Below are 142,688 nucleotides of genomic sequence, written 5' to 3' on the forward strand. Positions count from 1 at the left end.
CACATCCCCAGAGGCTTTTGATAGCCAAAACATTTCAATTAGGTAACCAACATATGTACTATTAATCTTGACAGATTTAGAAAGGCTTATTTTCCAGATATATTAAGTAAAAATAATAAAGAAAGGGAACTCATCTGTCAAGATTATGAGATACATATGAACAAGGAAACGTGTAATAAGTAACCTGGCATTATTATATACTCTCAGCAATATGATCCATAAACCCAGAAAAGTTTGGTAAAGGAACAGAATTACTTAATTTTTGAAAAGCATTTAAGCCTTACAACCTATGTGCCGTATGTAAGGTTCATTGTTCGAATATCAAGGGACAAAAAAATGATTCATTGTCAGGCAAACAGTAAGTCAATCTTTTTTTTTAAAAAAAAAAAAAAAAGTCTCCAGACTTTGACATCTCAGAGAAAACTCTAAACCTAGGAGAGTATCAACTGAGGCAAGCAAGGGCCTGCACTCAGCTGAATGGCATCAGCTGCCCTTCCAGCATCATCACCTGCCCCATTTCAGCTCTGCCCCTTCTCTGATTGAACTCAAAGCAATGACATCCAGCCTGATTTAGCCTCGCTTATATTTGGTAATAACCCATAACATGTTATGTAATACTCGCTCCACAACAGCCTCCTTGTGTGGACTGCGTTGTTCCACATCGAGGGATCAATTTGTGTGGTTTCGTTTAGCTTGATGTGTATCGTGCTACACCACAAAAAGGCACCCTGGTGTAGCACATACATCCATGACACAAGTCAGTGCAGAACGGCTACTGCCTGTTTAATTCATACCTTTAATTTCAGAACATTTATTTCACAATAGCCTCACTTCCAAGCAAGCAGGACTTAACAAAAGAGAAAATAGTGGGCAAAGGGGAGTATAAGGCCTAAAAAGACGCATATATGGTACGTGACTGCCATAACCATACTTCAGGATGACCTTGTTTGTGGAAGATACAAAGCCACCATATACCAAACAAGAGAAAGGGGGGTCATGCAAAGACCTTGGCAGCCGTTTGCCAAACCTTTTGCTTTGTAATTGTATATATATATATGTATATATACTAGAGGAAATGGCCAGAAACTGAAGCACCAAAAGTTCCACAGGAACTTAAGGAAAAAATTCTTAACAGTGAGGGTGACAGAGCACTGGAACAGGCTGCCCAGAGAGGTTGTGGAGTCTCCTTCTCTGGAGATCTTCAAAACCCGCTTGGACGCAGTCCTGTGCCACGTGCTCTAGGTCACCCTGTGTATGCAGGGGGGGTGGACTAGATGATCTCTAGAGGTCCCTTCCAACCCTAAGTATTCTATGATTCTATATATAAAATCTAAAGTGGTATTGTCTTTATAGATAAATTTGTCCATGCAGTGTACCTTTTCCCCATTTTCCCTCCAATTACTACTAGCCATTAAGATACACCACTTCCCAATTAACAGGGAGTACTCAGCCATCTTTTCCTGTTTGCTCATATAATGACACATAAAATTGATTCCCAAATTAATTATATCCGCAATAATTGCACCGCTCTATTCTTGCATAAGCACGAGGCAAGCCAGCATTCGCCCACTTTAACAGAAGCTTTCTGCCCAACAGATACATTCACCTGTTCAAACCTAGAGGCACCCCAGCCGTAGAAGCTTAACCCAAGTGCATTACAGTAGGCAGCTCTTACATTAGAGCAACCAAATTTGGCGGGAAAAAAATAAATGAAAATTAGTAAAAAGGCAAATATGGGGTGCAAGTCCCCTCATTAACCTTTTTTTTTTTCTCCTGCCTGAGGAGGAAAAACAATCCCAGGAGGGATTATTAACCTGCAAACACAACAGCAACAGCCCCGCGGCGCAGCGAGCGGCGGCCCCGCAAACGCCCCGCGCGCTGCGGACAGGCCCCGCCCCCGGCGGCCGCCGCCATTTGCTCGCCTGGGGCCGGCGGGTGCGCGTGCGCAGGAGGGAGGTGGCGGCGGTTGGGGCGGGGCTTGCAGCGCAACGGTCGTCGCGGTGAGTGGGGCCCTCGCGGCTGCGCTGCCCGTAGCGATCGCCGCGGGGGGTCGGTTTAGAAAACCCCTAGGATTAGAGTAGCTCATCCCCCCCCCCAAAAAAAAACCGGGGTGTGCGGCCGGTCTTCCTGAGCCCACGTGGCCTGGGCTGCGTGGGAGGTCCCCTTCTCCTGGGATTCGTCCGGGGCACCTGGCAAGGGCTGCTGCTTTGCGCCTACCTGCTGAACACCCCGGGTTGCCTGTCGTCTCACGTCCTTTTCTCTACGTTGTTCCATCTTCACTTTCGGAAACTCTTGATTTTGAATCATCTGCAGGTGCCCAGTGACCTCTGACAGTGGCAATTCCTGGCCTGACCTTTGGTCGCCCCTGGGAAGTTGCATAGCGCCGCGCACCGGGGTTGCCCTCAGCTGGGAGGCAGCGGGCTGTATCACTGACTTCCTCTCAAGGGGAAAAAAGAAAAAAAAAAAAAACAATAGGGGAGGTTCTTTTGCACCCTGGGAGCAATCTGCGTTCCTGCGTGCATTCCTGGCTTGAAATTCTGCTCACGTGAAGTCGGTCTTGTGAGTTGGTATTTTTAAACAAGTTTTAAGCAATTTCAATACAATACAATTAAAAATATATTTTTAAAGAGATTGCACCTGAGAGCTTTTGACATTTGGCACTAGATCCAAAATGCAAAGTTCATACAGTCCTATCATATGTAGATACAAATGCCTGTCACTGCTAGAAATTTTGATCTAGACTCTGCCAGAGAATCCACATTGGAGAAAATGCTGTGGGAGGAACTTCAGTTGCCCCATAAAATTCAGTGATGAAATGTGAGATCTTAGGAAAACTGCATAATTCAGTTCATGAAAGTACTTCTTTTCTTATGCCATGCATTTTTCTTCCTCATTGACACAGACAATATTAACTCTGGCTTTTCCTAATTTTTTGAAGGTTTGGATTTGCCCCTTCAGTAACACACCTCTAATTCCCTAGGTAGGGAAGACTTACGCAACTAGTCAAGTTCTGCCAGATAGTTACCATTATTTTGTCCAATCCTATGGTCTTGACTAGTTATTCCCATCTCTTTCCTTGGTCCCATCTCATCCATCATTCTCGTTCTCCATTATTCTCTCCATTATTTCTTTCCTCTCTGCTCTGCTGGCCATTAAGTTGGTGTTTTTGCCAAATTTTTCTTTCTTAGTGCCAATCCTTCTCCTCTTTCCTTTCTGCTTCAGAATCATTCTTCCTTGATTTCTTTTTGTTTCCTCTGAGAATCTGCAAGTCCAGTCTTTTTGACAACACAGTTTCAGAAGACTTCAGTCTTATTTTTCTGCTCAGTTTGAATTGACCACTGTCACTGCCCACGCTACCTGGCCTGCTCTTCCTTTCTGCCTGCTCTTCCTTTCTTCGCTAGATTGGACCTGGCATGGCCTGTAACAGCTTGGAAGCAGTTGAATCATTTTGGCAAAAGTATAAGCAACTGAAAAAAAAGGACCTTACAGGCAATGTCAGGTAGTTTTAGGAACCAACTCCAGGACAAATAAACAGCAGCTGGTATTGCCACTGTCTGTTACCGTTGTTTAGGAGACTTTAGTGCTGAGGAGTTTATGTAAATCTTTTAAAAGGAGCTGTTATGTGTCTGTTTGCAAAAATGAGAAAAGAAGGAGAAAGGGGGAAAAGAATAAACCTGGGCTATAAAACATACCTGAGGCTCAGCTGGAGATACTGCAGTTGGGCTGCCTATTGCTCCTGCACTTGTAGGGTGAGTCAGAGGGTACTGGCATAGCATGCTGTTTTTTAAACTTGCAATTACACTATCTACTCCATTTAATTTTAAGAAAAAAATCAAGTCAAGCTGTTTTTGGTTAGAAAAACGTAAATGGTACTGTATGCTGCTTGCTGCTGGTCTCTAAAATAACTTTCAAAAGTGTCCTTCACACTGGCATTAAACATGTATTAAAAGGATCATGTGTATGATATAAATCCAATTTATTTCACTTTGAAAAATCTCTTCGCTTCAAAAGCTTTCCTCTGTAAACAGTACTAAAGGATAGAAAGTCAAATATTTTCCTTACTTATTGTTTTTCACATGGAGAAAGTTGGGTTGTTTCATTTTATATTATGACATTTGTGTGTACATTTGCTTGTGCAATGTCATACTGACTTTTACTGCAGAGCAATGGCAGTTATATTTAGAAGTAAAAGTCCATCTCCAGCATTGTATTTTACTGTGATAGCTGTCATAGAATGAGTGACTTTAGTCACCAGTCTGCCTTCTTTCTGTCCACCCACCCACAATATCTGGAAGATCTTCAGGCTGTATTAGTATACCAGCCTCTCAACCACAAGCCATTAACGTGACCTGGAAAATCAACAGAATTTTTCTTTCTTCAGCACTTCAGACATTCAGGAAAGTAGTCTAACATTACACTGTGCATTTTTTTACAACTCTCATTTTCCTAGGCCATTCTATTACTTTTCATTTGTTTTAATATCTTTTTTTTTTGAACCATTTCTCTACTGTGATAGGAAACAAATATTGCAAGGGTTCTGTGCATGTGTTAGGCACAATAAAATGTTTTTAATGGTCTGTGCCCTTGTTCAAATCGCTTTTGTGTGTGTTTGCATAATATAGTCTGTTTAATGACTTGAGGATATCACAAATTTGAGTCAGTTCCGCAACTCTGACAGTGGAGTTTCTGTAATGGATGGATGAACTGTGCAGCAATCCTGCCAAAACAGTAGGGTTTATAAACAGCAGATCAAAACACACAGTACCATCAATGATTATTACTGAGTATTAATAGTCTCTAAAGGAATGATGTGCTGATTGTAAACAATCAGATTGATTTATATTCACTTCATCCTTAGCTCCTCTTTCTGCACAAAGCAATTTCATTAATGGCTGTGAACTTAACCCAAGTCCTGTATGTGAGCAACTTAGTTACCCCAACTATGGTTATTCTTTAAAATTGCACTAGGTACATCTGACAATGTATAAATTGGCATAGCTTTCCAGCTGCTAAAATAGTTGCTCTGTGGATGACAACCATACCATTTGAATCCAATTTTTACAGTATTGTCAGCCCAACTATTTTAGGAGGATTCAGCTATTCTACAATACAAAGTGTAGCCATTTAAACTGTAGTGTAAATGTAACAACATGGAATATAAGATTAAAATGTGCAAGTTGATGTTTATGAAGTCAGAAGGGGTCCTTGCGAGCGTGGACCTGGCCTCTTGGAAATCTGGAATTATGTTTTGGAAAATATTTTACAAAAAGTGCACAAAGTGACATGCCCGGGGTCACACAGGAAATCTGTAGGAGAACAGGATGCTGAACCTAATATTTGCCAAAGTTTATCTTCCTCTAAGGGTGTCTCATGAAAGTATTTACTCTGGAGATTCTATCAACTGTGTGGGTATATTAATGGATTTTTATTTATCTCTTTATTAGCTTCTGTATTTTATTGTGCAGTAACATGTGTTACTTATGAAGTGAATTGTAGCATATGTTTTTAAACTAGCACTATCTTCCTTTCCTCTTTTATTTCCCTTCTTTCCTTCTTTTCCTAATTAAGCTCTGCTGCTGAACATAGATCAATCTTTTTTTTTTTTTTGTTTCCATGCATCAGTACATTTCTACTTGAATTTGGGATGTCGATATTGTAAAGAAATATTTAAATGTAAAGCAAAGCTTCAAAGACTAAAAATAGAATATGTTAGTATTAAACTTCCTTCTCTGTACTTGAAAAAGAGCTTGATGGGATTATGGATAGAAATATATTTGCAGGCATGATGTTTGCAGAATTAATTTTGTTTGTCAATCTTTCCAGAAGACACTACTGTGACATTATATAAAGAAACATCTTTAACGAGGTAAGTGGGAAATGCTTTATTCACGTGTTTGCTTGTTTATTTTCATTTGAGGTTGTTTCATATGATTTCTGGAATTAGTACTGAAGTAGGTGAGGCCCACTATTTTTTTTTTAATTGTCAGTGATGGCAGGCTATGGATTCAGCTGAGCAATGGTTTTCACAGGATATCAATACATATCAAATGATCTAAAATATTCAAAATCTGCTGTGCCTTGTGGCAGAGACAATTATCTGTGAAACATGGGCTTTTACAGAAACCTCAAAGAACAGGTGAAATTCTGGGTCTCTGGAAGTATATCTGCTTATTATTAAGGCAGGATTTTGCTCGCATCACCAATGTAAGGGGACACGGTCTGCAGTTTGCCTTAAAAACAGCTGTAGTTCATTTTGGATGACCTATTTGTGTTTGCATACTTTTGTCAGATGTTTCTTATTGCTGTCACGCTGGGGTTTGCAAGCAGCTTGTTGTTGCCATGCTTGCCAGCAGCACAGCTGGGGAGCAGCCCATGGCACCAGGCACCACTCACCTTTTGGAGGCTGGTATTGCCACTGTCTGTTAGCATTGTTTAGGAGATAGCTTGAATATTATCTTTCCCTTTGGATTTGCAAGTGGTGTTGAAATGTCCCAATTCCCTGTTCTGTCCTCTCCTCCATTTCTAAATTACTGAGTACTTTGGCCTGTGCTCTTTCTCAAGAAACTGTGTGTCTTAATTCTTCAAATAATGTTTTCTCTTTAGGGGCCCAGGGTAAAACTGCTGCAAGAACAGGGATGATTATACAAAGGGTAGTGCTGAACTCGCGCCCGGGTATGTATTTTTCTGGGATAAAGGAGCAGTGTGCTTGTTATGGTTGTGTAATAATCCAAAACGGTAAGGTTGAAGACAGAAATTAGTTTAAGATATTTAGTTAGTGTGTGCGGCAATGAACAAAGTTTACTGTGAATTGTATCTATTCAGTCTGCATGTGCAGACTTCTAAACGCATAGGTGAGAAGAAGATTCATTTGTAGTATCCCTAAGGTTAGAGACGCTAAGTGAACCAAAAATATCAAACACTTCTTTGTATTTCTCTATTTTTCTTTTTGTATTCACTTTTGAGAGAAGTCCCAAAACAAAATATTTTGCTGTGCTTTTTTTGTTTGCTTCCTTTTAGTAAGTGTTGAATCTGTTTTTACTCACATGTTTCAAAGTGCTTTTAAAATTTATGCTTTTGAGAATTTTGTTAACTTCCCTGCTCACATATTTGTTCTGTGACGGATGTCATCCCAGTTTTTGGAATAGTGAGTTCAGCAGGGAAGCTGTCAAGAAGCGCATGTGCTTTATACTGGTTTGAGTAACCCCAATTTTGATAGATCAACAAAAGCGACAGGTTATATTTAAGTGGATCAAGATAGGTTCAAGATGTTCAAATACATTCATCAATAAAATGCACTAAAACTAGATCAAAAGGTCTCTTGCAAATCTGAATAGCACTAGTTATGGCAAGGATATGTGTTTCAGACACAACTGCATTTGAGTATGCATCTGTGGCTACAGAATATGCAATATGACTTGTAAGCAATTTAATAATATATTATGAGCCTTAGGAGATATTTTACATGTCATTAGTCCACTTCAGATTTCTAGCTAATGGGTCACTAATCCCAGCAGTTTTTGTTTGACCAACCAGATGCCAAGGTGCTTTTGGTTTGTGGCTTGTCTTGCTGCTGAGGAGAGGAGAGCAGAGCCGAAAGGCAAGGTCGCTGGCAGCTGGGCCAGTGCCTCTCATGGCATCTCCAGGGAAGGCCTGGGCAGGCCTTAGTGAGCATGTGGAGTCCTGGTGCCCACTGAGGTCCTGTGTGGCCCAGAACTCCTGCCCAGCAGCAGGCAGCATCAAGTTTAAAGCATAAAGAAGCTCTCAAAGAGCCTCTGGTGCTGAATGTGCAGGAATTAGCTAAACGTTTTGGAAAAGTCTGTGGATTAGGTTGTGTTGTAGGTCTTCAGTTTGGTGGTACTCCTGTCTAAGTTTACTATGTAATACAAAATTTGAAAGTTACTGAGTAGATGTATACTGATTAAAAAAAATGTTTACTTAAAAAAAAGAAAGGACCATCCTTCATTAAAAGGAGAAGGCTTTTGTTTATTTTAAGGAAGATCTATTCTGATTTATTTGTTTAATTTTAAAATAATTACAGGTAAAAATGGAGTGCCAGTCGCTGAAAACTTCCGACTAGAGCAAAGTACAATATCGGATACAGTCCAAGAGGGACAAGTCCGTGTTAGAACCCTTTATCTCTCTGTGGATCCCTACATGGTAGGTGATGGGCTTAAGAGTTAAGCCTGGAGAATCCCTTTAAAAATAAATGGTTTTACCTTTGTACTTGCCACCATATTTAATATTAACGTTATCAGGTGTAGAGACAAATGTCTGTCTGGTATAAATCAGTATATCTGTTCCTTCTGATGAAACAATATTAGAAAAGAATTTGGCATTAATGTATCACATTTATACACACATATGTATATATGTATGTGTGTATGTCATATATATATGTATGTAAAAGAGAACTGTCAGACCAGTCTGCTAGTATATAAAAGTTTGCTATAAAGAAAATGATGATCATTTGTTCTGCACATTGATGCAGATGGAAGAAAAGGAATAGTCTTAATTACAAGAAAGTAGATTTATCTTGGACATTAATGAAAAGTATAAGAATATTAAAATACTAATTCAGACTACATGGGGAGATCTGAAAAAAAAAAGATTTTGAGATGTTTAATTAGGCACACATCTGTCAGGAATAATCTAAGTATCTTCTTCTCTGACTCTTCCTCACTGCATGTGGAAGGACTAGATGACTCCTAGCTGTTGGTTTCAATCCTCTGTTTCCATGATCCATCCAGTTAAATAATGCCATTGATAGGATTCTCTTCAGACCCAATCCAGTTTTCTTCAGTTGCAAGTCAGATTTTGAGGCAGCATCTGTTAGATGTGTTGGCTTTGGTAGCTCTGCTGAAGGAGATTAAAATTATCCTCCCTTTGTACTGAGCGAATGGGGAAAAGAGATCTAAGAAAAGAAAATGAATGTTTGGCGCTCACTGACAGATTTTTGTGTAGCCCTCTGTGTTTGATGTTTTAAACTGATCTCATCTCAAGCTTTACTTGAACTTAAAAACAAACCTTGTGTTCCACAAGAGCTTCTCCCTAAAGCCTTATCTTTCAGCGCTGCCGAATGAATGAAGATACAGGCTCAGATTACCTGCTGCCCTGGCAGCTGTCTGAAGCTGCTGATGGTGGGGGCATTGGCGTTGTGGAGGAGAGCAAGCACAACAACTTTGCCAAAGGAGATTTTGTAACTTCCTTCAAATGGCCCTGGCAGACAGTGGCCATTCTAGATGGAAGCTCACTGCAAAAGGTAATGCGTATGTAAACCCCCAAGCTCCAGATTGTTCTAACTCTGTGTTTTATTGAAGCAAACAGTTCTCGAAAGGTGGGTCAACTCACATGTGGCAAAATATGTATCAATTTCTCCCTGTTTATTTTTAACAAAGAGAAATGGGCATGCTTTTGCTGGTCACCAGAGGTGTCAGTGTTACTTCACTTGTAAAATTGTTGATAAATTTCCTTCAAGCTGCTTCTGTTAGTATCTGTTAATCTATTATCTCAATTCTAGATAGAAGTCCCAATCCATGGGAGTGTAGTCCTAAGACATAAACTGCTTTAGATATATTTAATTCAGAAAGGACATGTCAGTGAAAGTTTCTACTTGACATTTTCCAGTCATAAAAGAAAGAGTAATCGGCATCAAGTATTTCTGGAGAGATGCAACAGTACATTAGGTACATTGTTTTTATCATCCTCATGCAACACAGAAAATTACTGGAGCTTGAGGACGTATGGTTCTCAAGAAGTTTGCTTTAGGACTCTCTGTATAAACTCTCAATGTTTGGTAGTGGTGCTATTTTACCCCTTAAACTAGCATAGGAGTAGTTCAGCTCTGTTGGAAATGAATTCTCTCTCAACTGTTTTTTGATGTGTTCATAATGGTAGTTCTTGAGAGTGATATTGTTTAAAAATGTTTAGAAAAATAAAGAAATTACATATTTGTTTCATTTTGTATGAACTTGTTCTTAAGGTAAAGCTATTTTAAAGCTAGTTTATCCTTGCTAGCTTGCGCTTCATCTTGTAAATACCCTGAGTCAGAGCCATATCTTGCCAGCTAACCAAATAATAAGTAGCAAAACTCCAAGTTTAAAAGAAGTGAACAGCACCACACATTTCTGCCTTGCAGCTTGTTCCACAGCTCGTAGACGGGCGCCTTTCCTTCTTTCTCGGCGCTGCTGGGCTTACAGGCCTGACTGCCTTGCTAGGTATCAAAGAGAAGGGACACGTGAGCGCCGGCGCAAACCAGACCATGGTGGTGAGCGGCGCTGCTGGAGCTTGTGGTTCTTTGGCTGGCCAGGTAAGCAGGCTTGCGACCTACAAAGGGCGCCCTTACAAAGTTTGTCCTGTGAAACATACTGATAGTAGACAAACAGATAAAAGCATTATAAACATAAGCAGATATAACTTTATGGGAGGGGCCTCATTAACAGATTTGACTCACACACTCATTGAGAGAGTTTTTAAGTGTGAAACTTCGGTTTCCTGCAACTGCATGGGAGCAAAACTGTCTAAGATGGTGACTGCTTGTCACTAGCATAAGTAGATGGTGTAAATACATGTATCGACTGTATAGCTATTAATTAGTCTGCTGTTTGCTGTAATCTTTGAATTGAATGGCAACTTCTTTTTTTTCTGTGTTAGAATGCAGTGGAAACTGTAGTAAGCCCTTCTTTGTGTTGGTTTCTACTACATTCTTTGTATTTTGAGAACTAGCGTGTTTTAGTAAATTGTATTTTTGTTTATCCTCCTCAGCTTTGCAGAAAAAGGTACAGGTAAGTTTGTGTGTGTTTGATATGTATGTACATTATATATATGTATAACAGAACAAGTAGTGAGGAAGTTTAAGATCTTAAGATGAATTAGGAAGCAACATTGTGCAAGCAAATCTATGAAGAATGTATTTAAATCAATTATTGTCCAGTCTTTTCAGCTCTATTGACTATGTTATGGTACTTGGCAAATGGTGACTTTATGTCACGTAAAACCTCAGGGATTGCTAATCATTGGTAATTCTACAGACTAAGATTCCTGCAGTCAGTGAGTTTGGAAAGAGAGCAGACCTGAAGGTATCTGCCTTTTCCATGTGTGGAGGGAGGGAATAACAAAATGACATTTAATGGAAACTTTGTCACATGAGGTGGAAGCATGCAGTGAACTTAATTGTCGGGGGTTTAGTTAGTAGAATGGGGAGTATTACTAGGACCCTTTAATATTGCCTTTTATCCTTCTGGCACTTTTGTGCCTGGGCAGATGAATGATCTAAATTCTCTTATTTTATTTTATTTCTTTATTTTTTATCTCTGCTTCTGTAGATTGGCCACCTGGAGGGCTGCAGTAGAGTCGTGGGGATTGCTGGCACGGATGAGAAGTGCTCCATTTTGGTCTCAGAAATGGGCTTTGATGCTGCTATCAATTACAAGAAGGGGAACGTGGCAGAGCAGCTACGTGAACTCTGTCCAGGTGGTGTGGATGTTTATTTTGACAATGTTGGGGGAGACATCAGCGATGCAGTTATAAATCAGGTGATTATACCAGCTGCAAGATTTATTCTCATCATTCTCCCAAGTGTTCTTGCCCGGCTTGGAGTTGACTCATACTGAGACCAGCCTGCACTATGGCAGATTTGATTTTCCATTTCCATGGATCTGATCTTGGTGCTGATCCAGGTCCTAAGAAAAACTAGTCCAAATATTTGAAATTAGTGTCTGTCAACTAGACTAGTCTGTCTGTCTGTAAACAGAAACACAGTTTCTGGTTCTAATCTCTTGCTTCTTTGGCCAGCAGACCTGATAATACTGTAAAAATCTTTCCTGTAATCTTGTAGTTTGTCAGTTTTGTTTTCCTGGCTTCAGAAAAGAGCGGCCCTGCTAGCCCTCCATAAAGGCTTTTAACCAGCCCCCTTCACTGTTAATATGAAACTGCAGTGTCTGTCTTGTCACAGGGTGGCTTTGGTGGCATTGCCATCAGTGGGAGCTCCGAACTGTGACCATTCGTTTCTGCCCTGTAGTGCACTGACAATTATATCCACAGAGCTGTATCCAATTTGCTTTGTCCTCTTCCAATCTTCTGAAAAAAAAGGCATCCAGTATAATAACATTTCCTTATGGTATTAAGAACCTCCTTTTAATGTCTTAATAAATGATACATATGCTGCATAGCATTTATTCTCCACTAGTGCCCTGCATGTAACTGTTTAATTTTCTTATAGGTTAATTGGGATTGCACACAATTCTCATACTCTTTTCCTACTTTTCTGAGAAAAGTGGCTTTGAATAAAGATACCTGTGTGGAAGTTCTGCAATATATTCTAACACATCTCTGAATAATGTGATTCCTGAAACCAAGGAAAGTTATTTTTCTCACTTATGCTGTCTCAAACAGATGAATCAGAACAGCCATATAATCCTGTGTGGACAGATCTCTCAGTATAACAAAGATGTGCCTTATCCTCCACCACTGCCTCCTGAGGTGGAAAAAATACAGAAGGAAAAGAATATCACAAGGTACTTTTTCTCCTGCAACACTTGCCTCTAGGTTCCAGACAGATTCTTTACATTATTCCTTTTGTAGTATTTAGTTTTTGTTAGATAATGGGAATTGACAAACATATACGGGTAAAAGATTTTGTCATGGCTCTGGGAGTTGCTGAATCTCCCATCAGGTAAAGTTAAGGCAGTGATTAGAAACCAAATCTTAGGGGATTTGCCATTCAGGGTATTTCAGGAAGCTGGGGACACTTCTGGTCTTCTGCACAAGATTGACCTCCTGTAATCAAAATTCTTTTTTTGTCCCTGGCATTTTGCTTATTCCTCTGGCAGAACAGATTTTTATTACTCTCTTCTCTTGAAACAGGCAGAAGTCCTTTACTGAAAATCCGTGTTATTTAATATCAAACTCCTGCTGCACTGAGCTGTCTCAACAAGGTTGCAAAACTCCGCACTGTGTCTCATTGTAATTAGTACTAAGAATCCTTCAGTTCCAGGAATGCGTGTTCTTCATGAAAAGTTTTCTTTTCAAAATGCTTTACCAACCTTTCTTAAAGCAGTGCTCATTCTTTTCTTTCACAGGGAAAGGTTCTTGGTCTTGAACTATATGGACAAACAAGAAGCTTCTGTTTTACAGCTCTGTCAGTGGATCAGAGAAGGTAAACTGAAGGTAGGAACTTTTACATTTAATCTATGGTCTTTGATTTTACCTGCTCAGATGCCGGCCTAGCTACAGGAACTCCAATTTCTGTGTCCCTGTCTTTCTTCCCATGCCTCTGAATTGAACAGAGTTGCTTAAGAATGTCAAGGTGTACATGAAAGCTTGCTACGATGGGGCTGTTTCAGAAAATACCTGCTGAGGATGGTAGACCTGCTGAGACTATACTATGACAGGCTTTTTAAACTACATCTTGCTGATATCTGAATTCTTTCTTTCAACACAGGGCGCAAGCACTTTTCATTTAAGGGACCAGGGACTTTAAGGGACTTTGGAATACCTGTTTAGGGAACATCCTGAATGCTTTTGGGGATCTTATGTGAAATTTTGCTTCAAGCTTTTTAATCGCCATTTAATACTTTGGGTAAAAGCTTTATATCCATCCTTGCCCTGTAAGGAATGTTTACGGTTCTTCAGGCGATTGGTTAGTTCTCCTGAGGCTTCACCTTCTCGTTTGCATTCCAAGATAAGAAATTTGGTAGTTACGATATTTCAGTTATGACGGAAGGATTAAATTGCCTATAGGTTTATAAGAAAAAAAAATCCCTTTTGATGAAAGAACTGGCCCAACAAATCACTGTCTGCTAAGGCAAGAGAACTTTTTAGATTTCAGTAATTTCTGTGGCAAGGAGAAGCCTTTTTGAGAAATGTTAGTCTTGTTTGAAGAAAACTAACAGGACTTGCTTGTATTGACAGGTCAGAGAGACTGTGGTAGAAGGCTTGGAGAACATTGGTGGTAAGATTTCATACCATTTCCTAATATTTTTATCATTTTCTAAGAATGATTTGATTAAATCTTGCATCAGACAGAAGAGACCAACTTCCTCTTTTACCTAAAACACGCTTTCAATATTGTAATAAAATAAGTAGTAGGTGATCATATTTCAGTAGGCTTTGAAATGCTTTGTGATGTGCTGGAGAATGGCTCCCTTTCACATACAGGCAAGGGTATGATTTAGCCCACTTAGTCTTTAGTATCTTAGGATTACAGGAAAAAAAAAGAAAGAAATTTAAAACAATAGCTAAAACAATAGCTATGGGTTTATGTCTGGAAAGTTGTTGCTACCTACTGGTATACGTATGCATTTTGAAGAAATTTGATCAAATATAGCAGTTATATTTCATACTTTGTTTATTCAGAGATTTATTCTTTTGCTCACCTTTCCATATTTATTGCACAAAAGAGAATATTTATAGAAACCTTTTGCTTTCACAAAGACTTGGAGAATCCACAGCCTTTTGGAGGTCTCAAGTCACGCCTTGCCTTTGTGTTTCATGTTTGTATAGTATATCACAGTAGCAGCAAATGTAATCATTACCTGTATAGGGCTAAACTGATGCTTACAAATCAGTTTTTTAAATTATTATATAAAACTGCCCGTAGCAGTTTCTTACTGGCTAACGTTTTTAGCATGTCATGAAAGATAAATATGTTTAAGTCCAAAACATGGTATCTCCTTTATCAGGAACCATTTAATATTTTTGCTCCTACAATATTTTTTAAAAAGGAAGTTACTTGGCGTACTTACTTGACACTAATTTATTTCTTTATTTCTCTTGAAGCTGCTTTCCAGTCCATGATGAATGGAGGCAATATTGGAAAACAGATTGTCTCAGTTTCTAAGTAAAAATCATTGCTCCAGGAAAAAATGAATTTGATCCTCTCTCTCATGGAAGGAAGTTGTTCTGTGTATTCTAAAAGTAGAGACATTGGAATACTACAGCAGTGCTAATGATGGCAAACTCAACAGAACCAGGAAAAGTTTCTGTCCTCGACACTTCTCTAGGAATGTTTAATTGGCTAGTGTGAGTTTACCCTGTCAATCAAGTTGGCCTGGCTAATTATCTTAGAATTTTAAAAGTTCTCATTTTTACAGACCATTGCAATGAACAAACTCCTACTCGTTTAGCCTGTCCAGTTCTCTACGTTGTATCGTACACCTTATTTTCAGAGCACTCAAAACCAGCCTCATTTCCTTTTCCTATCTGCATGCAACTGAGGCTGTCATCTATAGGTTCAGCTTCAGGGCTAGTTTGCTGCTTAATTTTTTATTCATTTTCTTTTCTGACTCTTTGTTCTCCAGATTTACCTCTTAATGTATTTTCTGTTTAAAAAATCTACTGAATCTTATTTCTATGATAATCTGCCTAATTTCACTAGTTTGCTCCATTTTTTACACCTTCCCAGGGCGACTGAGATAGAAGCTCAAAAGAACTCCCTGAGGCCAGAAAGTAACTTTGCTGATAGCTGACTTTGCTGCGATGTCTCTGTAACTTCTCCAGCTCAGGGTTTTCCTGGAGCAATGCTCTTTTACCATCACAACAGGGAAACATGAAGAAACGAGTCACCGAGCAGGACTGATGAAGCATTTGATGAGCACAGTCCCAGCCTAAAGGGACATGCAGAGTACATGCAGAAAAGAGAATCGATTATTATCTTAAAGACATTAGAATTCTAGTGTTAGGCAATTTTAGAAACATTAACACATTCTCATTTAGGTAATGGGATTGTTCATGACACATTCTGATTTACAAGAGATTTATTTTGTTTTCATTTTTTTGCTTTTAAGAGAAGTGTTTCCAAATATAAAGGTCAGCTGAACTGTCCAGAGGACCCATCCTCTAAATGTGCTTGAGCCCAGGAACCCAAGAACGAGGGTGGAAACATTTCCAAGAAATTTAGCATTGTGCATCTGGATACTGTGGAAAGTAAGACAGGATATATCAAACTTGCTGTATACTGTTTTAAAGAGTATAGAAAGCAATCCCTTCGTTTTCTAATGCTCTAAAAAAGGCAGTATTCAGTGACTAATATAGATTTTTGAAGGAGAAAAGGACATGTGTAGTATAGTATTAAATGATATAAAATGTTCAGCTCTGCAGTCTTCATTTATGCAAGCAGTGACTGGTTCATTTTCAGCTGGGCTGTGAATCCAGCATCAGTGTAACTGAAGTGCCATTAAACAACAATGTTGCACTGTCATAAAGGCCGTGGTTTTGCTCTGTATAATAAAAATTGAGAGCTCAGCAGCCAAATGAAGACATAGAAAGCAACAGGCTGAAAGCTGGGCAAGCTGTAGCTGGGGGGAATATGACGACCTGAGCACCAGTGCTACTAAGACTAGCATTCCTCTCATGACTGCTGAGGATTTAACAGGAGAGAGTTAATGAGAATGACAGCATTTCCAGGCAGAATCAGCTGCTCACTACTAGTGAGTGTGCTGCTGTGTCCCGTCATGTAGTTTTATTGTCCCTTTTCCCTTTCTATCAGGAAATTTATCAGGAGGCAAGCTGGCTGCATGCACTTTAAGGCACTTAAATCTTTTCAAACAAACCTTCTAATTCTTAAAGTTCATTCCTAAAGTAAATATCTGAATGCTAAAGAAAATGGTCCAGTTCATGTGTATGACCAACAAAAAAGGAAACCTTCCACACCCCAGCAATGAGTCTCATCTTACTTAAGGCTCAGTTTTTACTGCTTCTGGAAATTTGATGAGTCCAAGAGTATTTTTACAAATGAGGACAATAGTATTGTTGAAGGATGACTTAAACTAAGCTGAACAGATGTCCCCTGTATCCTGGTAGGATGGGAGGAAGCTTATCAGGAGAACAGACAGTGAGTATTCTTTAACCAAGGACAACATGGAACTGCTCATTAAAATCAAGATGTTTTGTCCACATTGCAAACTTGGCAGGAAAACCCAAGGTCCACGTCTCCTTAAGTGACCTGTCTTCATTAAAATACTAAAATTCACACGGATAGGTCAAAAAGGCCCTTGCCCAGATGAAGACCCTTCCCTGAGCATGTGTAATAGTGTAGGAGTAATAGTAGGAGTAAGCAATATTATAATTGCATATAAATTGCTAACTAATCAGTGCAAGAGAAATGTACTTGGGAAGCCACTAGTGTGGAAATGGTTTGGAAGCCAGACAGACATTGCAGCAATAATCACTACTGAAAAGGGTGAAAATGTTGCTATCCCTTTAGATGCTCCGGATGAAGGTGTAATTATGCTGCAGTGAACTCATGGCATATTTATATCCCAGAGTTGAGCTAGCATGTCCAGAGTGCAGGGTTTGTGATTCTGAGCAGGGCTTGGTGAAGAGCCCTCTCTAGGGTGAGCTCATGCCTGGCCTGGCAGCTGACACAGTGTCCAGGAAGAGCAAGGACTGTCCCAGCTGAAACGGCGCGGTAAAGCCAGTTCCCCGCAGGAGCCTTTCCAGAGCATTCACTAATGCACACAAGGCATAGGCCTCTTATGGGGTGATGAGGTGAGGCGTGAGCCAGGATGAGCTCACGCTGGGGTATTGATCCTTCCTGCAACACAGGCAGCTGGGGAGCTGCCGCGGCCCTGTGCCTGACTAAGCAGCGCTGGAGCGCAGGCTCTGCTGGCACCGGCCAAGCAGCTATAGGGAAAAAGGTAGCGCCCAAATAAACTCAGGCTGCTACCCTGAACACTTAGCATTCTCACCAAAACACTTTATGAATCCTGGATCATGTTACTTCTTTATTGTAAATTAAAGCCAAAAGGAGAAAATGTTTTCCACTAATGTTTTATATAGATGTAAGCACACTAATACATAGCTAGATCATTTTTCAGCTTGTCTTATTATCTTATCATTCTAACACTGTGACTCTATGGCAAGCATGTAAGACTCAAGGAGAGCTCTTTTAACAAGTGATTGATGACGTGTAGCAAAAATCCCCACGATTGCCACGGAGAGCAGCAAGATGAGCGTTTGACCTCAAAGCTTCACCTTGCAGAGACAGTGTAATATCTCAATTAAAAGAGAGCAATTCTGAATGCAGAGCAGAAGGTATACGACTGCAATAAGGTAATAAAAGTTCCCCTGTGCAGCCTTTACCAGAAAGCATTTCTTGTTGCAAATGCTAGTAATGGTTAAACAGCATTGGACAAAGAGATCATTTTCCTTCTGCTTTCTTACCTTCTCTTTTTTGGTTCCTTTGCATTATTTTTTTTTTCCTAGTTCCTTGTGCTTCTTGTCCTTGTTAGCTCCTTCCTGCTAATCAGAAGAACTTGCTGTCTTTTAGTGCTAGGACATGTAGCTTAAGGTCAGGATTTCACAGAAAATGTCAGCAATACCAAGAAAACAGTTTACAGCTCCCAAACTGTTTCCTGGTGCTGTTTATAACAGCAGTTGTAACAAGAAGGGAGAGAGAGAACTCAGCTGCCTTTCAGAGAGCTACATCCTTTTAGTCTATTTTTTTAATGTGGAGGTAGAGAAACAGATGCAGGATTTGGTCTCGTTGTTTCATCATGGCTGTTTTCTATTGCCACCCTGCCTTTCTCCTTTACTGGCTTCACTTTAAAGTGGGAATGTTTATACAGTGCATAAATAGACCATTAGGTGATGAACGAAACCACAGCCAGATGACATTATCCTGTAAGGTGAAAGGATAACAACAGCTGGAATGAACTGCAAACCCAGGAAATACTCCGTGACACGCAACAGGGAGCACTTTTGAAAAAACACAGGAAGAAGCAGGAATGAGTCAAGGCTACTTCACCATGAGAACACGGGGTTTTGCAACCAGAAGGACACTCTGGACAGCAAATCCCAATTTTGCTGCAGCAGCAGAACGGGTGCTGGGTGGAGCGTCCATGAGAGGGTGGCTGAGAAGGTCAGCAGTAGTCAAAGAAAGCTAAAAGTACAAGGTACAGCAGCAGCATTTATGTAAGAACGGGGAGGTGTCATTTCTTTAGACAGGAGAAATTTCTGAGGGGGAAAAGGCCGTGAGAAGGTGCTGAGGTTTTATCAGGCCTAGATCGCCCTGCCCTGGATCGGGCTCCTCCTTCCTGTCCGGCTCTGCGTGCCCTGCCTCAGTCACTGCTCTCATGCCAGCCCCAGAAGGGAGTGCTGTCCCTCTCACCTCTTACAAGTGTTCTGTTTTGGATTTATTTATGCTATAATGCTATAGAGATAGCGGGAAAAGTGAATGAAAAAAAAAAAAAAAAAAGCTTCTTTCTCCCTCCCCAGCACTTTCCACTGCAGTAAATGCCACGATTTTGTCACACAGAGGCCTTCGCTGGTGACAATTACAGGAAAGTATGCCCGGCATGGCACTCTCCTGGGCATCCCCTCTGCCAGCTCTGGTCAGCCCTCGGGGCTCCTGGGGTAACTTCTCTACGCTGCACGTTTCACAGCCTCAGCACGCGGTTCACTAGTGAACAGGAAAATCCTTTTCCATAAACAAACTGCACGAGAAGTGGTTTCACATGCAAGACGATTAATAAAGGAGGCATTTGAAAAGTATTCTCCAATTTTTTTCTTTCCAAAGAATTTTAAGTCATTTTAAAGTAGTTTTGGAAATGGAAAATAAATACATTTAAGGACAGTTCTCTATGCAAATTTAAAAAAACCCACAACGATATCCTGCAGAATATTGTAACAGACGCACACAGGGTACTGCACCGTGTAAAGCATGTTAGCAGCATGGCCAGGATCTGCTCCTTTGTCTGCTCACACCACATGTGTCTGTTCTTTATCCTGGTAATGAATGGCAGGAAAGGAGGTTTTTGCCTTCAGAAGACCCCTGTATTTTCACGCTTACCCCCCAGAGACGTGCAGCACCCTACGTGCTAAGCTACACAGAACTGGCACATCTGACTCTTATGCTGAATGCAGGTAAGACCAAAGCAAAAAAAAAAAAGTGTTAGATTTGGGGGTCTCTTAAGTTTTACAGGGATACACCAATATATCCTTTCATTTCCCAGAGAAGCAAAGAAAAGGGGCAGAGTCAGTCTGCCACCAAACACAAATGTGCACACCTGGCAGCCTATAAGCTGCTGGCACATGGAGTTAGGGACTGAAACAGAGGGTGTAAGTCCAGGGTGCTAACTGAAAGCCACCACAGGACTTTGCAGTAACTATTAATTCATAAAGACTAGATATCCATTTCTTGTCGAAATGTATGTAAATCAAAAAAAAGAAAAAAAAGGAGGTGCGGATCCAGGAACTCATTAACAAGATCTACATCCACTTTTTCCAGAATTATAAAAATCAATAATTTAATAAATTAAAAAGATTATTTTCCATTCACAGTGATAAGAAGCAAACATTTCTATTTGTGATCCATAGGGACTAATCTATCTGTTTCATGTAATTAACCCCTCCCCATAATCAATAGGGGTTTCTTATTTTTTATAGTTTACTGTATAACACACCATATATGTATAATACAATACAAATGTATAATACATATTCTTACCCAGCTCTGTATAAATGTGGATACAACTTCAGATCTTACCATTTAGTGGCGGGGTTGTATGGGATTTCAGCAGCACAAACCTATAGATTGTGGCTTCCCAGTTTTAAATCAGAGCTCTGCACATTCGGCCTGTTTCAGGAGCGCTGACAGTTTTTCATTTCTACTATGTAAGTTCTGAGCTTGGAAGAGTTCAGCGTCCAAGTCTTATAAATGAGAGCGGAGGTCAGCGGCACCAGCCACGTCCTCATGGGGGAGAGGACGAAAGCCAGGGTGCCGTAGGCGCGCTGCAGGAAGTAGCAGGAATAGAGGTGCCAGAGCAGCAGCAGCGCCATGGCCGCGTGGGCCAGCACGGCCGTGAGGCGCCGCGCGTGCTGCGTGTGGGAGCGGAAGCTGCAGCCCTGGCACCGCAGCAGCAGGCTCCAGCACAGGTAGGCCATCAACGGCACGTTGAAAAACAGCAGCTGAAAGAGCAGAGTAAAATCAGAATAACATCGGTAAAATGAGCAAGCCAGACGTCCCGAGTAACGTACACCAGGGCACAGGAAGATGAGAGCATGGGCAACTGTCCCATTCGAAGGGCTGATGGAAGAGGGGCTATCCCCAGCCCAGTCCAACCAACCTGCCTTTTCCTTTGCAGGGAGTGACACCCTCATACTTTGAGGAGCTGGTTCATGGAGCTAAACTTGACAAAAGTCTATCTCACCAAAAAAAAAAAAAAAAAAGTGGGTTTTTTTTTGTCATTTTAGCTTCCTGACTCAGCCCCCTGTGGTGTCAGACAAGTGCTAGACTGGCCCAAGGGAGGGACAGTAACAGGGGCAATACTGGTCTAGTCTGGGTTAACTACACCCTCTCCTCCAGACTAATGACAGCTGGGGAAAAAGAGAGGGCAGCCAGGTCAGACTGGTGGGAAAGCTACACGCACATCTACTTAAATAGTGACACCTCCTGGTGGGATCTGAAGGGTTGTTAGTGCCCAATAGGCTGTGTTATTCACTGCAGCCTATATGCAAAGTGAGGGCAAAAACATCTAGGGAGAAAGAGGTGGCCTCAAATCCAGACATCCTGAGAGTTCAAGGCAAAAAGAGGGTCCAGAGAGTCAAACAAAAGTATGAGAAATACATGCACAGTCTCCTTCCCTGCTGCTCTTTACATCTGAAGGAAGGTGAGAAAGAGCGTGGCCTCTCACCATCTTTAACCTTCCACAATTCCCTCCTTCTTAAAAATTATAAAAAGTTCAAAAAAGTTTTCCAGAAGAAAGCAGTTGTCAGCATTCATCTTTAAATACTTACCTGCAAAATCCCAACAACAAATGTCAGACTGCCCTCAAAGAAGTGACCACCAACAAACACCCCAAAGGAAAAACAGGCTCCCATCTGGCCATCTATCAGTTCGCCTACAAACCATGGACCTGAGAGAGAGAAGAAAACACATGGGACCATCAGAAAATACAATATAGACATGACCCTCTTTGGCTGAGCACGGGCTGCTTAACTGGCGGAAGCACTTATCTATTACTTGTCTAGTAAATAAACTTAATGATCCTGAACAAACACTAATTTGATTAACGCTCCTGATGAAAAAATGGCATGGCCCATCAGTGACTTGTGCCATGCAATGAGAACAGCTTTAAGCTAATTTCATCTCTGTGGTAATTTTCATACCACAGACAACGTTCTCCTGGTGAGAGAAGTGATAAAGATCCTCTCAAATGGTGGCCTTTCCTCCCAAATTAAAACAAAACATATGAAAGACTGGGTCATAAAAAATCTCAGCTTAGTTCACATTACAAGTGAAAATGGTCAGGATGCACTCTCTGTTGTGCATATTTTCCTGACTTCCAAGAAGGTAGCTATTCTAGATACGCATTTTTCAGAGAAAAATAAAGTTTGCAACATTAAGGCCGAGACATTTTATAGGCTTGTCATGTGAAATATCTCTTCTGCATACTCATATCATATAAAGGTAGAACCAGATCCTGTTCGAAGCATAAGAAGAGAATCTCAAATCAAACTTTAAAATACTCATTTTTGGTTTCAGAATAATTTAATAATTTAACTCATTTTAGGAATTCTAAGTCATTTTATTTTTCAAATCACTTTCATAACTTAAATAACTTTTTTTCCATTGTCCAATATTTTACAAATTTCTTCTTAATCGGACTCTGAAATATAATTTATACTTCAGATAAATTATGTAATTTATGTCCTCCATTATTCCAAATTACTTACCTAGAATGGTGTACACATTCAGAACCAAAATTGAGTAATAGAAGGTGTTTGTTTTACTGAAGACGTGAAGAGAATATGAGGTCAGACTCAGTAATCCTGGACGTTCTAAATAGAGGCAACATTTACGAAAAATGCATTTAATTCAGGTTGCAACAGATATATACAAAATACTGGTCTTTCTAAAACAAATCTACACAATATTTAGTCTATTAAACAAAAAAAAGTAATATTTAGTGTGTCTACAGCATAAATGCAAGTGAATACATTTCTGCTTATTACTGTGATAAGAAAGTAGGGAGCTGATAAATATAACAAATCTATGCTGAAAAGAGGAGCAAGAAAAAGCTGCTGTTTTAAATGAGCGCACTTACGGTATGCAAAAAACCTGAATGATCTTTCTACACCCAGAAAATTAAGTTAGCTAGAATGAAAAATATGGAGAATGTTAATAATGCATGAAAAGCATAAGATTCAGAACAGTAAATGTGTAAACCTAAAACATTCAGGTCAGCATGCTCTAGATTGAGTGACTTTTCTTTGATTAGAGCTGCTTGGTACTTGATGAGATCTGAAGGAAACTCGAATAAAAGGAAGGCTAGGCATGAAGTCAGCAGCAGCCCAAGAAGCTGCTCATGAGAGCAAAACAAGTGATATCCATTCTCTGTCAAAAGCAGCCAACTCATAGACTGAGAAGCAAAGAGCCTTCCTGTATCCCTTCGCTTCGGAACTTGACCTATTACACAGCAGCTCTTCTCAGGGAGCATTAAGTTCTAGAGGGCAAGCTTGACTTTTGGAAATCAGCAGCTCTAACAAATGCCTTCACTAATTTGTGAAAGGCTCGACGAGGTCTGCAGGGACCTAGCAGAACACAGGGGTCTAGTTCTTTTCATTTGTCAGCTCCTGGTTCCATAAAGGGAACTGCAAACCCCTGACTCTCCTGTGCCAGCAGCTGCTGTAACTACCTGAGGATGCTACGTGACTATGGGTGTCAAGGCACCTACACTGACATGAATAGGAAGGGAGGTGGTTTCCAGAATAATCCCTCCAGTAAGGTGTGGTTCAAACAGGTGTTTGAAAAAAAGCATTAACAGTATTAATTTTCACTTAAAAGATTTATAATGAAAACAATAACAAGGTATGAGAGAAGTGATCTAAGTGTTATTTCTATGAATAATATTTCTGGGAACCTGCTGTATCATTTGCAAAGAACAACAAAATTATTTTTGTAGCAAGAAATCTGTTTCCTCACTCAGCTGAAAGTAATGAAAATAAACCTGCACTGGCAGTAATTAAACAAGCAGACTTAAATGGAACTAATACAAAATCAAATATTCCTTTCCCTATACACAGGATTTTTTCAGTGAGATAAATCAAAATGAATCAGTTGCTTCTTCAGCTAATTGGGTACTTTTTAAAATGAAGATATGCAATCAAGTCCTAAGTTTTTAATGGACTTCATTTGATGTATTGGACGTTTTATGGACCCTCTTAAGAATAAAACAGCCCTCAGATTTCTGAGAACCAAATGCATTCCCATGACACTTACTAGAAACCGTACATAAACAGTGAACAATAGTGCAAACATTTGTATTTTTGACACAGAGATAAATAGAAATAGGCTTAAGACAATCAGATCCTCTAGCAAAGCAGGAAACACTGGTTCATACCCCTGAGCGCTGGTTTTCGGAGGTATCGGAAGGTAACGAGCAAGGCGATCTGAATCGACGCAATCAGCCCAAAGAGCGTGCGAGCCTGAAAAGACATTTTTAACTCTAAGCCAGCCCAAGAGCAGTAGCTGCCTCTGTGGCTCTTACGGACATTGACAGTATGCTAATAAAAACGATTTTTAATTAAAACACTCATTCGGAGTTTCATAGTGATATCCTACTGAAGAGACAAGCATACAACTTCAGCAAAAGAAGCCTTGGCACATGACAGTCCAATTAACAATAATTCATGCTAATTCTGATTTCAGTCAGAAATAATTTTGTTGTGGAAATACCTTTATTCTGAAAATACATTTACAATAACTTGCATATTATTCAAACCTCTGTAAACTTAAGTTTCATTAAGAAGCAAAATAGAAGGCTGTTGGATGTGCAAGTGAATCTTGAGTTCATGGACGACAGTAGGTCACTAAGATGGATGACAGTGTTACATTTGAAAATTTTAAAAAATAGTGATTCTAAAACACATCTGGTAAAAGGAGTGTACATATACTTCCTGTATAAAACATATCTTCTGAGTGCTGTATGGATCTATAGTTTAATACACTGTGGAGAATACCGATTACTGATTAAGGAAACCAGTAGCAATTAAAGTCAATTACACAACTGCAACCTCTCTTACACAGTCCCATCAAGGGACTTTGCAATTATGACCTGCCTTCTTTCCATCTACGGATCTGTAACACTTGGCGACAACTTGCAACTTAGCAAAATCAAAGGCACTTTAGCTTCCTTTTTGCTAGAGTAAGCCACAAGGTCAGCAGCTGGTGTAAAACTTTTCCTTACATTTGTTAGCATGTATTACAAAAAGTTTCTGTGATTTTTCTTTAAGTTTTTTTTTCTTTCCTGCTATCTTCTTTTGCGTTGCTTGCCTGCCCAAAACGTGTGTGTGCCTATGCCCCAAAATGGACAGCCATAACTGTCCAGGTCAGCTGTTTGCATGAACCTTTGCTGCACATTCATGTTTGAGGAGAGCAACTTGCAAAAAAAAACCTAGAAATATTTGTGAAGTTCCACCGGAACAATATCTGAACAAACCAGAGTGTGCATTCAAATCTGCTATGAATCAGGGAAATGCCTCCTGCAGTCTCTGGGGAAAGCTGTTTTGCTGAAAGTACTTACCAGAACATAGTGGTCAGAAAGGAGAATAAAAGATTGCAAAAAGCCAAATCTAAGAGAGAGTTTTTCTTCCATAGCAAATATATGGCTCTGAGTGCGAATTCTTCCTGAAGCATCCTAGATGGAAATAAAATGAATAAACAAACTAAAATCAGGTCCCTGTTACGCTAAAGTAATATATTTCTGTGTCATTTGTAAGTAGCTAGCTAACAATTTCTGCAGAAAGATCTGATTGGTACATGCACGGCTGACATACTGCTATATTAAATACATCTGCTTATAGAGTATTACTATATGACAATTTTGCAGTTTAAGTAACTTTGTGGTTGTTAGACTATAATCTGAAACTGCTACATAGGAAGGAGAACCTTTCAGAGATTCAGTAACTTGTGGAAGACAGTGACTATTTACTGACCACCGCCAACACTTCTTTTTTTTTTTTTTTCCCCTGAAAGCTCAATTCTAGACAATACCATTTTGAAGCTCTGTAGGGTCTCATTTTTGTCATATTTGTTAGACACATTATAATTGACACAGTGTACTATCAAATTGGAATATAGTACTGCATTTTCGCCCTTTTTTCTACCTATTTATTAAATAGAACACTTATTAAACAGAAGCAACCTAATATCAATAAATCTGGTGTATGTTCCGGAAAACATGAACCGTGTTCACCACCAGCCTATCAGGGATCAAGAGAAGTAGTTCAAACAACCTAACGAAGAGGTCTCGTCTCTAAAATTGACCTGGTCCAGTTCCTTTGCCTTCTAAACTGTTATGCACAATGTTACTTTATAGTTTCCTTGACCAAGCATGACTGTCTCTTCAAGACGACCTTAAAAGTTTATTGCTGCCTTCTACCCAAAAGAAATAATTTTGGACCAATTACTTACTCTTCTGTACTGCCTTATATTTTCCATGAAAAACAAGAATCTTTCATTTGCCCACATACTTTATTAACATCTCAGTGCTAGGCAGTCTGTCTCTTTTCATATAATAAATCCATTGATTTTTGTAATTAGACAAGGATGAAATGAAGCCCATTAATGTGTATTTTGTCCCTAGCTATGTGATGTAGTGGGCTGATACAGCAGACACGACAACATAAAGATTCAATACAAAGAGCTCCAACCTCACCTGGACAGTCACATCTATGTGATGGAAACCTTCACTGTAGTTTTGTGGGCTCCACTTCATCACGTAGAGAGGGCCAGATGCCAGATGAGCATTCCCCAAGTGAACTCCATCTATCTGGACTTTGACAGAGGTAATGAAAGAAGGAGAGAAGGCCAGAATTCTAGGGAGTGAAAATAAACAACTTTGTTTACAGGACTTGTAGATCTACCATCATTTTTGAAGAGAAGTCCCTAAAGGTTATGTTATATTCTAGTTAAGAATTCAAAAGGGTTAGAAATGAAAATGCTGAGATATCTGAAGACAAATGATAACACAGTAGCTCTTTCTTACAGTTAAGAAAAGAAGTTCCATATGATAATATGCAGAAGAATAGAGTAGAAAACTGGGCTGTGGAACAGGCAAATATGTGGCAGGAATCCTCAGGTCCTGGCAGAAATAATCTTAGCCCTTCCAAAACAAAACAAAGAGAACTCTTGTTGTCAAAACATTTGGTAACACATGCAGAATGCATCTTCATGCACACATGCAGACACAAAAAATCAAATAGACATTTGTAGATATTTTCATTAAAAATTGCCTGTCTCTCTCCAAAGTTCTTTTCATTTGACTTTTTCCTAGTCAGGGTGTAGCCCCTCAATCTTTGTAACTGATTTAATGAGGGAATGGAATGCGAGCTTGATGTTACAGATCTGAGTTGCAAAAAAGTGATAACCCTTAGTAGTGCTTATATTCAGAGAAACAGTGATAATAGTATCACTGTATACTATGAGACTCAGTATAACACACATCCAAGTTCTTTCAGTTCAGGTAACACTTCTTTTTTCGCTCGGATGAAGGAGTCTCATACAATTATGCTACCAGTTCACGTAATCATGAGAACGTTTCAGATAAGATTATAAATATGAAGTTGCAAAACAGGTAGCCTCAAAGGGGCACTGCTTTCTAATAACTTCTAATTCTGTATATTCAGTACACCAATCTATTTCACACATGTTGGTCTCATAGCAAGTGCAAGATATTGGAAAGGACATAGCTGTAGGGAAATAAGGCTAAGGGGGAAGGGATGTATATTATCTCCTATTTTAAATAAATAAATAATATATTTAAAAATGAAATTCCCAAGGGAAAAACAAATAGGAAAGATGGAAATAGAAAAATGGACAATTTAAAATAACTCTGAAAATGGGCAGAGGCTTAAGATGCTTTAATAATATAAGGGATGAGAAAGTGGAAACAAGAACAAGACAAAATTGCTGAGAAGTCAGATGCAAAAAGAAAATACAAAAAATAAAACAGAGACAAACAGAGAAACTTGTGGAGGCAATGCAAAAATGTGATATTGACAATTATAACAATGATTAAGCGTTGATCACACTCTAACAGCTTTGGTCAAATGAAAAAGACAAAAACAGGTATGAACTAGTGCTATATAAGTTGCTTTTATCATAGATATGATATAAAGTAACTCCCAGGATCATTTTTAAAGAGAAAACTGAATTCTGATAGCAACACACACATTTTATATATATAAAAAAATATAAACATATATATTTTATATGTATGTGTGTGTATATTATTATATGTGTGTGTATATACACACATACATATAAAATATATATGCTTATATATATACATATATACACAAACACATGTATATGAATAAAATAAATATATATTATAGATATACACGACAAACGCACATGAATACAAGTGTACACTGATTAAAAAAAAAAAGAAAAAAAAGCTACTTGAATATGGTGAAATCAAAACTTTACAGGATACCTGATATGAGTGGAGTAAAGAATTTTTTCTAGTGGCTCATGAGCAGAGCTGCTATAAAGGAAGGATTTGGGATTGGTGATGAGGACTGCAGGCCATTCTTCAAACTTAAGATCTGCAAAGCTAAGGAGGTCATGATCAAATGCAAAGATCCGGTACCTGAGACGAAAACAAGATAGTTTTGTTGATACCAACTCCTGCATACACAGCTGCTTCCTAAGCAGAACTGAATGGATTTATTTTCCATTTACTCTATTCTGTACTCGATTCTGCATTAACTGAACAATCTGCTCACTATTTTGAATAGTAAACACATTAACTTGACTTTTAGATGTCCTCTTTTTAATTTCTAAATATCTAGAATGAATAAAAAATACTTTGTGTAATTTATTAGCACAAAACTGGCACAGGGAAGAATTCCCAACTTGCACTCAAAGACAGCTTGCAAACACATTAATACTAATAGCCAGTCAGACTGGTCTAATATTGCTCTCAATATCTCCAAAAAGGATAAAAGGGAATTTCAAAATAAGCTGGTAAGCTGTGGGAAAATTTTAATTTTTCCACACAGAGTTTAGCTCACCTCCTGTTTTCCATCCAGTCCCCCAGCTCCAGTTCCAGCGTGCCATGATGGTGTTGACTGTGCAAGACAGGCATCAGCCCACCCAGTGTATGGAGATGCCCACAGAAGTAGGCTGTGGCAGAACTAATAAAAGAGCAGAAGAATCACAAATATTTTGGGTAAGGAAATTCCACTTTAAAAAAATAGACAGACAAGTTTATGGAGTGAAGCGGGAAATGTATTTTATATTGAAAGGATGCAGGAAATAAATTAAGATTTTACCTCATTAATGATCTTATTCCAGGAGCAGGAGAGATGATTGTTGAAGTGGGATAATGGCCAAACCAGACAGTATGATTGCTGTGGAGACTTTCTTTTGCCATTAAAGACAGTTCTTCCATTTGATTCTGAAATGGGCAAGCGTTTGAAAAACTGTTTAACATGCCAGCTATTTGGAAAGAATGGCAAAAAGAAAGGAAAAGGGAAACAATTAACAACGCAAATTTATCCTTATGTCTACAGAGAATGCCCTGTTGACTGCTTCAGGAGCCTGTGCATGAGCAAACCAAACGGGTAACCATATCCCAGAAAACAGACCTTAGGGAAGAAAAAATGAAAACTGTATTCAACACATTCAACTGAACAGAGGTAAGTGTAGTATAAAGAGAGATTTTTATAAATGATGTTCGTGTCCAAACAACATGCTTGTATTTACTTTATAAATATATTTATTTTAACAATTATTAGCCCTATTTATCTTTTGGATTGCTAGAAGGCTTTCTGTAGGCATGACAGATCTCAGAAGCTGTGCACTTCAAGGATTTAGTTGAAAGAACTATGATGATGAATATTGAAAACATTCCTCAGACATTGCTGTACATGTTAATGAAAAGTAACATTTTACACTGCATTTAAAGTTTCTTTCATTCAGGTGCCTGGTTTTCAACTCTTTTAAAAACAAACTATTTAGTGCCCAAAGAGGCTCCCAGGACAACAAGAACACAAGATCAACTCCTGGTAGAGTTTTAATCTGTAACAAAGCTACAGGTATCTACTGGCTACCTCCTTTCTTTTTTTGTGAAAAAAAAAAAAAAACAAAAAAATACCCTGCAAATGATGCTCTCTATATTCTTGTTATTGGCTGCTAAGTAAGTAAAGCTTCCTTACTGATACACAAGTAAAGGCTTGATTTGCACAGCCAAGGGCAGGTGCTCTGAGTCTGAATGTATTTCTTAACTCACTGAGAATTGGTCTTCAAAGCTACTGCACCCAGTCTGGCTGGTGAACAGTGAGAACAACAGTTCTGTACTTGCCACTGGAAGACACCTTTCATCTAAGTATCTTCAAGTGCTGTACAAACAAGTAATGAAACATCAAGTACCCTTTTAGAGAAGATCAGAGGGAGAACATTTTATGTATCATTGACACTGTTATCTCTGGCAGAATGGAGAACAGAGTAGCTCCGTGTAGCACTTCAGAAGAAACAATATTCATCAACAAGCTACAGAGAAAATTACGGGGAAGCAAACTACTATCATCAAAGCTGACATGTGAGTTAAACATCAGCATCAATGTTTTCTTAACAAGAAACAACAACCCACAATATTTTATGGTCTCAAAAGATCAGAACCTCTCTTTCATAAATTATACTTTTCTTTATACTGTTATCTTTTGTGTTATTCCCTTAGTATTTGCAACATAGTATTGATAACACAGCAACACTGCCATCTGCAATATTACTAAATAAAGCATCTAGCAAAGCAAAAAGGAACGAAATTGGAATGGATTTTTTCGATTGTACAGGCTATGAGGAACTTATGTAATCACTAAAGCACAGCTAAAACTAATGAAATGTTCACAGAGCTCTTAAAACAATCTGATGTTTTTGTATTGGATACAACACATGTTAAGAAGTGACACATTAATTTCTCTAATTAGACACCACTATGCATAACAACTTAAAAATGTAGAGACAGTTCTAGATGAGCATCAAACTTTCAGACACTTCTTTATAAAAAAAATGAAAAAAAAGCTTCAGAGAAAGAGATCCATACACTACAGAAGTACAAAGGGCAGCAAAAATAATGTCAAGACTTCTTTACCGTGTTTAAAATCCCAAAGAAATTGTAGGGCCTCTTAGGGCCTGGGCTGAGGGTAGCATCCATGCAGATGAAAGAGTAGTTCCCAAAAGATGTGGTGTGGATGTAATGGAAAGAGCCATCCTTACGCCAGGCAGAGTATTTCCTGTCAAAACAAAATGGAAATACTGCTGTTAGAAAAGCCTACCACAGTAATAAAATAATGAAGAGTATAGGATAAATACAAGATTCTTTGACTAGATCTAGCTCCATCTTGCTACTGGAGTAAGGTCCACTTTCCATGAATCACCAAGGATCATGATATGAAGAAAAGCACCAGATTAGCACACAAATACTTAAAAGAAGGTTGGCATAAATATGCTTTCCCTGAGCAACAGGGATGCTCTTTTACAGATAAAAGACAGGCCACCAGAATGAACACAACATGAGAAGGAATCAGAAGGGTGACAAGACAGCAAAATTTCACACACCTCTTGATTAAAAAATACCTGAAGAGCAAGGAGAAAAAAAAAGCTGATTGTGCCTTGTGTTCATTGCTGGTATCTGAAGATGATCTGAAAGTATTTTTCAAAAATACCTTTTGCTTGCTTCTCTAGAAATATTAAGAACAACAAATCGGCTGTCTCCTATTTTGCTGGGGTTCTCTTATGTTACACTGATGTAGAATGAAATACTTGAACCGATGGCTGATGGAATATGATTTTGAACTAAAGAAATAACAATTTTTTTTCAATATTTTTCAAAGGATCCAAAACAGAGACACTATACTACACAAAGTCTACTAGACCAAGATTTTAAATCAATGCAATTATAAAAAAACCTGGCAGGATCAGAAGTGTGAGCAAATTTGTTCTCTCCTCTACTAAGTGGCTTTGGGAAAGACAAAGCAAGTAAAAGTAAATATTGACCAGGACAATAAAAATAAAAGTCAGTGACACATGTATATGTGACACGTAAATCAGAATATTGTTTAGTAATTTTGACTTTGAATATTACAGTTGTCTGTGTGACTTATAAAAGTACCTGTAGTAATTCCGAATGCTATCCAGGTGTGGAATGTTGAACGAATCTGTAAGGGAAAGGAAAAGGAAATGAGAAAGCTTCCAGAGGAAGGTACATTCTACCCCTTGACTTGTCAGACAGCAGCAAAGAATGAAGACTCTTTCTCGTTGCCTGTAAACAAAGTGTGTCCTTAGTAGGACAGACACTTGGATGGCAGGCCATTCTAGTGACTCATAACCACTGCTATCACTCTAATAAGTACTAACACTTTACCTCAAAATTCTCACTTAACCTAAATCTGTTCTGTAATCTCAAGAAAGGAAAGGAAAGGCTGCTTCATTTCCTGCTTACCGTGATTCCCTTTGATGTCTATCCACTTGGTTTTTTCCATGACTCGGGATCTCTTCAGGATCGACTGGTATGTTTGCCACTCTACTTCTACCTGCTCAGACCCCAATTTATCTCTTGTCTTAGCATCTGTCAAGTCACCTGCAAATGCACATAGTTGAGATAGAGTCAGAGGCCCACACATTTTGCACAAACACTGTAACAAGGCAAGTATGCAATCCAAGCCTCTAGGTGCAAATAGCTACAAGTCTCCTGTGCGAAGTACAGACATTCCAGTCATCTGGTAAAAGAGGCTACTACAAGCACAACCATCTATCAGTGCAGTATAAGAGCATTTCAGCACTTTTACTAAGGTCAAAGTAAAGGACGTTACTGTACATGTGGTGTGCCTAAAAATTCTTGTCACAGAGGCTTTCTTAAACTCTATACCTTCTGCATTCCCATCCTTTTAGGTTTTAATTAAAATTTGATCTATTCCCTTTTTTTTTCTTTGTTCAAATACTATCTAGCACCTCTTTGCAAAGCTAGTTAAAAGACATGCACTAACTACAATTCTTAACTTCAAAAAAAGCAAGCAGAAGAAGTAACTATCTGTAGAAACAAAAATCCAAGGGTAGACTGAGATTCTAAACTATTGCCTATAGTAACGGCTAAATGTATTCTCACATTGCTTACCAAACTGAATCCATTTCAAAAGCAGAAATAAGCTGTTAAAAGAAATGGCAAAGCTTATTTCACCTGTCTTGGTATATATTTAAACAAAAATCAGCCATAAGGATTTTACATTAATACATAGCTGGATTTTATTCAGATAGAGTATGGCTTATTCTGAGACGAAATCCCCAGGGGAGGAACTGGCTCTTAAGGACTGATGAGTGAGCAAAGGCTCACTTATCTCATTCCAAAGACAAGAAATGACTTAGAATCACCACCATGAGGACCAAAAAGAAGGGGACCGCTGCGGCCCAAATAGCAGTCTATCTCTTGCTGTAATTTCATTTTCTTTGCTTAAAATACCCTAAGTCTTTAACATTATACTTTGAGATCCAATAATTTTGCTTGTTTGCTTTTCCTTTCACAATGCATCCAACAAGAAATTCATACATCCATATTGCTCACCTGTTGCTAATACAAGCGCTGGCTGAATTGTATCAATTGTTTCCCTACAGAATTTTTCAAAGTCAGGAGCTCGTTTGGGATCCTGAAATCTACTGATGTGAATATCCGACACCTATAGGAAAGATAAAAGTGAAACACTGTCCCAAGCCCAAGTGGTTCTGCAAAGCTACACGCATAAGAAGGTAAGGTAAGAACACTCATACCAGTTCAGGGATGCATCAAGCAAAACAAGTGCAAGACTAGGGAAGTGCAAGAGCAGAGCAAGTAAATGGTTTTTCCTCTGTAATTTCTAAAATTATGTTTAAATCCAAATTATAGGCAGACAGTAATCTTGATGAAATACTTGGTTATTTACATGTTTTCATGACTTTAAGTAGCCTGTTGACTTCCAGCTGCAGAAACCTTTGGTGCAACACTGATCTTGATGCAAGACAGAATACTAAGTTCTGCGGAGCAAGAATAGTTTAAAGTTACCTAGGACTTGAAGTAAACTGACATGATACCTGGTATGAGGCTTCCAGCATTTGGGCAGAAGGATTTCTAACATTCTTTCCATACATTTTAATGAAGCCAATCTGTGCGTTTTGTTCCCATTCCAAGTGTCTTCACGAATGTGCAGGTGGCCCAGGAAATAATAACACCACATATACATAACTATAAGAGATGCTCTTTATCTCTGAGCCAAACAACCAAAGACCAGAACTTTTGCAGATCTGGGACTAACTTAACTAAAAGTCATGAAATAGGAAGACATTGGGAGCAGAGCTTCAGAGCTTCTCTCATTTTGTTAAAAAAACAATCCAAATATCCATCAAAAGATGTACCAGTGAAAAGGAAGAGAATGGAGAAGGTGAAAACCTTGTAATGCTCTTCTTAGGCTGGGAACTTAATTTCACAAAATATAGGTAAAGGTGCATCTGTTACCTTTCTCCTTTTCCTGCCCTAGACTGAGATGGAAGCTTAGTATCTCTAACTGCTTCATAGAAAGTGACTTTCATCAAAATGGTTTGGGAGAGATGTAGGAATGAGGAGAAATCACTACCTACTTCCCTTGCTTAGAGAAGAGGTGTCTGGAAAAAGACAGGCGTTAACAAAGGAATGGTAAAAGACACCAGCTAACGGAAACAGGATCTGTAAGCTTGTCAAATATTGAACCAGACAGTGACTATGGACTAGCAAAAATACCCTACTGAAGGGGAGCGTCCTTATATACAAGATAATAGCACGGAAATTCCAGTTTAAGAGGAAACAGCCCTGTGGATGGGAGGGAAAAGAAGGCAGGAGATGCTGGGGGTGGAACTGGTCATCTCGAATCCTGTCCAGGCAGTGACCTGGCTTGGACCTCCGCAGTCACCAGGGAGCCTCTTTCCTACAACATGGTCAGGCACTATGCTGGATTTAGTGCTTGGTTAGTTTCCAAGCTGGGTCAGTGATAAAGCAGCTGTTAAAGGGCATGTTCGAAAGAGAACATAACTACTTAAAAGTAAAGCCAGGTCTCAAATTAGCTATACCATGACCTATCCTTGGGAGATGGTTTAAAGTAACATGACCAGAGGGAACACGGCACCCAGCAAGAGAGGTGTGGAGCTAAGCAGGGTGCCTGTGGGCATACCACTATAGGCGCTGCCTCTTGGCTAGTCTTCTCTTTACAGGATAGCAACTCAAGACAGAGGTTTTATCTAGAGTACCTGAAGCATATCACTCATCCTGAAATCTGCTCTGCAGTGAAGACAAGCCTTAAGCGACATAAGGCAAAAATACTGGGAAAACTGGCAACTGGAGAGAGCAAAAGGAGGCTGCACTAGTGACACGCTGGTTTATGCACGAAGAGCAGTGCCTGCAGCTAAGACAGCGAGGCAGAGCGTCCCTGAGTTTCAGAATAAAACCCAAACAGTACAAGTATTGTCCAGTGCAACTGCAAGGCTGTTTCTGCGACATCTCAGCCATCAGTTGACTGCAAATAAATAATGAACATTGCAGTTAGTGACGCACTAAGCGCTAGAGGGACGTCCTGGGGAGAACAGCGAGGGCAGTAACCGCAGAAGTGCCCCGGCGCAACAGCCCGCTTCCGAGACCGTGTCGGACCAACCCGATACTCAACTTGGAAACTGAACTGCGTCCATAAAACCTAACGTCCCCGTGCTAGCTGACGCTACAAGCCAGCGCAAGAGATTCCTCTGCTTCACCCAGCAACTTCCCAGCGCTCTGGAGGAAGAGAGCGGCAAGGCGACGAGCCTGCGCGGCCGCTGTTACACAAGGGGCCGGTGTACGAGCCCCCGGCGGCCGCTGAGGGCCGTTAGCGGCCGTTGCCCGCCGCGCGGGCCCGGCGCCCCCCGCGCCGCGCGCCCCTCACCTGCACCGCCCACAGCACGTTGGCCGCCGCCGCGCCGGGCGCGGGCAGCGGGGCCCGCTGGCGGCGCGGCGCGGCCGCCGGCGCCCCCGAGGGCGCGTACCAGCCCAGCAGCAGCGCCGCCGCGGCCGCCGCCAGCAGCCCCGCCACCAGCCGCCGCATCCTGCCGCCGCGCCGGTCCCCCCGGCCCGGCACTGCCGCTGCCCTGCGCCGGGCAGCGCCCGCGGCGCTTCCGCAGCGCCGCCCACCGCCTGCGCCCGTGGGGCCGCCCCCGCCGCGCCTCTACGGGCGGCGCGGCGGTGCCGCCGGGGAAGGGGCCGTCTCCACCCCGCAGGGTCTGGGGGAAAAGGCTCCGCGAGCCGCGCGAAGGTGCCCCACGGCAGCCTGGCTTGCCCGTCCCCCCGCTAGCCGCAGGCCTGGCTGGAAACGCGCAGGCCTAAAGAGGGCAGCCAGAAACGTTACTTGGAGAGCGATATTCTGCCCCGATCCTCAAGGCGGCTGCATGACTTTGCAGGGAATCTCAGCAGTAGGGATTGCAAGGAAGCCTCCTGCCACTCCTCTTGCCAAGAATGGCTGGGACAGAAAAACAAACAAAAACAAAAAATTCAAACCAAAAACATCAAGTTGAGAGATTAGGTCTCGCCAAGTTCCGCCCTGGACTTTCTCCAGACATCTCAAACAACAACTTTTAATTCTTGAGGTAGCGAGCAGTAACCATGGTGACCTTGGGGAGTTCTTCCTGCTTAATTTCTTCACGGAGCTCAACCATTTCACTGGAGCCTCAGCAAAACAAGACTGCCAAGCTTCACCATTTTGTCTTTATTAAAATTCATTTATTAAAATTCCTGAATTATTGTTTTTAGTTTTCCTCTTTTATTATTTTAGTAGCCATGGAGATGTTACTGTTTTGCTCCATTTCTGTGGCCAGCTTGTTTGTTTTTCAGAGCTTCACTGCCACTTCTTTTGCCATCTCCTAGGGTGTGTGGAGATTTCAAGTTGTTTTGAGAACAGAAGGTTTCCATATTTTTTTTGATTTAAAAGTCTATTCATGTTCAGTTAAATTAGTTTATATTAGCTGCTTTATATATAACTTCTTCTAAAATTCCACAGTTAACCAAAACCAAACTGATATTTAAATAATTGATAATAATTGGTCAATAATTTGATAGGTGTCCTTGTAGAGGTCTGACCTCCTGATGCGCCACCCACGTTGCCAGAGGAATGCAGGAAGCCAAGAGAAAGGACATGAAGTGCAGCTAACACTCCTCTGTGTGTGTGTATATATATATATATGTATGTATATACAGTGTGAGATAGACTCATCGTGCCCCTCCACAGGCTGCCATTGGCCTGCTGCTCACTGAACTTCATAGCAGCATGGATAAGCACAGCCTGCAGGCTTCTAGCATGCATAGCTGCAAGGCACACATAATCCAAAGCCATGAACATGCACCTTTCATTTATTTTTTAAATTTATTTTATTATTTACGACACAGCGAGACCAAACCTCGGTCACGGCTTGTCCTCAAGGCCCTCGCCCTCCAGCCCCCACCGCGGCCTCCCACCGCCCCGCGGCCCGGAAAGACTCGGCGCCCCCGGCCAAGGGGGAGGTGGCGTTGGGCGGCGCATGCGTGCGGCGCGGCGCATGCGCGCAGCCGGCGCGGAGCCGCTGCGGCCCAGGGGGCGCGGAGCGGCGCGGAGGGGCCGGGCCGGAGCGGCGCTTCCGGGCGGCGCCGGCTGCCTCCCTCGCTCTCAAAATGGCGGACGGAGGCGATGGCGGAGCGGGAACAGCGGCGGCGGGCGGCCGCGCGCAGCCCCAGGAGCGGCCCACGGTGAGATGCGGCCCCTGCCTGCCGCGCGGCGGCACCTGCCGGGCCGCCCCCGGCCTCGCCGTCCCCCGGTTCTGCCGCGACTGTGCCCGTGCCCGGCCTGCGCCCGGCCTGCGGCGGTAGCGAGGCCAACGGCCTGTCCCCCTCCTTGCCCCCGGCCTGACCCTGTAGTAAAAGCAGAATGGAGGTTGTTATCCGAGCTCAAGCTCCGGGGAACGGCGAGCCCCTTCCTGCTCTCTCCCGACGCCATGGGGTGCCCTGTGCTCCTCTATGGGTAGTTTTGCCTTGGGGCAGCAGCGAAGCAGCCCTGCTGCTCTGCAGGGGTGAATTGGGCAGCTCGGTGAACTTTGGCCTGTTTTTTCCCATGCCACTATAAACTTCATTGCGGGTGGGAGTGCTTTTTGCTGCTGAAAAAATACCTCTTTGACTTGTGTGAATTATTTAAAATAACTGTTTATTGATTTTAACCTTTGCTTAGTCTAGATTCTGCCCAGCGTTACCGTCTGTCTGGATTCCTGCCAAGAACTGTCTCCTTTCCCCTCTGTCACGCTGCAGAGTACTAAGCGATGCAAATGCTTTTGCTAGAAGAAATCAAAATGCAGGCGTTCTTGGCTGAAGAAAGGGAATACTGGATGTCTGTCAGGCAGCTTATGCTTTATGTTATTTCCTAGTGTCCTAATAGTAGCGGTAGATATCAAGAGTATGTTGATTTGAAGTTGTTTAGAAATTCTTCCTAATGCCTAACCTGAACCTCCCCTGGTGCAGCTTGAGGTCATTTTCTCTTGTCCTATTGGTAGTTATTTTGGAGAAGAGATGGACCCCTGCCTCACTACAACCTCATTTCAGCGGGTGGCCACGTAGGCTGTGCTGTGTTGATGTGCCTTGAGACAAGGCAGCCTGCATGTCTGCCGTGTGCCCAAGCGAGCTCAGGAGCAGTGAGAGCGATAATGGGTGTTTATCTGAAGGGGAAAGGGGAGCTACGGGTATGGGCTGAAATTGGGGCTGTTTATTAAGTCAGGTTGCAACATGGCTACACTGATGCCAGAGATTGTTGTGGTCTGGCAGCAGTGCACTGCATTTAGTGTTGTGCTAAAGATGGCACTCGTTAGGCAGGACTAATGCCTCTGACTTGTGTTACCGCTGAATAGAGCTGGTCTGACTTGTCCTTGTGCTTGGTCCTCATGTTGGGAAAGCTGCGGAGCAGAGACAGCCAGCCCAGCGGAGGTGGCACAAACCTCCCTGACCTCACCAACCCTGTCTTGGCGCCGGCCCGGCCTGGCCGGCTCTGCTGTCCTTTCTCATCCCTGGCGCTGGACCATGTGTGGCCGCAGGACGCTGTGGCTAGTGAACCCTCCTGGAGCGTGGCGGGGCACGAGGCAGAGGTGTCTGAGTGCTTGTCAGGAGGCATCTGGAGTCTGGCAGGGCTGGTGATGACTCAGTTAATGAGCTCTTCAGTGCCTAGCTGTGGTTGTGCCTCTGCACTTAGCTCCAATTCTTCAGGTTGGATGAGCGTGGAAATACCTGAGTTGGCTTTTCATTGCATTAGCTAAAGCCTAACTGGTCCTATCTAAGCCCTGCTCTGCTCCCACATGGTGCTACTGCTTTCCAGGCTGAGCTGTGGCTGCATGGGGGCTGTGCTGGAAACCCTGTTCCCTTTCCCCGACAGTTTTGCTTGGTTGGCTCATGGACTGGTCTTGGCTGCTGTCATTGCCTTGGCTAGCTGGCATTCCCAGGTGGCAAAGCAGACTTTGATCTGGCCACTTGCATGTTTGCTGTCCAGCTGTATTCCAGTGAATTCCAGTTTGACTCCTGCCTACTTCTGTGGTTGCTGTCTGGAATATACCAGATGGGTTTAGGTATTAAAATATCTTAAAGATTTTCATTCATGCTGCATCTTCAATTTTGCAATAATACTTGTTTTTTTTTTTATCAGAAGTCCTATCTTTTATCCTTAATATACATATCAAAGTTTGAGGGATTAAATTTGAGTGGGATAGGGGTGTTAAAGAAGAGAAAGCTTTACTTTTGGGAAATCTCTTTTACAGGAATGAGAATAACCAGATTTCAAATTCTAAACTCGACTCAAACAAAGCACAAGGGATATTCATACAGGTGGTTGTGCATTTTAAGGTATTTTTAAATCTCCTTTCATATTGGTCAGTGCTATGAAAGAGTTGCAGAATTGCAGCTGAGGAGCCTTTCTTCTGTAGTTGTGCTGTAATGAAGTAGTAATATGGAGAGGAGATTCAGGCTTAAGACCAGTGAAACTTTTTTGTTGGGTGTCTCTGGAGTTGCAGTGTCTTCTCTTAGGTTTCAATCTGATGTTTCCTAATCTAAATTAACATTTTTAAACCAGAATGTCTGTCAATATAATTTTATATCAAATTGTGTGTGTTAACTTGGATTTAAAATTACCTCAATAGGTAAACCAGTGTATTCTTGTGTGCAAATAAGCCCTGAACTGCCTATGGTCCAAGCCTTATTTATAAAATAGTGAAGCGTGTCAGTGTGTCTAAGAAGTTAGTCCGTGAAGTTGCGACAAGTACTGGAGCAGCAGCAAGATCCTGTCTGTATCCTTACGTATGTAGTGTTCGCTTGCAGCGCCTGCGTTTTGTTGTGGCGCCGAGCAATGCTGTGGTTTGAAAGCACTTCCTTCACTGTTTGCTTTCGTGTTTACTCATGTTTCTTGACAGTTTTGTGGCTTTTGTTAGCACAGGAGTGAGTACCTGTGTTCTTTGCTCCAGTCCACCACCAAGTTGTGGTTGTCACAATTCTGCCGTAGCAGCGCTCCTGTGCAAGGAGAAATGCGTGGCTCCAGGAGAATGTCGCTGCCAGGGGCTCTGCAGGCTGGCATGTGGCTCTGTTTAGCTAGATCTCAGAGCAGCAGAGGGGCTGCAGATAAACAGCTTGGTGTTTGTGTATAAGGGGAAGCATTTGGAAGGGTTGAGTTGGTGCTAAATGCAGGTGCGACTGAAGTTAATTGCATGTTAGCTCACTGAAGAGCTAAAAAATGGATCATGTAATTCGGGATAAGCGAGGTTAAATTTGGGTGGATGCAAGGCCAGTTTATTTGAGTACATGGGAATTAACATTAAAAAAAAAACAGTATAAACAAATGGAAGCTTTTTTTAAAATTAATATTAAAAAAAAAAATCTGCACTGTGACTGCAGTTTCTGAAGTGCACTCTGTCTGGTGCTAAGCAGTTTGATAGAAATCCTGTTCCCTAGAGGATGGGAGACCGCAGCATGGATGCAAAGGATCAAACAAGGAAAGGAACAAAGCCTCTCCATTGTTCCTTTAGAAACAAAATTGCAAGGAGTAATTTTGACTCTGCCAAGTGAATAGCTAAAACTTAAAGGAAAAGTTTTATTTTAACTCTAGTGGAATACTACCAATAAGTCCACAAAGATTCTGATTTTTTTTTTCTTTTTTCCCCCTTCCTAAGGAGAATGTATTTGTGAGACTTTGGAGACAAGTGTGACTTAAAATTGATATCTGACCTGCAGTTTCAAGGAGGCTGAGCAGCTCAGATCTGTGCCTTGCTTCCTCTGAAGATCACACTGTTAGCTGTCCAGCATAGTTTGCTGAAATAGTAGCTGATTGAACCCTGGTGTTCACTGTTGCTTCTCAGGTTGACACTGTTTTTCTGTGGTTCAACTGAACTGGTAGTCATTTGGTCTGCTGGCATCAAGGTGATTTCCACTGCAGCCAAAGTTCTAGCAGTCTGTGCTGTTAGGTTCTGAGTCTAATTCGCAGTGGGCAAACACCTGCATCATTGAAGCATCTTTTTACATTAATTGGTCCCCTCCTAGTAGGCTTGGCTCAGTGGCCAAAGTCTAAATGAATGTGCAGGTCAAACGGCTCTTATGTTTTCAGGTCAGAGCTGCTGTGTTTCTAGGACAGTGTAGAGGATATTGAATTTCTCAAAGTAAAACAGCGTTTTGCATTTGATATTTATGTTGAATGGCACTTGAGATTAGCTAGTCTCTTTCTCTCTTGAAAAGAGTTTAGGATTTAAACCGAGTTAGGCTTGTAATATAAAACAGAAACTGTATGGTAGTGGTCATTGAATTAATGTATATGTTAAATCTATTGCAACATTAAAGGAATTCTGTTGTGGTAGTGAGAAATCTCATTTGACACATGATCTGTAGGTGAAAAGTGGTTTGAAAGCACTTGTTAACTATTTTCTCTATTTCCCTATGTACTTATTCAGCTTTTAATTCTTATCAGTATTTGGAGTATACTCCAACCTAATGCATCCAAAATTCTGCTGCTCTTGTGCTAGTGTTTCTGTTTGTAGGTAATGCAATATTTTAAATCTGAGAAATTTCAATATTAAATTATTAATTTACTCTCCATATGTGCAATGCTAGTTTTCAGTCCAAAAATATTTTTCCATGGGAATGCTCCTAGACTGGAGCGGTGTGAGTGCCGGCCTCCTTCCTGGGGGGTTTCTTCCTGTACTCGTAGCTCATGGGCCCTGGCAAGGAGTCTGTGAATGTCAGGGGTCTGTGGACTTCAGACTGATAATCCTGTTTTAGCAATATAGTAATGTTTTTGTCTTGATTATTTCCTTATAACGTAAGGAAAGGCAGAACTGCTTTTAGCGTTAAGGGAAATCGACCTTAATTTTAGTATGTGTGCGCAAGGAGGCCAAGCTTATGTATCCAAGGCAGTCTTAACTTGGGGGTGTGATTTGTTTGGCCCCTTTTGTGTTTTGGCTGCAGTTTTGTGTGCAACTTTACACAGCTAGTTATAGCATACGGAACAGACTTTGACACAAGAAATAGATTATTTCTCCTAGGAGACACAGTGGATGTGGGAGAGATCTGAAATTTAGGTTGGTATCAGCTTCTAGCCACAAGAATATTTTTATTTCTCTTTGTGAATATAATGAATGTTGTACTGAGTGGGATAGGCGGAAGACACGTTTTAATGTATTTACCAGAAGGCAACCAGCCTGCTTGCTTGCATGAGAGAAGTCTTTTCCCTTCTTTTCTCTCTTTCCCTACTTCCTGTCTTCCAGGCAACCTTTAACTAGAATTAAAAGCTTTGTGTAGGAATGCTTGAAACGTTTGGGAATTAGCCTGTGTGAGAACTCGCTCTGTGCTTCTGGCATATTTTCAGGAAAACTTAGCCCCGTGTTTCTCAAAGCTATTATACAGTCTGTTCCAACAACACCAAAGCTAAACTTATCCCGTCTCTTGGGAAAATAGCTAATTAAGAGAAGAGCTGAACCCTGGGATTCTCTTGTGCTCCTGAAAAGGAGCAGGCCAAGAGGTCACCGATTTTCCCTTTATTCGAGCAGATAGTGCACCCAAATTGGGAGGCAGCTTGATACATGCTGTAGCGCAATATGCGTACACTACAAAAACAGGAGGAACATTTAATTCTGAAGTTTCATTATGGTCTAAGAATAATTGGCTTCTTCTCAACTTAAAAAAAATTTTTTTTTTGAGAACCTTTGGTTAGGCTTTTTCTTTTAAAGCTCTTATACCACTTTTGATACATTTGGTTTCAGTTTCTGGTTACTTTTCACAGTGTAATCTGTCTAACCATAATTCAAAATAATATTGTTGGATTTGAGAAGTTCAAAAAAACCCTGAATCTTTCGAATCTTTTTCTTTTGTTTTCTATTGATTTGCCCTGTGAATACATGTGAATACTAAGAGTTTTTATGACTGGTAAGGTGACCTCCTTGGTGCTTACTGTTTAAGTAATAAATCTGGCTGTGTTTCTTGATCTAAAATTTTTGCTGGAGTTGGAATTTAAATGGTCAGTGATTCCCTTCACTCAGGAAAGTGGTCCTTGTTTTCTGGCACTTGCAGGTGGGTTGAATGCTTTGTGATTCAAGGAATCTGATTAGGTTGGTCAGTCTGTGCTTTCAAGAGAACAGTAATGCTAGCATGATCTAAGGACAAGTTTTCTCCTCTGCTTGACAATACTGCCTATGGCCTCGCTTCTCTTGTCCGTCAGCGTCTGCCGTGCATTTTCTTGTGTGACTTTGGGTTCATGGATCACCAAGAGAAATGATGCATGGTGGCCAGAATATCAGTAAAAGCCTCAGGATAAAACTAAATGTATTTTAAATACTGTCTTCATTACTCAGGGCATATTGAGAATGTTGTTTAGTGTGGCTACAACACAGAATAAATCTCTTTTGACAGTTTAGCTTTAGGTAGTGAATGTTATAGTTCATCTAGGCTGTCTTAATCTGGTATCTCATTTCTGTTTCTTCTGTTTAGATTTTGCATGTAGAAAGGTTTGTACTTGACTGCACTAAGTAGACAATTTTTAAAAAACAAATCAGCCATTACTATTTGATACTATGCAGCTTTAAGAGTACTGGAGGTGCAGATATTTTTTAAATTGGAGAGCTGTTCGTCTTGATAATAAACTAGGGGACTGTAGCCTTGTAGATCTTTATCTAGTTTTTCAGCTCCATCAGCTCATTAATTTTTAGGAGTAATTTATTGATTGGATCAATGTAGGTTTTATCTTAAATCAAAAATTAGATTTAGGGTTTTTTGCCTTTTGCATAAGATTTTCTGTACTTTCATCCTTTAAGCAAGTAAAATAGAAATACTTTACTATTGGTCTTCCTAGTTCAAACTTTCTTCCTCGCTTTGCTCATTCTCTGCTTGCTGGCCTAGAAAAAGTTCTTCAGTGTTTGTGAAGGTGTATGTATTTTTCTTGCAAAAATAAGGCTTTGAGAGATAAAAACAGTGTTGCAGGTGAAAGGAAGTTGTCTTCAGGAGTTTTAGTGAGTAAATTTGTTACCTGGTTTGCAGTGGGGAAAACCAATAGGTATTTCTGAGTAATGGGAATAATATGGAAGAAAGACTGTTCAGACTCAAAGAGCAGAATTAGATCAATTGGAGAGTATTGTGGAGCTACTCATGTCTTTTATATTTCTTTATTGGTTAGTGTTTACCCATTTGTTTACTTTTGTTGCAGTGGTGGGATGAAAGATTCGACTTCCAGACTACCTTTTTACAGTGCTTGGCAAAACATGTGCCAAATATCTACTCGGCTGAAATGGACCCCTTGCTGGAGAAGCAAGAAGAAATGGTCCAGGCAACGATACTTTACCCTCTTGAGTGCTATTTGTTTGGAGAAGACCCAGATATCTTCCTAGAGAAATTACAGCAGAGTGGAACCTCGCAGCTCTGTGGGAAGGTATTCAAAGGAGGGGAGACAACGTATTCTTGCAGGTAAGCACAAAGGTATGTGTTGTCATCGTCTCTGCTCCCTTGCGAGACAGTGTAGCTTAGGAGTCCTAGTGACACTAGCTGCAGTGCAAAGTAATCATCATTTGTGTCACAGTAGGTCTTAGGACAGTGGTATTTGCTTCAGATTTCAAACCACTTTACTTTGAGCAAAGTTACATGTGACAGGTATACACTGGCAGAGAAAAGGGGGATGACATGGAAAGAATACTAAAGGTCCTTAAAGTCACTGCTTAAAAAGATTGTATGACACAGCATGAGTATGGTGTGTGCACCTGATGCTGGAGAGGTAGACAGTCATATGAATTTGCACTCTTTTGCAGAATTTACTCATCTTTTTGAAGTCTAAAACACAACACAGTGTTTCTGAGTTAGCAATATGCTGCTTGAGCAATATCTGCATAAGCCACGGCCATTTTTTTCATCTTCGCTCTCACCCTAATGTATATTAAAGATGAAAAGCTATTGATATGATATTACTTCATTAATTCATGTATCAGGGGTTTTCATGATGGCTGCAAAGATGCATCAGAGCAGGTAATTTAGTGGTATTAATATGATACTCTATAATATGTGTTTTTTGGTCATTTTGAGTCTGTTTTAAAAGTCCAGGCATTTTGGGTGAAATGCAAAATTATTTTATTAGTGATGAATAATATTATTTAGGATGCAAGATCAAGTACAAAGGGTCTCTGTAGGAATCCTTACATGTTTGCAGGGAAGTGTGTAGCAAGTGGGACTGTGGCTTGTCAGAAGAAAAAGAATGGTCAAAGCAGTTCAGTGCTGTTGAATACTGCTGTTTCTGTCACTGCAGAGTTCTTGTATCATAGTAGGCAAAATGATAGAACTATATTTCTCAGAGGTGGCTAGACAATTCATTTTTCCTAATCTTTGAGTTGCTATCTTGTAGTAATTAGGTGATATTTATAAATACTTCGTCTTAATACTGCTATTAAAGTCAAGCCAGTCTTTCCTTTAGACTTCTCAGATGCTAAGGGAAAAAAAGATGCTCTGAAATAATCTAGAATGTCTAAAATTGCACATTCAAAATGAGCAGGTACTTGTGGCTTTTTTTCTTTTCTTTTCTTTTTTTTTTTAGGCTGTGTTGTAGTAGATTTGTAATAATAAATATATTTTGTAGCTGATTTTCTGAAGAAAAATGCTCTTAACTTTTAACTTGCAACTGTTTAAAAAATTTCTAATGTAGCCTAGTGGTCATGTAGCAAAGTGTCTATAATTGTTATTGGAAACAGTAATAAAGGTTACTCCAAAGTCAGTTTTGTTATATATGTATTTTTTAATAACTTCTCATTTTGGAGAATGAAATAAATATGTAACAGGAAGAAATAGCAACAGGATTTGAAAGTGGAAATAAAACATTTATAATAAAACCAGACTGCCTGGTTTAAGCCTAACAAGATTGACTTTCATCCTCTTTCTATGACATGGAGTTACCCATGTTTTTGTAATACAAATCTCTTAACCCAAATTTTTAGAACAATATTTTTGTTTTGTGCGTGAAAATTCAGTGTGTGTTTCTCAGAAAGTTACTGAGTGATGATATTTGTTGCAGAGACTGTGCAGTTGATCCAACATGTGTACTGTGCATGGACTGCTTCCAGAACAGCATTCACAAAAACCATCGTTACAAGGTAGAAAACTCATGTATTAAAACTGTCTAAGCAACAAGTACAGTTTTCTTGACTTTGTTTCTTTGTTCCAGGATGTAGTAAACTACATTAGTAACTTAAAAAATCTGAGATCTTGCGAAAGGTTTTGCTGTCATACTTCTAACAACAAGTTTTACACATAAAACCTATTTCTAGGAAAACAAGCTTCTAAGAAGCAACGTATCTGTGAATGCATACATTGTATTCTCTTTGGCAATATCACCAAAAAGAATATTGTCTGTATCTGAGCAAAAAGCTGTGAATGAAAGTGGCAATCCTGTCCTGAGTCCCAGACCGCATTCTCTCCAGAAATTTAGTATGAATATATATATGTGTGTGTGTGTGTTATTTCATCACTCCTGTAACATATGGACATTCCCATTCTGTATCTTTATTTAGATTTGCATGAACAACTTTGGGCTTAGAGCATGAACTTTAGAAGTTAGAATGTATCTTAAGCATCAGAGTTTTAGTAAGGAGATGATCTTAGAATTGGATCATCTCTTTCTGGTAAACTTTTGATATTCTACTCTCTGAGCCAAATTTGCAACAACTTTGACAGGTTCCAATGTTTTAACTTTTTAATTAATTATTTATCTTTTACCACTGAAAAGCAAGCTAGACTTTTCTTAAATTTTTCCTTTACTCATTAGTCTTGCATTCATTTTAAGAGACTTTTTTTCTGCTTTCATTGTCAAATGGTCGTAAATTTCCTTTAAGTGGAAATAGCTCCATGAGAGAGTGTGGAAGAAGGTACCAGTCTCATAATTAAGGACACTAAAATGTAATATTCTACCACCTTGTGCAAGTCTTCATATTTGAAAATGTCTTGCAAGTATTGATTCAAAGCCATATAAAGCTCCCCTGAGTAATGCTAATGCAGTATACATATGCATGAACATGCATGCATATGGAGATTTTAGAGAGGTAAGCTGAAAACCAATGAAAATAGACAGTCATGGTATGGAGCATTTGAAATCACCGCTGGGCAGTGAAAACACTTTGGTACCTTTCTTCTCTTCCTTGTTTTTCAGTGACGTAGGTTGTCTTCAGGCAGAACATCAGACTACAGGCAGTCAGATGGGAATGGATTTGCTGTGCTTGCATTTTAAAATACAGCATAAAGAATACAAATTATACTCTTCATTTTCATAGGTCCATTTTGACCTCAATTATTCTAAGAATCTAAGGAGTTTGTCTAGTCTAACTTTTTGCTCAGAACAAGTCTAATTAGATCAACACTTCAGGGTAATTTTTGAAAGCCTTTTGTTAGGTCACTTACTTCTGGGGTTTCAGGGCAACTGATGGATAATGTTTATTACCGGACTTTCGTTAGAACTTTTTGACAAACAGGAGGCCAAAATATTTACTTTTTTAAAAGCATCACACAAAATTGAAGTTGCAAGGTTATATTTTAGATTCTCATTTTAAGACTTATTTTGTTTGCTTAGCATCTCAATTGCTACTAAATATCTGTTGAATATACAAACCTTTATATTTATTTTTAAATTGTACTTATAAATTAGAATAAATAGAATAAAGAAGGTGTTAAGCATCTCTGGTATAGTTTTATGTCATAAAGACATTGAGTATTGTTTTGCTGTTTATGAAATGCTAATAGTTCCTTTTCACTTGCTTCATAGTTAATTTTGTTGGAGATTTGCACATATTTTGCAGCAGTAGCTCTATTTCCTAGTTTTTATGCTCAAAAAGATTCTTTCTGATTCTCTGATAAGGTCTCCTTTTCTCTTAAAAAAAAAAAAAAAAAAAAAAAAAAGAGAGAGAGAGAGAAGTTTGAGTTTTGCAGTGAGCCTTGTATCTTGTAGAGGCTTTTGTATTGGTGCTTATATTGAACTTAAATATTGCATATTTTAATTTTTCTCTTTTTAAATATATGTTGCATTACTGAAATACTTATTTTTACAGATGCATAGTTCCACTGGAGGAGGATTTTGTGATTGTGGGGATACAGAGGCGTGGAAGGCAGGACCACTGTGTACTAAACACGAGCCTGGAGCATCAGGGACTGCAAAAGAAGTAAGAATACTGCCTAAGTGGAAGAATAAATATTATAAATATTGACACAAGCTTATTTGAGGTAGAAGGGTCTGCATGCTACCTGAGGTCAGCGTCTGCTACCCCTCTTCAGTCATTTGTGGACTTGTGGTTTTCATTTGCTCAACTACTGAAAAATAGTTTTCTTCAAAGCAGAAAGTAGAGCTGAGGAAACACTCAATACTCAACAGGTGCTGATCAGGATGAGGTGTGAATCCAGTGTTTGAATCCAGTGTTTGTTGAGATGCTTCTTGCCCTAAGAAGTACAGCTAATATTTAGTAAACTCCTGCAACCTACTTCTACAATGAATGCCCCTGTCATGAATGATAGGAAACATAAATAGACAACTGAATAGTTAAAGCGTTACTTATAGCTCTTTGAGATATTGTAAATATATGTAATTATTAGAGATACTAGGAACAGGGCAGAAGTGCAGCTGCTTCAGTAATGAATTATATATTCCTGTTTGATAAAGGTGGCACTGATTGACTGTTTGTCTTCCTTAATAAAAGACTTATACATCAGGGTTTATTTACTCATGGATCTTTAGATTCCCCTGTAGTTTCTTCTCTGTTTGGAGAATCGAGGACATTCTTAGTGCAGACATTCTCTCAGCATATAGTTAGTTATTGAAATTATTGGGTTGAAAAGTGCGTTAGGAATGTTTCAATGCTGAAACAGGCACACATTTCCTTTCCAGAGTGCTTTCTGTTAGTATAGAAGTGCATCCCATGCTTGAAAAACAAAAGCAACTCTTCTGAATGGTTCTGGCCACTATCCCTTGAAGTACTGTAAGTATAGAGGGTGTAATGTGCCAAAGCGTTTATAAACTTACTGTGGTAAGGTGAAAGCAAATGAGAAGAGGAAAATGTTGCCAATATGTTTGTTTGCTATGCAGACAGTGATAAACAAGTGTCTAGGAATTGGCTGCCAGTTTTAAAAGCTATATTTAGAGTCTCATCTACCAAATGACCTCCTTTAAAAAATGGATGTGCAGAAAAGCACAGGTTTCAATATCATAGAATCATAGAATGCTTAGGGTTGGAAGGGACCTCTAGAGATCATCTAGTCCAACCCCCCTGCATACGCAGGGACACCTAGAGCACGTGGCACAGGACTGCATCCAAGCGGGTTTTGAAGATCTCCAGAGAAGGAGACTCTACAACCTCTCTGGGCAGCCTGTTCCAGTGCTCTGTCACCCTCACTGTTAAGAAATTTTTCCTTAAGTTCCTATGGAATTTTTGATGTTTCAGTTTCCGGCCATTTCCTCTAGTCCTATCAGTGGCCACCACTGAAAAGAGACCATCCCCGTCCTCTGCACTCCCTCCCTTGAGGTATTTATATACACTGATTAGATCCCCTCTCAGCCTTCTCTTCTCCAGGCTGAACAGGCCCAGCTCCCTCAGCCTCTCCTCATAGGGCAGATGTTCCAGGCCCCTGATCATCCTTGTAGCCCTGCGCTGGACTCTCTCCAGCAGCTCCACATCCCTCTTGTACTGTGGAGCCCAGAACTGGACACAATACTCCAGATGCGGCCTCACCAGGGCTGAGTAGAGGGGCAGGATCACCTCCCTCGACCTGCTAGAGATGCTCTTCTTAATGCAGCCCAGGATTCCATTGGCCTTCTTGGCCACGAGGGCACACTGCTGCCTCATGGTCAACTTGTCGTCCACCATGACACCCAGGTCTTTCTCTGCAGAGCTGCTCTCCACAAGGTCGGTCCCCAGCCTGTACTGGTGTCTGGGGTTATTCCTCCCCAGGTGCAGGACCTTGCACTTGGCCTTGTTGAATTGCATGAGGTTTTTCACCGCCCAGTTGTCCAGTCTGTCCAGGTCCCTCTGGATGGCAGCGCAGCCCTCTGGGGTATTGGCTACTCCTCCCAGTTTCGTGTCATCAGCAAACTTGCTGAGGGAGCACTCTGTGCCTTCATCCAGGTCATTGATGAATAAATTGAACAGGACTGGACCAAGGACTGACCCCTGGGGGACCCCACTAGCCACAGGCCTCCAACTAGACTCTGCACCGCTGATCACCACTCTCTGGGCCCTGCCATCCAGCCAGTTCCTAATCCATCTCACTGTGCACTCATCTATCCCGCACTTCCGGAGCTTGCCCAGGAGGATGTTGTGAGGGACGGTGTCAAAAGCCTTGGTGAAGTCGAGATAGACGACATCCACCGATGCATCCACCGATCCATTAACATATACTATGTTAATGAAGAGCAGCAGGATTTTTTTTTTCTTTAGCATTTCTGAGATGATGAGAGTTGTATGTCACTAAAATGCAGTGTCCTTACAAAACTCTTATTTAACACTAATTAAAGAAAAAGCTTTGGAATCAGGAGAATCTGATAAGCACAAGGCGATTTTGCATAACTTTTAGAGCTATCTGCTTCATAAATGGGACTGCGTAATTGATTCAGGACTCTTTTGAGGTACATGGTTCTCATCTATATGAAACAGATGACCACTGTTCTTTCATACTTAATCTTTCAATTTGTTCATTGGAGAGGTGAATGCCCTTAGCACTTGGGGAAACAGTGGTCATCATGGATTTCTTTTTTTCCGTCTTTTCTCCTTCTGCCCAACACGTACATCCTCAAATTTTATAGGCAGTTTAGTTGACCTTAATATTATGGGAAATTCTGTGAACTTACTCTAGAAAGTATCAGCTTCTGTTTCTGTATCCTATTGGCATTAATAACAATGTTATATGCTATTTGTACATGCTTATGCTGAGAAAAAGGTGGTATTAAGAAATGTTCATTAATAGTCAAAGATGTGTTTGGTTGTTTATGGCCTTTGGATTAAATCCCTCTTTTCACAAAAAGAATGTCTTTGGAAAATGTCTGTGACTTGTGCTGGAACATTTCATGGCTTCATACTTAAGAGCACATTTGGAAATTATTTTCATTGTTTATAATCTCCTTTTCTCTCCTGCTAAAATGTTATGGAAAGGATTCATAATGTCATCATATGGTGTAGATGATTCACTTTAATAAGATTTGCCTGGGTGGATGGAAAATATGCTAGTTAATAAGAATATTTTGATTAATGAGTAAGTCTGGCTGGGGATCTCTGAAAAGAACAGAGTTGCACTTTCTGTTCTAATTCTGTTCGAGGAATCTGATAAATATTTGAGAAAATATGCATACAGATGAAAATGAATGCTAATATGGGATGGAATTTACATCTGGATTGCAGACTTTTAATATCTTCAGCTTTTAGGATGAAATGGTTTTAAGGGAAGCAATGAGGTGAGATGAGTTTGTTCAATAATCATAAATCTACCCCTGGGAGAGAGGAGGGAAGTAAGGAAGTATTTTACTGACACCTTTTTTCTATTTTAAAAAAATTATTTTCAATATTGATGTTAACTTATTTATTTGTTTATTACAGAATTCTGAATGTCAGTTAAATGAAGAGGTTATGGAACACTCTAGGAGAGTGTTTCCTGCTGTGATAAAATACATTGTAGATATGCTTATATGGGAAGAAGAAAAGGAACTGCCTCTGGAGCTCAGAATCAGGTAGGGAGCATCTCCAATTCTGTCTGTGAAGTTTTAGAAACTTTACCTGTGGGTATTGCTACTTTCATGCAAAGTTGTTAGTGTCAAAAACTCTGTCAAATGGCACTGTAAATACAGTTCAAATTGTATTTTTTTGAACTACAATTACATGCAGATGAGTTCTTGATACTTTATGGAGAAAATAATGTGTGATGTTGCTCAATCAAAATGGAAACAAGACTTCTGTATCATTAAAAAGAAAAATGAGATAATAGGGCAGAAAGAGGGAATGATGAGTTAACTGGAAAATTTAGAAGCCTTCTATGCTTTGTATGTGGTTTCTGTGGTTTGTTCTGGTGTAGATGAAATGCAATTTTTGGTGTCCTTGGTGTGAAAAACGTGGTTAACTTTTTCTTCTATTTTTTATATTTGTAATTTCTTTCGTGAGTTGAGATCTGTTGATGTCCTGGATAGGATATTTACAATGTTCTTTGTACTTGTATGATGAAGCACTGTATTTTTCCCAGCAGAGAGAAGGCAGACAACTACTACTGTGTCCTCTTTAATGATGAACACCATTCCTATGATCATGTCATCTATAGCCTGCAAAGGGCACTTGGCTGCGAACTTGGTGAAGCCCAGCTGCATACCACTGCCATAGACAAAGAGGTTAGTATATCCTTGGTTAAAAAGGAGAGTCCCCTTTTAGTAATTAAGAGTGTTACTATAGTGTTTTGATGACCAAATCTTAGTTTCTAGAATGCTGGAGCTTGTAGAGAGAGAGAGAGGCATTTTGCAGATGAACTGTTAGTCAACGTTTGCTTCAGGAAGGTTTTTAAAACTGTGTACATTTTGCTTCTGGGCAAACCCAGTTTCTTGAAATGGGGAATAGGCTCTGATTTATCTGAAGTTGATTCTCTTTCACTTGTGTTTGAATTACTTATTTTTCTATTGGATGACAGAAGTTTACATTTCAGACAAATACCTTTAAAATGAAACATTAAGGCAGCAATGTGCATATTCAGTCATTTAAATAGAATTCTTGCTTACGTTTTGCAAGAATCGGTGTTCTTTCTGGCTCGGACTTAATTTGGAAGTCTTGAAACTTTGAGTCAAATAAAACGAGGAAAAAAAACACGAGAGAAACTGAGGGAGCATAATTATTTTTACTCTCATTTCTCAAACCAGTGCTTGAGTCAGTGTCAGGAACCTATACTGTTGGTATAGAGATTTTTTTTTCTTGGAAAAAGAAGATGACTGAATGCCAGTTGTTTTGTATTATAATACTTGTTTTCTACACAGAAGTATAAAAGCTCTGCATGTGCACAGAAACTGTATTTATCTGTATGCCTATATCTTTATAGGTATGCATTATGTACATACATCCTGCTAATATTAGAGTGCTTTTTTAAATCTGCGAAAACTGTATTTTCTTTTTGTGTGTCTCATTGCTCAGATAATGAAAACTAGTTACATTTTTATTTATAGATGCACTGTTGGGTTTATGTTGTTACAGTGCTGAAACAATGCAGTTTCAGGTCTGTAAAATATGTATATGCATACATGTTTATAAAATAATCTTTAAAGATTTGCCTTTATTGTTCTATGAATTTATGAAAGGTTCCTTTTGAATGCAACCTATATTTTAGTTTAGAATTGACATGACTTTGCTTTATACAAAGCATCTACTATGCCAGAGGATTGGGTTAAGTTGTTTTGTTTTAATTGCAACCCTTCCACTAGTTGTAACTTCTAACTTCTTGTCTTGTGTGAAATAGAAAAGTCACTTAGTGGTCCATAGCTCCTATTTCCTTTACGTGGGATTTGAGGACGAAGGTGATGCTGCTCTTTCTCTTTATTGAAAGAGCCATCATACCTGCTGCTTTTAATATACCCCACTCTTTTACCTATAGATGTAAGAAATAATAGGAGAGATTGTAGAAAAGCAGTGTAGAGTGAGTGTATCTCCTGCTAGGAAGGAAATTGTTTACTGTATTCTGTGGAAGTCTCTCTGGTATTTTGTTGTATACATATATTTTCTTTTTAACATTAAAATACACAGACTTTGATTTTCTTCAGTTTTTTTTATAGCTAATTTAATTCAAATAAATGTTTTCTAAAAATAACTTAATTTTGGCTTGCTGCTAAATGTCTAAGAGCACCTGGAATGCTGTTTGTCCCATGTTTTCTTTCATGAGTAATAAAATAGAGCCAAGGATCAGGTCTGTGACTTTTGTTGTTTAGTTCATACATTGGTCTCATATTTACTATTTTCTTTAAACAGGGCCGTAGAGCTGTTAAAGCAGGACATTATTCATCTTGTCAGGAAGCAAAGGAGGAAATCAAGGTAGCTTCCCAAAATACTTTTCTCATTTAATCACCATTATGCTTAGGTGGGTTTTTTTTCGTTGTTTTGTTTTTATTAATATTCTAGGCTAATTTATCTGTTCTGTAATCTCTGTCTTAGTACTTCCATGTTTTTATACCCTGCCTGTGAAGTTCTTAAATGGAATTTAACCCACTGCATTTGGTTAAAAAATAGACTTATTCAAAACCTGAATTTCAACTGATTTATTTTGATAGAGCTTGGCATTAATGTGGGTTTGCAAGAGATAACAGTTGTTGAAGACAAATGTGAACATTCATGCTATCTTTAATTTATATCTGCTGATTACCTGATTTCTAGAGGCATTCTGAAAATGTTTCTCAACGTCCGCTTCATGTAGAGGTCCTGCATGCAGATGTTATGGCTCACCAGAAGTTTGCCTTGCGCCTTGGTTCTTGGCTGAATAAACTCATGAGCTATTCAAGTAAGTGTAACTTGTAAGCATAATGTTGATCTCCAAAACATTGTTTTTACTCATAGGTAAAAGAAAGTGTTAGGTAATGTTCTGAAATTATACAGAATATTGACTTTGAGGGCCCAGTGCAGGGACCAGTTGAGACTAGTCTAGCTATGCATATACTAATCATGTGCGCTTCCGTACTGCTCTGGTGCATGTGCTTGTAGACCTGCTTTGCCAAGCTGCCTGAAAGCATTTCATTTTAAAATACTTTTCTGCATTACTGGATCTATTATAGAAAGAGGATAGTAGTAATAGGAGAAAAGGAGTATGTGGGGAGCTCACAGAGGAAGGTTATTGTTAGGAGCTGATCCATACTTAAGGGCTTATTTATTTTTAAAGAGAAGAGACTTTTGTAGTTCTACTGGCTTGGACCCTTTCAAAGCATTGTTTTACAAATGAATAACTTTCTCTCTACAGGTGACTTTCGGCAGATTTTTTGTCAGATATGTCTCAAAGAAGATGCTGGGTCTGAAAAACCCTGCTTCATAAGCAAGTTGATACTTTGGGATGCAAAGCTTCATAAAGGTTTGTATGTACATATTGCTATAAACTGAAGAGACAAATTTATTATTTTTTTAATATTTAACAAAATAAGTAAAAATAAGTGTGCGCTGTGTTAATGAGGAGTTAATATTTCTTTTTTTATGGTGCATTTGACAGTGTTACATGACTGAAAGAATTGGTACTTTGAATATGTATTTTTCATGTGTGCATGTTTTTTTAATGTGTTTTGAAGAATCCTTACTAAGTGACTCAATGCTTACTCTGTGTTTTAAATACATATCAGTAAGATCTTTAAATGATTTTTAATTATCACTCTTTAAATCTTTTTCTCTATCTCATAAAAACCTGCATCTTAGTACAGTAAAATCAAGTGAATTGTTTTGGCTCTTCACAGGAGCAAGAAAGGTTCTTCATGAGCTTATCTTCAGTAGTTTCTTCATGGAAATGGAATACAAAAAACTTTTTGCTGTGGAATTTGTGAAGGTAACTGTTTGTGTATGTTTTATGCAATAAATAGTAACTGTAGAAACTTCCTTTGCTGTTTCTGTATAAGTTATGACTTTTCAACATCTAGAGCTTCCCTGCTAGATCAGTCTGTGTAGTGTATTAATTCCAGTATTGCTGGTTTATCTTTTACAGTTATATGGATATATATGATCTTTCAGTGCAGTATTGTTAATGTTTTCTTTATCTCTTTAAACAGCAAAGAGCTGGAATTTTTTTCAAATCATGATGAAATAGTTAAGAAACATATAACACATATATGTTTTTTTCGTGTTATTAAGGGAGACTTTTTAACCCTGGAATACCTAAGGGGGAATGACAGTGATTTTTGCTGAACTGAGACAAAGCAAACTGATATATATAACTGATTCTACCCATCTTTTATAGGCAGCTGTTCAGTGTATGTGCATATGTTTATGTCTGTATGTTTAGATGTACATACATAGCTTACTGAAGAAGGTTCATTTTACTAATAAGCTAATGTCTTTAGAGATATTTTTTTTCTTAATGAAAATTGATAGGTAGGAGATAAAATATTTTGGTTGCAATTTGGCAGTGCAGTTCAATTTGTTCTTAGCTTAAGCATATGTCCCACTGACTTCTTATTTAAGTACATTGTATTGAGGTCATTGTGGAGTTTTTCTTGTTTAAACTGCCTCTGTTGGAATGAAGCATACTTCAGATACAATAATTCTTTCAAATAAAAAAGTAAACACTTTTCACTTAAACTAGATTTGTTTGTTTAAATTCCCCAATGTTCTCTTTTGCCAGTATTACAAGTCATTGCAAAAAGAATATATCAACGATGATCATGACAGAGTTCTCTCTGTGACCGCCCTCTCTGTTCAGATGTTCACTGTACCTACTCTGGTATGTTCAACCTATCTCTGCGAGGAATGTAAAATGTGATAATTCCTAAAAGAACCACGTTTGTAAGCTGCTGCTGTACTTGTCTGTGGGTTTGTATGTACTGCTGAATCTAAAATGAATTATTTTGAGTTTTGTTGAGGTGAGTGTGAAAGCTAGAGCCAGAGTTTATGTGAAAATTCATCACAAAAATTAAAAGGAATGCAAGTATGCAAGGGTTTTAGACAGCACCATTCTCTGCCTTAAGTTTCCGTGCGAGTTTACTGCTCATATGCATCTTCATATGTACCTTTAACGGACCATTCACGGAGCAAGAAAAAGCTTGCTGTGTTTGAGTAGGTGAAATACAGTAAGTCTTAGGAAATAAAAGTACACCTCTGTTTTTCCTTCTTCTTAAGATCGTATGTTTCTTTTTTTTACATTACAATTTCAGACCTTTTCTAAATGATCGCTTCAGAAAGAATAGTAGGACTATTGCACTGAAGCTGTCACAGCAAGAAAGTTACTGTGTTCAGGCATAATAAATACTACAGGCAATCTTGTAGCTTGGAATTCTTACAAATACTTAAAATAATTTATAATAGAAAACAGAAGATTCATAAGAAAAATTCTCACCAGTGTTCTCGGCAAAATTAGGGAAGATGGCAGTTGATGTTTTTAATGCTTTGTGGAGAAAAAGCTGAACGTGAGCAAAATCCTGAGAAAGGGATGAATTTGCACATCACAGAGTGAACAATGCCAAAAACATGAATTTATTTATTTATTTCCAGGACACTTTTGGTTAGTTGAGTACTTCTCCTTGATATAACTATTATTTTAATAATGTGAAACCATGTAGCCTTTGAATTTCTCCCAATAGGGAATAGTATGGCAGTTTATTAAGGGCTGAAGATACATGTCCCTTAGCTTTATATTGGCCTTGATGCATTGTGTTAAAAATTATACCTGTAAGAGGATATGGTACTTCTTTGGGCACCATCATCTTCACTGCAAATATACTTCAGCCTACAGCACTGAAGAATATCTGTCTGTCTCTAGGCCACTTGGAGTGATAAGTTGTTATGTTCTCTTTTTCTCCCCATACTAAATTCCAACAGAATCCTTCTGTTGAATACTTTTTCTTCTTGCAGGCTCGCCATCTTATTGAAGAGCAAAAGGTAATCACCATCATTACAGAGACGCTGCTAGAAGTGCTGCCAGAGTACCTAGACAAAAATGACAAATTCAACTTCCAAGGTTACAGCCAGGACAAACTGAACCGGGTATATGCAGTAATATATGACCTCAGGTTAGTATAATGTTGAGAAGCTTCAAACAGTTCTTAGAAAATTGAAAGTAGGATGAGGTGTTTCAATTAAAAATCTGGTGATAAGTAAAACTGCTAAAAGTATCGAAAGTCAAAATTGCATACTCTGTAAGCCTATCTATGATCCTTTTTGCTGATATTAATCCATATAATAATTGTCTCAAACAATAAATCTATTATCAGATATGAGAGAAAATTTGGCTTCTATTCATTTTCCTTCTGGGAAAGCTGTGTAATCTTTATCTGTGTAGCACTTTCCCCTTTTCTAGTGCACCAAATTAGTCTAATAAATTTAATAGTGTAAAAAGCACCCCAAATAGCTTGAAATTCAAAATCTATGACTTAAAATAGTAGAGTCCTAATTATAGAATCTCCGATGTCTGGGGAAAATTAAAAGAGGGGAAAAAAAGGAGGAGTTTGAAGTGGGGATGTAATGTGCTGCTAATATAACGAAAACTTTAACTATAAGCATGAGCAGAAGAAAAGTTTGAGCAACAGAAGATAATATTTTCTTTGGGGACAGGTATGTCTTAATCAGCAAACCTACATTATGGACAGACCGTCTGAGGGAGCGATTTTTAGAAGGATTTGTTTCATTCCTGAGAATTCTAACTTGCATGCAGGTACAATACTTTTAAATCACTTGTTTCTAATATGCTGTTTTAAAGATACTGTTGGACTCTTGTTTCCTTGTCTTTTTTGACCATAGTAATATTGTGGATATAAACATACAATTCAAATAATAAATTCTGTGGTGTCTGTCTTGGTTGGTTGAAAAAGTATTGCTTCCTTCATAGATAAGGTGTTCAGTTAAAGCTAAAACTGTTAGACACTTCATGTTTTGTGATTTGCTTATGGATTCTTCTGTTGTTCGAGTCCGATTGCTAATCTGTCTTGAATGTTTTGTGGTCTGTCCATTTCAGGGAATGGAGGAGATAAAAAGACAGATAGGTCAGCACATTGAGGTGGACCCAGACTGGGAAGCAGCCATTGCTATACAGATGCAGCTAAAGAATATTCTTTTGATGTTCCAGGAATGGTGTGCCTGTGATGTAAGCAAATCAGTTGTCTGAGGTTTTTGCATGTGTTGTCGGAAATATTCCTGCGTACGTTAGTACCTTTTTTGCCCCCTTTTTTTTAAAAAAAAAAACAAAAAACAAAAAAACAAAACACACACACACACACACAAAAAAAAACCCTATTGTACAATAGTACACAAAATCTCCACAAAGCAAGCATGAGCCCCGGAATACTTTGTGCTATGGGACTTCAGCCCCATAGGGGATCTCAGAAGAATGTGAGAATAGAACCACTCAGGGACAAAGCTGAGCAGAATATCAGGCAGAGCAGCAAACTACAAAGAACCTTTCTCTCTTACCCTTCAAGATTTTGGCTGTTAGTTTCTTGGTGAGCTGACAAATGAAATTTTTGAGGGATATGGTATTTGTTGTTGATTCGGAGAGTGGACTGCAGGAACTTAGCACTATGGAGTATAATGTTAAGTCTTTAACAGTGCTGGAACTCATCCTTGTGCTGAGGAGAGGGAGGAAACCACAATTTCTTAACTTCAGGACATTTTGGCATGGGTTTCCTCTATTTTTTAAGTAGGGAAAGAAGCAGTACTGCAACTCAAGGGCTTCTTGATAGCCTTCCACTTAGGCTATCAGAGGGGAGGTGGAAAAAAAACCCAAAACAACAGCAGTTAAAAAAAAAAAAAAAAAAAAAAGCCGATGAGGAATTTTATTGCATCAGTATTACCTTTAACTATATCTGTATGTGTTTATTTACAATTCTAGGAGGAGTTATTGCTGAGAGCCTATAAAGAATGTCACAAAGCTGTGATGAGGTGCAGTACAAACGGCCGCTCACGGGAGAAGACAGTGTTTCACATGTGTGGCCATACTTTGGAGAGTAGACCTTACAGAGTGTCTACAGATCCTGTCAGCATACATTTACCACTGTCTAGGACTCTTGCAGGTAGATGCTTTTATTAGTTTTAACTGCTGTTTGAATTAGGCTATGTCATCCATTTCTATTTCCTAATTCTGCAAAGCGCTTAAACTAACTGAAATACAAAGAACCACAGCAATAGGTGATGGCCACCCTCTCTAGAGTACAGATGAAAGCTCTTAAGCTATAATTTATTTGGCACATCATTCACTACCAAGATAGACTATTCGCTAAGTCTTGCAGTTTTAAGATTCTTGTATAGTTTCTTTTAAATAAGAAATTAGGAGCTTGTAACTTCTGTTTACCACCTCCATTTAAATGCTTTAAATGAATATGTTAAGTGAATAGATTTATTCTTAAAATAGTAGATTAGCATAACCATTCTTTCCAGTTTTTAATGTTATGGATCACTTATCTTAAGAAGCAACAAGCCCTTCCTAAATGAAGTTTGATTCAGTGTTTGTAGCTTTCAGTTTTCAGAGTTGAAGGTGATTTAGCTAACACTTAAAATTGTTTGGAAGACAGATTTGACTGATATTTTTCGATTGTTCTCACACTTTTTCCTATTTATTTTTTAGGTCTTCATGTACGATTAAGCAAGACTGGAACCATCTCAAGATTGCATGAATTTGTTTCCCCTGTGAGTTCTATAGTGTGTGTGTTTGTTTTTTCAAATACTTTTGAGTGTTTTTTCTCCTTCACAGGGTATAAATCACAAAAAATGCATCTCTTGTAAGGTTTTTTTTTTTTTTTTTTTTTTTTTTTTTTTTTTTTAAACACTCATGTTAAGCTGCTTGCTTATTGTTTTTATTTCAGGAAGAATTCCAAGTGGACCTGCTAGTAGAATACCCTTTGCGATGCCTTGTCCTAGTAGCACAGGTGGCGGCAGAGATGTGGAGGAGAAATGGGCTCTCCCTCATAAGCCAGGTACGCTCCATTGTAGTGTGCAGCACTGACCCTGTTGGTAGTTTATGGCAGTTGTGTTCTCAGGGACTGTTCAGTCCAGTGCAAAAGCAGCTCATGTGGGTTACTCCTACAAAAATTCCCCTAGTTGATAGGTTTCCACATGGGAATTTGGATACCTCGGCTGTATTTTCAGCTTTATCAATGGCTTTCATGGCCATATCAGACCAATATTTTTCGTCTTTTTTAGGACTCTCTCTGCCTTCTCTGAAATAGTATTAATGTTACTGACATCTCTTACATACTACTGTCAGGTCTGTTAAAGGCATGACTGTAACTGCTGTTCCTCTAACATAAAATGTTAGTGTTATTTCTTAGTGTATGGCAATCATATGGAAAAGTTAAACTATTTACATCTCAAATCAGACTAACTTTGGAGCACTCTGTAAGTGGAAATAGCAAATATTATTTTGTTGTTGGCTATCTTTTTAGTACAATAGAATCAGTAAAATTCTGCCTTAGATTCTTGTATTTTACCTGCTTTGGATTCACTGTTTTTTATCCTCAAAAGTAGAAATTTCCTGTATCTACCTTTCACAAAGCCCTTTGGTAAAACCAAAGGAAGTGTTGTTAGCCCCTTGCAGAACTCTGTTTCAGGTGTGGGGTGGGAGAAGGTGGTTGACTTTTTCAAGAAGGGCTTAGCAGCCGCTTGAAATATGTTATCTTGGAAGAAGATGAGAAGGTTAGTACGGTGTAGATTTTCTCTGGATTAGTAGAAAAAAAAATTGACTGTTGTCAATATACATATTTGTTTTGAAAGAAGCACAAAACTTTCCCTTGCCTAAACAAAAGTGCTACACATTTAAAATAAATAAATAAATAAAAAGTTTGCCACAGATTTGATAGCTTTTACTTCAGCATTTATGTTACTTCTCTGCTTAAATGTTGTTTTCCTGCTTCTCAGGTATTCTATTACCAAGATGTTAAATGCAGAGAAGAAATGTATGATAAAGATATCATCATGCTTCAGGTATTGGTGATTTGTCATTGCTCATTTCACTTGACATTTTAATGGATTTGCTTTAATTTTTGTTAGTTTTGAATCATTTTGAAATGTCCTATGACTAATAAAATATTTTTCTTAATAACTAATTCTGATGTAACTGACTTTCATAACACATGGGTTTTTGGCAGATTGGTGCTTCTCTTATGGATCCAAATCATTTCCTCTTGCTGATGCTGCAGAGATATGAGCTTGTTGATGCTTTCAAGAAGATGAAGCCGACCAAAGATCAGGTGAGTGGCAAGTCTTCCTGCCGATGCTTTTGTCTGCTTTTGAGTTTATGGAACGTTGAGGGAAAAACTGAAAGCTATTGATCACTCATTTTTATGACCACGCTAAAACACAGTCAACATAGGAGCAAGGAGTTAGCTAACTAATGGATTCCCCATTGAATCCAGAGGCTTTTTATTCAAAATTAACAAACTGGCTTTGTCCTCCTTGACGCGTTTTGTTCGAAGGGCTTTGCCATTACCAGGCTGTTCAAACAATTGTAGTACTAGCATGACATAAGATTACATATACAGACTACAAGAGTATCCATCCTGTCTAGTTTATTCCTTCTCCACATATATTTCTTTAATTCTGCTTTTCGCTGTTCCGTACCTTACACATTCAAAAGATGAACATATATTTAGGTATAAACAGATTAGTTTGGGCAATGACATAGAAAATTATTAACAAAGAAAGAGAAACGTTGTAGAAAAGAGATTTCCATCTATCAAGACGTATTATGGCTGTATATTATCTATAAATGTCTTTACAGCATCTGTTATCCATCTTGATTTCAGTTCTCACATAATCCTTCTTTTGGGATATGTTTTTATTGGTTATTTCCTTTTCTGCATATAAATTTTGCACTTTGTTTGCAGAATAATACCCGCTTTATAAGTGCGGACACTTTTTCCAGCTCTTTAGAGTGGTGGATGGTGCTTACAACATGCTGTTTGAGGGTGGAAAAAATTCATTTGAAGGTTGACCTCAGTGTCATTTGACAGCTTTTACTGTTGTGTTTTTTTTTTTTTTTAATCGCTTTTTCTAACTTTTGTAGGATTTGATCAAGCAATACAATGTATTGATAGAAGAGATGTTACAGATTCTCATCTGTGTTGTGGGTAAGAGACTGTTTATCATGAATATGACATTAACAATGTTTTGAGGATTTCTTTTGTTTTTAATGGCTTGTAATCAAGGTTTTCTTCTGTCTACTATTGTCTTAGAAATTAATGCACAATTGCAATTTGGAGAAAAAAAAAACAGGCAGAATGACTCCTTGTTTTTTTGTTTGTTATGTAGATGTTACAGAGAGGGTACTGTAAAATTCCTATTTTAAACAAGGGATTCAATAACACAAGTAATTGTCAACTGGGAGCAATAGTTTTTGATAACTTTGTAGTTGACTATCAAGGTAGAATATGAAGAATAAGCTCCAACTGAGCCCTTGTTATGAACTTAGGCTCTAAAAGCCCTTTTTCCTGAATTCTCTGAGGTGCTTGGGATAATTTTTTGAGGAATGCAGACTTCTATCATGAACTATTCAGCAGCAGCATTTTTGCTGAGCAAAATTCAAAATAGTTTTCTAACTATAATGTTTGCTGTTTTCTTTCTTTTGATGCACCCTGGCAGGGGAAAGATATGTGCCTGGAGTGAGTAATGTAACGAAGGAAGATGTTATCATGAGAGAAATCATCCATCTGCTGTGTATTGAACCAATGGCTCACAGTGCAATTACCAAGTCCTTGCCTGAAAATGTGAGTCCTGATCTGATTGTTCCTTTTTGAAAACTTTCATCTTTGGATTCCGTATGCTTATATGGATTTTTTTTTTTTTTAAGCTGTATATGTTGTGTTCAGAATTGCAGTATAACATGAGAAATGTGATAAATGCCGTGAGTTCAAGTATGGTCTAATCTGGACAGGGTGGTGATATGGGGACTGTGCTTTGGGATGAAGGGGTGGAATCTTTTAATGTACTCAGAGGCATATTTCTAGTTGTAAAGAAAAAATGCTTTTAAAATCATTTTCTCTTTTGGCCCTGTAGGACCATGGAGCCATTTTGTCTTGTGTGTCGTCAACAAAATGATCCTTTAGCTTTAATCACTTAATCCTGAAGATATTAGAATCATAATGTATCTATCCTAAACAACTTCTTGTTTTTGAACAGGAGAACAATGAAACCGGCTTGGAGAGTGTGATTGATAAAGTTGCTACATTTAAGTAAGTTCTTAAGACTTCTTTTCAATGATCATAGAAGTGAACTAAGAGCTCTTAGCTTATACAGCCCACCTGGGCGGCGAGTGCACTGTCTTCCTTTGGCTGATATTTTGTTGTCTTGAAATATATGCACGTTCAAAGATGCATATGAAGGTGAACTGTAGGGACCTTTTGAATGTTGTTCTTTTCTGCCTCATTCTTAAATAATTTTGAGGAGTCTCAGGACTTTGTTAACAACTCATTTTGCCTTTAGCATTCACACTCAATTATTGGTTTAGATTTTACTCAGTTACTAATGAGCCGAAGCTTTCAAATAGGGTTAATATCTGCCCATGTAGGAAAGGCAGGAGCTGTATCAGTTGAAGAAATCTGACTCAAATTTCTGTTATGCTTTTGTCACAAAAATGTCTTCAAATTTTAATTTTTGTGTTATACCTTGCTTTAAATATCATGTGGCAGGCTTGTTTATTTTGAATCAATGGCAGCTATGATGTGCCTAGTAATTTTACCTTGCAAATGATGTGGGAGGTTCAGAAAATGTTCTTTTTGCTGATGCACATGGAAAGTAGCTCTGTGTTACTTAGTTTTGACCTTGGTTAAAGGAACTGCTTGGTTTCATACAGTAAGGTCCAAATATGTGATATTCTAATCTATAAAGTTAAAATCTTGATGACCTCAGGATGTGTTGTAACTAGAAGTATTTCTGTATTGGTTATAATTTATCATAGTATCAAAAATTAAAGACAGATAACTGCAGCTACCCTCCTGTCTTCATAAGTTGATGAAGCAACAATTGCAATTGCATTTTGTTATTAGCATTTCCTCAGAAAACAAATTGTATTATTGATTTGTACGCATTGAAAGATGTGTTGAAGGTGCATTAGTAATCTATATGAAAAATTTCTTTTTAAGGAAACCAGGTGTATCTGGCCATGGAGTTTATGAACTGAAAGATGAATGCCTGAAAGAGTTCAATATGTTCTTTTATCACTATACTAAGACCCAGCACAGCAAGGTAGGCACTGTAAAATTCACTTGTCTAGATAAATGCAACACATGCTTTTCAATGTTCTAAATTTTGCTGAATAAGAGGAGTTAAGATAATGGATTATCAAAAAACTGATCTATAAAATGATATGTACAGGTAACTAAGCCCAAATCAAATGAAATGTTAACAGACATTAACATGGTGCGGTTTGCAATGCTGTTTTTCCCCCCAAGATACCCGTAATCTCTCTTAAGTATTTGTCCTAAGAACAAAACACGGTAAGAATTACATTTGCATTGGAAGATCCCCAGTTTCCTTTTTATAAGTTTTAAATAACGAAGAAAAGATCTCCAATTATTAACCTCTACTGCAAAATTGAAATGTGATTATTATTAAAGAAAAGATTTTACCTGTTTACTGTGTGTGTTAGGACATTTGCTAGCCTGTGGTTTCTGACTGTTTTCTTACATACTCCTGTAGAGATGCTGACATAACAACACTACCTTTTCTGCAGGCTGAGCATACACAGAAAAAAAGAAGAAAACAAGAAAACAGAGACGAAGGTAAAAATGTTGACCTATTATCTTCAAATCAGCAAATGTGTTCATACACAGTTCAGTATTACAAGTAGAGTCTATAAAATGAGATCTTTGGAATGAGGCTTATGGCATATAATGGAGTAACTGAGTTCCACTCAGAAGTTTAACTTTGTTATGATTTATGGTAATCATAATTAGTTAGCATCTGACATTTCCTTTAAAAAAAGAATGTATGGTTTAATTTCAAATGGGCAAATCAACATAACATAATACTCATTGATAAAATTAACAGGAAGCTGGTTTAAATCAGTACCCTTAAGTAGGGAAAGATTCTGCTATGGATTGAGCTGTTAGTAGGCATCAAGATTCCATGTGCTTTCTGCATGAGACACTGTACCACTTGCTTTCAATATTGCCTCAAAAATATATGGTTAAGTACTGGACAAGCTACATAACTAGAAATGATCCAAATGATCCTATAGAAGGAATAATTTAGAACTCCTGTGATACGGGGGACATTCAACATGATATACTGCAATTTTGAAAAATTCAGTGCTCGTTCTTGTTTAACTACTTCAGAAGATCGCGTTCAGTGCAAAACAAAAACACTTTATGTATCTCAGTGGTATATATAAATAGCAAGGGGCAGTGGAGTATAGTAAACATTGGATTGCCAGTTATTACTAGATACTTGTGATAAGTTGTTTGTTTAGTCTAGTTTGTGTATATTTATTTCTAAAATTAATTTAATGCACTTTTTTTTTCCAAAGATGAAAACTTACTTAGGCAAGCCATTGTGTTTAGTCACGTTTCTGTGACTGAAAAAATCCTATTGCTCCTTAAATAGGGAGCAGTATATTTGCTCTCTACTTCTTGCCTGTAGTTGTTCATGAGATGCCAGTATGGTTACCGATAGATTTGCATGTTACTATTCCTAGCATTGCCACCACCACCCCCTCCAGAGTTCAGTCCTGCATTCAGCAACGTGGTGAGGCTTCTGAACTGCGATGTTATGATGCACATACTGCGGACCATCCTCCAGAGAGCAGTAGAACTGGAAACCCACTTGTGGACGGAAGCAATGATCCAAATGGTATGCATAGTGCTGGTGTCTTAGCCTTGGTGGTTTCCCATGTTAAGTCTGTTAACTGTTTCTGATATATTAAAGTGGGTCTACTCTGAACTGTCTTTCTGGAACTAGCTGCTTATTCATAGATTTATGCCAGCAACACAACAAATTCATATGCCAGTATGCAAATTTATTAAAGAAAATGCAAGAAGGATATTTATACACAGAGAGGATGATTAAGGAGGACACGAGAGTTGCACCTCTCGTGTACCATCTTTGCACATTTTCCGGTTCTTGTGTGCGATCATCTATACAATCAACAGTAGTAGGAAAGGAACTATAGTAAACATTCTTAGCTCTGTGTACCAGTTTCCAGACCTCTGACAGTGAATGAGTTTTGCCTCTCACTTTTTCTAGGTGCTTCATCTCCTTTCCCTAGGATTATTAGAAGAGAAGCAGCAGTTACAAAAGTCTCCAGAAGAAGAAGTAACCTTTGATTTTTACCACAAAGCAACAAGTATGTTTCATTTTCTCTGAAATGACAGAGTAAATCAGTCTAGTTGATTTTTTTTTTTTTTTTTTTTTTTTTTTTACTTTTTCATGGGCAATAAACTAGAAGAAAGATGTATGCATTTCTATTTTCTCCCTTTGTAAAGGAATGGGAAGCTCAGCCTTGAATGCTGTGAATGTATTAATGCTTCTGGAGAAATTAAGAAGAGTTCCTCAATTAGAAGCACAGAAGGACACAGTCATCTGGATCCTGCAGGTAAACGAGGCGGGGAATGTAGCTACAATATTTTAGTAATTCAGAATTATGTTATGACTCATATATAACTCCTTAAATAGTGTTAAAAACAGAATATTTCTTGAAGTTAAATCTTTTGAATTTTCTTGTCAGTCCCCTCTCCCTCCCTCACCTCGAAATAAGATGAGGTGTTTTGAGCATTGGGCATTAACACTTTATAAAAACTGTATTAGCAGTTGTTTTTCAAGTGTTATGTTAATATTTTGTTCTGATAATTATTTTTTCATCATAGACTTTATTCCTTATATTTCTGATATAATAGCAAGCAATACATAAAGGCTTGTAAAATCAGAAGGTTTTTTAGCAGCTCCTTGTATTAAAACTTAAGTCATGCTGGCTGATGTTTGGCAATGATGTAGGACTCAAAGTACTGGAAGAATTTTACTTTCCTTTATACTGGTGGTTTTAGGAGATAGACACAGCAGTATTATAGGAGTGCACAATACTGTCTCAGCTGGGTGCTTTGCCTCGTTCAGGAGTATGGCTGTAGGTTTCATCCATATGAAATTCTAAAAACAATATGAAAACGAATATCAAGAACTTTGGTCTTATCTGTATTGTGTTTACAGCTGAGTTGTATTTTACTTTTAACATGTAAGTTTCTATTTCTAGATGTTTGACACAGTGAAAAGATTGAGAGAAAAATCGAGTTTGGCAACAGTAACAGCTACATCAGGCTCAGAAGTTACAAAAGGTGATGAGGTAATAATAAATGTTCAATGGAACTTTTGAATTACCTATTTAAAAAAGCCATTCAAAAAGCTAAACTTACAATCTAGCTATTATAGACAAATAGGATTTTAGTATTAATTTCTGATATAATTTTGCCCAGAAACAGTATTTAGCTTCAAAGATTGATATTTAAAAACAAATGCACGATTACCCTTACAAATATGGTTAAATGAAACTGTTGTAGAAAATCAGAAAAGTATTAGTTTCTGTTCTCCTTAGTGATTTGATTATCTTTTATGTTGTGCATATGTTATGTATGTTTATACTGTGTATGTGCAGTACTTATCATTTCACATGGATTTGCATTTCTGTCTTGTAATTGACCTCTTGGTGGCTCCTGCAAATCTGCTTTGCCTTGATTGCATAAAGATATTAGGCTTATGTGATTACTCTGTCTGTGTATCGGTCTGTGCCCTCTCCCCTCAAAATGACTTTTGAATCCAGTTGCCAATGACAGAGGAATGGAGTTTTCAGAGATTTAGTTCTATATAATTTGTAAAACTGGCAGCTGAATAGCAAAGAAGAATCCAGTCAGCCCTCTGTCTAAGGGTAATACAAACAGGCTGGCTCTGACATGTTCTGTTTGGCAGCAGCTTGCTTCTCAGCAACTCTTGGCCAGTCATGGCATACATAGCTCCAACCTTACCACAGAAGTTTAAAGATTACACTTTGTATATTTTAATTGTGTCTGCCTGTGGTTTTTGAATTTTCTATTATCAAAGTATCAACTATGTTTATATCTTTTGAAAACGTGATAGTTGAGAAAATACTGGAAGAAGGAGAGTTGCCCAGTCTATAATAAAGAAGAATGGGGAAAAATATCCTTAGTTACATAAAATGCTGTTCATAAAGTCTTTTCTATTCATAGATTGTTCAGGCTAACATTTTCTTAAGTTTCTGGAAGGGAGACTTGGACAGGTTTCACTTATGGTGAGAAAAACAGAGTTTACCAAAGTCTCCTTTAAGAACAGAAGAGGTGAACTCCAAACTAAAATGGATTGGGTATTATTGATCCTATGTTTGGGCGACAGTGTGTGTTAGGTGTCTTCTTGCAAACTACTCAAGATCTCTTCTTTGTTCTGTTTTGGTCCTAGTTAACCCTAGGTCCAAGATATTAATGTTTTCTCATGTGACGATTAAAATTATTTTTAAAGTGCTGCCGGGTAGGTTAAGGAATTTCATGTTAGTGATTAGAATGCTTGTACTTGGAAGAACCCTCTCCTTTTTTTTTTTTTTTTTTTTATTTTTTTTATGTTCTCGCTCACCTGCGATTTCTTTATTCTCTTTTTGTGTAAGACACAGAGCACTCAGGACAAAGAGAAAGCTGAGCGGAAGAGAAAGGCAGAAGCAGCCAGGTTGCATCGTCAGAAGATAATGGCCCAGATGTCTGCTCTGCAGAGGAATTTCATTGAAACCCACAAGCTCCTGTATGAAAATACCCTAGAGACTCAGGGAAAAGAAGATGCTATCATGGAGGAAGAAAGGTAAGAAAAAGGGCATATCGTGAGTTCTGATGGGAAGAGTTGATTGATTAAGTGGTTCTGCTCCGTAAAAATTGCGAGTACATGCAAACAACGGTCAGCAAACTTGTGTCAGTTTTTAAGTTGTCTTCTAGTACAGAATTATATATGTAGTAACATTTAATGTTGGAAAAGTTGATGGATAAGAAAAACTGTAAAAAAGCAATATCTTCAAGTGAAAGATGCATATATTACCAAACATTTGAAAAATGTCATTAGAAAACTGCGGAGTTTGATGTCATTGTAATTTTGGAGGTGATTGTCTGCTGTGTGTGAAAACTTCCAAGTATCTGATTTGGAAAAAAAAATCTAAAAGGCACTATGCACTCAAGTTAGGTTTTAGTGAAGACCTGCTTCTTGTGGCTCTTGTAGCTCTTGTAGGTGCTATTTTTTTGTTTGTTGACTATTCACATGTAATTTCATACTGGAGGCACTTGGAATTTTACAGGCTGGCTACTTTTCCTGGAGAAACAACTTATTTAATCTGATAACATAAATCCTAATATTAGTGCGTATTAACAGCTATTTTCGTTATCATGATTTTAATGTTTGACACAAATTTAATGTATGCTTGTCTTTTTAGTGCGTTTCCTGAATTTATTTGATTGATGCTTTTTGTAGGTAGATTCTTCCTATTAGATTTTTAATATATTTTAATGAGTCAGATCTAGAGGAAATTCACCGCATTACCAGGCGGATTTTGAAAATATAGACCAAATTACAACCGAAAGAGTGGTGGTGTTCATAAGTGATGGATAATGAGGGTAGCATTGCTGCATGTGAGTGCTGCTAGCAGTCACTTGCAGTAATCTCCGCATTTGATGCCACAAACCTCTGTTAGCCCGACTGCATGGGTAGCAGTGTGATGCAGCACAACTTATTACTGACACCTTCCGTCAAGGTGGTCATCCACAGCTTGTGGATGTTGAAGCAAAGCTTCATGTGTTCTGGAATGGCCTTTTGTACTTTGGGAGGATAGTGCAAGGAAAGGGATGTTTAGCTGTCTTAGTGAAGCCAGAATTTTGTTGCTATGAGTTGCTTCCATTCTGGAGGCACTTGAGCAGTGTGGTATGCCCAGCACTAATTTAGCCTAATCGGGGATGCATAGAACTAATCAGGAAAGTAGAGATATCTGCTAAAGGAAACAAAGATATGATCACTTCTGTGAGCTTTGATCTTTAAAATGTGATACTGTCTAAATCATCGTTGAATTCTGTGGAACAAAAATTATTAATACTTGGAAGTATGTCTCATTTAACACTGTACAGAAGTTTATAACTTCACAAAGCATTGAATAAAGTAGTGGCATTCATTTTTAGTATGCTTTCTCCAAGAATTCTTTAAGATTAAAACATGTCTAATACAATTTATATTGAGCACAGTTTTCTCAATATCCTGCTGTATCCGTTTCAATGTGTTTATGCTACATTAAATGCTTTCTACTTTTAACTGCATTTAGTGAAGACCGAGGCATTTCTTCATCATTCTGTTTTGTTAAAGCACACACTTTGGTATAAAACAAGAAATGTTAGCAGTAAATTATGGTTTTAGATGCCAAGAAAAAGCCAGCTGATTATTTTATACTTGTCACTTATGTTCTTACAGCATGTCTTTGGCAATAGATCACTCCAGAATTGCTTTGGGTCCCAAACGAGGTCCGTCTGTTGCTGAGAAAGAAGTTCTGACATGTATTCTTTGTCAGGAGGAGCAGGAAGTAAAGCTGGAAAGTGCTGCCATGGTTTTATCTGCCTGTGTCCAGAAATCAACTGCCTTAACTCAAAATAGGAGCAGAATTCTGGAACTCTCAGGGGGTAAGTGTTGTTGTGTTTTTTTTTCTTTGTTTTTTTTTTTTTTTTCTTCTAGGCCACAGACTGCTCTGTGCCTAGAATTTGCATCCTTTGAAACCAAACAGAATTTGCGTTTGGTCAGGTTGCTATATGGCTTACCCTCACATAATAAAAATAAAACGGGAGTTTTGAAACTTATCTAAAATCCATGCCTTAAAAATGTAAAAGAGGAGACACATGAAGATTTAATTCTGCCTCACAGAAAAACAAACAGTAAACTTAGACTTGGGTAGAAGTGGTCACTTTGGAAAGAGTCTACGAACTGCTTCTCTTTATTCAAGTCCAGTAGCAAGCCTTCCTAATAGGAAGGAAATAAATGAATATGATCAGAGGCCAATATGGCAGCTTCAGGCGATTTTTTTTTTATTTCCAGAAAATTATAACGTTATTAAAAAGTAAGCAAAGATCTCTCATGACATCATTCAAATATGAATATAAAAAAAGACATGTACAGTTGGAATGGCAAGAAATAAAGACAAAACAGAACTTTTTGAGAGTAACAGATGTGAGAAAAATTTTGGCCAGTTACTTAATGAGGATGAAAGAAATAGGAAAGTAGGGGAAGCTGAAGTATTCAATACCTTTTTTTGTCCCCTTCTTAAAAATATTGAGAAAAGAATAATACTCTTAAGCAATATTGAAAGCAGTCTCCGAACCATTGTTATCAGCATAATCCTAAATTATCATTAAAAATATGTGGCGGATAATTGAGATCTCAGAGGGCTGAGAATAACAAACAGATATTTTTCAAAAAAAGAAGAAATAAAATGGAACAAGGAAGAACTAATGCCCAGAACAGGCTGCTCAGAGATTTTGTGGAGTCTCTTCTGGTGATACTCAAAACCAAACCTGCCTGGACATGAGGTTGTGCAGCGTGGTCTAGGTGTCCCTGGTCATGCAGGGAGGTTGGAATTGGATGATTTCCAGAGGTCCCTTTCAACCTTAACTATTCTGTGAAATATGCTGGATGGTAATAATTATCATTGGTTAATAAGCACTTGAAAAATAATAATGTGTCAAGAAACGGCAAGCATGCATTTGTCAGTAAAAATCTCAGTAAGCCTCTATTATTCTACCCACTGTAGGCATTGGGAACAGCCAGCGCTTTGGCACATCTGTCAAGTAGTGTGTGTCTGCTTCAGGCTAAGCAATCCTAGTTGTGCATGCAACGCATGCGAAGCAGTCTGCAGCTCTTCCCCGTCTTTCCCCTTCCACCTTGAGATACAGTGTAGTGTCCAGTGCTGTGTTATGTAAAGTAGTTAATGTTCTTCAGATAACTTGCAGTTTATACTCCTGCTTATTTTCAGATACAGGTATGTATATTTACATTAGATTGTTTCAGGTTATTCATGGTCAAATTGTAAAGCAAAATGACATGTACTTTTTATGACTCTACTACTTAGTCTCCTACTCTACTACTTAGGTTTTTAGGACTCTGCTACCTAATGGACTCTACTTCTAGTTTTTCATTGTGCGTTTGTGCAGTTGCTTATTTCTGTTTAAGAATCTAGTCACTTGAATGTTGAATAGAATCCTTAAGAGAAGTAGAACAGTAGTTAGTATTTATCAGGGTTATTTTCAACTATTATCCTATTCTGCATCATATTTGCAAGCCTTTGCCAAGTGGTTTCACTTAACATGTTTTGTATTCCTTCTGGATCAGTTAAATACTGAATAGTACCAGACCCAGGGCAGACTTGTACAGAATCTTGTTTGATTGATTACACCTTTTTAACAGTGAGTTAATAACAGCACTTTTGAGTCCACTATAGAGGAATTTTACTTAGAGCAAATACTAATTGCACTTCTTCCCACTCTTTTTTGTGGTACTTTGAAGTTCAAATTAAATCCTATGTTCCTGTATTCAGACAGAGTTTTAAGCTTTCTGCAATGTCACGCTGAGCTATTGAAATAATCGGAAAAAGAAGGAAATGAAGTTTCATCTCCTAAAGTCACTTACAAGTATTATTTACAAAACTAACACTCTACTGCAAGGTCATCTGCAGCTCAACACTAAGAAATAGGCCTGTAAGAGCTTTTTTCTTTGGAGCAGTAAATAAGTGGAAAAAATGGTTATTTCCACAGCAGAAGTGCTCATTATGGTGAATTAGTATTGTACCAAGGTTCGCATTCTTATTTTCCACTTTATTTAGAGCCACTCAGTACTTTAGGTGCTGTAGAATAGAATTACGTATTCGGTGAAAGCAGCTATGCTAGATTTCTTTTCTACTCTTCATTCTGCCAATTCAGGTGCGTCTGTTCCAAACTGTAGGCAGACTGCCACATCAGTTCGGAGGTCTCTTGTTCAGGTCTGCACCTGCAAGGAGAAAACAGAATCTTAACTTTGAGTGTGTATTGCAGCCAAAATGCTGTTAATTTCTCCAAGTTGTTGCCATTAAATCTGCAAGATTAGTGGAAAAGTAGATTTGACCTTGTTATTGAGAAGTGACAATAGCTTGATATCTGCCTATGGAAATATAAGGGATTAGTTGGAGAAAGGCCTAATTTTTCTTGACTATAACCACTTCATCTTCCTTCATTTTAAAACACAAGAACGAACTCTTTAGAAACTTTAGTTTTATTGGTACAACCATGGAGCCATTTTGGTGTTGAAGAATTTTTTTTTTTTTTTTCTTCCCCTCCTTAATTGATTTACCATTGCTTTTGGATTGTGTCCTGTTCTCAGTAATTGGTGGAAGCTCTAAGCCTGCCATAGTTTGAGACTCATATGAGATTCCCTTGTTTTAGGGTATTGATCTAGAAAAGCTACCCAAACAGGTTTTTAATTTGATTGTGCCCACTGCGGGGTGGGGGGCGGAACTTAAGCTTTGTGCTCTGGGTACTGTTTTTCATTTCTGTTCATATCGATTGAAAGCTACATTACTGTTCTTTCCATGATTATTTTTTATGATGTGTCCTTCTAGATACACTAGATCCTCTTTTCATGCACCCAGACTTGCCATGTGGAACCCACACGGGAAGCTGTGGCCACGTGATGCATGCAGCCTGCTGGCAGAAGTAAGGATGTGTCTTTGCAAGTTTTCTTTTCACTTTTTGTATTTATTTATCTCCTGAAACATCTTAAGTGCACACCAAAAATATCGTGCAGTACATGGATGCTTAATTAGGAATTCAAACTGTTTGGTACCTCCCTAGGGAAAATGAAAGGGAAGTCTTGAATTGACAAAAAAAAGTATCATCAAAAAGCATCAGTGCCTTTTATGAGCGAAAGAGGAGTTGGTAGGAGTTGCTAATTTATGCAGATAAAAACAATAGGGCAAAATTGGTGAATGATAAGAAACCATAGTTAGCAGACATATCCATTAGCCATCCCATGCCGGAAGGTAGGAATCTTCCAGGTCACAGTTGTACCACAAGAGTGTTTTGACTTTGAAAGTCTGTCACTGTGGTGTATTTAAAGGAGCAACCAGACTTATCTCAGTCTTTAGGTGATATTCTGGCAGTTAAACTAGAATACGAGTAGTTAAATCTGTCAGTGCTTTCATTTCATAGTTAAAAAGAAAATGAGCAAGACCAAAGTATATATAAGCATTTACAGATTTTAAAAGATATTTGATATTTGAGAGAGCCCAGGATTTAGACCAAGTCTTCTGAGTTAAAATACAACCTGAAATATTAAAAGAACCCAGTTACTTACCTTCCAGAATATAGGTGTCGTGGTTCCTCTCAGCTGCATTTGTAGGATTACAGAGAGTAAGGCCAGTGCTGTCTGCTTTTGACTCTGCTTAGATCTGCCAAATCTAAATGAGATAGAGGTGAAATAATGCTAGAAAGTTAATCCCCCTGTATTGTCAAGAAATAGAGAGTTGGGTCATGCAATTACAAGCAACTCTGTGTTGTTGGATAATATAGACAGTCTCTTGAGGCTTATGCTGTGTCATTTTACTCTAAAAAGCCTAACAAATCTTCCAGTGGTTGTCATTTACTTTGTGTATCTTTGCAATAAAACACCAATAAAAAACAAATAGGTGCACACACTTAATGATACGGAAATATGTTACTTGAGTATAATACATCTGCTCTTGGCAGATCCATCCACACCTACGTAGATCTAAGTAGTGCAGCACTGGAGCACAGTTCCTTTGCCCTTTTTAAGAAAAGATGGCTTGCTGTGTGGGTAAATGGGATTAAAATGGACAACAGGCTCTTCTCATACGGGATGACACGGAAGGTTTGAGCATAGTCTTTTATTTATTACATAACAGCCATTCTAACTTACTAATATTCCTCTAAATGATGCCTGTCAATTTTTTTTCTGAATATCTGCATCATAAAAATACTGCAAAACGCTCAATTGCCTAAGACAGTAAAAGTTCAGAATGAATGAAATATTTGTGTAGTTACCATGTATGAGGAGGAGGAGTTGCAATAATACAGTTTTGCTTAGTGAATTTGGGAAAATAATTGTATTTTTTGTTTACTTAGAATACTTTCATAAGTAATCTGTAATTATAAGGGTTTTTTTTATATTTCCCCACTTTTTCTTACTAGATAAATGGGTTTTTATTTTTCTAATTAAATATTGTAGTTTAAACCAAAGTAATAAATAATTATTACATGTGCCAGGAAGTTATACTCTTAAATCTGTCTTTCAGTCCCTACATGACAAGTTTGAAAACTATTACAGAATTTAGTTACTTCTCTTCAGACAAGCTGATTTCATTGTTGGGTGGTCTTGTTTCTAATAGTGTCTGACACTGAGACATTAATGAAATCTGAAGGCTTACCCCCTCCAGGGAAAGGGAAGAATTATGATGAAACCTATGAAAAGATCATAGTTATTCCTTACATTCCTTTTGAGTGTAAAATAGCTTGAGCGAGTGAACTATTACCACTAGCTTTTCCTAAAAGTAAATAAAAATCATGTTCTATCCTGTTCAAAATCACTGCAGTGAGTTGTGAGTGAGAGATGTTGGATAGCAGGAGACCTAGGATTGAGTGTTGACATGTTAATAAAATACATGAAAAGGATATTAAAAACAAGGAAAACTTGCCCTCATTTTTGCATGAGTGGTACTTCATGCATTTTTGCCTGAGTTCATATATGTGCTCAAAACTTTAATTTTTTTTATGTTCCATCACACGAAATACTTATAAATCAAATAGAGGGAAAGAGATCTGTTTGCTGCATAGGTACTTTTAGATTATAACATTTTCAATTGCTTGAAGACTTGTTTTCATGTCACTTGAGTCATTCTGCTTTCTAGCAATTCTTTTTTCAATGTTGTAGGTATTTTGAAGCCATGCAGCTGAACTTTCGACAGCGCCTGCATGTTGAACAGATATTTGACTTGGAGAATGGAGAGTACCTTTGTCCGCTTTGCAAGTCTCTGTGCAATACTGTGATCCCTGTTGTTCCATTACAAGCGCAAAAAATAAACAGGTGAACTACCAGGATTGCTTAGCCTTAAACTATGGGGACTTCAAAGAGAGTGGTTGGCTTTTTGGACTTTTTAAAGGAAATTTTGAGCTGACTTTCCTAACTTGAATAAAGGACTGTTTATATCCTTGTTGACTGCTCACACAAATGCATTTATTTTGGTCACCAAAGTACTTTCTCCTATGACATATGCTCCAAAAGATAGTCTTCAAATGCATTACAGAAAAAATACTTTGAGTTCTTAGTATAAGATTTCACTTTGTACTTTTCACACAAAACTTAAAGCCAGCAAAAGTATGCCAATACTGAGTTTTAATAAGGGTTTTTATAAATGTTGTCCTGTATTTTTAACATAAGGTGGTGCTTTTGCTCTTGAAGTAACAGCTGCTTTTCATTTCTGTTCCCAGTGAGGATGCAGAGGCAGTATCACAAATTCTGTCCCTGGCTAGGTGGCTGGAGATAGTTACAGCTAGAATATCTGGCTACAGTGTGAAAAATGCTAAAGGTTTGTCCGCTTTGTTATGGAGTTTTTCTGTGTCATCTCTGATGTATTTTTTAACTAATATCAACAGAAAATTTCAAATAAAGTGTGTAATTTGTGCTCTATCAAGACCGTCAGGAAAATGTGGTGTCAATTTTCAGGGATAGTCATGGCCTTTTCTGAGGTAATATCTTAATTTCATGGCACCCTCTCTTATTTTCAAGCCTCTGGCCACTTCTCTGTGGAAGAGAACTATGTACAGTGGGAGATGATGTCAGCCAACTAACACAGAGTTAATAAGACTTCTGTGTTGACTGTTATGAGGTAAAGAAGGGGGAGATCGAAAGAACCAAAATAAATATATATGAGTATTTTAGAAAACATAACTAAGCACCCTTACTGAAAATCATCAAGCACAGATTTATTTATTTATTTATTTATTTATTTATTTATTTTTGCTTATGCCATATATTCCTCACCAGCCAAGCACTACATTTAATCTTCATGTTTCTGACAATAGAAGAAAATGTGACTTGGGGAGGAACAGTCTAGCTGGTGAAGTCTGTTTTACAAATATTTACGAATCAGCTTAAAGTCTTTTTTCTGCTACACTGTTGTGAAAAGTATAACAACTTCTTTGTGTTAATGTCATTCTGATTCCTTTGTCTGGAAGGAGAGAAACAAAATGCTCCGGCTTTCATCAACAAAGGAATGGGGAACTCTGCTCTGGAATTCCATTCCATCCTTAGTTTTGGAGTTCAGTCCTCGTAAGTGTTACCAGAAAGGCTGTCTTTGATTATGTTAACTTTTCCCTGAAATAATTTGCTCTGATCCAGTGTGGCAATTCTTCTGTTTGTGATGCAAAACTGGGAGACTAGAGTCTTCCAATCTGTCATTCTGTTTTTTTCAGATCATTTTGTGTGCTATTGGATGAGTCATTAACTTCCATTGTCTTAATTTTCTTACTATATGTAGGTTCAGAGATAGCTTGTTTTTAGATGCATTTTTTTAACATAGATTGCTCAGAGGAATAGGGCTATATTGTCTTTTCAAGTAAGCAGAAACTCTCCGCTGTAACGATAGATCATATATAGATCTGAAGTGTACTATTTTCTTCATCGTATGTCCTGCTCTAAGTACTTAATCTGTTATTGCTACTATTACTTCTGACCGTTATAGATACACAAAGTATTTATACTTGGTGCTGTTGTAAAAGAAAGTATCAAAAAGTTGAATTAAGTTCTGTCTTGATAACTTGTATTACAGTTGTTCTGGTTGCAGAGATACGGAGGATGAATATGAATGTCATGAATCTCTGTTACCAAATTGCCAATGTATGATTTAAAAAAAGAGAAAGAAAAACAAGTCATTAAATAATGCTGTATGTGTCTTTGACTAGGCACTTTTACAGTTAAAGGTGCATTTATATAAATTAACTTAATACCAGCTTAAAGGAGCTAAAATGCCATTTAAATGTGTTTTTGAAACGCTTTTGAAATTCCCTACTTCGCATTTTTGGTGTCTGATGAGATGGGAGAGAATAAACATGTTTTCCCTGCAGCATTTAGAAATACTCTTCCTAATTCACAGCACTAGATTCCCCCCACATTGTGCTTTGATTTCAACTCTAGGTGTTCTTTTTTTGAATTTGGAATATAATGTACAGTCTAGAAGTAAACTCCTTCATTCTTTCAATTTGGTTCCAGCCTGGTGGCTCTCATTCTCTGCATTCTGCAATATAGTAATATAGCAGTAAACAATATAGTAATAACAATAAACACTATTAATGATTCACAAGCTGAAATTATCTTGGCTTACTTCTGCAGAGCAAAGTACTCGAGCAGTATAAAGGAGATGCTTGTTCTTTTTGCCACCACTATCTATAGAGTTGGACTAAAAGTTGCTCCAAATGAAGATGATTACCGGATTCCTATGATGACTTGGAGCACATGTGCTTTTACCATCCAGTGCATAGGTAAAACCTAATTTTGGTTTACTCGTGGCTCAAAACTTAAATTTTTACATAAGCAATAATCAAACGTATTCTAATAGTGAATAGTGCTATCAAATATATGTAAAATACAGTATATAATAATGTTGTTATACATACTGCTCTGCAAATAAGTTTCTAAAAAACGTGATCAATGTTTGGAATGCCAATGCGGAGTATAATATACAAAATGAAGGTGTGATCATCAAGTTAATTGTTCTTCGTTTAATTTTAAGAAAACCTCTTGGAAACGGAGGGCAAGCCGTTATTTGGATCTCTGCAAAATAGACAGGTATGGGCAATCATCTCTGCAATACTTTAAATATGTGTATATATACTTTATACATGTAAATATATGTGTGTGTAGATATATGTTTGCACACAGACACTGTTGAAACTGCTGGCATTGAGTATCTTATCTTCAGGAAAGTCTTTGAAAATATTTAGATTGATAACACAGAACACTCAGGAAAGTAAGTGTATGCTTATACACAGAGTTTCTTTTAATTCATTTATCTATGTGTATCCTACTCTTAGGAGAGGTGGGTATATACTGACAGGTTTATTTCACTATTATTTCTTTCCCTTTTTTTCTGTCCAATCATCTTCTCTTGCGCTCTAGCACAGTGGCCTTAAAGCATTAGTGCAGTTTGCAGCTGCTCAGAGAACAACATCACCCCAGGTCCTGATTCAGAAACATCTGGTTCGTCTTCTGGGAGGTATCGTATTCTTTTTCTTTATTTTCTTTCACATGGCAGAAGTTACTGCAAACTAGTGCTCGCTGTTAATACTGCAAAGAAGGAAAGGTAGGCTGCTGACAACAGCAGCCTGCAATTTCTGTGGCTTCAGGTCAGTTCCCTTGCATCCTAGAGTGTAGTTTGAGCTCAAGTCACTAGGGCTAGGTCAACAGAAGTACTTTATCCACAAAGTGCCCCAAAATCTTTTCCTAGATTGCCTAGGCATGGACCCACTCAAATCGGGAATGCTTCCACATGGCTAAAGATCTATTTCTGACAGTGTTTAGAATTGCTCAGATTCTGAGTGCTGAAGAGGTAGATGCTTAAGCTGTGCTAAGGACACAGCTGGACATTCTTCCCTTTTCTTAATTGTGAGAATTTCATCTTTTTGATCTTTTCAAAAATATCTTGCAATCAAACTAAAGATATGTGGGTCTGAGAAGAGGTTTGACACCTAGTCATGTTTGTCCATGTGTCCACTGCTTACCTGGTAGTGGCCCGTGGTGGCCTTTGTAAATCTCATTCTGTGACTCTGTGTTAGAATTCGGAGGCAGACAGCAGAGCATCTCATCTTGCAGCAGCTAAGGACATTTGTGGAGCTTACGTTGTGGTTTATATTATAGCTAGAGAAATAAATCAGAGGTCTTCATCTCAGAGTTTGTGAAGATGTAGTCATTAAAATTGTGAGCTCTTAGAGCACATGCAAATAGCTAAATTGGTGCACTATCAAACCAGCAGTTAATTAAATAGCTAGATGTTTATTCATTTCAGAGTGTTTAGATGCTTTGGGTGAAGAAACAGAAGTGATAGAGGCTTTACCATCAGACTGACGTTACACTTAAATCTGAAAGAAGAAAATGTATAACTAATACTTGTTTATTGTATTGTCTAATGTTTATTTTGTAGTTCTTCTACCAAACTTTAAAGTCGAAGACACTCCTTCCCTTTTAGAAGTAGATATATTCCACGTTTTGGTAAGCAGATTCATTTTATTTTTATTTTTAGTACTCCTTTTTAATAGCATGTATTTTAATGTAGATTCTCCTGTAGACAATCTGGAAATATCTGTTCACTTATATGAACCAAATGATAAAGCTGAGCTCCTACTAGGTAGCAGCATTTACTTCTACTTCTGCTGTTTGTCAAGCTTGCAAGACTTGGCTTTTTCACTCTTACTAAATTTCATGCATCCCAGTCATATTTTATGATCTCCAATGCTATCAAACCTCTAAAAAGCACTGAGAAATACCCTCACTCAATACAAGATTACCTTGACTTTTGTACCTTCAGACTTCCTCATGTTCACTCTTATCTCCTTTTCTCCTCCTGTTTATCACTACTTTCTGTTCTTTAAGAACAGTATTTACTAGCTCTACCTTTAAAGAAAACACCTTCTGGTTTGTCCTAGTTGACTTTCTAATTACAGCTCAGTCTACCTTCTTGCTTTCATTCAGTGGGCTGTTATCCTCTATTATGTAGCAAAGTTTTCTAGGAAGCAGACCATTGTACTAGTAAGTAGAATGAAATACATAATAATGTCTAGGGTTCCTATATGGTAGTGGGGTGCACATAATTAATACTGTGTAAGTTAAAATGAGAAGGATAAGTGAAATTGATTGGAGAAATTAAATTTAAATGTGTAGTGAGAAAATAAGTCAGTGATTAATATCCGTCTAACTGGTGCTGAATTTTTAGTACTTCAATATTTACTCTTTCCCTGTAGGTGGGAGTTGTGTTATCATTTCCATCTTTATACTGGGAAGATGCTGTAGACTTGCAACCTTCATCAATTAGTTCAGCTTATAACCAGCTCTACCTCTTCCATCTGACTACGCTGGCACACATAACCCAAATAGTTCTCTCCTCAGCAACAGGTAGGGGTATGTTTGGTTTGGATTGTTCTGACATTTTTACTCAGTTTCTAAACCCAGTAGATGCATGTTTTTAGTAGAATATGATAGGAGCTTCTTCATAATAAATGACACTCAGTTTTAGGTAGAAGCAACTGTTTTCTGATAAATAAATGAGCACTACATTTTCACAGGCTTTTATTATATCATTTCTTGTGTTGGACTAAGAAAGCAAAGTAGTTAGAGATGTATCAGTACTTGATCAAGTCAGTCATTGCACATCAGTAGCTTTCTACAATCTTCACTCCTTATAGAAGCAAGGAAGCAAAGAACTGCCCAGTGGCAGCACTCAGAGCTGCACACTGTGAGTTAGGAGTGATTTGAAAAATGTGTCTTGTTTATCCTTGAACCTCCTAGAGCTGAAACATGGGATTCCTTAAACAGATAAGGAAAAATTTACTCTTCTCTGTATTTTATATTGCTGCCTATCAAATCTGACAGCAACTTACAGACCTCCCAGGCACTAGTTTCCTCTTTCTTAATAATAACAGAAAAAAGAAATGAATTTCCCTAGCTGTCCTTATAGGACAGTAACATAATGTGAGGATGAGCAGTGAAGCAATAATCATGGTGATTTTTTTGTTAGGTTAGAAAAATAATTCAGCAAAATGAAGTGGAAACTCTTGTGTAACTCGGCTTAAGAGAACAGTGTCTCTGAAAAGAGAGGTGCTTCACAGTGCAGTCCTCTTACACTCTGGGGTTCATGTTTTGTGTGCACAGAATCCCCTGCTGCTCAGTGCCATGATAACAGCGAGGAGGCCCGCGCTGCACAGTCTTTCTGCAAGGAAGTTTGCCAGTACACTAGTGGGTGAGTAGTGGTTCAGTTACAGCATTGGCTTTTCCTAGAAATACCACAATCCCCTGGGATTGGCCTGAAGAGCAGAATAAATGAATGCTTTTTAGGTTAATAAAATGCTTTTTAGGGTGTTTTTTTTTTTTTTTCCTAAATTATTGCTATAATGATGGGGAAAAAATACCTATGCCAATTCTGGAGAGGAATGCAGCTACCTCAGTAAGATAGAGAAGTGTTGGGAAGCTATTTCATTTTGCCTTGATTTGTTTTTCAAGATCCCTCAGGTTTAGGTGGAAGCCAAAAAGAAGAAAATGATTCTACTAGAAAGGACTAAACTGAAAAGCAACAGTTCTTTGAGCATTAGTGCCCTTTTCAGATTTTGTGGTAGGTTTAGCTACAGGCCTTTCAGTAGTTCCCTATCTGCTTGGGGTGCCTTTTGAAGGAAAAATCAACTAGATAATATGGCTATGTTCTCTATAGATTCTGTGTTGGTTTATCTTCACCAACGTTAGTCACAAAGAGACATTTTTGAGGATTGACAACAATGTCCACATGTCTAAAAGTTCCATAACTAAATATCTAAATGTTTAAAGCTTGGTATTTAAATAATGAGTGTATTTAGTAGCATAATAATAATAAAGAAAAGTAGCTTAAAGAGCACATACCTAAATGTGAAGTGTAACCACGTTTAAAATTTTTAGAGAAGCTAAATCTAAAAGCTCAAGCTATGAGCTTTTAGCTAAAGGCTCATAGCGTGCACACATACTGCACACTGCAAGAACAACTGAAGTAATTGTTGGTTTTCTCTAATAAAAAGAAAATCGTATTGTAATTGTGATGTTGTGTGGTAGGGTCAAAATCGGGCTATTTTGACTTGCCTGAAGATGGGTTTCTATTAATTTTTTTTTTTTTTACAATTCTGAAAAATATTTCTTGAGACAACGTGAAGTTTTAATGCAAGTGCTTGAAGTGAGCTCAATATCATTTCCCTAAGGAAAGGGGTGATCAGGAATTAGGTGCTAGTAGTTGTTTCACAAAGTTGGGGATATATCAGTGTTACTCTCACACAGTTACTATTCAACCAATGCTAGCCAGAATGTAAAAGTACCAGAAGGATTTGTGCTGTGAACTGCTTCAGATGTTTCTTATCTGTGTATTACAGTTGCTTTAGCCAGGATATTCCAGGCTGGCTTGTGTGGGATTGTGTTAAAAAAGGCATCATGCCTTACCTTCGTTGTGCTGCTTTATTTTTTCATTATTTGCTGGGAGTGTCTCCACCTGAGGAGCTACTACAAGGTAAATATGAGAAGGTGACAGTATCTATATTTTGAAATTACTGTTTTCTTGTGAAGAAGGGAGTGTTTAAATGTTTGCAATAACTTAACATTGATTAATACATTTAAGACAGACTTTTGAAACAAAGGAAGAAATAATTTGTGTAAGAATGGGTAGGAATGGTTGGGTTGTACACACACGTGCGCACACACACGTGCACAAACAAACTTAAACCCTCTTATGAAGGATTCTGGTAAAAACACAATATAAAATAAAACTTAAACCACCTTGGGAAGGATCCTAATAAAAACAAAATCAGTACTCTTTCCTGCAAAAAGGCACAGAATCATCAACTGTTTGAAGAAAATGACCAAGATTGCTATAAAAAAGAGACAAAATATAGTATTTTAAACTTATTAGTTTGAGCCAAGTTTGGATTTGATTAGCATGTACAAGTCAATATCCCCGTGCTTTGTACTATGTCGTTGTGCTTAACATGAGCCTGGAGCTCTGATTCCACAGGAAAGTGCCTCCCTGGTGAATCAGCACTGCAGTTTTCTGCAGTTCCTACAAGTTGCCTAACAAGCTACTAACCTAGCCCAACTTTATGTAAAGTATTAACTCTGACTTGATTTTACTAAAATTAAGTATCATAGCTGGCTAAAAGTGCAGTAAAAACCTAGGATGTGATAAGTAGGGGAAGAGAATTTGCTGCACTAGTGAATGTGCTGTCTCTTATGCAGTAAAATTGAATTTAAGCAAAGAATTGTTTTACAAGGATTTATGAATGACTTTTAAATTACTTAGTAGTATACTATTTTAACTGTTAAACCTAAAGTAGATTCTCAGCTAATGCAAATTGTAATAACTATGATTAAGCCAATAGTTATTTCCAGTTGTACCTGCTGAACTGCTGTACTCAAGTTCTAATATATATGTTATTGAATGGAAAAGGGACCAGGAGAATTCTAGTTCTGAGTGAATTATTCAACAGTGCTGAAACACTTCTACAGTTGCTCATGTTTCCTTTTTCTTTTGCAGTTTCCGAAGAAGCGCAGTTCAAGGCGCTTTGTAGTTACCTCTCTCTGCCCACCAACCTTTTCCTGCTCTTCCAGGAGTACTGGGACACGGTAAATCCACTGCTACAGAGGTATGTACAAGGAAAAGAATGAGGCCACATTTTTGTGTTGTGATGGCTCTGTGGGAGTTATGGATCAAATTAATGATTGATTGTGCCCTGATGAAATTCGTGCTAGATTTGTAAGTGCTAGTTTTATGTGCATAGTGCATACTGAATCTTTGAATGCTTTATGTATTTTAGTAATTTAAATCTTAAACAACTAGTTTAAGGAAACTCGGGCTAGCAGACCCGCTTGGAATCAGCTCTTATAGAGAGAAGTTGTCTTACTTATTTATTTATTGGTTTTCCAGAAGAGTGTTTAATGCAGAAGTCACGTTAATGGTTGAGAGGTATAATTGGGTATTTGGTTAAGAGGTATAATAATGTATATTGCAGACCAACAGTAAAATAATCAGTAAAATTATCCATTCAAAACCAAAGTAAAAAGGAAGATAATAGGATAGCTAGAACTATCAGTGCAGTGTTTGCTTATTGCTTTCTGGTTTTATTTAGGTTATACTGAAAGTCAATAGACATCAAACAGTTTTTTGCAAATGTTTCTTCGAAATAGGTGGTGTGCTGACCCGGTGGTCCTGAGTTGTTTGAAAGGGAAGAGCATTGCAATGAGGTTAGTGGGTTGTGTGGGCTTGCTTTGTTTTGTTTTTCTCCGCACTGCTCATGACTTAAACCAGTTGAAAGAATGAAGTTTTTGAAGGTTTAATTAAGGACAAGTTAGCAGTGCTTTTTCTTCTTTCTTTGCTACCAAAAGTTCTCTTCCTCCTCCTCCTCCTCCTCCTCCTCCTTCTCCTCCCTCAGTGACTCCCTCTAACATTCTGTTTCTCAAGTTACATAGCTTACTTGGGGGCGGGGGGGGAACTGTGAAATGTCACTCCATTACCTTTGTTGGAATATGGAAATGCTGAAGGGGTGAAGGGGCTTCCAGATGGTTTATCCTGTGCCTCCTTACTTGGGCTTCCAGGACTGAAAAACTCTTCTAGAAACTCTTCTAGAACTGCCGAAACTTGCAGAAAAAGCATAGTGAGATAGCGATTTATAGCTGTTGTTGTTCTTGTTCTTTTTTATGGTTTTTTTCTGTGATCTTTGATAGTGTGTGTGTTTTTTTTTTTTTTTTTTTTTTTTTCTCCATACATAGGTATCCTAGGAAGAGAAATAGCTTAATAGAGCTTCCTGAAGACTATAGCTGCCTTCTGAACCAAGCGTCTCAGTTTAGGTATGATGTGGTATGTTTAGTTGTCTTGCTACGTGCTTTGTCTTTTTGCGTTCTGGTAGTTACTCTAATACAAGACAAAATGGTATTACAGAAACGATTTTGCAGTCAAATGAAGACCCTGTTTTGTTTATATTGACCAATACTAGCAGGTTGCCAGTAATACCACAGCTTGCTAAAAGTCACTTACACTTGATCAAATATCCTATAACCTGCTGGGCATTTTTTTCAGCAATAACAGTAACATTCTGGTTATGCTTTTTTCAGGTGCCCACGGTCTTCTGATGATGAACAGAAGCATCCAGTGTTGTGTTTATTCTGTGGTGCTATGCTGTGTTCCCAGAACACTTGCTGCCAGGAGCTGGTGAACGGGGAGGAGTTGGGAGCCTGTACTTCACACGCTCTGCAGTGCGGAGCTGGAGTCTGTATGTTTCTCAAGTAAGTAGCACATCAAAGCTCAGTGTATTCATGGGCAAAGGGAAGTAGGCCAAAGCCTTTCGAAGGCCAAAACCCACAGCATGGTCAAAACATTTCCTGGCCTCTGAGATAAGGGCTGTTGCTTTTACTAAATCTTAGCTCAACCAAAAGGCTAAGTCCTTGATGGGAGTTGCACTGTAGTCAGCAGGTGTGAATAATTTCTGATTCCATGCTTTGTAGAGGGTTTACAGAGTAGCAAAAGTGTGAACCTAATTGGTACTGTGCAGTTTTGCTTCTGGATGGAGTTTTCCAGATAGTTTATGATACACATCCCGTTCCCTTACACTTCCATTTTCAAGTGAACTTCTGTGCGAGTTGGTATCGAATGATTATCTCGTGTGATTAATAACTCCATTAGTAACTGGATGTATTTTTGTATTAGGAATGTGAAGGAAAATCATGTTTTTCTAGTATTTCCACTAGTATTTTTATTAGTTGAATTTCTACTTCAGCAATGGAATTTTTTTATAAGATTAAAAAAAATAGTATCTCTGGATTATTTTATTGGAGGATTATTGTAACATTCTTAATAATGTTACCTTTTAATAATGAGGTTTAAAGAAAACCTTTTTTCCTTAGATTAAACTTAGAAATTTAGATTTAGAAGATTTTGTTTCATGCAGAATGCAATACCACACATAAATATAGTGTGTGGCACTTCTCTGAGTCTGTATAAACGGCAGTGTGTGCACAGGCTCCATGTGCCAGGGTTGGAATTTCTTCATCAATCGTGTGTCAAAATTACTCGGACTTCTTCTCACTGTGACTTTCCTTAATCATCCTTTACACAGCTTGGGCAACCTCAAGAGAAATAGTAGCCCAAAGAACCGAGTCAGCGTGAACAACACTCTTAGGTACCTCCAGGGAGTGCTGTCCTGCATAAGGCATTGAATTAAGCACCTAGTTACTGTAAACTGTTTTTTGTTTTTCTTCCCCACCCCTGCTCAGCAGGTATGAGCCTGCAGACTCCTTCTGCTGTGCGGGGAGAGGAGCAAGTGCTTCGAACTTTCTGGCTCGTCACAGCTGAGCAGAGTTCAGCATGTTTCCCATGTGAGAGATCTGTCACAGGCAGCCAGCCTTACCCCAGAGTCATGAAGCTGCTGCAAAGTTAGGATTTACAGAAAGTTGTGGCTTATGGAAAAATATTTTATATTTATGGTGATGAAGATGGTGATATTTATTTTAAATGTAGCTATTTTCTCCTAAAGAATCAGGGAATGCAAAGTTGTCCTCATAGAAGGTAAAACCAGGGGATGCTTGTATCCTGCTCCCTACTTGGATAAATATGGAGAAACTGATCCAGGTCTGAAGTAAGTATATGTTTAACTTCTCTACTTCCTACATTTCCATTTTGACCCGTGTCTTTTTTGTACCCATTAGACAGTGTGTTGTCTCTGCTAGTATGTTCAGTACTGCAATGTGTATCTTTACCTGGTAGATTTGTTTAAATTCCCATTGACAATTCTCCAGTCATGAAAGAGTCAAAAACAATCCTTTTTTTTTTTTTGATTCTCTTCAAGTCTGTTTCTTTTCACAAGAATACTTATATATACTTTTCATCAGAAATGTACAACTGCAACTACCAAAATGATAAAAGATGACTCTCATTTCTGAGATTACATGTTATAGAATTAATAGTTTTTTAATAAAAATCACACAATTATTTAATATTTTCTGGCTATTTCTAAGAGTGTTAATGTTATCCTGCTAATAGAATAATTTGTCTAAAAACATCCGTGTCGGACATGGGTGATATTCAAGCAGGAAGGAGGTGCAAAAGCAGAAGGCAAAGTGGGGGGCCGGGGGGCAGTTGATGCTGTGACCTGCTTGCTGAGCCTCTTCCTTTCCCTTGCGGAGACGGGGCAATCCCCTGCACTTGTGCCGGGAACGGTACCGGAAGCTGCATCTGCTGTGGCAGCAGCACTGCATCATCGAGGAGATCGCCAGGAGCCAGGAAACCAACCAGATCTTCTTTGGATTCAATTGGCAACTGCTCTGAGTCCCCGCGCTGGGGCAGATTTCATGCCATGGACGGTGCTTTGGAAAAGGAAAGAAGGGTGGCAGTAAATAAATCACTATAAAATGGATTCTGTAGCTCAGTCGCATGACTGACAGTTTCTCTAGCTTGGATGTTTTACTGATGTATTGAAACGATCTCATTTCATATGTTTTGCTTCTCTCTCTCTCCCACACCCCCCAGACAAAAGAGGAGACTCCGTATAATTCTGATCGAACATTCAATTCCAGAAGTATTTCTGGTTTTTTTTGAGGTGTCATAATTGTTTCACATGCTTTGAAGAGGACAGCTTCCCAAATTCTGCTCTTCACTGCGAATGCCAAATTTCTCTTGCTTCCTTGCCTTGAGAATATACCTACACAATATAACCAAAAAAAAAGCGTCCTTCACTTCCTGGTTGGTTTTCCCAGGCCTCAACCTAATTTGGTTGCATTTTGTAGCACAATACTAAAGTGAAAGTGGTGTCAGGTCTCAAACATCTGTTGCAATCGTTGCTACAGATTCTTAGTTGTGCATAAGAAAACTGCACTCTGCTATATCCCAGCATTTAATGAAGTGTTTTCATTAGCATAAACCCTTTAAGAAAGGGGGGGTAAGAAGTGCATGGGGAAACTGTCATCTTGCTTGCTGCAGCAAAAATAAACTGTGCTTGTTGCATTGCCAGAAATGCACTTTATCTGATTAGTTTGTCCTCTGTTCATGTTTTACGTCCTAGAAGATCTAGAATGAACTGTTTGGTTAGGTTGTGGTTAGTTTTACTGCTTTTACAGTTTGTCCCCTCAGACTTTCGGGGAGCCAAACATGAAAATACTGCCACAAGCTTTTAGTGTTGCTCTGCAAGTTCTGGAGGACCCAGGGACTTCAGTAAAACAGAGGTCTTTCAAAGCCATCACTGGACTAAAATCAAGGCCCAAAATAGCAGCTTTTAGAATATTATTATTATTTTAGAAATAAGCTCGCGTGCCCATGTTTAAGGGCTTTTCCACTCTTCACTCTGTGTAATAAATTTTGAGCCCTGCCTGTGTTCTAGGGGTGGCCTTCGGTGGTTCAGGGCCAGTTAGAACAGAAGGGAAAAACAGGCAGGTGGGAGGTGGCCGAGGCTGCATCTGCCCTTTAGTAGTTAATAGCGTGTTGTGATTGAACTCTCCTTTACTGACAGGTGAGATTGCACTTCAGTTTGATGTTTTGCTGCTCTGTTTTCTGAATTTCAGCCATAAATACACTAGGGAACTTGTAACGTGACAGGTAAAAACACTTATTGAGGAAAACCCATTTCTGTGTAAAAGTCTGACATCATTAGCAGTACTCTAAACTTCCCTGCCATTTGGATTTTTGTGTCATTTTAATGAAAGTTGCAAGGGGAGATTTTTGAAGTATTTAGTGAGTTACTGTCTGAGAACATGTTCGTGAATGATAACTTTTTTCCCCCATTTTCCTACTGGCCATATGTGTAAAACCTCATGGCTGTTATGTCAAATAGTGATTTTGGTTTAAATACAGTAATTGTTCTTCTAGTTTCTTAATGTCTTTAGAGTGCATATGAATGGGCTGAACAGCAGATGTAACTCAACTAAAGAAAGGAATGCAGATGGACTCAAGTGTTGCTTGGGTTTAAAATACTTTTATAACTTTTGCTCTACTCCTTCCTTGGCAATAGAAATAGTTACCATTGCTATATTTTTCTACTCTTCTGTTTCTTGAAATTAAGACAGCCCTCCTTATTTTGATTTTTTGAGATTTTTAAACATGAATATAAAACTCAAAAATTAATTCTGCTAGTCTTATCTAAAAGGCATTTGAAACATACAATGAATCTAGAAAAAACATTCATAAACTTGCAGGGAGTGGAGGTCTCTAAGGTCGTCACACCTCTTGCTGACAGAGACACTGTATTAGGCTAACAAACCTATGCCTCACTTGTACCCAAGCTCTATTCACTTACCGTTTCCCTCTGAAGTTTAATCATTTATCAAAAACTTCCACTTACCTTGCACTTCACAGACGCAAAAGTTACGTTATCAAGTAGGCAGCAAGATCACTTTATTTTGTGTTCAGTCTGATCTATATTATACAAAGATAGGAGCTGGTCTGAGCAAGTGAGCTTTTGTTCGAAGCTCTAGAAATCCTTTTGTAATGGAAAGAGTGAGAGAAGAAGGGAAAAAGTTGCATCTTTCTGTACGTTTGCACATACTAATTTAGAAAATGGGCTCCCATATCATCCACTGATTAGTAATTTTTATTTTCATTTCATAAATTACTATGCAGTTTTGTTCACTGTGAGTATAATCTGTATTTAGTGATCGCAACATGCTTACGCCACTGATTTCTGTTCCATCCAAGCTGACAGAGAAGTTATTTGATAATGCACATATTGGTATCTTTAATTGCAAAAATGTAAATTTGAAACTTGTATAATGTTCTTGTGCTTTTGAAATAAAATATCTTGTATATGTATATTTAAATGAGAAATAAAGTAACTTCTCAGAGATTATTCAGCCTTCCTTGGAGGCGCATTTTACAAGTCTTTTCAGGAGTCAGCATCAAAAGGGGAATGTTGGTAAATGAGGCACAATACCAATCCCGGCAGTTCCTGCTGCAATTCGTATTGTAGTTGTGCTAATTAGTGCGTGTTTTCTTACTTATAGTTCACTTGAAACTTATCCTGATGGTTCTAAAGAATCCCACATTCTCTTTATGTAAGAAGTCTCAATATATATTTTTTAAGGTTCTCAGAGGAATGTGTTCTCTGCTATATTACCTGGTGGGTACTCAGCCCATTTGAAGCTGAAAGCTTGTGGTACCTGTTTAATGTCAGGCATTTCATATTTTTCATTATTTATTAGGGCTGAGTAAGCAGCTGGGCAGTCTTTAAACAAAGAGGGGACAAGAAGTTCTGGCAACTTCCTTATGTTTTAAACTGCTGGCTGCCCTTACTGCTTTGTTTTAGCTTTAGTTACCTTCAGCATAAAGTGTGAATGCTGATGGTGTTTGATTGCTCTTAATCGAGCAAATGTTTGTTTTTGTTTGGGTTTTGTTTTTTGTTTTTGTTTTTTAATATCGAAAAGGTACGAGGTACATGTAGGTAGATGAAAACCTACTCACAAAAATGTTCTTAAGAGTATTAAATTTAAATTTAGAGGGGGGGGAAAAAGCTATGGCATTATTTGTATGGTAGCAAGACTCTCAAGGTGTAACATGCAAAATTATAACGGTTTGAATAGCTGAAATCCACTTAATTTTCTAGACCATATCCTTGAAAAAAAATCTGTTCTAAACATCTTTTTTTCTACATGCACAATGAACTGAATCTAAATTAATCGCTGAATCCTTTTAACCAAACGGCGGTATTTATTTGACATTCATTTTTATGATCAGTGTACAGCGATTATTGTGAAAGGTAATTAGCTTTAAAGGACGAGCGTCAGAATTGCAGCTTTAACAGGAACTGCCATAGTCCCTTCACCATAGGCTGAACACTGAAACTCTTTATTTTATAAAACAAAACAAACAAAAATACTTTCCTAGAAATGTGTTTTCATTTTGTTTCTTACATAGGTGAGTTCTATTTTGAAGTTTGTTGCACAAATGAATTATTATTAATTCAGGCTGGATTAGGCATTAATTACAAATAGGATAAGAAGTGTCCCCCAAATCCTATTTATTTCTGTATCTGAGCAGATGCTGCAGCTTATAGGCTTGGCTTGCTATGCCATCCTTGTCTTTATAAATTACGGAGCATTAACGATGGTCTGTGCTGCTGCCTGCGCTTGCTTCCTTGATAGGGTGGCTGTAATATTAAATACACCAGGAAATCCAAGCAACTGGGCCAGGTGCTATAAAGCAGGTATGGAGAGTGGTTTCACTGTCTGAGGAAAGTAATAAGGCAAAGTAAATAAGAAAACTTTTATTGAAAATGTATCATCAGACAGTGTATGGCTGAGGCTTTTAGCTTCTTACGTAGTATTTGCTCTCACAAATAAATGAGGTAAAATGAGGTGTTATACTTTAGTAATAGGTCTGTATTGAGGGGGCCTCTAAATGCTGTGTACAGAACAGCAGTTGTTTGAGAGGTAAAGGTAAATTTATCAAATATTAACTACTGGCAATGTGTTATTTTCATATGAAGTAAGAAATGTGTGCACTTGGGGATGTATACTGGACACTGGACACTTGTGCTGCTGCTCCTCACACAAATGTGTTACAGTGGTTGCCACCAAAATTTCTGGATCTTTCACAGGGACATTCAGCCTGGATGCTTGCTTTAGGTCACGCTTTGCACATCTATTTTTCAGTGTAGACTTACACTGCAGATCTTGTGAAAGAGGTCTCAGCTAATCAGAATTTGGAATACCAGGTGGTAGGAGGATAAGCAGCAAAGAGAAAGAAAATACAGCTACGGGTGAAGTTGTCGCATGGTGGAAGGATCGCACCCCATCTGGCTGAGGAATTGAGGCAAAAAACAGAGACCTTGGGGGAGGTGTTTGTTAATGAGGGCCAGAATGTGGAAAACGCCGCGGAGAGCTGTGGTGAGGAGCGGGCCGGCGCGTGAGGCCGGCAGCGGCAGCAGGGAGGGAGGCCTCGTGCGGCCTGGCCGCGTCGCTGCGCTCGCCTGTGTGGTAACAGGGAGGATACTTTCTGATCTGTGTGCTCGTGCAGGCGTTTGCTGCACACCCTCGCAGCACCTTTTCTGTGGCATTAATATTCACTATTTAGTTTGGGGGATATAATTTATTCTTTCACAAAATTAGGTAAGCGTAACTATATGCAGAGCACAGAGGAAATAACTGCATTTAACCTAACTGATACATGCTGGGTATATCAACTGTGACACCAAAGTGTTAACAATGATAATAGTGTGGTGCTTGTTTTTGCACACAGGAAGCAACAAAAATGAAACTAAAACTGTTTTTAGCTTCCAAAGGGGATGATGCTTGTAAAAATCAAATTACTTCAGATGATGATTTTTTTTTGCTTTTTAATTGTTACTTAAAATTTCTGGTTGAAATCACAGACAAAAATAAAATAATATGTATTACCATCTTCCCAAACTGAATAAGCCAACAGATCTGTCTGGGAAAGCCCGGGAATCCTCATGTGCAAATTATAAATACTCACCTTTAGGCAAACATGTATGAAACAGTGGTGGTGTCTCTTTGGTATGTGTATTTGCAGAACAGCGGAAGCAGATGGCAGGAGGAGCGACCTTGAGCGTAGGTAAGTGGATATGCAATAGGGCTGCAACCTCTCCCACTGGTTCATACCTAATGGTCACTGTGTAAATACTTGCACAGTGACTGCCCTCATATGCCAAAAATTTTCCAAATGAATTTGCTGAGCAATAACAAGTTTATACATTAATTATGAGCAATATACTTGGGGTGCGTGCATGTGCATATAAATAGTCATGTGCAGGCAACTGCAAAACTCATTCTGTTCTTAACGTCCATACTGGGTGTTAAGCTCCAAGAACAAAAATAAATAAATAAAACAAGGAAAGGGTTATAATCAGAACAGAACCTACGTGTTCCTTGTGGTCCAAGTAACTGAAAGTATTATTTGTGTGCATCCAATCTACCTGGGGTTGAAGTCCCTGCCAGTTGTGATGACACCCAGTTCTTTCAAGTTGCACTTCCACTTTTATCTTCGCTTCAAAGGAAGAATTTTATTATTTTTAGACATATATAAAATTTATGTACATTGCATTGCAGGTAGAAAGAGGAGGACAGAAGTGAGTGTTAACATCTAGCCTGCAGCACAAGTAGGTTGTATCTTTGGTTTAGGTTCGTGCAAGCAGTGCAGACCTGGGAAATTACGGCCCATCAGAGCCTCAGCCGTGAGAGCCTCCCAGGACAAGCGGGAGGTGAGTTAATTTGGGAGCACTTCTCAGGTGTCTTGAGTCCTAGTCTCATTCCAGAGCTTTGATACATTGTGAATGCTGTAAAGCAAATGCAGTATGAGGATGAAGCGTTACCAGGAGTGGTGAGTGGTTGAGAATCAGCCTGGGTGCAGCGCTGGGGAACCTGCTGTGGTTGACTCTGCTTTGAGCAAGGGGGTGGATTAGGTGATCTCCAGATCCAACCTCAGCAATTCTGTGATTTGGTAAGGATCACAAAGATGGAAGCACAAGAGTCATCAAAACAAAAAAAACAAGTCATGCTGGTGAATGTTGTATTTAGGAAAGGTTCAAGAAAGGTGATAGATAATATACATCAATATGTGTGTGCATGTATATATATGGTCTATAAAGAAGTAAAGGCATGAAGCAGCTAGTAAAATTATTTGAGGGAAGAACAGTAAACTGTCACCAGTTTATAGTTTGTTCAGTTGTCTTGTTTTTTTTTCCCTACGCTCTCCCCAGCAGTGGAAAATCTGGTAACTTTAAGACTGTAATGTGTAAAAGCTAAATTTAAGTCTTAAAAAAAAAAAAAAAAAAAAAGTCACATCTAGCTAGCTGCAGGGATAGTGTTTTTTGTAACATTTTTGCCACAGTTTGTGTTTGAAACATCAGTATTGGGGTTGTTCATGCCTGAGACAGTGGAGATCTGGTTGACTTTGCCAAAGTTCTTAATAATATTGATGTTGTGTTTGGCAGTTTCCACAAAGCTGTTTTCCAGCAACCAACCATCTGATTCGCCCTCCAAATCCCCTAGCAGAAGGACATTCTTCATTGCTGTTTGTAGGTACCGGACCCCGATAAGTACAGAGAGCTGTAAGAAAAGGTTAATGGTTAAACAGAATTTAAATTGCAGCCTCGGTCCTACTACTAAATTGGCTTTCTGGCTTCTTTGTTGACAGGCCTAATAATATTGAGTAAAAGAGACAAATTCTTCATCCTAACAACCTGATAAATTAGATTTCTAGAAAGAAAAGCACCACAGAGAGATTGATTCTCTCTTCAGTCCTCAGGTAACATTGGTGTCTTATTACAGCATAAATATATAGAACTCCTCAGAGACTTACATCTACTTGATGCATAATTGATAATTAATTAATTAATGGAGACATCAGCCATTTAATAAAAACATCCTAGTCTGTTAACTTGCATGGCATTTTTTTCAACTGACCCCGATTAAATCAGAGCTAAGCTGCCTCTGCCCTACGTACCTAGATGCAAAGAGGAAGGCACAAGTCTAAGCCTGGGAAAAAGCCCCCACTTTGGTAGTTCTGCTGAGATCTAGATCAGGCCACCCTCCTTATTGACACTTAAGGAAGCAGAGGCTGAGAAAGAAGCCTCAGGGCTTTCCTATAGAGCTGCCAAGGCCAATTGCTCCCGGCATCACTGCCTGCGTGAGGACTCTCATGGCGAAATGTTTTATATAGAGTTTAATATTTATGTAATAGAGTAATAAGTAGAAAATCAAAACAGCTGCTAACAAAAACCGCATTTTAGCACATGCTTATTGGAGTCCTTTCCACGTAGATCAAGTTACCCAGGCAGCTTTTTTTACAGGCTCAAGTAGAAAGCAGTATCCTTAGGCACCATCCGTGCCTGGGATATGCTGATTTTGATTGCGCAATAAGCAATCCAGTCTATACCTAAAACCGTATTGTGTTCTTGTAAGTGCTGTCTGTATGGCAAGGCTATGTATCTAAAAGAAGACTTTTTTTACATTCAATTTTTACAGTAAATAAAATTAAGGTATTCAGCTAAAGATTTACCTCACCTTTCTGACACTGTGTTAAAATTAGCTTAAAACGATCCTCATACCTTCTCACCTTATTTTCTTGCAGTTGTGTCACTGTTTGCATGTCTGATCCTGCAAGTGCTTCAAGGCAAAGAATATGCTATAGTCTATTGAAAAAGCTCTGTAAGTATACTAAATTAATATATGTAAATGCTAATAAATATCCCTTTCAATATGGTCTGCATCTACTATGGCAACTTTGAGAACACTGCCTGTGCTAAAGAAACCCCTGAAACAATCTTTGATTTTTTGTGGGGTGGCTTGTACTACAGTTTGTGTACACCTTGATGTTTCTTGCACACTGTATAGTAGTTATTTTCCAACCTAGAGAGCACCAAATGTCTCCAAGCAATCTGCCACAAGCCATTCTGATGACACTTACTTCGAACAACCAGATGAGCAAGGCCGCGATGCCGATGGACCGCATGATGGCTGTGTAGTAATCCAGCAGGGCCTCTCTGCAGCCCTTCACCCAGATATTGAGCTCCTCCGTGAGGAAGTCGTAGTTGTAGTGAGCGCTGTTGTTTGTGAGCTGGTACTGGATGCAGGGCCGTGGGGAGCTGGGGTTGCAGCAGCTGAAGGGCACTCCATCCACCAGGAACTTCCCATCAACATTGCTCTTCAGGCGGCTGCGCAAAGATAGAAAGTGAAAACATTATAAATGTGGCAGCAGCGGCAGAAAATGTCGATGCTTTTTAATAGAAGCCTGTGTCAAATGTCTGCTGCAATGCCGGCCACCCCAGCGTTACAAAGGGAAACGCGGTATGTGTCTGTGGGGAGGTGCTGCTTGCTGCAGGAAAGCTGTATTTTTGGTTTGCTGAAGTGTTTCATGGGTATAGTGGTAGTGGAGTATCTCGTGTAGTTCTTGGTTTTGGACGTGCAAGATATTACACAAGAGAGTAAGGTGTCTTTTAGATATCTCTGCACTGAAAAATATCTTTTCAATACTTGATGCTCCTTTTCTTTGTATCACCTGCTTCAACTACTGGGTCCTTGTGCTAACCTTCTGTTTCTAAGCAAAGAAAGAAAACCCTCAGAGAGAGGGAAGAAGGAAGATGGTGAAAGGGAAGTACATGGCCAGTAAAATGCCCAGCATATTTCAGTGGTATGACCCAAAACTAGTATGGCATCCACAGGGGTTAAAACACATTCTCTTAAAACTTTTGTTCCTACTACCCACAATAGCAGTTTCCAGCCTCTGCTTGTTTCCCCCCGACATAGTACTACCTCTATCTGTGGCAAATCAGAAATTGTTGTAAGTTGGTATTGCTGGAAGGGAAGCTGGCAAGATCTCGGTAACAAAGCTTGAAGGAGCGACCCTTGCCATAATTCAAAGTGTTCAGAACATTGTAAAACAAAACCTGCTTTTGAGACTTGAAAAGATGATCTGTACCGAACCAAAGCAAGGCAGGTTGTAGCAGTAGACTCCTATGACTCTCTTCCTTTCCCATTGCTTGACTCATGTGTTGGCACATGGTGGCAATGGATGTAGGAAAGAGGAGAGGAGATGGGATTATGAAGAAAGGTGGAAAGTTCAATTCAGTTTTGCAGAGACCTTGTCTGAGATGTCAGTTCTCAGCTGCTCCATTCTTAATTGACATACTACAAAATGAAGCCAAGAAACGTACTTGGCTCCATCCCCTATGAGCTTTCTGAACAAGCTGTACTATTGGCCTAATGGTTTCCTACCAAACGTTTCGCCCCTGGATGTTACCAATAATGTAATCTGCTTATACAGCGCCAACTTGGATATTAACTTGGAGATTATCCTGGTTCGTGCATTATAAAGGAAATTCTACACTTTAGTTACTTCCCTCCCACATGTGGATGGCCAACATCCCCTGTCTGCATGAGACAAAAAATAACAGACAGTACATTTCAAAATAATGACAGAGATGCCCAGCAGATTAAAATAAGATTTTTGTTACCGCACAGGGAAAAACATTACTGTTACTATATGACTGACAGAAATAAAAAGCAGTATATTTTACTTTTCTCCTTAGAAGAAGATATTGCTATAAGTTCCTGTGGACAACATCTATTGCTGTGTCACTTTTCAGAGCAGAAACAGAATTGAAAATACCCCTTAAGTTGATCTGCTCTGTGTCATTTCTGCCTTCCTGCTTCTCTTCCCAGAAGACTTGTTGTGAATCTTGCGTTATCAGGAAAGCTGACTGACCCGGGCAGGCTCTGCTCTGTGTTCTCCAAGGTTCTGCCCTCTGCTCAATTTGCAGCTCTGCTGGGCTTTGCAATGATGGCAGTTTCAAATTGCAAGTTTTGTGAAACTAAGACCTTCGGCCTCGCTTCATCTGGCTTTAACATCACTGATTTTTATTTATTTTTAAGTTCAGTGAAGCCAAATCTTTGGGAGCTGCTATTCAGGCTTTTGTTATTTAACTGCATGTTGAAACTTAATAGCATATGATTTTATAATATTGAATGTGATCATTTATCATTTTCTGAGCCTAAGCTTTCTTGGAAGGCTCCATGAAAAGATTCACCTTAGTTGAGTAAATTGTGGAAGTGAAATCCACAAATCATTTCGGTGAATCTGATCCTCCTAAATCAATTATTGCACCGCTGCTGATTTTTTTTTTTTTAAGATCTTTATCAAAGCAGGTGCAATCACATCTCCCACTGGTCTATTCTCTTCCTGTCTGATGACTGTATATTAAAGAGAAACTGCCAAACTTCTCCTTTTGCATGATGTAGTGCAAATATACCTATTTAAGAGCCAATCTGAAACATTCTCACTTAAAACTAATAATGACCGGAAATGATCAACCAAAAATCTCCATGGCTGCTTTGTGATGAGATGGAGAGAGGGAAAAAAGGCTCCTCTCTCTAGTGAAAACTACAAAAACTCTAGGCAGAACATTATTTCTGCCATTATCCATGAAAAGTTTCTACATTAACCAAACTGCAGAGGTGTTTGTGAGCAGCCTGTGCTCCCTGAAATACTCTCCCTCTTGGATTATGCCTGTTACAAGGGTTCTTCTGAATGATCTTTGAGAGAAATCTTCTACCCCAAGCCGACGTTTTAATAAGGGGGGAAAACACCACTAAAATTCATTTCTCAGTTGACAAAGAACAAGCACTTTTGCCATGTTCTCTTTAATATCGATGGATCTTTTGACCCTATTGTCATTTACTTTCGGTTAATTATACATTATTTTTGAATTACTTTTTCTTTCCACAGAATTTTCCCTGTGACCAGTAACTACTTACTCCACAACGTCTTTGGAAGCCATGTTCAGATAGCGAGCAGACACCCACTGGACTTCAAACCAGTCTCTAAAGCCGTTGTTTCCACAGCATCGGAATCCAATTTGTAACAAGTCCACCGTTCTCTTTAAAAAACATCGCCCAGGTATGTCCGTGTCCTTGTAGTACTTAATGGCATCCCTCAGGCCCAGATAGAGAGACTCTTCCAGCTCGTTCCTCATGGCATAGCACATGAGGGCACCCACCAGGATGCAGAAAGTAAAACACAAGGTACATACGATGTATGGGAGCATGACTAGTTTCCAGCGCGAGAACTTGTTGGCATCGGAGCAGTCGTAGCAGATTTTGCCACCCAGGAAGTTGATAATACATGCTATGACCCCCACAGAGATCAGCATGTTGGGGACAGAGTTAATGTCCCCCTTTGCCATCACTTCATTGCGTTTTTTGATTTCTATTTTCAAAAAGAGGCCGAGACTGAAGAGAATGATCCCACTCACGACAGAAATCCAGTTGAGGATCCAGAGGATCTGAGCCAATTTGTCCCTCTTGGTTTTGGTGAATTTTACTTTGAGGACAGCCATAGTCAGATCAGCATTAAGGAAAGAAGTATAGGTCAAGGAAAGCTCATAAGCTGCTTAGGAGCGCATAGCCAAGGCATGCAGTGGAAATCTGTGAAGAGAGGGAGGGAGATTACTGTCTGACTGGATATTTATAGAGCCTGTGGAGAATTTCCTCCTGTACTCTGACATGAAAGGAGTGTCCCAGCTTTTCTTTAAATTTCATATGATATAAATCTCTTAATCGTGGTTTCAAGGACTGACTAGAGCATTTATAAGCAAGCGACCCAATCAACCCTATGGATTTTTCTCCTGAGAACAACTTTCTATGCAGATCTTCTGTGTCTAGTGGTAGTGAGCTGATGTGCTGTCTTTCCCTGTGGGAGACCAATAACTCTCCTCACTCACACTAGTTGTGTGTATTTTTCTAATGGTTGTAGGGATTCTTCACTCTTAACTTTCATGGTCAGATTTGGGTTCAAAAGCTGTTAAGCAGGCCGAACAGACACGTGTGTACGGCATAATCACATAAGGCTTATTTCCACGTGGGAAAAAAAAAATCTAAAAATATAATCAGAAACATAGTATGCTGTGGATGTTTCTAGACAGTTCACTGATTGTGTGGAGTGAAAACACTAGCAAAACTAACAAAAAGCAGCCTGGTGCCTATGCTTATAATAACTATTAGGATATGACCGCTCTGAGCAGGAAACTGTGTGTGGCTATGCCTAGAGAGAAAACATTCAACAGATATTTAAACTCTTAGTTACTGTTTGGCTTGTAGAAAATATAAAAGCTTGTGAGGCTGTGGAGTATCTAGCACGTAGCTTTTTCACTTTATGCTCTGAATATGTTTCTGGAATAAACCTCCATCCTCCTTTTTTTTTTTTTTTTTAGCGTGATTTGGCATAGAAACACTGCTGTTTGTATGTCAAGTAACTCTAGAGTGTCACTGTAGAAAAACGTAAAACCCTCTCCACAACACAGGGAAAAAGTTTAAGATGCTCTCTCTCTTTGTCTCTGACTGCCCTTCCTTTCTTTCTGATGGTTCTTATGTCTATAGGCATATATATCTATAGACAAATTTGAGTTAAAAAACAAAAAAGCAAATATTTCTTCCTAGCCCAGACTGTTGTTTAAATGATCTTTCAAGCAGTCAGGACTTTCATTCAGACTCTGAGCTGATTTGTCTTGCTTTTCCCAGTCCTCCCTTCTGGTTTTCTGTCTCCCACTTCTATATTGCTAATAGTGAGACAGTTAGTCCTGCCTTTCACCTTCTCGATGGTAGGGCCAAAGACCGAGCTCCCGCCAGGGTGTTTTGCACTGGGCAAGCCCTGGGGTTGCTCCACTCAGCTGAGTGCTAGCGCAGCTGGGCTCCCTTCCAGGGTTGCTGCTGCCTCCCAGAGATAGCTAGATTTACTCCTAAATTGATTACAGCTGTCATTACTGCTTCTGGCTGCTGGAAGTCCTTTGGCCCTGTCTAGTACACTGTCTCTGGATGATTTTAGTATCAGGATGCAGTACTTTAAGCAGTTTAGAAAAGAACATGTGTGACAAAATTACAGTTTTTAAAAGACTGACACATAACTGAAAGGCTCTATTCAAAGAATATATTTCTTTGAATCTCTATTCAAGAATATTTTTCATAAAACAGATATTTCTGTTCCTCAACAAAAACCTATAAAAGAAAGTGTAGGACTAAAACTTAAACTTGCCTGAAAACTAAACCACCTGGACTGTAGAGAGAGAGATTGGCACATTGCACTTTCCTTCCCACCCTGCTGGCTGTTCAACTCTCTGCCTGCTGATAATGACCTCTTGTTATCTCTCTTCCTCAGGAAGAAAAGTAGAATATTTCTAACTTTCCTCTCTGATCCAAAGCTCCTTTTATTTTTCTCTCCAGAGGTCACACTGGTGAACGTAGTTGATGGGGACTTCCCACACCCACGCGCACACAGGCAGCTTCAAATTAGCTATTTCAGCAAGTTCCTCACCCGAAGGAGGAGTTAATGTTCCAAAGTTTGCCATCTTTACCCCAGCTATTTGTGGATCTAAGGAAAGATACTCTCTTTTCCAGCATGTTTTACCCTGCTTCTGCAACGCTGCTGCTAACTGCTCCCTTGCACCTCTCCAGCAATCCCACAATCACAGGGAGCGAGCAGCTAATAACACCTGAGGATTAAAGCTTGTTGGTGCTGGAGACGGTGTGTTTTAGTGCACAGGATGTGGTTGTAGAACCACTGAGCTGCAGGACGCCATGAACTTTTACCCTTAGCGTTTCTGATCCTTTGTGATTGCCTTTCCTCACCACATGTGAGAATATGGAGCTCTTCTTTTTCTCCCCACAAAACCTGCTTGAAGTGGGGTTTCATACTAATTCAGAATTTTTTTATTAGAGTGATCTGGTACTTTATAAACTTATATTGACGTAATTATGGAGCCATCTTTTGCATACAACTCTGTTAATATGCTGGCTTTTATAAACGGTAAAACATAATGCTGTATACTTGGGAAAATGGAAAAGTACATACAGCTTTATTCAGGTGTATATACATATATATATATATATATATATACTTGATAATATATATTCAGGTATTGTTTTAAAGCTAGTGGGCTTTAGGCTCTACTAATAAACTTTTCTGAATAAGACAGGTATTATATCTAAAGGCACGAAAACCTTCTGTAGACAAACCCTACAAGAGTGCAGTTTAAAATGGCAATGATATCCCAGAGCCTTCCTCTGTAGGTGTAAGAAGGAAGGAACTGTATTTGTGCAGGCATTGAATAGGCTGCTCTGTTCATTTTAGGATTTGGTTAGATGTCTTCATGCTCTTGAATAGCAACACATTTTCCTAACTATGAGTTCTAATTTATTCATGCTGCACTTATTTTCCATTGTGTTTAGTTAGTGAGGAAACCAATTCCCCTGTAAGTTATTCACCTGTGTCTCACTTGTACAATATACAGAACAATACATAGAATATTGGGCAAAATACACAGTATTTTTCCTTACTAGCTTGACTTCCAAAGACAGTGAGGCCAGCAGAACTCCTTGTCTTCAAAAGCAGGGATCTCATTTTAACAATTATTAAGGCTGGTTATCAGTTATGATTGACTAATGATTGTGATCATATTGTAATGGTCATATTGGTTATAATGAAAAAAATGATAATTGGAAGTAATTTATAAAATGACAAGATTTTCCTCACTCCGTTTCCCAATAGTATACTCCAGCCCTTGTGTAAAAGGATCACACAGCACCTGCAGAGAAGTCAGCCTGCACATGTGTTCAGCCAACAGCCTGTCTGCTCAGTCTGGTGACAGTAGCTCTGACAGCTTCCCCAGTTAAGCAGTTCCTGACTTGAACTTAAATAGTTGTATGTGGCTGCTTCAAATAGGTGTATTTGTCCCTGACACTCACATCTCCACACACGTAACAACAGAGAGAAGCTGTTCTGAATTCCGGGCTGCCACCGTGGTATTCACATGCCAGGGACAGTGCCCATGGATGCCTCACGCACGGTTCATTTCTATGAAACAGGCAGGAGGTCTCGTGTTCCCTGATTCTAACTCGGTATTTCCCAGGAGATCGTTTCTGTGCATATACTTAGTTTTCATTTTACTGAAAGAGGTCTCTAGCTGGAAGAGCTGAAGTGCACTTGTGAGCTAAAAGTGGCATTGTCCTACTCCACCATATCTATCTGCTCCTCTCTAAATTATATTTGCAAGGGTGACTGCACTACAAGCACACATGCGCCTAGCATTTCTGTGGAACTAGCCCATTTATCCAGCCTCCATATTGCTGTTTTATATGAGCGACCCCAAAATTACGAAGCATACCCATGGAGCCATTTTCTCGCCAGCAAGCAAGGACAGAAATATTCCTTTCAACAGAAAAAGCCCAATAAATGTAAAACTCTTCCCTATATGATCTATACTATTCTTGAGCTTTTCTAGTCTAACCATGCTTCAAACTGGGCTTCTTTCAGTATACTGTAGCCTTTTGATTTCAGGACATCACTTATATATTTTGTTGTAATTAACTAACTGCATAGAACATAACAGCCCACAGCTATTTATTTATTTACAAAATGTACTTACTAGATGCAAATTGGCTTGCAAATGTCTCATAAAACAACCACATTTTATCTCACCAACTTCACTAAAATCTGTTTAGCTAAACAAATATTCTTATCTCTAACTCACAGTGAAAAAAAAAAAAAAAAACACTAACCTGATTTAGAGGACAGAGTGGGTTGTCAAAACTGGTACCTTGCTGCATACAGAGGATAAAATATCAGGAACATGCATCCTTCGGAAGATTCAGGTACTGATTTCCAGCTGTCTGTGTAGTTCTCTTGACTTTACACGGACCCACCAATGGAGATGGAGAAAAAGACTTCAACTCTCCTGCCCATGCTAATCTCTTTTGCATCTCTAATCATAGCTAAGAGATTTATTTCAAGGTTCTTATGCCACCAGGTTAAGTCCTGCAAAACAGGCCAATTAACTGTGCGTGAGCTGAGATCTCACCAACAAACTGGATTTATGGCAATTTGTTTTACTATTTTAACTCCTAAGGCATGGGCTGCGAATGAACAGAGATTGTTGCTTCAGTATTTTGTAAGGTCCTCACTAGTTCTTTAATTGATCTCATCAATAGGCAGGGAGGAGAATGAAAATAATGACACTCTATGCAACTGTTGGAAGGGAAAATATAGTTTAGGCAACCATCATTTACATTCATTATAATGTACCTTAACCATCATTCCGTATTTTGTTGCTTTGGAATTTTTCTTTCCTCTGACTCTGTATTGATTGTGGTTATGTCCAGGCTAAGAGCTCAAGTATCTGAGAGCAGTTGGATCAGCCCAAATGACTCACACTAGATTCCATCTGGGGAAAGTATCCGGGTGCAAGAACAATCTAATAGAAATGTCTGTCCTCAGCTCCTAAAAGTTTTATCCCAAGCCAGAAGCAAAAAACAAAACAAAAAAAAAAAAACACTTGTCTTCCTTCTGTTTCTGCTATGCTTGTGCTGACCACAAGGAATATATTAGGTATGTTAAATAGGCTCCATAGAGTTGATCTGTACATATATAGTGTACACAAATCTACACGTTAGCATTTTTAAGCTCTTGCTCAGGCTAGGATGTGGTACATTATAAAGGCCGGGCAAATGTCTCGAGTCCTTTTGTTCTGCCAAGACAAAATCTTAAAAAGTCTGTGAAAATCTAGACATATATTATCCCTAAGCATTAGAAGATGTTATTGCCTCAGACCTACTTAGTCGTAGAAGAGGCACCTTCCCTGGTGCTCCTTTGCAGGATAAAGCCAGCACTTCCATGTGCTGGAGGCGAGCGGGCAGAAGATGGCAGTGCTGCTGTACGGAGCGCTCTCTCCGGTGCCCAGTGAGGCGCTTGCTTTTATTTCTGCTGCGGAGCAGAGGTCACCGAAACAACCAGTGGAAGCTTAGGCTGCATCATTTTAAGAATTTACATCCAATCTCGATGCAATTAGTGGTCCAATGCTGCCCACATTCTTTGCTCTGTTTCTTATTGGGAAACAGTCTTTGCTGCAAAGCTTATATTCAAAGCTGAATTATTCAGAAATTAGTTTTGATTTACGGACATCTATATCTAACCACAATGCACTTTATTACAGACCTGCTGGGAAGTTTGCACACCAGGACCATAATGACAGAGTAGCATTTTTCAGGCCAGCAGGAGTGTTTGCACATCAATCAGTCACCCAGTGGGGTAGGAAGAAAATACGTACTTCCTCACCAGGAGTGGTGATTGCTGTGCTGTGGCTTTGGGTCTGAAAGAAAAAGTGCAGTAAATATTTAGCCGATCATTTATCTTTTTTAATACTATTCATATACTACTCCACAAGTTTGAATATGTTATAAAGTAGCCTAATTAAAAACTACTTGGGATGATTCTTTCCCATAAAATATAGAATTGTATTTTACACATCATTTCCAGCAATGAAATTATTCTTATATTTTGAGAGCTTTCCATTTATTCTTGTACTTGCTGCAAATAGCAATAGCTAGTAAGAGATTCTGGAGTAATGAACTAAAACAAATGGACACTAACTTTTAAAGGAGCTCCATTGCTATTGCAGAGTTGTACTTTTCCACAACTAGTTATAGGTTGTACTACAGCTCTACCAGTATTATGTTCCATACATAATACAAGTACTGTAAGAGACCGTATTTCATTTCACTGCCTGAAAAGTTTTGTAGACAACACGAACAAATCACAAAAGTAATACTATAATTGCCGTTTTTCAATGTATAAGAGTTACAACAATATGGATGCAGAAGCCGGTTTAAGTAAAAAGGACATGGTAGCAGACTTGCATAAATTGCATTGTGCACATATTGCTTGCCTTCAGGGCTCCTATATATTCAGGGATACCAGTCAGGGCTGGCTCTGATTCCGATCTATAGTAGCTGAACTGTCCCTAACCTCTGAGTCATCAACTTCTGACTCATGGTGAGTCATTACAGTGGAAAACGAAGGCACAGAAAGAGTGTGTTCACTCTGAAATGAGACCAGCAGTTTATGGTAGAGTGGGATATTGAATGTGTATTTTAAATCTTGATAAACTAAAACTTCCATGACAACTGTAACCTCTTCCTCAAGAGCAGAATCTATTTCTACGTTATTGAGAATTGACTGGGCAGTAGTCTTGCTTTTCACCTTCATATCTTATTCACTAGCTACTGTAACATCCCAAGCCAGTCATCAGGAAATGGAACTATCCAGATATTGGGAAGGCTCTCCCCAAAAGTCCTGTTACATAAATGAGGTAAATGTTTTTTTTTTTTTTTTCTATTCCATATATCATAGCACCAAAAATTTTGGTTAACCCTTCTTCATGTCCTAATGCAGACAAATATTTCAAATACTTCTTGAAAGTTGTTTTTTAAAAGATACAGAAACAGAAATGAGTTACGAAAACAGTTGCAAAATAAGAGAGACCAATAAAATGTATGAAGTTATCAAACAGATAATAACGGCAAGTAGACACAGGGCCTCTAGAGCTCCTCTGGGGAGGAAACAAACAAACAAAAAAAACCAAAAAACAAAAAAAAAAACCCAAGATCCTTCTGTCATTGCAGTGGTGACTTCATGGTTACATGACACCCATGATTTTGGAAGAAAAGCTAAAGGAACTGGGCTTTTTTAGCACAGAGAAGACTAATGGTGGCATGTGATAATAGCATTTGAATACTTTCAGTGTAGCTGCACAGAGGAAGGCAATAAATGGCTTTAGTTATAAGAGTAGAAATAATGGTAAGTTACTGGAGGAGAGATTTATGTTATGTTTAGGAAATCTTTCTTTTAGTGAGAATAGTGAAAAACTGAAACAGATTACCTAGGAAACAGCTAAATTTCAATCAACAGAATGTTTTTTGGGGGGGTAGGGAGAAAGATGAGAAACGCAGGCTAGGCTTGTTGCAAGGAGAGCTGCTGCTACCTGCTGCTGCTCTGAATGTCTTGAGGTCTCTTCTATCCCTGCTCTCTGCAAATTGGATACTTGTTTACTGATCTACTAACCTTTGTAAGTAATATTCCATCTTTGGTCAGTGCTGCTTCTGCTCAAGGCTTTTGCCTGAAATGCGGGCCTCTAACATGCATTTCCCTTTCTAGTCTTCAGTGAGAGCATTGTTTTCACCTCCGTTTATATACTTGATTAGGCGCAACTTTCAATGCATCCCAGGACTTGGTGGATGTTCATTTACTGACTAAATCATAGCTATGAATTTGTCATCTCTTAGAAATGAATATTTATTAAGACTGTGCATTTTGCTGTCTAGTTTTTCCTTTTTATTCTTTTTTCTTTCTTGTTTTTAATTTTAAGTTTTAAACTTGAATTTGAAAAAACACAACCTGAACACAAACATAAACATGCATCTGCTTATGTATGGTGACAGGGAAAGGCGACAGTTGATTAACAATGTGTTAAGACCTTCAAAACTGTGCTGTTATTTTCCTGAAATAAATGTGTATGGGAGTAGATGATTCATTTTACAAAGTACATTTATAAAGGCTTTCATTAGAACTCCCTTCTGCCTAGACAGCACAGGAGTTGGGTTATTCATTTCTTTCTTTACAAGTTGGAGTTCTGAATAATATTTCTGTTTAGCTGACCTCAGAAGTAGGAGACATTGCTCCAGGAAATTTCTTTACATGTTGGAGAATGAGAAATCAAATGGTTGTTGGAAAAGATTTAAAAGGGAAAAAAAGGAAAAAAAAAAAGAAAAAAAAGAATAAAAAGGAAAAGCTAGATAACCCCTTGTGCCCCTTCTACTAGAACAGTTGTTCATGGGATGCCAGGGAATACCGGATACTTATCATGCGAGGCCAGACACAGCAGCAAACTGTGTTGTTAAAAAAACAAGTTTATAGCTATATTGCAAAAAGAGACATATTTTTACATGCAGAAGGGGAATTTGAACTAAAGATGTAATATCTTAAGCGAGGCAGTAGGACCTTTTTGCATTGTGGATCTCTTTCCAGGTGTAGTCCACGCTATCCATCTGAGGATCCCTAGCTATGCTCTAGCCATACTTGAGTAGCTCGGACGAGTTCCATTGTGGCATAGAGAGAGAGAGGAGGTTTTGTTTAAAATTTTTTTTTTGATGGTGTTCTGTGAGTTTCCACTGGGAAAGGAAATGCTGATATCTGTTATATTTACCATAATTTTTCAAACCAAAAATAGTAAAAGAGAATGCCTCTAATTGCCCCGTGGTATATTTTTGGAGCAGTGAATTTGCAGAAACTTAGATATTTTTCTGCAAACAGCTCCTGCAATGAAGTGGAAACAGATTTTCTTTTTGAAAAATTGAAGTATTGGAAGGTCACCTCTACCTTGAGCCAAATGTTCTGTGTGATATGTAAAGAAAACTCATTTCTTTTATTCTTACTTGATTTTTATTTGACTGTGGTTTTGTCAGCTTAGGAAGATTCCACAGAAATTTGAGAATTAGGGACAAAAAAAGATGACTGGAACTTGAAAGCTAATGAATGAGGGAAAGGCTACTTTGTATTTTAAAGCTTGCAGGGTGCGTACTGACTTACATAATGCTAAAAAGGCATATACTATAATGTGTTTTCCATGGTACTATGCATGACAGTGAGGTTATATTAGTGAATTAAACTAATAAGAAAAAATCATACCTTAGAGTATAGTTTATTTATTTTTACCATTTTATTAACATATAGTATATGATAGTCCATATACTTGGATTAGCAATTCTAAACTGGTAAACAGCCAAACCAGACAAACAAGTTTGTTATGGCTTTTCTCCTTTTCTTTAATTGAATTCTATTTTTTTCCTGAAGAATTGTACACCTCAGGCAATGCTTCAACTACTTGGGGAACAATAAAGGATTCCTACAGATTGGATTCATATTCAGTAACTCCCTATTACACCTAGCACTTAGTAAGTTCTACTGCCATTATCTAAAATAGGAGGTAATTAGTGGATTCATCTACCCTCAGTTGTAATTTAGGCAAAGGTGTTCTCTGTTTGAAAAGGAACATGAAGAGATTATTTGTTTAGGGAATTGGAGGAAGCATAGGGAGCAGGCCTTCCTAGCACAATTTTCACCTTATGCAATGCTTTCAAGCTTTTGGAAAATATGTAGCTCCAGTAGAATATTGTCAGTCAGAGAACTTTGAAGTGTCTATCGGAGGTAATTTCATAACTCCCTTTTGCAATTGTGGAAAAGAAGTACTAATAAAACAAACAAACAAATTAAAAACAACCCTCCCCATCTACTCCTGAGAATATAAAACCAAGATGAGTGCATTTCTATTCACAAAATGAACATCTCTTCATATAATCAGCTTTCTTATTAAGTGTTTTGAGCGTTAGTGAGAAAAACATGAGAGGAAGCTGAGATGTAAATAGTCATTATTTGACGGCAGTGTTAAAGTTCAGTTGCAATGGGTAGGGACAATTAAAGCCTCTTAATGTTACTGTTTCAGCAGTAAACTTTTTAGGGATAATACATTCAGAATCCAAAAAACTGGAAACTCTTTTCACTGAAAGCTGGAACTTAGTGTATTGGATGCAAAGATATAGGAAACTAACCAAAGTCATCACTCATGGCCATGGTACATTCTTGGGAAAATTATATCCATGGTGGTGTTGCTGCTGGCCTGGGGCTTGGGTCAGTTCCCTTCACGAATGAAGAAACACCTCCCTGAAGCCGTCGTGGAGCAAGTCGTAACCGCTTGGGCCTGCTACCGGGTTGGTTTCCCCGATAACCCGTGCTGCGCAACTCGCATTTGTAGGCTGTGAGCGCTCACAGAGCAGCATCAGGAGAAGCCACTTGCCTATCTTACTCATTGCCTACGCTCTCCTTGTGCTGCAGGGGGAGAACGATGAACTCTTTTCTCCGCCATCGCCCTAGATGCGGGACAGACAGCCCGGCCGCCCCTCCGCGGCGTCACCGCTCAGCCGTTACGCAGCAGGCGGAGCGCGGGCGGTGGTGGCGAGGGTCGGGGCGGCGCCGCGGCGTGGGCGACCGCTCGGCACCGTTACGCGCCGCCGTTAGCGGCCGTTGGCAGCTGAGAATAACGGTCGCGGGCGGAACTACCGTGCCCAGAATGCAGCGCGGCTGCGCGGGGGCTGCTGCGGCGGCGAGCGGCCGCTCCGCGACTCTCAACCAACCGCGACCGCAGCGGCGCCCGCCCGGCTCAGGTGCGCCCGCCTCCTTCGCCGTGACGGACGGGGCTGCGAGCCAACCGCCTTGCAGAAAGTGCGGCCGCTGCCCAATGGCGGCCCGGGAGGGGCGGGGCCCCGGCGCGCACCGGGTGGTCGCGGCGTCCCGGCTCGGGCGAAGGAGAGCGACGGGGGGTGGCGCGGCCGGCACTGCCGCAGGGATGGCGGCGGCGGCGGCGGCGGCGAAGGGGTGGTTGGCGCCGCCGGGCACAGCCGCGGCCGCCCGTTAGGCGTCCGCGCACGCCCGCGGGCGGGGGGCCGGGCGCCGTCCCAGCACCGCAGTCGCCATAGAGACCGCGCCGCGCGCCATGGGGCGGAGGCTGCCGCGGGCGCCGCCGCGGCGGGCGCCGCCGCCGCTCTAGCTGCCCCGCGCCCGCAGGGACTCTCCTCGGCGCCTTCCTTCCAGGTAAGGAGCTGCGCGGCCCGGCCCAGCTCGGCTGGGCTCGGCTCGGCCCTGACCCGGAGTAGCGCGTCCGCTTGCGGCGGCCCCATCACAGTGTGAACGCAGCTGTGCCCCGCTAGGCCGCGGCGGGGGCAGCGCGGCCGCGCGGAGCCGCTCGTCGCGCGGCGGGAGGGAATGCGCCGCTCCCGGGTGTCTCCTCCGGCGCTCCCGCGCCTCTGCGGCGGGCGAGGGGACGAGGATCCGCGCGGGGCTCCGCACCTTGCGGGCCGGGCCGCGCCGCGCGGAGCGGAGCAGAGCGAGCAGGGCCGGGGCTGCGGAGATTAACGTCGGTTTGAAGGAGGGGGCGAACAAAGCAAAGACCCCGGGCTATTTATAGCCCGGCCTTTTGGGAATCATCCGCAGGACTTATAATTAAGCTGGAAAGGGCTGTAGCGAGTGTGTTATGAAATAGCCTTTTTTTTTTTTTTCTTTTTTTGTCAGACTGCGCGTGCGAAACCATTGGAGTTGCAGAATATTCATTCAGAATGAGTAAGATATATTGATAGCGAGGATGAGAACGCCAAAGTAAAACATACTGTTTGTTTTAAAATGCAGCTAGCCATAAAAATGAATGATTAGTCTCTGTACTGGTGTTCTAGAAAAAGGAGTAGGGATTTTATATCTACTGCATTGTCAATGCCGTGCCTGTGTTGAACACGCACACACTATGGTTGCTTGTCCGTTAGTTCATTTCACTTGTCTGAGCTATCTGAAAAAATAAAACGTTAGAGCTCATTTTGCTACTGCGTTTCATTTGGGATTTTATATTTGAATGATGTGGACTCATGGTACAAATGTATCTTAACGATTTTATTCTGAGGTAATTTGCACCAAATACTCTGTGATGATTTTACACTCTGGCATGTATTCAACAAAGCATTAAAACTTTCTTAACTTGTGGTACTAGAGCTATGTTTATTAGCAGTTGTTTGTCTTGTGAAAAGTGATATCTGAGACAGTTTGACTAGTGCTACAGATATTAATTTGTCAAAAGTTATTCTGGGGGTGATGCATCAAGTTATGGTTTAAAAAGCTGTAAAAATGGAATCATCTAAGTGTTTCTGACAAAACCTCTTGTAATATGCTTCTGATCTACTGTTCCTGAAATCTATCATCTTTTGAAATTCTTTTTTTTTTTTTTTTAAAGAAACAGTAGGGCAAGAAGGGCAAGCCGAAAGAGTGGGATATCTTGATGTTAGTTAAGTCTAGAGTAGTCATGGATTAGAGCAGGTTGCAGCTTCTGTTGCTTCTGACATTGCAGATTTCAGAGAGATTTTTCAATGGCAATGACCCAAAAAGAGAAAGATTTTGTGTCTGATAGAAGAAAGACAGAGGTGAAGTTTTCAGAGTTCAAAACCGAGTTACATATACTCAGCCTCAACCAGTTCTATACATGTGCGCACATAATGTTAAATTTTCCCTTAGTGTGTGAAACTGCACTAAAGGGTATGTGCATGTACTGCTGACTGTGATTTTTGTTTCAGCTAAGGCTTGTTTATCTGATGGGAGTTGGTTTATATCTCACACCAGGAGATTTACAGTTTCTGTATACTTCTGTGTCTTGCATCCTTTTCTCTTTTCCTTGTTCTGTTAAACCAGTGCACAAAGCCTTTGCCTAGAGGGGAGGAGAGACAGCTGCCCTTTCAGTGTGAGGCACCAGCATTCTCAGTGGTCTCAGAGGGACGCATCAGATACGGACCAGCCACTGCCCTTCATCCCCCTTCCCGACTCTTAAAACCCTCTCTCCTCACAACAGAGAAACCTGAGCTTCTTTTGATTGATCTCACAGATCAATGTGCTGCAGGATGAATCTAGATGGTCAGGCTAGCTTTTAAAATACAGACATGCAAAAACTATACTTTAGCCAATTTGCACATTTTAAGTTGTACATGAAAGAATCTAAGAGCTACAGATCATGCTTCAATTAAAAATCACTTGGTTTGATTTATTTTTGGTGATTGGGATGAAAGAAACTTGTTCAAATGCTTAATCCTTCACATACATATAAATGTGTACATATATATATATGTATGTGTATGCATGCATATATGTGTAGTTCATGTGTACATATATAAATCTAGGAGATAGGTGTTTAGGCTACTGAAATATGAACTGAATCTTTTAATTTAGTCGTCCTAAGCTTTATATACTTCAGTCAGTTTAGAGAGTAGAAATAAACAGAACAGCTTCATTTTCTGCTTTTTACACACCAATGATTGTACTGTATTCAATGTCAGACAGTGTTTAAATAATAGTTGACTTTCCTGCTTTTGTTGGAAATGCTGAATGCCATATGGAGTGGCTTTTAGTAACAAATTCAGACCTGAAGCTAGCACCACATCTCATATCTCAAAATTACTTTTTTGAAAACATCAGGCAACATTTTACTTCTGAATAATGTCCCTGGGCTACTTTCTGTATTATATTTACAAAGATTTTGGGGTCAGAGTCAGATTCTTTCATTTTTCCCATCACTGCTGGGTCATAAGTGGTATGTTCTTGAGGGAACGTGGTAGCAGGTTGGGAACAAGTTTTTAAAGGCAGTTTTGAAATTGAGATGCATTTCCTGGCCTTTCAAATTTATACTCTGATTTTTCTGTATTACCTTGTAGGTTGAAATAATTCAAGCCAAAAAAGTTGAAACCTTTTCACCTCTTGTCTCAATTGACTATCTTTTACTCATTTTTGAGAAATTCTGCAAGTCATAGCTTTCAATAAATTATTCTTTAAGCTTGATTTTCAAATAATCTTTTAGTTAAAGGAAACATCTGGAAATCCTGAAGAATATTTTTGGAAGGAAGGTAGGTTTGAATTTGAGAGGAGGAGGAAAAGGAGGGCAGGCTGTGAAACAGAAGAAATGCATCTCCAGCACTTTCCACAAAATTCTGTATTAAGTTTGTACAAACTTGTTTATTATTATATTCAGAGATTGGATTTTCTGTGGTTCTTGCACAGCACCGTTTAGAACTATCCTGTGATGAGAAACATCGCTCACATGCTATTTTATGTTGTTGCTTTATCTCTGAAAATATTCTTGAGCTCTGGAGAATTAGTTTATTTGTACAAAGAGGAACTCCATCAGGTGGTTATTCTCTTTTGAGGAAGGTGTATATGTGTATTTGTTGCTTAGTGCTGCTTTTGGATGCAGGAGTTCAGAGAGGTTGAAGAAATTGAAGGATGACTGATCTCTCATGCGTGATGTTAACCAACTCGTTGATAGAATTGATGCTGAAAGTTATTTTTTTCCAATGCAAAGATGTCTGATGTAAAATGAAAGGGCAAAATATGCTGAACTTGTTTTCAGATCTTGTAATACATATTAAGCCACTTCTTATTTCTGTGATTCATTGCAAAGGGATTCATTAGCTGATGCAGGGACAAGTTGCTGTCAGGAGCAGCGCTGGAGTAAAACTGGAGGAAGATTAATGTCCTCCTTATCTGTTTAAGTGAAACTCATCCTAATACCCTTTTGATGCACTTCTCCCAAAGGGGAACCTGTGCAAAAGTTATATAATGTGTTAAGATACTTTTGTCAGAGGGCTTCTCCAGGGTAAGAGGAGATTTTGACATGTGGATTGTGTATGTTTTCAGTGCTGTGGAATTGCCTCTAGTCAGCAAGCACTTGCTGAGTCTGGAAGGCGACCTTCTTTCTGCTATCACTTCCTCAATGATTTTCAGATAATGTTTGCTGCTTCTGTCACGCAGTCTCTCAGTGTATTAATGTTCTGTGACATTTTTAGCAGCAGTTATTTGGTACAGTGTTCTTCAGAAATGTAGTAAGAATTAGATTGCTTTGTTGTTGAGTGTATCAGCAGGATGTGTTTTGATGCAGCTGTTAAGTTTACCGCTATAGCATTGCTTCAGATGCCACTCTTGGCTAGCGCTACTGCTTCTGAGCAAATCAAACATGTCTGTTTAGCTTCATGGTGCTGAAGTATTAAACAGGGGGAGGGGGAGGCAGTCTATAAATAGAGCCTGCTTCTTTTCAGCATCTTGCAGGGACTTCTGAGAGTGCATCTGAGCTGTTATTTTGTTTTAAGTAACATTATGACCATTTATTTACTGTCTTGAAATAATTCATTATTTTCCCATCTTTCCTTTTGCCAGCTCTCTGAGTTAAGTAGGTCCTGAATGTACACTACAGGATGACTGAAACTGTTTCAAGCACAGAATGAGTGCACTGTTCTTTGAGTTCATTGAATGGCCTGTCTTTATAGGTGACACTGTTTTTTCATCTTCCAATAGACAGCAAAATCAAGGCATAATTCTTGAGTATAGTGATACTAGAACAAATTGTTATGTAGTTCTTTGAGAGCTGAAGGGGCAGAATTGATATCAGATTGCCATTCTTTTTCTGTGAAAAGTTTATCTGCAGTGGTTATCATGATAATATTAAAAGAAGGAGCATCTAGATTTGAGCAAAACGAAACTTGTACAGCCTTGAGTATAACAGTATTTTGAGTGAGGAAGCCTGTTGAACAATTGCTCTGGATGGAGAAAAATTATGAAACACAAGATGGATCAGCATGAAGAAAATACTAATTGGTCTCTGTGGGAGAATTGCTCTGGCTAATCCAGATAGTTTGTTTTGCCTATGCAAAAATCAAGATGCTCGTGCTGAGGTGAGGAAGAAGTCTTAGGTTTGTAGGCCTTTCGCAGTAAACCAGCTGCATCTGTGAGTGTTTGGTGCTTCTTGTCACTTATTTATGGATAGGCATACATCTAAACATGATTTGCAAATGTGTTACCTCCTATGGATGAAAGTGCGCTTTCTTGTTGAACCTACCTAACAGCTGGCTACTGGTTAAAGGGGAAGATTGTGTTCTCTGCCTGTGCCTTTTCTGTTGCTCACCTGGTCTCCGAACTGTAGTGATTCAACTCACTAGTTTGGCTGGGAATAACTATACGGAAGGAGCTGTTCAGAGTGTTCTTCCAATGAGATTTGTGACTCTTGATAGGTCATGCTGTTGTGTGCGACTTCTCCATGACAGCCCAGTTGAGAGAAGGCAACACAACCAGATCCTTTATTGCTGTTGCCTGGGTGCTCAGCTCATGTGCTCTCAGTTCAGGGAGGAGGCAAGGGAAGGAGAAATGATTTCTCTAAAAGCCCGCTTATGGGTGAAGTTCCACTCCCTTTCCTGTTGGTTAGAAGGTAATTCGAGCTAAATGGCACGTTCTGCCTGGGCACTTGTCCTTAGCACCAGGATTTCATCGGTTTTCACTCTAGGACACTTCAGTCATTTGGCCACACTTCAATAAGGGTTCCCAAAGCCTGGGTAAATCTCTTGTTGAGTCAGTTTTGCCTTACCCTCCCTTCAGAAGGCTGCTATCGAGTATGCTAGCTGGTAGATAATATGCATCGCTCTGGTTAGGAACTGCGTTGGTGTGTTGTGGTACCTCCCTAAAATACATTTTTCCTAGTAAAGGTTTGGACAGAATTGCTTTATGTTCAGCATCTGGATTAAGGCCTGCCACGTGAGTAGCCCTGCAGTAGACGTTGCTCATACTTGATGTTGACGTGTTCTAATGTGTTCAGATACTCCTTGTTCTGAGAGATGAAAGAACTAGAATCATAAAGGAAGCTGTATTATTTTTATCTTAACAGTAGTATTAAATAAGAATATAGCTATTACTATTGCCTCTATTGTTGCTGTTCTAGTTCCTAGTACAAACAAAAGGTAATAATGTATTTGAGCTGTACCTTGTCATTGCACGTTTCCTTTTTTTTTTTTTAGTGGATATCTCATACAATCATATGGCAAGCAGTTATCTCCACCATGCTCTCTTGCAGATTTTGAATTAAATATTCTTAAAGTAAAATTGATTTCTGTTTTTAAATGTCTGGCTTTAAAAAAGATCACTGTAACTTGTCTTGGTGGAATAATATTTGTTATAAATAGCTTCCAAATAGAACTGTAGCAGCTACAGGATGCTGTTATTTTAGAGTTCCTACCTGTTTGCCACTATGGTATCAGATGCTATAGTTTTCATACTGTTTTAGTCATTCTATTTTTGTAAATCAAGTGTGTAGACCTTTTAAATATACAAATATGCAGGTATTCGTTCAACAATACAACCTGATCTGTTCTTAAAGCACAAACTTTTATTCGGAGAGGTTTAATATTTCTTGCCTTTATACATCCAGGATTTCTTTTAAAAATGTACTACCAATGTGTCATACTTTTCACTGACTAAGTAAGGATGAAGGGAAGGGCTGTAATGAATTTCAGGAAGCTTTGCTGTTGTATGCTTAGGAATAGGTTTGTCTTTGGCAGCTGGTTAAAAGACGAGCTTGCGCTGTAACTTTGAGCCTCGTGTTATCCATATATTCTATAATACATAAACCCACTGATTCTTGTACCTCATTGTGTAGTACACCATACTTTTAAAAACTGACATCTGGACAGTCTCAATGTATTAAATTTACGTGGGATAATTACATTTCGAGCATGAATGCCACTGCTGCAGGTTAACAACTCGGCATACATCTCGATCTGACTGTTTTAAGACCAAGGGAACTATTGTGGTCACTGCAATTCGTGGTGTGTGTAACACCAGCCTTCCTTGGACTTCTCTCAGTGAGGATTGTTAACAGTAATTAACTAAGAGCATATAGTCTATTGTCTTTTAAGAACGGTAAGTAATGAGGAAGTGTTTCAGTAGTAGACTATTCTTACTGACTAAAATCAAATACTTTATATTATTAAATAAGCTAGAGGTTCAAACTTTGGCTATTATTATTTTTGTATGTCAAAAAAAAGATCTTGTTCCTCTTGTAATTCCTTAGACTCTGAATAGATTTTTCTTTTGCCTTGTACTAGGTAAGCTGAAGGAATTGAGCTTCAAGACTTTGTCACTCTGTGTATATCCTCCGGTCTTTTAATAATTTGTGTGTTCCCTTTGTACCTTTTAACCTTTCCAGAGTGCTTTTTGAAATGTGAACACGAGAACGGGATATAAAATTCCTGCAGCAATCCTTTCACTAGTAGGTAGAGAGGTACTGTGCCTCTTCTGTGTGGTTCATGTACCTGTAGTCACCTTAGCCTTAAAGCAGCTGTATGTTTCTGTGCATCTCATTTTTAACACTGCCATCATGTTTTATTGTGAGTTGATGAGTACCTCACATTAGATAGTGCCTCCCTTTAGTCTTTGCTCCTTCAATTATAATGTCTTTTATCTGAGCTGGAACATGTGTAATTTGATTGTAGTCCTTTTACGAGCTGGTATGGATTGTTCTATACCACTTCCCATTCTCAGTATCAACTGCAAACTTCAATATTTTTTCCTAAGCTATAATTAAAAAATGTCACAATGTAAAGTGAATAACTCATTTTCAAGGGACTAATTAGAGAAACATCAGTTATGACTTAGAGTGGGACCTACTGACCTAATTGATGAGGACCTGGACAATCTGTTCTAGGTGACCCTGCTTGAGCAGGAGGGTTGGGCTAGATGATCTCCAAAGATCCCTTCCAATCTCAATCATTCTGTGATTCTGTGGCATATTGATTTGCTGCCACGTGTAACAGACTGCTACATGTTAATAAGTTGGGTGTCTTCCAGAAGCGTAAGGGCCAAACTTGTAATGCCATCACAAAAAGAGCTAGATAGCTTGACAAGAATATAAACTTTAGCCAACTCCCTTGAAGGCCCCTGGCCAGGTGACCAGCTGCCGAGCATGGGCACTGAATACCCGGTGTGCTGGGACATGCGTGACGTGGCTGACGGCTCTCTCTGAGCTCTGCTGCTCGTAGCTCCATTGCCTACGGAGAGGCACTTCTGAGGAGAGGGCACGTGTGCCTGAAAGCTACCCGTGCACCAGATAGAGAAATGATTACTTCATTAGAAGAAGGAAGCCACCACTGATGGTAGCTTCCAGTTTTCTCGTATTGCTGTACCTTAGAAATTGTGTGGAAAGTTGTTATGCAGCTGTAGCCTGTACCAGGAGAAGATCCTGCCTTGGAAGGTATGTTTCCAGAACAACTGCTCTTGGCTTTCCGAGAGCCCTCAGTCTTGCTAAACTCATAATCAGAAGCCAGGTCTTTGTGGTCTAAATTGCACCGGATATGTCTATACCATCCTTGAGGAAGAGATGCAGGCTTTTCCAGTGTGTTTCTACTAATGCAGGTTTCACTATAAGGTGAAACTTAAGCAGTCACTGTGCATCAGGATGAACTTTCACAGAAAGCCTATAAAGGGCAAAAACATCTGCCTGCAGTTGAATAATTTTCACAAAACTGCTTTGTGATCTCTCAACTCTATTCCTCAAGAGAATCCTACAAAACAGCTGCCAAAAGCAAGCCTGGGAAATAAAACTAACATCTACAAACAACTTTCACCTTATTAGAGATACTACTTGTATTTTTTTCCTCTATTTTCCCACAGATTGCGTTGTCTTCAACACATCATTATTTTCTTTGTTATGTATTTTAAAGGTGATTAGTTATGGCATTTTTTTAAATTATTATCAATCACATTAGATATGAAAACCTTTATTTAAATAATATACTTAAATTTGCATTTTTCTTCCTTCTTAAGACTAGAGATGCAGTTCTCTGAAGACTTAACCATTCAGTAAGCATTAGGGCATACTCATTTGTGTCTATATGTAGCTACATTACTAAATTTGCTGCCATTTTATTTAAGTAGTGTTGGTTAAAGCGCAAATGCCTTGAAGCAGAGCAGAAACTAGTAAGCTTTGGTGGGCTCATTAGCTCATGCTGTGTTGGAGCAAGTGGAAGCATGAGAAAGCTGCAAGAAGAAGAGCAAGCCAATGGAGTGCCACTAGTCTAGAAGGCGTTTCAGGCTCTTGGCCTCTTTCTCAGGTAAATCCTTTGTGCCTTTCTTGGTGACAAGTTTGGGCCTGCTGCTGTGAGGAGGTCCTGGTCCCATGGAAAGCCTCTACGAAGGAAGCAAGTGCCTGAGTTTTTGGGGGTGGCTGCTACTTCTGTGTAGCGTGCAGCAGTGCTGCACAGGCCAGGGCAGGGTACCAGTGTTAGTAACAGGTGGGAACCTGAGGGAGGCAGCCATAGATGCAGAAGGAAAGGGGTAAAAATGAGTCCAGGAGAACTAAAACAATGAAAGATTCCAGTAGAGGATTAGTTTTCATTTATTTATTTAGTCTGTGTATTGAAGTGAATTGTGTAGTCCATAAATATAGCAATAATAATAATAATAAAATTTCTTTGCGTATTTTTTTGCAAAATGCAAATATGCAAATGCAAAATACATTTTGATAGGTTGCTTCTTGCATATTTTGGTATATATGGCAGTCTTATTCACAAATAAAACAATGAATAGGCTCTAGCCAGCAAATTGAGCTGCCTTTTTTTTTCAGAGGTGGCTACTGCTATATCATTTTTAAAAAATTAGTATTATTATATATGTTTTTCAAGACTAAACTAGCAGCTGGAAGCCTTCACATCATTTTTGTGATTTCTCAACTTTTTACTTGTTTCTGAGAAATTATTACTCCACGCTTACTAGCTACTGAACTAAATTCTGCAAGCTGAAGCAAAGAAAACATACCTCCTATGCTTCAGTACTGCAGTGTCCAGCACTTAAAGTTTTGAGAATGCATGTGAGACTCAATACTTCTCTTGTTTCTCCTATCACTAGTTATGCAAACTTTGTAGGGAAGTGTAGTTACTTTCATCAGATTTGATAGCTGATAATATCCAACAAATAGATTCAAGAAACATATTTTTAACCCTGTAGGTCTTTTATCCTACATGTTGGCCATGTAATGTTTTTAATACCGAGTGAGGGGATAAAAGCCTAGTCTTCTTGGTGGAAGATATTCTATGTCAGCAGAAGAGCATGATCACTTCTCTAAAAATGACGTAGAAATCTCCGTATCGCTGTTACTTGTGTGCAGATATTGCCAGACCAAAACTAGGTATATGTTGCTGAATGCGTCCAGGGGGAAAAATCTTAATCCATGATTAAGAACTGAACAAAAACCCTGGATTTAATTGGAATTTACCTCTTTATCATGGCTCCCCTGGCTTGCTGAAGTGTGAAAAGCTAAGGTCAAAATACAACTAAAATTCAAAGATGCTCCGTTAATTGCTTTGAAAATATATTTTTTTTAAAAAAAAAGGAAGCTATTTAGCAAAATTAAAAGGATGTTAAGAAGCTTGAATATTGTAGCAAGTGGCAACTTAATTATAGATTTCCTCCCTCCCCCCCATTTTTATATCTGTTTTACCATGTATCTTAATTGTGGAAGGACTGCCATATGTCTTCCCAGTTGCTGTTTTACTGCTGCTTTTGGTCGCTGTTCATGAGACACATTTTTCTGGCCAAATTCAACACATTGAATGTTCCTAGAAGCAACCTAAAGTGGGTATGAAAAGTCACAATTGTTGCGGTCTGTTTATGCTCTTCTCTATCTGGATACTCAGATCTGTTTGGAGCAGCCTAAAATTTTCTAGTCTTCTCAGCTCTGTAGAAATTGTTGTCATAGGTTGTGTAGTAGCTGTGGCAGCAGTTTTTGACTGAGAGGTTAGTGTGACCTCGAAATGCAGCATGGGTATACCTGGCATTCAAGGAATTCAAGTGAATTTCATTGATGAAAATCTGACCCAGATACTTGCACCAGTTGCATTAGGTGAACGATAGCCTTGTCTTTAGGTGGCATGTTCTCTTTCTCCAAATTATAGAAATACTTGAATATAATTGTTAGAGGTGTTTGCAAGTCATATCCAAAGCCATGGGGAAGAAAAACTACACTATGCCTAATCCATGTTTTTGATCAATCAGCTGGTCTGTCTAATCAATAACATTGAGCAGTCAGCTGTGGTTTGTTTTTGATCACATTTAGCTCTGTGTGTACCGAAGCTATGAAGTCACGTGATAACAGCAAGGACAATGAAAGTGTCTTCATGGGGTTGGCATAGATTCGCTTGGCTTCATTTCCTTCGCATCTGTAGGATAAAGTAATAGAAAAACTGGAAGTAATGCTTGAGCTCATGGATGAGAGCAAAGGAAAGATACCTGATATTTTCCTCTAGTGCGCTTACAAGCACCATTTCCTACTCAGGGTCAACTATAGTTAATACATATTTTTAGTAAGCCTTAGTAGATTTCTAGGCAGTGTAGGCTCCTCGAACTATTGCAAACTGTCAGCATCAAGAGCATCCATTGGTGGGAAGCTGCATAGGCTACCAACTGACCCAGAAAGAACTTGAATTTTTTGTGTGTATGTGTTTATTCTGGCTCCTGCTGACCTTGTTTCATGTTTTCTAGTTCATTTATTGATTGAGATTGTGAATAGGTGGTTCCTAGCAAACCTTTTCATGCCTCTAATGATTTTGTGAACCTCTGTCATGTTCCTCTATTTGCTTCTTATCATCTTTAAAAGCAAGTAGTTGTTCCTTATTTTATATAGAGATTATTCTGTATCTCTGGTTTTCTTGTTCCATTTTCTGATTTTTTAAAAAATATTTTTGGATAGAGAAAAACAGAACTGCATGCAGTATTCAAGATATCAGTGAACCCATGGATATATATACTGCAACCTAATGATGTTTTCCATGCTCTGTTTTGTCCTTCTGATTCTTTGTTGTTTTGACTGCTATTGAGCATTTACCAGTCATTTTTGTAACAGTATATCATAATACTAGGATTGTGTTCCTGATTGTCCATCTATTTTTTAAATTAAAAGTTAGCATGATTTTCCTGTGTGTATCATTTACATTTATTTGCACAGTTTTGCCTACCATTTTATTGCCCAGTTGTTCAGTCATTCAACAGTTCTTTAGTTATCCTCCCTTCAACCCCCAGCTGCGAGTCGCACAGCTTTATTAGCTCATCTCCAGCCTTGTTTTCCAGGTTATTCATGAAGACATTGAGCTGCACAGTTTATAACCTGTTCCTTGCAGAACTTTCCTAGTGACCTCTTCACATCTGTGAACTGTTTAATCCTCACTTCTACCCAGTCGTTTATCACATAAAGGACTTTTCTCTTATGCCTGCTTAGTTTCCTTGAAAATATGATGTCAAATGTGTTTTGGGAATCAAATAGACATTATTTGAATTATCCACCTGAAGGCTGACTTCCTTAAAGGACTCCTGTAGATTTGGAAGACAGATGTTTTCCCCAAGCTGTATTATCTCCCAACTATATCACTTCTATTCAGATTTTCAGTAATTCTATTCTACTCTTTATAGTTTCTACTAATTTGCTTGTTACAGATATTGGTCTTCCAGGCCTATCGCTTTCTGAATGTCCTGTGTAACCTTTTATAAAGTGGGTCCTACATATTTTATGGTATGCTTTCTCTTCCTGAAGAATGATTTATTAGATTTCTTAACTTTAATTTTTCATTCTTAGTCCTTTTTGTCTAGTCCCTGTTATACTTTTGCACTTGGTTTAATTTGCCATTTCTTTTATTTTGTGTATTTAGGCATGACTTTGACACTTTGAAAGGTGTTTTTATTATTTTGTTTTTAGCTTCCTACTTTTCACCCATGTTGTTGTTTGTTTGTTTTCTGTGATCCATTTCAAGTCTTTTTATTTAATATTATATGCTTTGCTTAGTTTCTGCTAGAGAGACCTTTTGGTCTGCAAGACCAAAGTAAAACAGAAATGGGAGATAGGATCTAGCAGTATTGCTGAAAATGTGGACATAAATTAAGTCACTTGCTGAATAATGGTCTTTTGAAGGAGGAGTGTGTTTAGATGTCCAGGGAATCCTTTCCAAAATTTGAAAGCAGAACCATTACAGATGGAAACCATGACTCAGGTTTTCTGTATGTAATTTGTACTAAAATAAAATATTTTGATAGAACCTGAATTAAAAATGTAAATATCAAATGTGAAAAGTTATAACTCTTCAGCCTAAAAAGAGTAACTGTCCATGCTATAGTGTGTAATCACAAGTGACCAGAAAGAGATGCAGATAGTGAAGTGTTGAAGTCTTGTTGATGATATTGAGGGTACTTAAGTTAGTAAAGATGAGGACAGACTAGGAAGAGCTGCAGAAAGACTAAACAACAATAACTGTGGGTAGAGGAAGATGGATGAAGTCCATCATAAAGCAAAACACATAAGGAAAAACAAATTGGAACTTTATATAGTGATAGGCTGCCTCCCCAGAATGAGGACACAGGGCCTCTGAAAATAGCCCTGGAAAAAGTAGAACTAGAAAAGCACGCAGAAGGACAACACGGTAGTGAAAAATCTCTGAAAGGCTAAACAAGTGAAGGGATGAGTGTGGGGATATGGTAGCAATGAGCAGGATGGACAGGGAGCAATTGTAAACTGTGGATTCCAGTACAAGGGCTGGTGAACCTCAGATGCAACCAGCAGAAGGCCGTTTGAAACAAAGATGCTGCTGTACTTCTGAACACAGCAAGGAGCTAAGCTGTGATACACTTCAGCACAGTGCTCTGGATGCTCAAAGCTCTCATGGCTTCAGGGAAGATCGCGTTGGCTCCTCAAGATTCCCGGTGTGAATATTTTTTGGAGCAGGCAGGTCAGGCAGTCCTAGAAGAGTTACCCATCTCCTTTGTTCTGGACTGGGCTTCTGGATTTGAGGTAATTTGAGTCTCCAAATAGGTTATATTTACTATATGAAGCTGTCTTGGTGTCTGTGTTCAAGCCACACTTCAGTATAACTTCAGCATTGCAAATTTTAGAAAAATTTCTAAAAATATTTATTGCGATGCTGTGTAATTCAGGCAGTTGCAGAACTACCTTTCAATTTGTGTGCTTATAAATATTTTGCTGTATATACCGAAACACTTATAGTGGCTTTAAGATACAGCCACTATATTATTTTGAATAAATTATTATTAATAATAATATTAGTGGATTTGGGAGCAATTAATAAAGTTTCACATATATCTTTTTGATTTGGTGCTCACTCTGAATTATGGAAGAATTGAGAGTACTTTGGTGTTGCTTGAAATGCAGTTTACTTCTCATCCAGGGTTTGGTTTCAGCTGTTTCCAGTGTTAAGGACTTCACCTCTGAGGCTGTAGTTCAACAACCAAGTAAATTTGAAATCACCACAAAAATAGTCCAGGATTTTCCCTGTTCCTCAAAGTGAACTTCCGTTCTTTCCCTTGGTCTGACATACCTACGTCTTTGTACAATTGTGTGACAAATTGAATTAGAAAATTAACTCATTCCACTGAAAAACACAGCGGCAAAAATATTGAATGGTTTTTGTTTAGTGATACATTCTAATTCTCTTCAACCAAGAATTTCTGATTTTTCCATAGTTAGCTTATTACGTGCTGTGTTTCTCCAAGGAGCCACAACCCTGTAATCCACCCCTTTTCTCTCTCTGCACAGAGCCCTCTTTTACTTATTGCAAGGTATGAACTACCTTTTATCCCAGTTGGTTTAATTAGGAAACATAATGAAGTTTACTGCAGCTGCTTTCAAGTTAAATTTAATTTTAAGGTTGCTCTGGCTATTTCAGACTTGAATAAGGGTTCCTATGCCTAAAAATACTTCTGTGTTTTTGCCTTCTATGTCAGCTGGTTTAGTAAAAGATACTGTACTCTTCCATAGACTTTTTCTTGCTTGGTCTTTGTACCATTTGTTGCTAAACACTGCTACAAATTGGAAAGAGGGTGGTAGCTGGAAATACTTGGTTTTGAACTAGGGCTGTTACTTTGAAACTAAATATTATGCATTAAACTTGTCTTCAAACTGAGAAAGTGTTGCTGCTTTTGTAATAGCAACATAGCTATAAGTGCAGAAGTTGCCAGAAGGAGATCTAGACTCCTTGGCAGAGGAAGATGAGACAGTTGGGAGCTTTTCACACCTGGAATCTACAAAAGGAAACGAGTATTTTGGCACAAAAAAGCCTTGAGACAGGAAACATTAAATTGAATTGTTTGTGGTGTGGTTTTTTTTTTTTTTTTTTTAAGGTTTTCTTCGTAACCAATGCGTTTGGAAATATATGTCAATGTTTTGCATTTCCTTTTCTTTTCTGAAAATGATTTTTCAGTGGTGCTGAGGAGCACCATTCAGCTTGTAAGTGCAAGATAGCTTTATAGGTTGGAAACTCAGATACCCTTGAAATTCCTCCTAGACTTTGGGTTTACAATTGGCTAGCGAGCCTTCGCCTGCCAAAGGAAGTGAACCTCTCCACAAAGGCGATGGACTTGGAGCCTTTGAAAATTTCCTGCCCTGGTTTTCTCTTTGTCCTGTTTTGTTAAGCTTGACTTTGTTCTTTTAAGTCTGTCTTTTACACAAAAGTAGACAGTACAGGAGTGGAAAGCAACTTTGGGAGATTTAGGTTTTATTGAATGCTTGAATGGACTGAAGGCAGCCGGGCAGAATTCTTAATAACCAGAGTTTCCAGTACAAATATGTAGATATTATTCCACAGGAAAGGTGATAGGGCAAGAATTTTTCCTTTCCGTGAAAGAGAAAATCTTCTGTCTTTACTTGCTGTGTCCTGAAAGATACAGTAGCTGCTTTCAGCCAGAATTGCCAGTTCTACTTTCTTAACCTTAGATGTAGCTTTAAACATCTCTCGAAGCTGGTAAGCAGATTTAATTTCAGTTTAGGACTGTCTGTGAAGAAATACATATGTGTGCATGTATGCACATAAAATGCACACATAGAGTGACTGTCTTTGCATGCTTATCTGCGGTCAGTTTTGGGGAATTTGGTTTGTATTTTCTGGAAGTTCTGCATTGCAGTGGTCTAGTAGCATATTTTTTAATATACTTGAGTGTGCTAAATTAAAGAAGTTTGAGCAAGAGTTTTAAATAATGAAGCTGTTGGCGTGATACCAAATTTGGGCTGTAGTGCTAACCCTCCTTTGTACTGTGGCAATCCTGGGACACACAGGAAGGCTTATACCATGGACCACCGCCTGCGCTCATGTTGTCTGAATTGTTTCAGGACCTGACACCTGGAAGACGTTTTGCCAAGTGGCCAGTCACCTTTAGTTGTGATAATTCTGTTATGTTACCATTTTCTTCTCTTGATATAAATTGGTCAGCTGGGAAACTGCTGAGCGTTACATATAAAATACATATAAAATACATTTTTTACGAGAAATGGTGGTGTAGAAATTATAGGAAAATTACAGGAAAATTATAAAGAAAAATTAATTAGACAGAAAATGACCTTAATGCCTATGGAAATGCAGTTTGGGGAAATAAGACTATTATGAAGGAAGAGAAAATGATTCTTTTCTCCTTACTGCATATTGGTGTGAGTGAATATAGTTCAAGGTTGCACCCTGCAGTGTGAGACAGTTGTGATGCCAGGCGAGAGTTCAGAGGACCTCATGAATGATCCATAAGAAAATAAGTTTTATAGGAAAGACTTAATGGTTAGTTTATTAATTTAGAGAAGGTTAAAAAATTACTTGATCCCTGCATTTAGTTACTTATATGAAATAAAATTACTGGAAATGGAATTCGTTTTCCAAAAGTATGACAAAGTCCTATGGTGAGAAGCTGAAATCAAGTAAATTAAACCTTGACACGAAACAAATCATGTTGGCTGTGAGGGGAAGCACTTACTGGAAGGCACTGCTGGAGATGATACTGGATGTGTCATCGTTTGGGACCTTGCATATCAAGTGCATAATATCAAGCGCATATGCCAGTTCACTGAAGGGATGAAGTTTTGTAGCCTGTATGGGTACAAAACCAGCGGACGCCCTCTGGCCTTGAAGTCACTGACTGAATCCTCAGGCCACTTTCTCCGGGATCCTGAAGAAAACAGGATTGTCCAAATTGAACTCACCATGCAGGTATAAAGCTTGCCTTTCTGAAGTACCGTGGTGCTTGCTCTGATTTTTGTGCTTCAGGAAACGAGCGTCTTCCTTTTGGGGCTCAAGAGAGAACTTTGGTCTCCTCTGTGTGATTACTTAATGTGTCCTGGTTATTTTGATATTTCGACTACCAGGGACTGATGATGTCAACCCATTTATTACTGTATAATGGAATAGGATGGCAGGTGATTTAATAAGGAATTGGATTCTGTTATCTTAGTCATCTAGGAGATGTTATCTACAGTGCTGTAGTCCTCCTGTAAGTCTCAAAGTGTGTGGTTGTGGTGGGCACATATATTGCAATTTTGCATTGCATTGAGTTTTATGGTCTTTTAATTTGGTTGAGGTGCCTTGAATGACTAGTGCTCAGAAATGTGCACCAGGGCTGTGACTATCAATTGCAATTTGAAGTAGAAGCATCAAATTGGGTGTCAGTACAAGGATCATCTCTTACCTGACATAACTGGGAGACCATGGGAGGGTAGGCAAAATTCAGTGCAAATGGAAAAATCCCTGAATGTGCTGTAAGCATCTAAGTTGAGTAGTTTTAGTAGATCTTTGTCCCTTCAGTAGTGCTGTTTCATTCTCTTCTTGGCCTGTCTTGTTTTTGATTGTGCTATGGTAATTCTGTTTAAAGGGCTGATAATCACAATCGGTGGTTACCCATGTTAGGATGGTAACACCAATGATTCTAGGTCTGTTTTCAAATGTTGACCTTATCTACAGGGCAGAATCTGAATTGGTTTAGCTCAACTTGATTAAATCTGCATGTGGACACTCTTACTCAGAACACCAGCCTTAATTTAGTTTCCCTTCATTCATTTGAAATAAACCAATTAAGGCTACCTATTCTGAATGAATGTATTCTTACTGGGATTTAACCAACTCTGACCAATTGGTATAAATTTAGATCTTCAGCTAATCCAGATTAATTTTTTGGGGAGAGCTGGGAGACTATTATTTGTTTGGAGTTGATTTAAATGTTGGAATTTACAACTCGGACAGGAGTGTTTGTCCCCCTAAAATTTTCTTGTAGTTTAGAAAAGAATATCAGAAGGTGTGTTTGCATATTTTTGCTGGTTTTCGTATTTAGAAATGGATAGCAAAACGGATAGCCCTAAAAGGTTTTTTGGCCCTTACATGATTTTGTGTCTCTCTTTTAGAAAGCACACGTGGAATTGTCATGTAAGCAAATTTCTCAGTGGAGGAAGGGGCCCTGTAGCTGTGCAGGAGGACTCAGGGGGAACCTGTGGTAATTTCGGGCTATTTCTAAACCTGTGTATTGAGCTGGTCCTGAGCACTTAAGAGAGTGCAGAGCTTACAAAGTTCCCACTCAATTTTTAAGCTTCTAAAGAAACTGTCTCATAGAGTGAAGAGAATTTATACAAATCTCAATGTCATTAAACACGCACATTTCTAATTTTTAGCTCTCTGTTCTCTGCACGTAAATGGCAGCAGAAAAAAATCCTAAATCTGCAGGCATTTTGCACTTTCTCATTTCTACTTAAAGAAAAGTTGTCCCTTTATTAGTGAAAATTAGGAGAGCCTGGGTCAGAATCAAGTAAGTTCTTACTGTTTGAATTTGTACTCTCTTTAGCTAATGAGAAATACACATTTAAGTAGTTAAATGACTTAACACCTTTAAAGAGATGGATTTTTTTTTGTGTGTATGTGTGTGTCTGCATATTCCAAAAAGGGGGGAAAGTATTATTTTATTTATCTTCTGGTCATTATCTTGCTCACAGTTTATTCTAATTTTCTTTTGAATCAAAATTAAAATTCAGTAATACGGTAAGAACAGATACACTGCTATTTTTATTTTATGAGGGAAAGATAACTTTGCATTTCGTGTTTGCCTTGGAAAATTATATCAAAGCATAAATTTTCAGAGGAGCAATATGTTCTGTTTGAATACAATTTTTGTACAATACAGTGTTGTATACCACTTGTATACTGATTCAGGGATGAGAGACTCGCTTCTAGTTTGTGATGTTTTGCAAGTTATTGGAGCAAACCAAGGCAAAGAGTGGGAGTTTCTTATCATTGGGTAAGAGAGCTTGTGTGAAGAGTTCCACGTGAACAGTTGTACAAAGCAGTGTAGCAAAAATGTAAGCTTATAGAAAAGCTCCTAGCAAACGATTGAAATCCGCCTTAATTTGGTGTAATAGATACTAATGGGAGCATTTATGGATGGATTTATCTCCAAGATGCAAACCTTATATTGCTGTATAAAATCTGATTTAGAAATGATTACGAAAGGCATGGAAATTAAAAAAATTAAATCCATTAAATTATCCAAGACAAGATTTTTTCCCTTTAGCTAATTGCACTCTTACATAAACCAGTGAAATTATACTTTCAGATATATTTAATGATAAGTAATACTAGCTGTAAAATATGAAATAATTAGTATGCAGTGCGATGAATTAAAATTTCAACCATGTATTTTTAATTTTGTGACTGAGGTTAATGTTTTGAGCCTACTACCAAGTATCACTATCAATTATTATTTAATTATTAGTTTTAAATGTATTGGTTGTTTGGATTCTTACAATAATATTATTAAATATTAGCTCTACACCTAATTGTGAATTGTAGGAATTGGAACTTGCCAGGATATTCTTGCTGACAGAATACGTTAAGAACATTTTTTGTTTTATTCATTAGTATTATTTTGGGGTTGGATCCATTAGTTTGAGATTGGTTTGAGCAGGCGAAAAAAATAAGGGATGAGATGCTTGGGTTTTTTTTTCTGCGCATTATAGAAATGTGCAGAAAGATGGAAGTTGTTTGGCTGTTTTGCTGACAGAAGTCATTAGGGGGTGAGTGCTAAGGAAGAAGCACCGCTGTTTCTGTAAGTCGCATCACTCTTAATCACTGAGGTCTGATGTTCTGCTCTCTGTTTCTGCAGCCTCTGGTTAAATGGAAGCCACTCCTGGGATCTGGATGGTTTGTTCTGACGTAGCCTTTGCGTAGCAGCTCCATCCTGCCAGGAAGTTGCAATGAGTGGAGGAGGGGAGCAGCCAGACATCCTCAGTGTGGGAATCTTAGTCAAAGAAAGATGGAAGGTGGTGAGTATGTCTTTCTGTGACTTATTTTCTTCTCTAAAACATTTTCAGACAGACATAGTTTGTACTTTAAATTCTGTTTCAAAATATTTGTAAGATGTGTGTTGCTCAATACTTGTGTTAGATTGTGACCAGACTTCAAAACTTACTATTTAAAAAGAAGTTATGTGAATTTAATGTGCTTTTTCAGTAATGATTCGGGAAAGCTTTTAAATCCTGCTTTAGTGCCAGTTAAAAGCATGACTGGAAGAATCCTGTGAGGGTATTGAATCCAATCAACAGGTGAATATGTGTTTTTTTTTTTTTTTTTTTTTTTTGAAATCAATCAGGCGGTCTCTTGAAACTAGCCAGGTTGTGAACTTTGTTACCCCATATAAGAAACTCTTTCAGAGCCTTGCTGCTTTTCTAATGAAAAAATATTTTTGTTTGCTTGTTCTCTTTTGCATCGTAAACATATTCATGTCTAGTTTGTATCCATTTGATTTTGTGTCAGTATTGCCTTTACCTTAAGAAGATCTTTTCCTTTTTGGTCTTTACATCCTTCATTTACATCTAGCCATTTGCCTCTGAAAACATTGGAGAGACTTGAACATAGTGCTAGTGTTTCCAAGGTAAGTGTAAGGAGGGTGTCCAGGATGCATGTGTAGGACAAAGCACAAAGGAAAAAATGTTGGATTTGTTCTTAAGACCTGAAGAATACTGAGAAATAGTGGAGGAAGGAGGATGAAGAGAAATGAATTTGGGATGAGAGATACTGAATGCTAATATGAGAAGCTTGAAACAAATATACAGAATAGAAGGATGTGCTGCAGCTGTAAAAGAGGGTGATGTAGAAGCGGTTGAGCAGACATGGCAGGAGGCCAGCAGGACTGAGCAGAAAACTCCTGTCTGAACTCAAAACGGAAGAATATGGGAGGTGGAAGAGGGACGGGATTACCCAAAAGGCCATTGGAGACGCAGCCTGGGTGTGCAGGGATGTGGGTATTTAGGAAAGCCAAAGCTCTTCTGGAGTTTGAAACTAGTGAGGTGTGTGAAAGGTAGCAAAAGGCCTTCTCCAGGGATGTTGGCAACAAAAATAAGACCAAGGAAAATGTTGGTATTGGTTGACCTAGTGTTAAAGGGCATGGAAAATACTTTTTCTTCCATTAAAGTGAAGCTCATTTTGCCCAGAATTATTGACTGCCATTATTATTGGATGTATGCTAATGATTCTGGTGTACGTTATCTGAGGATAAAAATCGATCTGCTTATTTTGTTAGGGTTATGCTCCTTTCTCAAAGCACACAAGCAGGGGGGAGGAGAAAAAAAGGAGAAAACAGACAAACAAAAAACCCCCCAAAAAGCGCCGAGACACTTTTTTTCTCAGCCTGGCTGCATCTCCAAGCTGAAAATCAGAGCTATATGATAGATGGATAAAAGCCTGTTTGTACTTCAGTGAGAAAGACTATGCAGTCGTTTTCTTACGCCTCCCTTTGCTTTTACACCATGTGTTCTCACCCTTGCAAATGTGCTTGTGTTAGTGCTCACCGTGGCTATGGTTTTCAGTCACATCAATGCCTGTGTTTAACTGCTTGAGGCCTGGTACTAACTCAGGAAAGATAATTGGCAGTATTTAGATGTCCCTTCTGTAAGGACTAACAGTTTGTATATTATTAAATACATCTGAATGTAACCAAGTTTGATTAGGACTTGACTAGTGTCTTAAACAAATCGCATCCAAAGACACAATCTTCTTACCCAGGATTTGTTATACCCTGTACTTGAATTTGTTAAGTCCTTGAAATGTGTGGGTTACAGAGTCACAGGCTTAAGCTAGTGTTTGTAGCCCTCTGTTACTCTGCTTCAGAGGAAGTTTAAAGGGCTGTGGGGATGGGAGAAGATGGAATGAAGCAACCACTGGTATGCTGCTTAGAAAGAGATGATTACCTGAATTTGCAGTCAATAGATATTGCAGTATAGGCAGGTGTTAATGAGTTAGCTCTGTCCTGCGCAGCTTTTTAAAATTGGCAGTGAGAGGAATAGAGGAGAGAGTAACATAGATAATACTGCACATCTTTTCCTCATCTTTTCCTACTTCCTCATACTTTATCTGAAGTAACAACTGCCTGTGATGGTAAAAGTCTTCTGGGCACAAAATAGGTGATGAAATACCAATATTGCTATAAGCACACTGAAAAAAAATCATGCAACGTGAAAAGTACAGGTAAACAGCACAAGTTTTTTCGTCTTTCTTGTGTCATCTGTTACCACCTTCTTTCTTCTTAGTGGTATCTAGGGTATTTTTTAAAAATGCTTTTCAGTCTCAGTCAGTTGACCGATTGTTTGAATTAGGAGACATTAGTCTCATTTTCAGGCCCTGAAGGTGGCTCGGTGTCTTGTCGGTCTCCAGATGCCCCAAAAGTTTAGATTACATATAACGTGTTAAGAGTCATATGATGTGGACAAGTGTACATTTTTCAGATGACATCTAGCAAGTCATCTCAATCCTTCAGTTTCTAACGGGAACATCAAAGTGTGGAGACATTAAATGAAATGTCTAGTCTAGTTTTTGAGACTGAAAAATAGGTCTTTGTCCACTGTGACCATCTAAAGCAAATAAAAGCACAACTGTTAATATTTGCACTGAGTATACTGTAATACTAACTAATGATGCCAAGGGCATTCCGTTTAACCTCCTCTTAACACAGATGAAAGTTTCTGTGCCTGCATATTTATTTAGTTTGTTAATAAGGATGAAATTAGTGAACCATGAGTGCCTGTAGCATTTAAAGATATTTAAAGATAATCTTAGTGATTCTTATAATTTGCGATTTAGCTTTTATGTGTACTTCCCTCTATGTAATAGAAAATTTTGGCTCTTCGCAATATCACTAAGTGCTTTTAACATTTTAGTGTTCAGTGTGCATATCTAAAAAAAAAAGATAGTGCATTTTAAAAATATTACTGCATTTGTATTTGGAGCTCTCTGAGCAGTTTGTGGCTATTTGAGGAAAGTGTATATTCAGCATAATGACTTTGGTCACAGTCATGCTGGAAATATTATTTTAGTCTTATGGTGTATTACATGCTAACTGAGTTTAATGCAGGTAGAGATCAGATATATTAACTAGTCTTTCAAGGATCTCTTCTGTAATTTATTGTTCTTAACCATACCTTTCTAGAGTGTTCACTAGCTCTTTTAGCCTTTTATTAAGGATGTAATTCTACTAATTTAAATTATTAGTAGCATGACCTTGTTCACAGTTTGGCAGAAAGTGCACAGATATTGATGACTTGTTTCCTTTCATCTTCTCTTCTCTTTTTAAATCTGTTTTTGGCATTTCTTTTCGATATAGCTGAGGAAAATAGGTGGTGGAGGCTTTGGAGAAATTTACGATGCCCTGGACTTGCTGACCCGGGAAAACGTGGCGCTGAAGGTCGAGTCAGCCCAGCAGCCGAAGCAGGTTCTGAAAATGGAAGTAGCTGTGTTGAAGAAATTGCAAGGTAGGGCCGTACTCGGATGCACCAGAAGTAGCACATCAGTGCATTTCTTCAAAAAATTCATTGAATCTCTATTTCGTTTTAGTGTGATTAAATATTTCCCATGTTCTGCGGTGAATTACTAAGTTGTCCTTAGGAATGAAATAGAAGCCTTTGGATTTATGTTTGGCAGACCAGAAAACTGGGCTCTTTGAGCTTCTGAATGCTTTGATACAGCTAAACTGTTATTTGAAACAGGATGATGTGAAAATCCAAAGCAAACAAAAATTAAATTGCTCTCAAAATCTGTCAGATGTACCTTTGAATAGATTACTTAATTAGCTTAATTGTATTTTAATGTCTGACACTATCGGTTAAAAAAAAATATGCGATGACTTCTCACTAGTTTTCAAAATATAAGATTAAATAAAGTTTATAAACTGATTTTTCTTAACAATTTATTTTGATTCTTGAAGATTTTGGCAAAGATCAGCAGCCAAATTTTCTGACAGCACTCAAATTTTCTTCAACTCTTAGTTTGAGCAAAACAAAATCTGCCTGACATATGGTGCTTTCTAATCTGCTTCTAAGGTCACATTGCAACAAAAATTGACAACCTGTATGGATTTAAGAGGGCAAATATGTCATATGTTATACTATGAATATTTTAACCTCTCTTCTGTTTGTATCTTTTTAAAGAACTTCACAAAAACATCTAGTATTATATAGCAGACCAAAAAGATTCAGTGGCTGTGTATTGGCTTTCTTTGAATTTTAGATTTTCTAATCCAGAGACTTATTCAAGTAAATTCTGGTTCTGCCAAACCCAAATTTAGAACTTCTCAATCAGGATTCTTGAAAGAAATTCCCTTAAAATAGTGATTTTTGAAGAAACAAATACTCTAATTCTTTTAAAGACTTTTAAATCTTTCAAATTATTTTTTCAAACTTTTTTTCTGCACGTAAGTTTGATTTCAGTGAAAACCAAAGAGTCTCTAAGTCTGTTTAGCTGAAGCCACAAAAGTAATAAGGAAAATGTTAATATCTGAAAAAGTACTCTGAAATATTTGTGACTCTACAATGCCAATTCTTTTGTAAACGTCTAGGCTATATTTTGCTGTATAACTGGAGTCCTATATACTTATTCAAGGCTTATGTGCCTCTCAATTTATATTAAAACATGTTATGTTATAGCCTAATGTGCATTTAAGTACAGTGAAGTTTTGAGGTGCTGTTTTCCTACTATGACTTTTTTACTTTTCGTCGAAAATATAATATTTGAGTGAGAAATTTAAATCCAAAAATATTGGCTGAAAGAATCAAAAATCGATTTGTGACTGTTGCTCTATGGCCTTATAAATGTTGAATTTTGGTATAGGCCTTGTTTTTTGGAGTGCAATTCTAGTAAGTTGAGATCTTCCCCTGGAAGTATCCATAGCTGCTCAGTGTCATGGGGAATGCGTCCAGACAGAAGCAGCAGAAGGGAACCACTGAAAACGGATTCACTGAGGCATTGTAGTAGTTTCTCAATATAAAGATACTTGTGTTTATTGTTTAATTTCCCAATATTAATTTTCAGAGAAAGCAAGACAATAAATGGGAATTGCATAGCTGACCACCTGATTGCATATAAAAATCTTGAGAAAGAGCTCTTTTAACTTTAGGCTTTGTAGTGAGAAAACAATTTACATTTTAGATAGTTTTGCCTCATTTTTTTCTCTGAATAATCTCTTACCCATTGACAACAACAAATAAATAAGCAACAAACAATGCTGTAACTCTGTGGTAGTGATACTAGAAGTGGACTTTGGTGTTTCAGTTTCACAGTACAGTGTCAGACTTTAGTTTTTAGGTAGGGAATGACGTAGGAGATCAGGAACATGATTTCAGTAAGAGATGGCTTATGGAGGTACTTTTGAGACTTACTGAGATCTATAGTATAAACAGAAGCTTTTATTTTTTCATACATAATATTTTAGCCATACTTGTGGAATTTTTATCAGAGTAGTGGATTATGTTGGAAAAAAAACCTTTTACATAAATTTGTGGCTCCTAGCAGCAAAAGTCTCCACTAATTTTTCTACCTCTGCAGTTCTTGATGTGCAAAAGCCGAAAGTTTGAAGTAGAAATAAAATTGAGAAAAATGGACTAAAATAAAACGTCATTGGTTCTTGAAGATTATATTTTTAATTAATTGTTCCATTCACCATATAGAAATTTTATTTCTTTTTGATGATTTTTTTTTCTGCCGAGTGGCTTGTTCAGAGGTGAAATTGCAGACAATTTTTGTAAGATATTTCGTGACTACCTACTAATAGCATGTGTCCTCTGAGACCAGATCATCTTGTTCTCTTATCCCTTTTTAGTATGTCTGTGTATTATTGTTCTTTTCTCAAAGGATCCATGTTCTTTCATTTTCAAGGTGTTCTGGTTACCTTGGACATAATTCAACTTAGAGGAAGGAATGTAGTTGTCATGAGAATCTCTTTCCATGCAAATAATTGGAAAGTTGATGTGTGAATAGTATGTAATGAGGCCACGGCATTTGCCTCACTGCTGAAGTACCTTGACAGAATCTTTCAGATTTCTTCAGAAGTGTAGATCTAACTTTAAAAAAATATATGCATTTATTTACTCTAGTGTGTAGTTTCCTGTGGACTCTTTTGAAGCAAGAGTTTCTGAGGAAAGAATTAGACAAGAAGTTATACGGAGGTGTAAGGTGGTCGCAGTCCAGCAGAGCAGCAGGTAGATAGGCCAGCCTCTTCACTAGAGCTACTCATGCTCTCAGTGGTAGAAGGGCTTCTGAGTTTCTGAATCGGAGTCTTATTTCACAGAAAGCATGTAACAGAAACGAGAACAGTTGTTGGCAGAAATGCAATGCTGTACTATATTTTTTTTTGTTTTTCACTTTCAGAAAATTTGATAAATGAAAACAGTGTGGTCATTCATTGCACAGTCACAGCTTTATAGGTGTGTAGTGCAGCAAGTAATGAAAAACTTCCAAAAAAACTAGTTTAAGTTCCTTAGCTTGAATGTTCCTTAACGCTACGTGTGCAGGGTAGTTCTATGGCTTCTGTCTTAATACTTTCCAATGAAAAGAGTTGGCAGAACCAAAATCTTCTCGTTAATTATATGTGCTATGAGGCCTGTTATGTTCACTGGTATGGCTATTTAATGTAGATTAGGCATGGATTGTTTTTCTGTTTTTCTTTTTTTTTTTTTTCCATTCTCTCTCCCCGACCCTTTTTTTTTCTTTTTTCCTGGCAATGATGTTGCCTTCTAAATTTTGTTGTTAGCACAGTATTTAACTCTTTAAACCGTCTGATTATAAAGGAAATCTGCTGCAACAGATGGTGTGGATTCTTTTTCCTTTTTTATCTTTTTCCCTTTGGAAACCATGTTGTCATTCCATCTGTTTCGGTTCATACAGCCAGAGCGGAGAAGCCAGGTTTATCCAATCTCCGCGGGTGAGACCGAGCCTCGCTCAGCAGGTTTGCGTCTCGCGCGCCCGCGCGCGCTGCCGCTCGCGCAGTTACCGCTCTGGGGAGCGATGCAGCGACGGGCTGCGCCCGGGGCAGGCCGCAGAGCTAGGGCTGCCGCTGCCGGGACGCTCGCTAGCTACTAAGTGCAGCCATGAATCTACAGGATTTCATCTGGGGGAATTTGCTGCAAATCCCTTTCTTCTTAAGATATAATCTACTCTATAATACTGCTTGTCGTGCTTAAAAAAAAGCGTAAGAAAAAAGTGGAGGAAAAGCAGCTTACAGCTTACTATTGATATAAATGCAGAAATTAGAGAGATTTCTTTTAGAATAAATTATTTTGATGAATCCTGTTCTGATCTCTTTTTATAGAAGCAGAATTGTCTGTTTTAACTGTCTGTGCGAGGGAGATTGCAATAAATAGGCACCTGACTTTTCTGGCAAGTGAAGAGAGAATCTTCAGAAACTGCAGGACTAATTTCAAGCAGTTTGATGGGACTCTGGATGGAACATCAAAATGTCCCCCAAAACTAGCATACTTTTTTTCCAATTTTCTCCTACCATTCTTTCTGTTTATTGAAGTTAACCGTAGATATCTAAAGCAATATAACTGTGGTGTCTTTTGGTGGGTTTTTTGCTAAGATTTTAAGGAATAAAACCATAGAATCTTGTTATTGGCTGACTTTTCTTCTTGTTGTTATTCTCAGGAAAAGATCATGTTTGTAGATTCATCGGATGTGGAAGGAATGACAGATTTAACTACGTGGTCATGCAACTGCAGGTCAGTGTATCAAAGTGAGCTCAAAGTTTGCTTTTGTGTTTTGTTATGGTAGAAAATATATGAAAATACCAGTTAAATTTTAGAGACTGATCTCTTAAAAAAAAAAAAAAAAAAAAAAAAAAGACCGAAGACTATAAATATGTAGTTGTGAGGTAAGGTGAATGGAACACATCATCATATTATCCTTTGATATCTTTTCCATAATTTCCTGTAAGAAAGGAGACAGTTTGCATCCTCAGAACAACCCAAGTATGTAAAATAAGAACTGTGATATATTCTGAGATAATCCACGTTCTTTTAAAGACTTTGGTTGAAAATAGTGTAAAATATAGCAAAATTGTCTATTCAGTTTGTTGACTTTATGGGATGAAAGTAAAAAAAAATGCTCTTCACAAGTTAAAAAGTTGATTCAGTTAACTAAAATGCTTATTCCTGTAAGAAGGGAAAAGTGAATGATTAGCATTTAAAATTATGGATTAATTTTTCTTTACCATCTCAGTGAATATGAAAAAAACCCCCATGTTCTACTATGTATTCTTGATCATCTGTTACTTGAAAGACCAACTGTTTATTACATTGTAAAGAAGCATTTCTTGCTTAGTATTCTTTAAATCTATTTAAGTCATCTAAGACTAAGACATAGTATATAATAAAGCAATTAAGATATCTTCCCTGAAGAGGTAAATATAAATAAGTTTTTGCGAGTGTTTTTTTTTCTGTGGGTGGTTTTTTTTTTTTTTTTTTGTTGTTGTTGAGTGTACCACATATGCAATATTTCATAGTTGAGAAATATACTAAAATCTTTTACTGGACATAGGTTTGATCCATGTTATTAAGGGTCAGATATAGGCTAAAGTTCATTTTTTCAATATTAAATTTATAAACTTTTTTTGAAGATACTTAGCAATGTTTCATGAGTGTGTTTAGGTGAGGTGTGTGACAGTTGACTTTAACCGCTAGAGAAGGGTTGGGAAGATTTTATGCTGTCTGTGGCTGTTGGTCTTCTAGTGTTTTTTTTTTTGTGAAAACTTTGTTCTGATGTGATCAGGGTCGGAACTTGGCAGACCTGCGTCGGAGCCAGTCTCGAGGAACATTCACCATCAGTACCACTCTGCGGCTTGGGAAGCAGATTTTGGAATCTATTGAAAGCATTCACTCAGTGGGATTCCTGCACAGAGACATAAAGCCAGTAAGACTACCCTTTGAAACAAAATGTTTTGTTTTGTTTTTTTTTTTTTTTAATGCGTGAACATTGGATTGCTGCAGCATAAGTAAGAATGGGTGCTGTATTAGATGTTAAAATGAAAAAATGAGAAATGACAGAAACTTGAGTGTGTTTTCATCAGCGTAGAATTTTCCTATTAATGCTGGATTGAACACAAGTAATCTTGGTCTTCCTCACAATGATCGCCAGTTAAGTAGTGGCAATTTTTCTATAGCAATGTTTCCCATCCCTTATCTGTAACATTGTACAATCAAAAGTATTTGTCACAAGATAAGGTCTGATTAATATTTGGGCAATGGGAATTCTTATATTATAAGATAATAAATCTAAGGGAATAGTTTTTATTTGTAGAATATATTTAGGCCCTTTAATAGCAAATTCATGTAAAATTCATTTCCTTTAATCAACTTTTAATGTAATTGTAGCAAAGAAGGAACGGCAGACTGAAATACGAAGCTATTCCATTTTATATTATGCAATTCTAGTGATATTATACTTAAATATAAAGCTGTTTCCAGCTTTCAGTTTTCAAACTCCAGAGGTATGTACACTCCTTGAAAAGAAAAAGTTGAGGAAATGTTTATGAGAATCAGGGGGGATTTAATCTGTCTTTATCAAACTTTTTGTGGTGAAACATCTACCTGAATCTGTTCTTGAGTAAAATGTAATTGCGTGACATAAGTGAAAAAATTCTCAATAAAAGAAGTATAATCTAAGTGATAAAGTAAGCCAGCAATTTGGTCCAAAAAGGCTGTTCTTCTCTTATACTAAGTCAAGTATCTGATTTTATTGACTTTTTTTTTTCCAAAGGTAATGTGAATTTAATAGAATTGAAAATATGAAAGAAGAATAAAAAATTAGAACATTGACTCGGCCCCCCCTGGTAATATCTTGGTGTTAATATATACATAGATTCATATACATATGCATTTTTCTTTCTTCCTAGTCCAACTTTGCAATGGGACGTTTTCCTAGCACCTGCAGGAAGTGCTATATGCTGGATTTTGGCTTGGCTCGACAATTTACCAACTCATGTGGGGATGTCAGACCAGTAAGATATTTTTCACAATTGTCAATTTGATTAACTGAATATGGTAATATGCTATCTTTTTTTAAAAAAAAATATATATATATTTTCACGGAGAAGTGTTTGAGTATCATTGAACTGCTAACTGATCTAAACAACAAACTTCACCCCAGATGAGAAATTTCATGTAGTTTATATACAAAAACTGGCAGTCAGGAATGAATATTGAACATTTGACACATTTTACTGAATATCAGAATACTATTTTTTATATAGGTATTTCAGAGAGGGGGGAAAAAATAATTTTAAAAAAAACTTTGCATAACATAAAAACATCAAACAGTAAATTGAATATATAATCTTCTGAAATCACAGAATCACGGAATGGTTGAGTTTGGAAGGGACCTCTAGAGATCATCTAGTCCAACCCCCTGCTCAAGCAGGGACACCTAGAGCACGTGGCACAGTGTCACATCCAGGCGGGTTTTGAAGATCTTCCAGAGAAGGAGACTCCACAGCCTCTCTGGGCAGCCGAAAGTCTGAAAAATTAAAATAATGTCAGAACACTATAATTACAATATATAACAACGTAGGTAGAGTGGCTGTATTCCCATGTGACACAGTCTAAGGTAATCGTAGATATAATGGTATCCATGAGGACGTTACATTTTTAAGTACAGTAGAGCCTCCCTAATTCATTGATGGGGAGACCTTTTTTAATGTTAACATTTGCAAATAAGAAAGTCAGTGACACATTTACTTTATTAGACTTAGTTTACATTTCTATGATAATACTCAGTAGGGTACTCATCAATATTGTATAGCGTATTTACTATTTTGGCGTGAGTGGTAGAAACCCTCTCTGAGCATATTCAATTTGATTTTACTAAGAAGTTGGGAAAGTGGCAAATTTTCTGTTCAAATTGAGGTGTTTGA

The 142,688-nt window shown here is 38.6% G+C and overlaps 5 protein-coding genes across 9 annotated transcripts in view; 3 read left to right on the forward strand and 2 right to left on the reverse strand.

The window, feature by feature from the left end:
• Positions 1-5,842: 5,842 nt before the first annotated feature.
• On the forward strand, positions 5,843-14,862 carry PTGR2 (prostaglandin reductase 2). Of its 3 annotated transcripts, XM_088520453.1 has the most exons (11): positions 5,843-5,866; positions 6,604-6,672; positions 8,039-8,157; positions 9,068-9,259; positions 10,136-10,306; positions 10,762-10,781; positions 11,322-11,469; positions 12,391-12,512; positions 13,077-13,164; positions 13,909-13,948; positions 14,776-14,862. In XM_088520453.1, the coding sequence occupies exons 2-11, from the start codon at positions 6,636-6,638 to the stop codon at positions 14,838-14,840; spliced, it is 1,002 nt and encodes a 333-aa protein (XP_088376579.1). In that variant the 5' UTR covers positions 5,843-5,866; positions 6,604-6,635; the 3' UTR covers positions 14,841-14,862. The 3 variants fall into 3 exon arrangements, with proteins under 3 accessions (XP_088376579.1, XP_010226447.1, XP_088376580.1); XM_010228145.2 differs by lacking the exon at positions 10,762-10,781 and having other exon boundaries at positions 5,848-5,866; positions 11,322-11,531; XM_088520454.1 differs by lacking the exons at positions 10,136-10,306; positions 10,762-10,781 and having other exon boundaries at positions 5,848-5,866; positions 11,322-11,531.
• A 5,694-nt stretch (positions 14,863-20,556) lies between these two features.
• On the reverse strand, positions 20,557-36,075 carry TMEM62 (transmembrane protein 62). The gene is made up of 14 exons (XM_088520459.1): positions 35,917-36,075; positions 33,564-33,675; positions 32,448-32,585; positions 32,118-32,163; positions 31,098-31,239; positions 29,278-29,402; positions 29,017-29,139; positions 28,437-28,592; positions 26,655-26,814; positions 25,521-25,634; positions 24,339-24,423; positions 22,672-22,776; positions 21,733-21,851; positions 20,557-20,904 (listed from the first exon to the last, which is right to left on the reverse strand). Exons 1-14 carry the CDS (start codon positions 36,073-36,075, stop codon positions 20,578-20,580), a joined length of 1,911 nt encoding a protein of 636 aa, XP_088376585.1. The 3' UTR covers positions 20,557-20,577.
• Positions 36,076-37,615: 1,540 nt separating this feature from the next.
• On the forward strand, positions 37,616-89,413 carry UBR1 (ubiquitin protein ligase E3 component n-recognin 1). 3 transcript variants are annotated; one of them, XM_088520455.1, is made up of 47 exons: positions 37,616-37,745; positions 44,704-44,960; positions 46,549-46,627; positions 48,572-48,682; positions 52,100-52,230; positions 52,737-52,878; positions 54,494-54,556; positions 54,896-55,019; positions 55,473-55,580; positions 55,954-56,042; positions 56,835-56,933; positions 58,061-58,218; positions 58,760-58,859; positions 59,160-59,288; positions 60,033-60,213; positions 60,765-60,826; positions 61,003-61,113; positions 62,054-62,119; positions 62,284-62,385; positions 63,201-63,264; positions 63,776-63,900; positions 64,313-64,365; positions 65,275-65,377; positions 65,865-65,913; positions 66,828-66,982; positions 67,376-67,475; positions 67,615-67,724; positions 68,376-68,465; positions 69,792-69,979; positions 71,621-71,826; positions 74,787-74,880; positions 77,114-77,266; positions 77,671-77,768; positions 78,418-78,511; positions 79,571-79,719; positions 79,971-80,026; positions 80,357-80,453; positions 81,378-81,445; positions 82,195-82,345; positions 83,102-83,189; positions 84,337-84,470; positions 85,491-85,599; positions 86,141-86,197; positions 86,723-86,800; positions 87,065-87,235; positions 88,483-88,584; positions 89,132-89,413. In XM_088520455.1, exons 1-47 carry the CDS (start codon positions 37,671-37,673, stop codon positions 89,271-89,273), a joined length of 5,271 nt encoding a protein of 1,756 aa, XP_088376581.1. In that variant the 5' UTR covers positions 37,616-37,670; the 3' UTR covers positions 89,274-89,413. The 3 variants fall into 3 exon arrangements, with proteins under 3 accessions (XP_088376581.1, XP_088376582.1, XP_088376584.1); XM_088520456.1 differs by having other exon boundaries at positions 52,740-52,878; XM_088520458.1 differs by lacking the exons at positions 37,616-37,745; positions 44,704-44,960; positions 46,549-46,627 and adding an exon at positions 49,402-49,492 and having other exon boundaries at positions 48,598-48,682.
• A 6,321-nt stretch (positions 89,414-95,734) lies between these two features.
• Positions 95,735-100,824, reverse strand: LOC104578707 (photoreceptor outer segment membrane glycoprotein 2). The gene is made up of 3 exons (XM_010226271.2): positions 100,205-100,824; positions 97,359-97,605; positions 95,735-95,998 (listed from the first exon to the last, which is right to left on the reverse strand). The coding sequence occupies exons 1-3, from the start codon at positions 100,783-100,785 to the stop codon at positions 95,735-95,737; spliced, it is 1,092 nt and encodes a 363-aa protein (XP_010224573.2). The 5' UTR covers positions 100,786-100,824.
• A 10,997-nt stretch (positions 100,825-111,821) lies between these two features.
• The window catches only part of TTBK2 (tau tubulin kinase 2), a 64,731-nt gene continuing 33,864 nt past the window's right edge, over positions 111,822-142,688 (forward strand). The window contains exons 1-6 of the mRNA XM_088520464.1: positions 111,822-111,917; positions 131,622-131,781; positions 135,114-135,261; positions 139,427-139,500; positions 140,549-140,689; positions 141,672-141,776. Coding sequence (XP_088376590.1) covers positions 131,713-131,781; positions 135,114-135,261; positions 139,427-139,500; positions 140,549-140,689; positions 141,672-141,776 — 537 coding nt within the window. The 5' untranslated portion in view covers positions 111,822-111,917; positions 131,622-131,712. The remainder of the gene's footprint in view (positions 111,918-131,621; positions 131,782-135,113; positions 135,262-139,426; positions 139,501-140,548; positions 140,690-141,671; positions 141,777-142,688) is intronic.

Source organism: Tinamus guttatus, unplaced genomic scaffold, assembly GCF_059628265.1.
Source record: "Tinamus guttatus ecotype Peru unplaced genomic scaffold, ASM5962826v1 Tinamus_guttatus_pri_ptg000089l, whole genome shotgun sequence".
Lineage (NCBI taxonomy): Eukaryota > Metazoa > Chordata > Aves > Tinamiformes > Tinamidae > Tinamus > Tinamus guttatus.

Excerpts from the sequence above, each read along its gene's own strand:
- PTGR2 (XM_010228145.2), top strand. The coding sequence starts at position 6,636 with ATGATTATACAAAGGGTAGTGCTGAACTCGCGCCCGG. Across the intron at positions 9,260-10,135 it reads ATGGAAGCTCACTGCAAAAG|CTTGTTCCACAGCTCGTAGA; the intron begins GTAATGCGTATG and ends TCTGCCTTGCAG. Across the intron at positions 12,513-13,076 it reads AAGGAAAAGAATATCACAAG|GGAAAGGTTCTTGGTCTTGA; the intron begins GTACTTTTTCTC and ends TTTCTTTCACAG.
- TMEM62 (XM_088520459.1), bottom strand. The coding sequence starts at position 36,075 with ATGCGGCGGCTGGTGGCGGGGCTGCTGGCGGCGGCCGCGGCGGCGCTG. Across the intron at positions 24,424-25,520 it reads TTTCTGACCACTATGTTCTG|GCTCGCACGCTCTTTGGGCT; the intron begins GTAAGTACTTTC and ends ATGTCTTTTCAG. Across the intron at positions 21,852-22,671 it reads GAATGTGTACACCATTCTAG|GTCCATGGTTTGTAGGCGAA; the intron begins GTAAGTAATTTG and ends TCTCTCTCTCAG.
- LOC104578707 (XM_010226271.2), bottom strand. The coding sequence starts at position 100,785 with ATGGCTGTCCTCAAAGTAAAATTCACCAAAACCAAGAGGGACAAATTG. Across the intron at positions 97,606-100,204 it reads GCTTCCAAAGACGTTGTGGA|CCGCCTGAAGAGCAATGTTG; the intron begins GTAAGTAGTTAC and ends ATCTTTGCGCAG. Across the intron at positions 95,999-97,358 it reads TGCTCATCTGGTTGTTCGAA|CTCTCTGTACTTATCGGGGT; the intron begins GTAAGTGTCATC and ends CTTTTCTTACAG.
- UBR1 (XM_088520455.1), top strand. The coding sequence starts at position 37,671 with ATGGCGGACGGAGGCGATGGCGGAGCGGGAACAGCGGCGGCGGGCGGC. Across the intron at positions 77,267-77,670 it reads CAAGCGCAAAAAATAAACAG|TGAGGATGCAGAGGCAGTAT; the intron begins GTGAACTACCAG and ends TTCTGTTCCCAG. Across the intron at positions 83,190-84,336 it reads GTTTGCCAGTACACTAGTGG|TTGCTTTAGCCAGGATATTC; the intron begins GTGAGTAGTGGT and ends TGTGTATTACAG.